General features: G+C 47.1%; 1 long non-coding RNA gene across 1 annotated transcript; it reads left to right on the forward strand.

The window, feature by feature from the left end:
* Positions 1-33,991: 33,991 nt before the first annotated feature.
* Positions 33,992-111,417, forward strand: LOC142033990 (uncharacterized). The gene is made up of 5 exons (XR_012651424.1): positions 33,992-34,256; positions 34,513-35,054; positions 89,866-90,145; positions 92,248-92,372; positions 108,295-111,417. It is a non-coding gene; the product is annotated as an uncharacterized LOC142033990 (long non-coding RNA).
* The last annotated feature ends 32,762 nt before the right edge of the window (positions 111,418-144,179 follow it).

Here is a 144,179-nt window from a genome sequence, read left to right on the forward strand (position 1 = left end):
TACCTACAGAGTGCTTGGGCAGCAGGCAACACCCCATGAAGCCTCTTGAAACCCTCTCAAAAGACAGTGGGCTCTCCCAGTTTGGAGGCAGTGGTTTTTTCACGCACTGGGCAGCCTACCACCATCACGCTCTGCCATTCAAGGAGACAAGGTGAGCTGTTTCTCTGATATGGGTCTGATGGAGAAGATGAGAGCCACAGGAACACGCCGATGTCCACATTTTACCCTATTTGATGAGAATTTTATGTTCTGGGTGAGCATGAGAATGCTGGATGGACATTGACTGACCCTCTGGTAAACAAAATGCAGTGTTCACTGGTATAGTTTGTCTTTAATGATCATGAAGCCAGAAAGGAACTTTCTGCCTTGCTGCTGTGGTCAAGGAAATAAAGCACTGTCACTTTACAGAACTGACATTAAGAAATCTCTCTTACTACCCTTACATTCAGCCACTTTCCCATTAATTTGCTGAGTCAAAATAATAAAATAAAAAAACCAAGGCATTAGTGAGGACAGCAAGAGACAAAGGAGAAGTTGATCCATGTTAGAACTTGACAGTGTCTGGTGTCTCCAGCTTGTTCACTTACTGGTCCCTGCCTCTTCTTTCCATGTTTTTTTTCCAAGTACTTTGCATAATAAGATGGTGAGAGGTGGGAACCAAGATCCTCCTAAGGTTTAAAAGCAGACAACAGGATTACAAAATGTGGTTGTCACATCTCAAAAAAACCAAACAAATCAAACAAATGAAAATCCTGCCTCTCCACTCAGCAGCCCTTAGCAGTACTTTGAATATGATCAAAATCAAAGTTGTTCATTGCAACCTACATGAAACAGGCTGGTTTTTGTTTGACTGGCCTGTGTCTCTCAGTAGCCTGCTGGAGTCTTGCTGACAATTTCTGACCCTGGCAGGCAAGAGCCCCACAGGGCAGGCTCTCTGTTCAGGCAGACGAGGAAAGGGGCATAATACAGGGGATGGTAAAGGTGCCTGAACCCGCTGCTCTGTTTGGGCCGTGAGGATTCTCAGTTCATGGTTCTAGACCTATTAAGATTTCAAGTGCTACATAAATGCCAAGTATTGTATTCCTGGGGCTAAAAAGAAGGCAATCTTTCCTTATCCTACAACTGCAAGGTCAAGGTAAATGTGACTGTTTAGAAACACTGCAGTCTTGAAGCCCCTGGGGGATTTTAATGTGTTTTATAAACTTGTTTCCAAACCAAGCTATTAGGAAAACAAGATATTTCTCCATAAACCCTTTCTTTTTCTCTCTTTAGGGACAGTACTGCCTGCCTTACAGTGCCTTAACTCAATCAGAATCATCATTTTTATAAACAGACCATTTTTCATGACTTGCTTGATCAACTTGGGAAGGCAGCTTTTAAGACGTTATAGTCATACACAGGAAAAAAAACCCCCATCTTACTCCATCTGTTGCAGCCAGAGATGTAACAGAAACCACATCCTTTGTCTGAAGGTAATGCATAGGGAAAAATAATAGACGTATGCACTTGTTTTCCCTTCACACTCAGCTGCAGTTATGCAATATTACAGAGGGAAAGGAACAAGCTCTTTCACAATTAGACTGCAGAGCTAAACTTTTTCTTTCATACAGAAGTTTGTGGTGGGAGATGCCAATATTTACCCAAGGCTTCACCTGTATCAGGAGGAGATTTCAAGCTGGTGGCTTTTGAAAACTTATGTTGGGACAAAAGGGGGCCCAAGGACAGGCAACCCAAATAATCGCGGAGAGCTATGGCAGTGCTGGGAGCCGACGGGGGCTTGCTGTGAAATGAAGAGCAACTGGTTGCTCAACGGTGGATCAGCTCTGGGAAGACTAAAAAATTTATTTGCATTGGAGGTCTTAATTGCCCACCTTTGTCTTTATATCCAGGAGGTAGACTATATACATCAAGGGGATTGGAATTGGGCTTATTTTTTGTCTCAGCACAGGAGTGTCAAAAGATTGACACCTGGGGCACACACAGAAAGGACCAGCTTTAAGTGAACAGAAAAGGACCCTATCTGCTGATTCTGTTGGGGGCCTGAGAGTCAGCCAGAAACCTCAGGAAACTTCTGAGTGTTACAGGACTGCAAAGTGATTTCAATCACTCTCACTGGCCTCAGCAAAGCCACACTTTTTCACACGCGCTCCTCAGCCAGAAGTGAGAGCTCTCTTTCCCCTCCCCTCTTCACGCATGTACTTCAAACATGTAAAATATTCAGTGAAATAAGGATTTAGTGCAGAAACTGAAAAAAAATAACCCAACAAAACCCTTATTCTGAGTTAAAGTGGTCTCTAAGCAGTGCTGTCAAACTGGGAGTTTAGAGAGCAATCCAAAAAAGAGTGAGTTTTGAGACTGCTGTTGCAGAGAAAATGTGGAGCCACACACCCCACAGAAAGTAAATATGTGTAAGAGGAAATATCTGCTTATCTGAGAACTAGCACTACTCAAACATGCCTTTTGTGGGCAAGAAAGAGAGGCAAGGTCTGCAGATTTTGCTGCTAACAGAATACCTCCGGCAGGTGTGTTGCACTCCGTAGGAATGGACTTTGCACCACAGCATGGATCTAATTCCACCCCAGCTCACAGGAATGGAGGGTTTTGGTCCTCTCTGAAACAGATCTTACCAGCTCTCTGCAGATCTTTCAGGCAGAAAACTCAGCTTCCTAATGGCAGTTGAAATTTTTACAGAGTTTGATTGAGAAAAAGGACACATCTGTGTAGTTTCTTCCCCTTTTTTAGTCTCTGCAGCTCAGACAGTTAGGGAGGTAGTTAGAGAACTCTCAGCTTGAAAACTATGAATAAAATGCTGAAACGCAAACATAGTTTTAGAAAGTTACTGGTTTTGTCTCTATCAACTGGATTCACCTTTGCAGGTGCTGGTGCAAGCAAAATGTTTTAATAAAGATTTTTTTTTTTCAGTGCAGTGCTATCATTGTTAACAAACAACTCTAATCAATATTCTGCATCACTTTTTGAGAAAAAGCATTAACAGGGGGTGCAGGAGAAAGGAGCAATAGCAAGTAAAGCATCTCTTTATTTCTATACAGTGTGAGACAATATGCATAAAGAGAGAGGAGGAGGCATTAGCAAAGGGCGAACAGGAAAGAAAGAGATTAAACTAGCTACATTGGGTATGATTGCTGGAAGACTCCGTATGTTGTTCTCAAAGTGTAAGTCAGCTATCTCAAGAGCAGAGCGCATTACTCAAATTCCGCAGACAGTACTGGGGACTTCCCTGGGAAGTTACTGATGAACAAAGGGAAAATATTATTAGATCCTTATTACAGACTGCAAACAAGTAGTGTTCTGAGTAGTAGTAAACGCTGAGTCAGAAAACTATCATGGGATGTGTCTTTGACGTAATGGGGATGTAAATTAACAAGTCCATTAGGAAGAAACTTGTGAGGCAGAGAAGGGTCTGTGTTTCCCAGTATTGCTCAGGGTGCAGCAGCCACCCGATATCATCTTGTTCAGGCTGACATGCTTTACACCTCTCCCAGGCTCAGTTTACCCCAGCAGAACTACATTACCTGCTCAAGGTTGCTCAAGTAGCATATGAATATCTAGTTCCGAATAACTGAAAGCCTCCCTATCTCTTAGCCAATGTCCTTAACTACAAAACTGTCCTTCCTGTTTGATGCCTTGTTTTGAAGTGAATCCTTGACCACAGTTGTACTCTCCTCTGCCGTGTCATCAGCCAAGCCTGCTGTTTCCCCGTTGCCAGTAAACACTTGATTGCATTTATCACATTGTGGTATTTTTGCCTCCCTGTCCAAACTCTTCGAATTGCTCACCTTGCAGCAAAGCCACAACAAGAACAACCTCTGCTGCCATTGCTGGTCCTGTTTCTTGCTTTCTGAGGTGCAGATGGAAATCTGACCTTCACCTTGGAGTGATTTCCCATTCATCATCAAGATGAATAGCTGTCGATCCACCCTGCGCTGCTTAAAGAGGTGCCTTGCAAGTGCCTCGGCGCATACTTCCCAGCTGCACCAGCACAACTACTTCTCTGCAGTGTTTGCATTGGGTGAATAGTGCTCATAATCTGAGACTTAACGTCAAATATTTTCTGCAAGGGAAATAAAAATGTCAACAGGAAGTGAAATGTGACCTGATTAACAGTTAGACCTCTGACTCTGCTTCATTTTTGACTGATGTGGTGTTTTACAAGGATAATAATACTACCGATTCCTCTTAATTGATGGACCCTGATGGAAATATAAATTAAGCAATTAATACAATTCTCTGAGACTCATAAAAATAAACTGTGCGGAGAGATAGTCATATTTATTTTTTGAATTACTTTAAAAACAAGTGTCATACAAAGCATTACAACATTTTTTCTAGGGAAAGCCAAGGCAAGTTTGACCTCCTTAAGAGCCAGAATGTGCCAGAGGAGGCAATGCAAATGGTCTGCCACAGACCAGGGCAGTTTATGATAACCCAGGCTGCCTTTTGTCTGGGGAGTTCTGCAAGCCCTGATTTTCATGCGTTTTGTTTAAAACGAAACTAACCAAAAATAATTACTGTTTAACATTTAGAGTCGTGCCCGGAGGCCCCATTCAGGATCAGGAGCCCTTTGTGCTAGCTAAGAGCACGGCAAACACAGTGGGAGAAGCAGACTCTGCAGTAAATGGCTCGCGATCTGATTCCTGATGCTTTTAATGGTTTCTTCCGTGGGAGGTGGATTTAATAGTGAATAGTAGACCAGTGTGACCTTGAGAGATGCCAGCTTGAAACCAATGGGAGTTTTCAGGAGAGAGCAGGAATTCTGGGAAAGCAAAAATTTAGAGGATTTGCAATACCCAAGTGATACGAAACAGTATTTACAAACATTTACAAACAGGCTGCTGTTGGATTCATTCATGTTTGCATCCCTCCATGCTTGCACTAATGGGCTTCCTGTGACTGATATATTCTCCGTGTTTCTCATTTGACTTCTGCTTTCCGAGCAGTCAGAGTTCATGCTCAAAAGCTTTCCTCTGCCACCATGAAAGCTCAGCAGTTGTGTTAATAGAGGCTGGGATTCTCTTGTAATGTCTTCAGGTGTAAAGAAAACAGCTTGTTCACCCAGAGGCGCTCAGTGCTTGCTGTTCTTTAATTCTCTTTGAAAAGTTACTCCCTGACACCGGGAGCAGAAGCCACACCACAAATTACAGGGAGTGAATAAAGCAGGATTGTTGCACACGCGGTCTCCTCCCTGCCTTTGAAATTTGAGAGCTGAATAATTCGGAAAAGGGACTTGGTTTCTTTTAAAATCAAAGCGAAGCAGATGCCTGTTTTCTGACTGTGATTTGAAACGTCTGCAATAAATGTTCCTGCGAGCCGGGCAACTGGCTGCTCGTGCCAGAGGGAGACTTACCACAGGGGTGGCCCTGCCCTGCCATCCCACCCCTCCAAAGGTGCACAAAAGCGGGTGAAAATGGGTGAGGGTTGGGGGTGCACACCTCCACATCTGGCCATGCCATATCTGCACTTCTGGTCAAATGACAGGGTGCCAGGGAAGTCCTATGAGAGACACCCCTGGGTGTCAGCCGTGCAACGGGAACGCATCCCGTCCCGGGAGAAGGGACGTGCTGGGGTACGTGGTTTTCCATGCCTCCATGACAGCCCCGTGGCCTACCCTGATAGCCACACGGGCTACGCCAGCAGAAAGGCTCAATGGTGTTGACTAATCAGGCAGGTACGCGGCAGGAGGAGCGGGTAGCGCACCCAGGGCCACCCCATGTGTGTTTGCAGAGGTACCCAGGCTGAGGGGAGCCAGATTTGCTGCGGAGGCTAGTCTGTCACGAGAAGACGAGATGCCTTAATGGACTCGGTGATTTCTCTGTCTCCGGGGAAAAGACTGGGAGCAAGACTAGGAGCTCCCGGCTGGTCTGGGGATCATGCACCATGTGGCTACTTTGCAAAAGCTGAGTCAGGATAACAGCTCTGAGGAAGCAGTGGCAGCATCTCTCTCCTTCTGCCACCCTGCACCGGGGCTGTTGGCATCTGGACTGACCCCAGCATCTGCGTTTAAATAGCCCTTGATTATTTGTCAAAGATAGTTAGCACAACACAAGTTGTTTTTGCACAACACAAGTTGTTTTGATTATATGGTGTAACCTGCAACTGCCACCATTTTTAAATTCTACATTGACATTTCCCTTTATCTTTCTTTCCTCCATCTCTCTCCTTTTTATATGGACAGAATGGAAACCCTTATGTCATGCAAACTAAGCAGGATAACTACCTCCCTCGCCTCACCATTATTCCTAACTAGATGCTGTCGCTAGTCAGCCAGTCTTTGCAAACAGGCACTGGGGCAGAATAAGAGTTTAATTGAAGAGGTGTGTAAGGATGTGACTGCCAAGCTGCACTGCACTGCAGGAGCTGCTGAAAGACAATGTCTTCCATCTCTTTCCTGGGAATTGTCCTGGTTAGGTGAACAGGACATTAGTTTTGTGTTTCTGATACTTCAGAGGAAACAGAAAGCAATACGGATTATCAGAGGGAAAGAACCAGGTATTAGGGGTGTTTGGTGATCCCAGTTCATTTCCTTAAGGCCCCTGGTTCTTCCTGGAGGGCTCTGCGTCGTGAGTTTGCGATGGCTGAGAGCATGGCTTTGCTACCACCACGGTGCCTGCACCCCTGAGCACGTGCCCAGATGCTCAAGCCCAGAAGGATTAGGGCTGTGATTACTTAGCAATCTGCGGGGCTTTTTATGGTGGGTACAGCGTACTACCAGTAGGGCTGTACCTATCACTCTTTCCACTTCTGGCCCTAGCGTGGGGCCCTGCACCACTCCTACAGCAAGGTGCGTTCACACGACTGCAGCCCATGTGCCTGCCTGCCTAACATGCAAACGCCATTAGTTTCTTCTGACAAGGTTTGTTTAATTTCTTCAGAAGTTAGTTCCATTACAAGGACATTCCTTTGTCATTAGTCCAGTTTCAATGGTATATTGCTAAGCATACAGGTAAACATACCTACCCTGTAACCGGGCTTTCACAGTTCTTTTGTATCTTGAATATTGCTCATTCATACGCAAAGTTAACGGAGTGGTGAGAGACACTGACATGCAGACTTTATACTCGGGGATAGACAGGAAGGACTGGGAGAAGACCAGAGAAACAACTGCTGCATCACATATACAAGAAGCCCATTTTTCAATTTACAAAAGGTAGAAATTAAGACAGAGAAGTCAAATACTTACAAATTAGGTACATAAATTATCATTGCACATGTATCCTTAAATTAGCCTTTTTGTGCTTGTACATTTCTTACACACACACGCTTTAATTATACCTTACGACTTTACCAAAGCAAAACAAGACATCTTTCATGAGTCCTCACTCTGCCTCTGTAATTCTCTAATACAACTGAAACCAAACCTACCCAAAAAGATGCAACCCAAACGGGTCTTCTTTGGCAAAGTTCCAGACAAGCCGAAATGGTATCAGGCCACCCTAGTGTGCGTTTGCCTGCACACATGCATTGCCAAGGAGGTGGTTGTGTCTGACTCGTACACAAATATAAAACACAGAAGAAAAAAATGTTCTTTCCAGGGGTTTGTGTGAATGATGTTACGGGAGTGGCTGAATTCACGTACATTTCTGCTCTGTGAAACTTTCCGCACTCCATCTTGATGACAAATTATAATAATTCCAAAATCCCCAGATTAATTCCAGCTCCTAGCACGAAGATAAAAGATCTGAGTAAGAGCTCTGTTGCCAGACTGCCTGGGCATGGCAGAGACTACTTTCTCAGCTTTCTGAGCGATGCCTTCACCTTGCAGCCGAGACAGCTCTGGCAGTACTGCCGCCTTGTTGTGGGTACGTAGCAGGGTGCCCTTGGCACATCTTTCATCCAAAAGGCAAGGAGAGCATTGCTATCAGCTTATTACTCTGTGTGGGGCAGGGCACCTTTGCTGGTCGCTGTGACCTGTAGAGAGCAGTGATAGTGGGAGAGGCTGGATTTGCTATCTTTCTCCCCCAGCTCCCTGCTGGCTCTGGAGCAGGAGGGCTGTTAAATCCCTGGGATCCAACGGGAAACGTGGGTTTATGCTGCTGCTCCCCAAGGTGCTCTGGGCTCTCAAGGACACCATGTAAATGTTGATTAGACAGAGTGGCGTTGACCTGGAGATCATTAAGCGCCACAGCTATTACTGCAGGTATATTGGATTGCTACTACTCACAGGCTGAGAGACCATGTCTCCTGCTAGGCTGCGCTCTGTGGCAGCATTTTTCAGAGCAAAGCTCTTCCGCTCACCACTACTGGTGCTGCAGTGTTAAAAATGCTGTTTATAAAGAAATGCAGATGTCCTAGCTCTGAGTCCCTTAACCTCTGGGCTACAGCCTGCAGCAGGGGATTGAACACTCCCCCTCTGCCTCCTTTTTTTCTGGGAGATACGGGAGGAGAGGTCAAAAAACTTCTTTTGTGTTCAAACAAGGGGTCACGGCATGGAAAAGGCTGAGGAGCCCCGAGGTAGTCTTTTTGCAAGGCAATTAACAGCTAATGGAAGCTGGGCCAGGGTATAGATGGACTGTCTGCCTGCAAAGCCCTTTCTGTGCTGGTGATGTGCTACAAGGAGGCCTGGGAAGACATCCTCGCTCCTCATAGACACTGCTCCCTCTCTGGATTCTGCTAAATCAGCTTGTCTGCAGTGACAACCCCAGGGGATTATGTATCCTTCCCAAAGTAGGCCACTTGGGTGGAGAAGACAGGGGAAATGCCTCCAGGACAAAACAGAGGAGCAAAAAACCTCAGGGCAGGAGATTCCTTTGCTCCCCAGTGCAGAAAAGTGACCGCATTCAGGCTGCACTCTACCAGCGCTTGGTTTCGATGCCTTGGCTCCCTCTGTCCTGACAGGCAGGTCTGAAGAGCAGGGGACTGAATCCCCCATGGTCTCGAACTACACATCAGAATAGCTGTCACAGTTGTGTAGGAAGTCTAAACACAGCTTAGACATTCCCAGCTGTACTGGTTTTGGCTGGGATACAGTTAAATGTCATCATAGTAGCTTGTACAGTGCTATGTTTTGGGTTTGTGATCAAAACAGTGTTGATAACACACTGATGTTTTCGTTACTCTGAGCAGTGCTTACACAACATCAAGGCCTTTTCTGCTCCTCACCCCAGCAGCGAGCAGGCGGGGGGGCACAAGAAATTGGGAGGGGACACAGCTGGGACAGCTGACCCCGACTGACCCAAGGGAGATTCCAGACCATAGGATCTCATGCTCAGCATATAAAGCTGGGGGAAGAAGGAAAGGGGGGATGTTCGGAGTGATGGTGTTTGTCTTCCCAAGTCACCGTTACGTGTGCTGGAGCCCTGCTGTCCCGGAGATGGCTGAACACCTGCCTGCCCATGGGAAGTGGGGAATGAATTCCTGGTTTTGCTTTGCTTGCACGCACAGCTTTTGCTTTACCAATTAAACTGTCTTTATCTTAACCCACGAGTTTTTGCACTTCGACCTCTCTGATTCTTTCCCTATCCCACTTGGGTGGGGGTGAGCAAGCGGCTGTGTGGGGCTGAGCTGCCCACTGGGGTTAAACCACGACACCAGCATTTTATTTTAGGCCCCGTCCAAATTTACTTGAAGCCATCAGTCTGTTGATTTGGGTCACCTCTGGACGAGGCCCTTTCATTCTCCTTAGGTGTCTACAATTTCAGCAGTGAGGACGGCCAGTGGTATGTGCCACCCTCACCAGCAGCCTCTCTCGTTAGCTGTGGAGAAGCCACAGAGATTTACAGGAAGAAAAAGGAGCAAATTTCCCAATTCCTGTGTCCTTCTGTCTTGGGGTTCATGGTGCATAAAGCAGCTGGAAGGGAGAAATTTTGTGGAGACCCTTCTATTGAGACTTTGGACTAACCTTGCTACTCTGAATTACAGTTCCTTTGGAAAGTGGGACTGAATGTTAGCTCTCCGGCACAGAAGAGGTTTTTTTCTTGTGGAATTAATGTTTCCTAATTATTCCAGCACTGCCCAGAGGACAACCCCTTTTGCATAAATATGACTCACTTTTCCTAGCCATGCTAGGAAATATTCCTGCCCTGGGAATATTTTTCTTCTTCAGAAAGTCTGCATTTGCTTGATCATGATTTTTTTTTTTGCATTTGGCTAGGGCAAAAGCCAATGGAAAAAAAACACCTCTAGAAAAATCACTGGGGTAATTTTCTAATGGGGTTAATGAGAAGTCTAATTATGATCTGTTGGCAGTGGTGAGTCTGTACATAACTGTTCTAGAGGTTTAGCATAGACAGCGTGTAGTATGTCTTTCTTGAGCAGAAAGTGGCAAATCGCAGTGGCCTTACTTGCCCTCCTAAATAAGAAATCATTTTTATGAATTATTTCAGGAGAAGCTACCCACCCTGCTGAAGTTATTCAGGTGCTGTTGTTGAGAACAGCTTTGGTGTCAGGGGCTGAGGATGTGATGGCTGGAACATGGCTGCTTATGATATTTAGTCAGGCAGGTCACAAGCAAGTCAGTACTAATTCCTGGTTTTTTTCTTTTTTATGATTTTTTCTTTATTTGGAGTGGGGGAACACAGTAAAAACTTTGGAGCATTGTTAAATTAAACAACAAGGGTGAAAAAGAAAACCAAACTGAATGTAAGTGATTGATGCTGCTTATTTGCTCGTATGTTGCCAGGGAGCTCCAAGGAGAGCAGGGAACAACCAATAGCAGGCAATGGGGGTGGAGGAGGCCTTTTTAATTATATCACATCATTTTTCTGAATAATATTATTTTATCTCTCACAGGATCTTAAATAAACATCTCGGAAACACACCACGTTATATTTTTGCATGTGGATTGCCTGCTCAGCTATGGTTAACCACTGACTTCGTGTTTAGGTTCCTGTTTAGATAGGCTGCATTGTCACCCTTACACTGTTGGAAAGATAATAGTCTAGAAGAAATAGGAAATTGGAGAAAACCTGCAAGAATGAGTTCAGCATCCAGAGGATCCTGCACTTAAAGCTGTCAGAAAACCCCTCCTTCTCAGCGTGCATGCAGCAGGATGAGCAAAGCAATGGCCAGCACAAAGGGCTGCGTCCACAGACAGGACAAGTTGGCTCTGTCACCGCAGAGATGTCCCGTCCCTGGGGAACTGGAAGGGCCATTCTGTGTGGGGACAGACCAGGCAGAGGTGGAGAACGGCCAGGTGAGATCTGTGGGTGGTGCACAAAAGCGTTGTGCTGGAAACTGTTTTTTCCCATCTGTTCCTGAGAAGGTGGAGCAGTTGTTAAACACAAAAAGCAGAGAGATCCTCTCATTCATCAGTGAAAGCAACCGAAAGCCAAGTTAGCTTGGCTGTTTGGTGTTCCTCATGGTGCTTCACTGCAGCTGCAGTGGTCTCAAGAAAGGTGCAAGAAGGGAAATCCTTTCTCCTGGCCCTACCTGGGCTGGAACTTGCCTGCTGTGTTTCATGATGTATTCTCCAGGTTGTGCACCGTCATACAGTCCTCACTGTGACAGGCAGTGTTTGGTCCCGTATATATTAAGCCCTCCTGCTGCTTAGGCATCTTTTCACATTAATATGTGCACCTGGGCAAAAGTTTCAGTACCTCCAGGGGATTTTCTCTCTCAGGCACAGGAGGCATATGTTTAGGTAGTAGTTGCCCTGGCAGGATGAAGACCTAACTCAGGATACAGCCTTATCAAAGCAGGCTATGTGTGATGAAAGGTTGTGGGAAACAAAGTAATAGATCTTAAGGAAGATATCGAGAGCTGAATTATGCAATTAAGATTCTGTTGTGGAGTGATGGGATGAAGACTGTATCCACACGAGCATGCTAGGGTATTCCACAGAACACCCCAAGTTCCTGCCTTTGTAGTGGTCCAAACTGGGCACCTGCCCAGACCATGTCATTGCTCACCATCAGCCAGCACGCCCAGGTTTCCCTTGTGTTCGGAAACTGGGACTGTGGAAAGGAGGTGGCAGGGAGGTGTGGGGTCAGAATGTGGTGGAGCAAATCTGGAGCTAGCAGCTGGGAACTTCTGACCAATTTGGCAATACAGACATGGTTTAGAAAATGGGGCTTCCTGCAATTACATTAGTATTGGCTTGTACTTAAACAATCGAGCCAGTGCGGATCCACAGAAAACCTCACAGAAAAGATTGAACACAACTCATTCCACGACAAACATCTGTGCCTACAGAAGACCCCACACATCTCAGAGAAGTATTCAATACAAGATCTGTGGCTGCAGATGAACCACAGTGACACTAACTCACAAATGAACTTTAGTGGCTGGGGAGGACGAAGGCAGTGGGCATAGTTTTATTGCCCTCTCCTGTCCAACAAAGTATCTGCTGGGGGAGGCTCGGTTACTGCTACCTCCACCAAGGGAACTGCAGGTCGCTTATCACTCTGTGTGGCTTATGGGCTACCACCACGAGGTAAGCAGGATGAAGCACACCTCACGGATCTACCTAAGGAACACTCTGTTCAGGCACCCAAATGATTTTCACCCAGCCCTAGATCCAAAGCCTGAAGAAGGTATCTCTAAGCAGAAGAGAGCAGTTGGGGTCCCAGCTCTTTTTTATTCTTTTCCTCTACTTGTTTGTGAAAGAAAGATGCACCTTTCTGCTGTCAAAGCCAGGTGCCTTGTTCCCCTTCATTCTCGGGGATATGCCACTTTCCTTCAGCGCATTCCCAAAAGAATTAGAGGAGGGAAAACCAACTTTTCCTGCACAGCATGTTGCCACAATGCCAAGATACTGCTGGGGCCAGAAGTGTGTGCAGAAATAAGCTTGATAAGTCAGACCTGAGACCCTACCTTCATGGCTCCGGATTTCCATGAGCATCTCCAAGTCAGAAGGCTTGACAACATATCAAGCTCTGCTAACAGATGACTTAAAAAGCAAAAAGCCATGCAGATCTGATGAGGAAGATGTACATTTCACCCCAGACCACTGGAAAAAAAAGAAAAATAAAGGGGTGGAGTGAAAAAGATTAAAATGGAGACTGACTGGCAAAGTTGGGATGAGGAGAAGTCCCCACATTTCCTGTGTGGTTTTATATCTGTAGAGTCTGCTTTTGCAATGATTATTATAACAAACAAGGGACTCACAAAAAGGCTCCTAATGCTCACTGATCAGAAGTATAATGACGTGTAAGCTGCAGCTGTTCCAGTGGATTTCTGAACAGCAGGCTCTTGTTGAATGAGCCCCATGATTATTTATCTCCATCATGGGCTCTTTATTTCAAGGTATTTGTTGTCTTCCCTGCATTTTGACCGGCTGTCCTTACGCACAGAAAGCTCCGATAATGGATTTTTTTTATTAGCCTCCTCTTCCTCCTGCTTCTACAAACACGATGCAGCCCCGAATCACTGTGTTATGAAAGGGAAGGTGCTGCCAGTGTTTTAACAAGGGCTTCCCACAGCATTCTCCCCCATTAGCCTCATAAACACAGGGCAGTGCTGGAGCATGTGCCGCAGAGAGAAGGGTCAGGAGACTATTTATTCTCCCCATTTAAACAAAAATGCTTTCTCGTGAGCAAGGAGAGAAGCAAACAAATAAATTAAGCTGTGCCTTGATGGAAGCATTTATACTGTGTCCTTGGGAAATGTACCGAGTGTGGGGATAGTGCAGGCCAGTGTTTAACTTGGCTGATTTGAAATGGTTTGTGTGTAAGTGGAGACCTTGCAGGGGCACTGAGAGCATTCTGCCGCTTGATTTTTTTTCTTTTTTTTTTTTAATATCTTGTGTCTGGTGCAATCTGCTCTGTTTCAAGGTAAAGTGCTCATTCTTTGGAGTCACTTTGTGACAGCACTGAGCTGGAGTCACAGGCTTGGGGCTTGGAGACAGAAGACCAGAGGTCTAACTGTGGTTGCCGCAGACCTGCTACCCGATACTGAGGGAATGGATTCTTCCTATTTGCCAGATAAGGATAATGTTCATGCACCCACCCCAAAGCTAATGTACTACTGCTTAAAATGTCAAATATTTTTACTGTTTTCTTGACACCCACTGTAGGCAGGCATGGCTGATCCCCGTCTTCTCAAACAGGAGGAAAAACTCTAAGCCAGCGGCTCCCAGCCATGTCTCCAGCCCTTTGGTTTATCACTGCTATGAACCTGCATACTTGGTCCAGTTGGAGGCTGGAAAGTATACTTGGGAATTCATTGGCTCAAAGCAGAACATAGTTAAAGGAAAAGCTCTTTGGATAGTGTGAACTGGCACAGCACTCCTGACATCAGCAGGGTTTATGCTGACTTACATCCAGCAGTGATATGTCTCTAAATGTCCATATTTATCAACATTTTAGTATGAAAAGACGTGTTTCTATTATTGTATTTCATTTTCAGCTGGTTCTTTTTCTCCCTTTTTTCCCCTGGGATGACATCATTGGAAGTCTGTTAGTAACACTTCTCTCCCTGTCACTCACTGGACCAACATGTATTTTCTCTCCATATGATTCTATTGGAGCTGTAAACTAAAAAGGCTCTTTGATTATAATTTTTATGCAAGGTCAGCAGAAAGAGCATGCCTGCTATTTTAAAGGGAGTTTTAAATATTATTTTACTTTTTTTTTTCTGAGTATGTAAACACAGAAATGAAAAGGCTCAACTCTCTGATGCTTGCCTGCCCTCCCTCCCCACTGTACCTTCTTCCTGGAAATCAGTGTTATACAGGCTGTACAGAGGAGGGCACCAAGCCTGTGCATTCCTTGAATGGCTTGACTCCACTTTAAAGTGGGTGATGAGTAGCAATAAAACAAAACCCAACGTACAAATGATGTCTCCAAACCAGTATCAGTGTGGGCATGGGCTCCTCCAGTCAGGCAAGTTTGGATGAATGAAACACACTATTAAAAAAGGAGGACAGCCTGAAATCAGAGGCTTGCTGTGGCTTGCTGTGACAGAAGTCACAGCAGCATGCCATAACCCCTGGTCTCACAGTGCTAGAGGCATAGCCAGAAGGTTGTGTTCTTTCACAGGCTGTCTGGGTTGTGAAGCAGAAGCAGGAGGGCAGGCAGGTTTGGGGTTTTTTGACATTTCCATGCAATCGCTTACTCAGAGCGCCAGGTGGCTGGCACTGTGACAAGATGCAACAGCTGAATGGACCAGAGAAATGGAGGTGGCAGCAGCCTAAAGGGCAGTAAACAAGCCCAAACTCGCAGACTAGGTGGCAGCTTTGGCTCACCAGCTGCCCCTACTCTCAAGGGGGAAGGTCGTATCGCATCCAAGGAGGGGTCAATAGAGGTTGTGGTGTGGTATGGGGACCTTGGAGAGGACAGACATGACTTGCGCAACACAGCAGGAGATCTCTGCAGTTCACTCTTCACCTCAAATACTTCAGTGGATTCATCAATGACTCTGCAGCTCTTGTGCTCCGCAAAAGCTGAGGTCTCCTTTAGCCCTTGGTCTTGTTCTGGATCTCCTGCAAGAATCTCTTCTTAAGAGGCAACGAGCACTTGCTCATCTTCCACGGCTGCATTGGCCCCGGGGAGCTGGAGAGTGCTTCTCAGTGTGAGGGTGCACATCCTGGCCACGCTTTTGTGACACACCAGGTTGAGCCTGACAAGAAGACAAGGCTTGCAGGGAGTCAGGGATGAAGCACACACTGCAGCGGGTGCCTCGGTTCTTCGTCTGGGGGATGAGTGCTGGGGCTCTGGGGAGGTAGTTCAGAGCTGGCTGAGCTGTAGCCACTGAAACATAAGGGCATGTAGGGACCTGCAGGATGTAGGCAGCAGGGAAGTCAGACTCTTGTGCAACTGTATTGATTGCATCAGGGCTAAATTTGCTCCTTTAAGTGCTGAGAATGCATCATGATTATTATTAGACACTGCTTCTTTTCTTGTTGCGAATGGTTGCATATATTAATACTCATAGGAACCGGACAAAATTACTTGCCCACAGCTTTTTATAATATCTAGAGTTCAAAAAAAGCATGGGGTGCTTTTAGCCAGATTATAACATTTTTGTCTCCTCACACAGCTGATGGGATGTCTGCGCTACATCCATCCATTTTCTGCTTAAAAGGTCATGTTTAATTTTCTAAATGAGTCCACTCCCCCCTGCCCCAGGCACTCACCTCCAGACAATGTCTTTTCTCTCTCCATTGCAAGACATCACTGCATTTTCCCTTCACTACTATGCTGAGAGGGTGCTTGTGCTTACAACGCTTGTGTGCAGTGAGGGAGAAAAAACATCTGCCACCAGTGACTTCCTAGACATAGTATATTTACAAACCTTGTTATTTGCCATGAATACGTCAAGCCTGGCTGATGCCCTTATGGGCAAAGTAAAATTGTATGAAGGGTATTCTCTTTTCTGCTCCCTGAAGGAAAAAGGCCTCATTTTATAAAGGCAGCACATAGGTGTGAGAGCCCCAGGGGATGGGGGAGAACATCCTGTAATTCACTTAAAACCAAAACCAAGTGGCCGTCTTTAAAAGTTCTGTCACAAGTAGATAACTGCAGTCTCTCTCCCAAGTCCCACGGCAGCGTGGGACCTGACACATGCCAGTTTTGGCCTATGCTCCCACCTAACAAAATGTGGTGCCAGAGGAATGGTATTAAATACTTTCTGTGGTAGAGCTGTGCACCAGTTAGTCTTCACCCATAGAAGTGATTATCTGATGTCACCATTGCTGTTAGCCTCCCCTGCCCAAGAGGAGGTCCTCTCCAGTGTTACCCTCCAAGGCTCTGTCACTGTGAAAGGCTCTGAGGGGTGCATCTGTACTGTTTCAAAACCCCAAATACCAGCTAATGATAGATATGGAAGGTGCATGGCTCTCATAAGTATTCTTATGACTTCTGAAAAGGTATGTTCTTTTTCAAACAGCTTCCTTGCAATGGGATCCATTTTAATGAGATCCTCTTTCTCTGCTGCTTCCACAAACGATTTTCTTCATTTCCTTTAGCCTACTAATACCTCCCGACAACATCTTGCTGTTATCATTTGTTATACATTGCAGTCCAAAACTCTGCTCCTCTTGTAGCTTGGTTCTGAGGACATCACAGAGAAGTAGCTGAGCCTCAGAGTCTCTGCAAGGCTAGTTATTTTGTAATGAGGCAGTAGATTACCATTAGAAGTTCATGTATGCAATAGTTAAACCTTATGTAATATCTCTGACAGTCTAAGCGAAACAGACACTCTGAACATGATGAACATGCATATGTCAGTAGTCAGAGAGCTGGAATCCCTTTTCCATGCCAGCACCTATTTCTGTAACGAGACCTTTTATTAGTTCTGATTCAATTTTCTCAGCGTTTAGCTGAAGAATTTGGAAATGCTCACAATTGCTTGCATTGGCCAAGTAATCCTCCCAACAAGACCCAAACAGAGAAATTTGGGATTCACCCAGATACAAAGCTAATTAAAGAATCATTTCATTGCTTTTTGTTGAGCTTTAAAATAAAAAAAAACATGCTATGCTAGTTGTTTTCAAGCACATCTGACTGTTCCTCTAGCATCTTTTCATAAACAATTGCCTCCCACTTTAAAAAAAACTTACAGCTGCCTCCCTTCTTTTATAATATAACAGTAACAGAGAGCCATTCATAGAGAATACTGTCATGGTCCTAAAACCGTTTCAAAATCTTCTCCCACATGGCACAGATAGCAGAGACGGGCAGAGTGGCAGACCATTGCCTTCAGCTTTCCTACAGGAGCACTTTACTGATATTGGCTCGTATTTTTCCCCCTTGAACTGCGGAGCCAATCTTTGTGTGCCCTCTTGGATGTGTAAGTTGCTCTTTGTTTGGCACACCACCTGAATGTCAATGGGCGCAATTACGGTGCTTTACAATTCTTCGGTACTTTCTGGCGCATCTGCACACAGATACATGCATTATGCTCTCAGCTATATTGCGGTTTGTCTCTAAACTTGCATTCGTTTTTCCTCTCATGCTTGAACTCTCAGGTTTGCAAATACTGCCACTTACCAGCTAAAGAGTGCTCGGTCAGAGACTGCTGCATGTGGACTCCGACCCTACCTACAACGTGCAGCACTGTGCCACAGACACAGCAAGCTGAACAAACGCAGTTTCCTATCCCGTTTGCCTTTTACAGGCATGCTAGGGAGCTGGCAGCTACAGCTCAAGGAAAAGCAAATGTAGGAAAATAGGACTGCATTATAGGCGCAGTCCCGCAAAGTAATGAGCACACTCAGTAATTCCATGTTCCCGAGATCCAGCTCCCAAGTCCTTGCGCAATTTAGCATTAGAGCTGAAATGTCTCACTTAAATAAAATGCCCTTTTCAGGGTTTGTAAGCGAGGAAAGGAGCAGGTTTGGGAAACAGGGAAGCGCAATCTGCCAAAGGTCTACGGGATGGCAAACAAAAGGCACAGAGCCAGGACAGAGATAAAGGATGTGATTAAAACAGCAGTACCAGCAGGTGAAAGGCCACAGTATAAGCAGGGACAGAATGCACCTCAGTGCAGTTCAATAGGAAAGGATGCTACCAGACACAGAGTGAAAGACTGGAAAGAGGCTGTTGGTGGCCAGAAGAGAAGATAAATCTGGAAGCGGCATGAACCAGTCTGTTATCTGGCTGAAGCAGTCAGGCAGCACTCCCTGATAGACAAATTCAGGAAGCAATGACATTAAATAGATGTAAACAAGCTGTCTCAGCACTAAAATTTTGTTACTAACCAATTAAATTTCATCTTCAACTCTTAGCTGGCGGCCCTGGCTCACAGCCCCTTCGCTCTTATTGTTTCACAAAGATAAAACATGTTGTATACTATTTCCATCAAAATCAGGAGATGGATGGAAAGCCCTTCCCTTCTCTAATGAGGCTGAAAGACTCCTTACCCTACCTATCAGAGAAGCCTGTCACATTTACATTAATTGATGCTGAGAGTTTTAGGGTTGTTCAGAAAGTGTTCAGGGCCAAAGGAGGAACGGGAGGCCCATGAAAACACGCGGTTAAAGTGGATCAGACTGTGCATTAGTGAGGCCTGCAATTTCCAAATCCAGTGTTCCTTCCTAAGGTTTAACATTCACGCCACACCAAACAGTGCTGTGTGGGGAGCCAGAGGCCCTTTGGCAAGCGGCTGTTTCATCCTCCAAGGAGACTATTTTTACTAATGCCGGGAAAAAGTCCACAGAGCAGAAACGTGCTGCTGCTGCTGCTACAGCCATCATCCGCCTCATTTTGCCAATGATTTTGTCCATGCAAGAGTTTTTGTAACTGTAAATGACAATGCTGCTTATAATTCTTACGTTTCAGCTTACACCTCTTCAGTGCTCTCGGAGCTAATGATTTCAGCACAACTTTCATTTTGCATCACCCTCACCATTTACTGAAATGGATCTGTCCTGGGGACAGTTCCTTCTTTTTATAGCAGCTTTTACTTGTGGATGGAGCATTTCATTTCCAGGCATGGTCTGTTGCGTAACGACCAACAATAAAGTTGAGAGCGAGGAAAAAAAAAGTCACGCTTCAGAGAAGGCAGAAACTTCTGAAACAGCGCAAAGCTTAAGCTGTTAGTCTCGGCGGGCCAAATGCTGGTGGCCTTTATGAACAGCAAACATCTGTAAACACGGGGTGATCCCCGCCCAGGCCTGAGCCCAGCGTGACCCACGTCTCTCCAGGTGCCCGCTGCACCCCGCAGAAGGTTGCCTTCGAAACGCGGCCACGAGCGCTGCGACATGCCAGCCAGCTGCTCCTTCTTGACAGAAAACGCGTTTAAAGCCAGACCTTAAAAAAAAGAGAGCATTCCCTGGTCATTAGGGGACACGGTGCTCTCCCACCGCCTACCTCTGAAACGCCATTTACTGTGTAGCAGGCAAAGAAAGACGGGGAGGCGGGGGGGGGGGGGGATTCACCATACCGATATTAATCACAGTAATAAAGCCGCCCGGAGACGCTCCAGGCTGGAGCTCGTTCTGAAGGCAAGGCGGGCTCCACGCCCGCTGCGCTGCGACCCTCGGCCCCTCAGCCGGCGCCTCCCGTCAGGCGCTGGCCCCGCCGGCTCCGGGGCTCGCCCGGGGCCTCCGTGTTGCCCGGGGCAAAGGCCGGGCGGCTGCGGCGAGGGCAGCCCGGCGGGGTCGTGATCGTTAGTTAACGGGGCTGCGTGGCGGCGGGGGGAGAGGGCGGGAGATCCTGTCAGGGCCGCCATGGCGGCGGGGGGAGCCGGCGGCTCCAGGCCTTGCGGGCCGCTGGCGGCGTCCGCCGCGGAGGGCCGCGCCGCTGAAGGGGCTGGTTGCCCGGGCGCGAACAGAGCGGGAGGGGAAGGGGTCGGCCATGGCTTTTCCGTAGTGGGGGCTGTCGGGGAGACCCCGCCGGCTGGCTGGGGTAAGCGCCTCTGCCCGTGGGCCCCCCAGCCACCCCCTGAGTGGGGCAGTTGCTTTCCCCGCCGTGGCGACGGCAGGTAGCCGTGCCTTCTGGACACGGGTTGTTGCTGCGCGCCTCCCCAGAAATGAATTCACCTTGGCCATTCATCATCACCACAGGCAATCTAATTACAGCCCTGTCTGAAAAGGAGAGGCTCATTTATAATAGAGACTTTGTTATGAAAGTGTAATACCTCGAACTACGTTTTTTGCAACATTTTTTAAAGGAAAATTAATTAATTGTCTGGTGCGTTTTAAAATAACCAGCCTCCCGAGGCTGGCGCAGCGGCACCTCTCGGCGTATTCCCTCCCCACCCAGATTGCCTGCTGTGTGACAGTGAAATGCTAAAATTATTTTGGCAGGGAAATAGTCTCAGAGGCTGTTGTTTATTTTCTACAGCAGAGGAATATCTCAGAATGCAGCCTGCACCTCTGCCCTGTGGGACTGTCTCTAATTGCGCGCGGTGCACTGTAGAAGCGTTCCAAATGCACAGTTCAGAAAGCAGAATTAAACGGGGGGGTGGGTCACCCACATCTAGAATGCGCCCAGCTTGGTCTGGAAAAGAGGCGAATGTACGAATACGCTTCTCCGAGAAGCACAAAAATGGATAGCGGAATAAGGCAGCTAATCTACTGACATGCACGCAGCACAGTCACCGGTGAATCAGCAGCGTGAGAGCTGAGAATCTGGGCCAGCGTGTTTGGCTCCCTCCAGCCTTTCTCACACCCGTTTCTGCTCCTTTGTCTGAGCAGTCTCGGTGATGGGACAGTTCAGGTGGGTGCTGCTCAGGAGTGGTTTCAGAAAAGAAGTGGGGCCAACTGCGAAATGGCGCAAGGCAGAGAAAAGGCGTGTGTCACTGCTGAGGGCGCATTAGGGAATGCATGGCATGTACCTCACCAGCTGAAAAGCCTGCAGCAGACTGCAGCACCTCTTAATGTAAGGCAGGTTCTGTTCTGAGCTGCTGTTCTTGCCCAGGATAGACCATCTCAGGTCACTCCAAAAAAAACCCAGTGAAAGCAGTGGCCTTAACTCATCCCCTTTTTTGTTATCTCCAGGTCTTGCTAGATAGCAGTATCTCCTCTAACCACAGTTTTTCATGTGGAGGGGCCAAGCATTAGATGAGGCTTTGATGCAAAGGAGCAATCACAAAAATGATGAGTCAGATCCCCAGGCAGTATGAGAGAGGAGTAAACTGCAGTGGCATCTGGGATGTGGGATATTCCAGAAGCACAGGAGGGGTTTAGCTGAGTTTGGAAGTGAACAGTAGAAAGTAGGATGTGGAAGAAAGAGAAAGTCTTTGCAAGCAAGAAGGGAACTATATTGCAAGAAGATATTGGGGGAATGGTTTGCCGTTTTTCCTGTACAGGAGAGGAGAAATGGACACCTGAGATTCACAGCAGGGAAAAAGGTTTTCTGAGGAAAAGGCTAAGGACAGGGCAGGGATGATAGGACCAATTCTGAAACCTTGCTCACTGGCTTTTATCTGTTGGTAGAGGGCTAAAAAAGTGATGGAGCCAGAAAAGGGACCATTAGGAGCAGGACCTCCAGGAGACAGAAAATTTTGGATGTTTTTGCCAGCTGAAGCCTTCCTGTAAGTAGCATGCCGTACAAAGTGTGTGCTGTATTGAGGTTGTACACGTCTTCTTACACAGTGTCAGTCTTGACTACACCATGAGTTCTCTGTTACCCTCATACGCTCTCAGGTAACACTTTTAAGGCTAATCTGATGTTTGGACTTGGACAGAGGCTCTTGTTCTCATTGCTTGGAAGAATAAATCACAAGATACATAAGATGCTACCCCATGGTCAGTGAGAACAACAGGCTTTGTGAGCATTTTGCCATGTACTGCTCTGAATGCTATCCAAAGCCAAACATGCACAGACAGTCTCTGCGCAGACCAACCTGTCCTCCTAGGTGTATGGATGAGTGCTGTCGATCACAGGTTTTCTCTTCCCAAGCTCCATGCTAACCAGCGCAAGCCAGCTGGGGCTGGAAGCAGTGTAACCACATTAGTGTGTTGCTGGGTCTGAGCTAACAAACCAGGTCAGCATTTATCCCTAGAGGTCTGCCTTGAGTATACCTTATGCCCACAAGCTCAGTTCAATTAAAAGACAGGCAGATGTCTTTTCAGGTTGCAGGCCTACATCTCTGTGAGGACAGGGAATAAATGCACAACTGGTAATGGGTGGAGAACGAGAAGGACTGCAATGAAGAGATTAGAGTGGCTGCCCAGCTAAGGCATGCCTTCATCTCTGCAGGATTTTTTTACTTGACTGCTTAATGGTTCTTACTTCACAGGGTTTTCATTACACATTCTTGTCTGTATCTTTGCAGTACTAACTGTGGAATGCTGCATGCTTTAACCCGTAGTTTTGCTATTTTGATGTTGAGCTACACGTCTGGTCTAATTAGGTGTTCATACAGTGATAAACACTCATTTCTTATACACATTATGCAGAACCTTGCATGTTTTCCTGTATTTTCTTTTCTTTCTTTTGTAGTGTTTAAAGCAGGACATTATTCATTTGAAAGAGGAAAAATAAAGATGTTTATAAAAGGGCCCTGCACAAGCAGAAAAAATGCAAAGTGTAGTCCTCATAAAATTGGAGGCCAGCCCAGAGCTAGGGACCTCTAGACCTTTTGCTAAGGTCTGGTGAAAAATGTCATGGAGGTCTACTAGCTTTCGCCAGGCTTATGGGGTAATTTTATGCAGGTCACTTCAGCAGATCTGGCTTGCTCCACTGCAGCGCTGGATCTATAAATGAACTGGGTGCTTTGTTACTGTCTGTATGGCAATGGTGGCAGCTGCTCTCCAACAGCCCCCAAGAAATGCAAGATCGCCTTCAGCAATATGGGGAACATCATATATTTGAAGTCTTACCAAAATTTGGACAAAATATATTGAGTCATTAAATATATTCATTTGGAGTGTAGTCTGCTGTTTGTATATCCCTGGGCGTACCTGAACAGTTAAGTTATGCCGCTCATGGTGTCCTCTTTCTGCTTGCCGTTCATTCAGAGTTAACACTGCAGAAACGTTAGCACTACAGCAGTTGCTTTCTCTGTTGTCTGGTGGAAAACTAAAGGCTAACTGGTGTGACTTTACAAATCCTGCTGCATATCCCCAGTTTTGGCCACCTTCCTATGCATGTTTGCACTCCTGCCATGTGGGTTATGTCAGTATTTTAATGGCACAGCCTTTGGACTTGATTTCAGTCTCATGTTTTCTGGTATCCATTGACCGTGTCTTCAATGAAGTAATAAACTTGCAGTAATGTAAACATGGTGTGAGCAACAAAAAATGGATTTGTCTGAAAAAAAGGTAATGTTACTGACTGTTACTATATAACATGTAATACAGCCTAAAGCTATATGCTATGCAAAATGAAAGAGCATGCCAGAAATAGTTTGAAAAAGTATATGCTGTGCATTGCATTGTTTGTTGCTGGGGTTTTCTGAGCTAGACAAAGGATACCATGTCAAAATGCAGTGTTCTGTACAAAGATAATTTTACAACCGTTTACATGAAAATTATAGATTTTACAAACCTATCTGCCGGTCAAACCCCGCACTTGTTTACACTGTATATTCAAGTAAGCAATTTCACGCGATATACTTTAATGCAAAATTTAGTTCTGCATGTATTGTAACCTGGAAAGAAAGGAAGAGGATGATGAGAAGAGGGGCACAGAACTCTTTCAATTTAGTCTTTTAGATTGTGTGGTACATGCATTTCTTTCTAAAACCATCATGAGAAAGCAGGGAAACTACTATTAAAGCAACCCTGATCTCCAGACCTGTTGCAGCTTGCAAGTCTTCTCTGCCCAGTAGGCCTCTCTCACTCTGTATGCCAAGCAGCCCAAAGATTAACTAGCACCTGGAAGGTTGCTAGTATTGCCAGGTGCATTTTTTATTACAAGCTTTGCAATATATGCTGTGCTTCTTAAAGCTCCAGCTTCTGGATTCATGTGCTTCCTTCAGCTTTAATGTGAAAGGCTTTCAGGGAGAAGCTCGAATATGTAGCTTCAGGGATCCTAATGAGCTCAAAAAGTCAAGGGACCTCCTTGTCACCTCCCCAGTGTGGGAAGTTTGACGGTAAATCCCAGAAACTGTGGGAGCTCTGCCTGTGCTATCATCCTCTTACATCACTGGGCAGAACATCAGTGGGTTGCATCCATCGGCTTCTTAGATGCCATCATGGCATGAAGGGTGATATTGGGGGTGCTCTGCTTGATGTCCCCTCCATCCACTTCTCTCTCAATGCATGTCTGATCCTGTGATCCGCACATCCCTTCCTTTTATTTCACTGTTGTCCCCCATAATCAGTTTTTTTGTCTCTTCTTTCTTTTTCCTTTAGCCCTTCCCCATCTCAGGGAACTTTGAGGGTTTGTAAGGGCCAGCCTGATCCTAAAAGGAACATTGCAAAAAGGAGTGGCTGGCTTTCAAGGTCAGAAGCCACATCAGTACCAGCAATCAGTGAAGCTGCACAACTGTAGTGCCTACTTAGCGCTCCTACTGTCTTGTGCTTCTTAGCACAACCAGGCAGTCGGATGAAGAAGATAGGGAAATGTTTCTTCTTCACGGGCAGTTCTTATGGTGCTGAGTTGTCCCTGAACACTTTCCGTTGGGCTTCCCCTGATGACTGGTTTGGGGTTCTATCTCTTGCCACTGAAACTGGAATTTTCCTTCCAGGTTATGTAAAACGAAGTCCCCGTGGCACTTTGTATTGTGGACTGACAGGTGCCAGGGGAGTAAAAGGCCTCAGTAGGCCAGCAGAGGCTGAACATTTCAAACCAGAGGAACTTTATAATGTTCAGTGGAAGAAGCAGAAATGTGGGTTTGAGTCATCCAGAAAAGGCAAGATCCACTTGCTTTTTAACATGGTTCAGCTTCAGAATGCATTCATTTCTACATGAATTTCCAGGAAATTAGACTGTGCTTTAAAATTTCAGAGTTAGACAGGCTTTAGCTCTGGAGCCTCCGAGAGGCCACATAATCTGTGTGAACCCTTTCATCCATCACAGAGATGACGTGTCAGGTGTTTGGAAGCACAGAACGATGCTACACAGCAGTTGGGGAGGGGCAGTGAAAAATGCCATGTTCTGTGGAAGCTGTAAGAAGGAATTAGGTAGATTGAAAGCATTTACTCAGTGGGGATTTGGCTGGGGCACATGCCCGCTTTGTGAAAAATGCTGTAGTATCTTCCATCAGCAGAAGCAGCTAGAGCCTTAGTGATGCATCTCCTTCAGACAGTAAGGAGAATAGCACTCCTTTCCAATACCCTGAAGGGAGAATGCTGTCCGCCAAATACTTCTCACAGTCCCTGATGATTTAGTATTGGTCTCCAAGCTAGCCTTTACACAGCCCAAAACTTCACAGGTAGTCCTTGGTGGGGCGAAGGGGGCTTACACTGAGCTGTACCAGGTCTGCTTGTGGCCTGATGCATCATGCATCTTCCGTTGTTTATTTCCAGATGATCTCCTTTGATTTTTCATCTTTATTGATGTGGATAGTCAAGTAGTGGAAATCATGTCATAGGAGTCCTTATAGCTATTCAGTGGAGGAGAGAAGCAGAGAACAGTGCATCTCTTTTAATGACAGAAGAGGCAAAACATGGAGGCATTCAGGGGAGCTGAGTGTGGAACCAGCCTTTCACTGAGAGACCTGACATGAATCCAGGAATAAAAAATAATGACCTGCTTTAGTTTTAACTGCCACAGTTGAATTTTTAGATTAGAAAATATGAGATCTATCATAATCCATGGGTAGGCTGATGACTTCAATTGTATTAGATTCTTCTCTGACTTGAAACAGATGAGCAGGGAAGAGTTGGTGCAGAAGCAGGCTAGAAGGGAAGGAGCAGTTCCTGGGGAAGTGCACAGGTGCAGGAGAAGACAGCAAAGATTTGCCTCATGTGGCATTGTTGTAGGAAGCTTTTTAGTAGAGCAGACTGAGAAAAAAGAATCAGTGAAGTGGTCTTCTCTTGGAAGTGTTTTTGTCAAAATGCAATTATTTTGTGGAAATGTGTCAAGATCTAAAATGGGAAAATGAGAAACAATTATCTTTTGACTTTCTCATTTCACTGTGATAATGTCAAATTGTTACATTTGTGCAAGTGAAAATGTTTCATTCTGATTTCCTCATTTAGATCTGGACTTTTCTATTGCAGCATTTGCTATTGTATTTACATATTTCTATCTATATATTCCATATTTATATTGGCTCAGTGTTGCAGAAGTACAGAATTTCTGATTCTGCAGAAACATTTCTATCTTATTTTTTTGTTCTGATTTGAAACATTAGTTTGTTTTTCAAATGGTGATCTCCCCTCGCCCAGAACAGACATGCAGATTTTTGTGGCACGTCTGCTTCTAAACGAGAAGAATTCATTTTGCCCTCAATTTTGCATGCAGAGCAAAACCTTCTGAGGCCAAGGGGGTGGTTGTGTTCTGGATCAGTCCCTGTTCTGAGCTCAGGTTTTGATTCTGAGGACTTACAGTGATTGAGTAGTAGTAACCAATCCCTGAATAATATGTGTCTTCCTAGTGCTTTCTAGAGCAATTTGGATTGCTTTCAGCTACTTTCCATACTTTTGTTAGGAATCCTTTCTCTCATGCCCCGGTGGTGCCACTCTCAGTTCTACCATGCAGTCAAGTCACAATCCCTGTGGAAGTGCACACCACAGAAAGAGCAGCTGTCCAGAAAGTCTCCGATTACCTTTCTTACCATTTCAGCACTTTTTCTTTCTTCTGAGGTAGGCCAGTGTGCTGTGCACATGCCTACTTTCTAAGCCTGCAATGCTTTTCTTTGGATTCTCTGCACCGCTGACTTGCATTTTGGGTTGGCATTGAAAATGTAATTCTTAACAGCAACATTGGGAGGAATTAAACAGCAATCAGAAATCAACAGTTTTTAGGAAATAACTGGTTGTGAATAGCAGTTCTTGTGCTTCGCTTCAAAATCCTTCAGCATCAGTCCACAATTAGGGAAAGAACAAAAGAGATTCCAGAGACGGAGATGTTTTTCCCAAGATGGTATGTGTGTGCAGAGGGGGCGAGTGCTAATTGTCCCTCCTCTGCTCCTTGTGTCCAAGCCAACCTGGCAAAGAAATCAAGTGGGATTTAGTGCAGATGTAAACCAGAAAGGCAAGAGGAGCATTGCCTTTCCTAGCTACCACCTTACATTTTCCCTTCCCCACTGGGGCCTTGGGAGGTTGCTGCTGCATTGGTGGAGGATGACTGAAACGTGCATTCATAGCAGCAAAAGTCAATTTTGAAAAATTTCCCAGGTGAGTGTCAGTGTGCCACTAATCAAATTGAGGGTTGATTGCAAAACTAAAAATGAAGTAAACACTTTGCATAATTTGGTAGACTGCTGCTGCATGTGTGCGTGTATGTGTTTATAGACTCTTCCTTAAGCATTGTGAATTGAATTAATCATGGAAAGAGAGCACTGTGTGTTCATATTCTTGATGCAGTTCCAGAGTTGTTTTGTATGTTCTGGACTAGAGTAAGGGCTGGGTTAGGTGATATGGAAGAGATCAGGCCTTGTTCTCCAACAGCTACATTTGCGGGCCAGATTTAAAGGCAGTTCAATGTTTTTTGCATGACTTGAGAAATTTTAGACTGCATTCCATATTTACCGTGTAGAAAGCAAAGGAGCTGTTTTATCTCAGCTTCTAGGAATGCTTAAGTTAAATGTCTGTGCCTGCTTGGGTAACCACAGCTATTGAAATAAAGCACATGAAATCCCAGATCCAGTTGCAACACCCCAAAAATGCAGCCTTAATGCTTCTGAGAAGACACCACAAATTGCCAGTTCTCATCAAGCATCAATCAGTGCCCCTGAAGCCAGGCTTATTTACATCAGCCCAGGGTCTGGTCCGTGAAATAAATACATGTTCTTTCTCTCACTAAGACTTCACAAATTCCCCAGCCCTACCTAAGCCTACAGCAGCTTTCTGTCTCATTTACATTGGTTTGAATTGGATGAGTTAAGGTTAAGCAGAGGGATTGGCACAGTAAGAGTTGGCCAGCCCTCTGATGCCTTTCAGTTGGCTGCAAGTGACTGAACCAACCCCCTTTCTCCCTACAAAGACTTTACAACATATACAGCTTCCTGGCAGCGCAGATGGACTGCTCCATTCAAGCCAGCCCTATTTTCTCTTGTGAGATGAAACAAAATGACCACAGCTTATTTGACTAGCTCTAGATTCATTGCTTTGACGTGTTTTCTCAGTAAAGCCAAACCCAGCCTGTGCTAGTTACCTGGAGCATTGGACTGGACGCATCGCTTTTAATTCTTTTCTTTCTTTGAGGAAGGAGGGAGCTTCTAAAAGGTGCCTTAAGGCCTCCTCATTTTCCCTCCCATACTAATCCTGTCCATTGGGATTTCACTGTCAGTCCTTAGGTGCTGTCAGGCTGCTCTGCAGAGTTCATTGGCATGCCAGGTCCTTATCCCCACATTTGTGTTGTCTCAAAAAGCAACATTTAGGGATTCTTTGGCAATACAAAAGGAAGGTTTTCCTAGCTGTCATGGTGAAAGGACAAGGCACAGGAAAAAAAATAGTTTAAATATCGGTGCAGTGCTCCCCCAGTGACTGTTAACTTAACCTTCAAGTGCCTCCATTTTCCTACTGGTAGGAAGGGGTAAATAGGGGAAAATGGGGAAAATTGAATAAACCTACTAATTAATATCTGTAAAACCCCTAAATGATCAGTGAAAATCTTTGTGTGAGACAATCAAACAGTGTACTGTAGGGTCCACTAACTGGTAGTCCCTTGCAAGGGTAGGGCTAGGAATAGCACTCTCCTGCAGGCAGGGCTGCCCACAGTTGGCTGAGGGGCTGAGGGAGCCCGGGCAGAAGCAGCAAGGTGCCTCAGGAAACAGCCAGGAATTGCAAGGAGGAGGGAGAGGTCTCAAAATCCCACTCAGCCTACAGGTTCCCTGCTGACCTGGTCCTGCAAGGGGAAAGAAAACATGGTATTGTCCCTCAAAAGCTGCTGCCTTGCTCTCTGTGCCTGCCCCCTTCTAGCTGCCAGGGGTGTCTGGAACAGCACAGCCAGAAAAGCAGAACAGGGTAGGGACCTCTTCCCCATTGCCCTCAGCCTGGGGGGGCTCATACTGGCAAGGCCAGAGCCTCCAATGAGTGTGGGACAGCACATGGTCACAGTGAAGTGGGCTGAGGAGCAGTGAGAAGATAGAGAGGACGCTGTCAGCAGACGTTTTGGATGATCGGAGATGCATCGCTATCGAGGCTGCGAGGCATACATTTGCAATGTGGCCATAGGCTGGCAATATCAAGCTATGAAGGCAGAAGAGGCTGAGGAGAGTGCAGAGGTGGTCCACAGCAGGAGCACTGTGCTGTTCAGTAAGAGAGAAAGGGAGGTCTCAGGGCTGCCTGAGAATGTTGAAGAGGGCACGCTGAGCTGGTGCCTTCCATCTAGCTGTCAGCCCCTCCTTGCTCAACCACCTCTGTTGTTCCCTGACCCAGTCCTCCGCTCCAGGCAGTGCTTTGTGTTGTTTCTTTTTTGCCCCTCTCAGCCTCTCATCAAGGTGTAAATAACCCTTCCCACTCCATGTGGATCTGCAGGGCTCTGCTATTCTCCTGCAGGGCTAAAAATTGTCTGCAGCAAAGCAGCTGCTCTGTAGAATTTATCTGACTAAAAGATTAGACTCCCTGAAATGCATCGAAGGGCTAGATCCTCACGGCTGGTATAAATCCTCATTTACAACATAGATCACAGCTATAACCAACATGTAAATCACAATGCTCCCTTCTGACTTGAAAATCTATGAATCTATGAAAATTGGCATAATTGCATTGATTTCAGGAGGGCTGCTGTGATTTACACTGGCTGGGGACGCGGCCCGGCGTACGCCCATCCTGTTAGAACAAATTAGAATTCTCTCCGTGGCGCGGCAGTTCAGCATCCAGGCAGGCTGGGTCAGCGGCAGCAGGCTGCGCCTGCCGTCAGCTCCTCCGGTCCTCCCGGGGCCCAGGGAGGAGCGGGGCTCTCCGCTCCCCCTCAGAACACTAAGGCTGTGCCTTTGCCTCTGCCTCCCTGTTAGGCTGTGTTTGAAAAATACTATTGCCCAGCAAAGTGGTACAGTGTAGAAATGTAGGAGTGACGGTGCTTTGACCAAGAGAAGCCTGTGGGGGTGTTCACAAGCTGACTTATCCTGTCAGATGGGGTTGAGGAGATGCTTTTGCAGAATGCATCCTGCACTTTTGCCCATAGACCTCTCTGAAGCCCTCAGTGCCAGTTCCTCAGCACAGCAAAGGATGCATGCACAGTAAGCATCAAATCAGATTAACAGCCATTGAATCTTTACTGTGTGCAACGAAGGGTTCTTGCTTTCTGGCTGCGGCGTAAGCGGAGGCTGCTGCAAAATTAGAAGAGGGTGAACAAATAGCAAAGGGGAAATATGGAGAAGAATCCCAAACAAGGCATTTTGTTCTGCGTGCAACCCATAAGAAGGCTCAAGATTGTTTACTATTAATTGGGTTTACATGGGTTTGTTTTCAGGTGGAATAGCAATACACCTTAAAGTCTCTGGAATAAGAATCAAAGTCATTTGTGTCACATACCATTTACTAAAGCCTTTGTTGATAGTGAAAGCTCTAGTTAAGGTTGCTTTTGCACTTGTCTTACAATGGCTTGTTTTCTGGTGCTTACAATTTCCTGAAAAATTATTCCTCTGGATTAAATTTTCAATGCTTGGCCTTTGCTCAGGAGAAAAAGGTTGTTGTTTTAGAGAAAAACATAGGATCAAGTTTCTAAGAATATGTAGAAAACAAATTTTTATATTATCAAATTACATTTGGATTCTTTCGCATACAATTTAATTATGATTAAATCTGCAAGTTAAAAATACATAGTTTCCCTAATTCTCACCCAGAACGGGAGTCAAGGTCAACCGATTTTTGACGTGTTCAATGAACAGTTTCTACTGTGCTTAGAGTCATGAGGGTGCAAGTCACAATAAATAAATATTGGTGGGACTGTGAAAGCACAGAATGTGGCCAAATTCTTCTTTTGACTACCCGGTTGTATCTTTCTGGGGATACTGATGTTGCTTTTGCATATTTTCATAATCCAGGCTTTGGAGGACTTTCAGGTTTGGATTTTGTTTTAAATTGTCTGGTTATGGTGCTATGATGGATGTTTAATTTCTCTAAAGATCTGTGTAAATACTAGATCTCCTTTTGGTGGCCAACCTGAAACTTGCAGCTTCTAGTGAATAAACAACAGAACCATAGTGTTTCACCCAGCTCTGTTGCAACAGCCACTTCCAGTCTAAAGCGGAGTCCCGAGATTGTATCATCAGGGGTATGAGTCTGCCACTAGTTTCAGTCATTAGCAAATAAAGAGACAGAGACACTAAACGCGGGGTGTGCACCCTCCCCCTCACCCCTTCTTCCAAACACTACTCTTTGGTGGGAAGGGGATGTTTGGTCACCCCACCTCCTTGGTCCTCTGGGCTGCACCGTGTCTATCAGGGAGTTCCTCCCTGTGCTGGACTGCCTAGCATCTCAGCCACCGCAACAAAAGACAGGCCTGTGCTCTAAAACATCCTGTAGAAAATCAACCTGCTTACATACTTTGCAGTCTCATCCTTTATTATGTTGAAAGGAAAGTCAGCCTGGACACATTTAGTATGAAAACTGCCACTGATTGCAGGTTTTATTGGCACTTGCCACAGCTGGCTCCAACGCAAGTTTCTGTGAGCTAGGTGTGGCCCCGAAAACCTCCATCCCACTCATGCCAGACCTGTCCTGGCTTGCTTGTGTGAGGAAAAGAGCTCATACTTGGTGCACAAAAACCCTTTACGGGAAGGATATCTTGACCTCCCTACAAATAGGAAGAGGATGCCTTCTCAGGCAACGCAATTTTCTGTCCTCCTTTTACCTTGTGCTGCTGTGCTTCCTCTCCGCCTCATTGCCAGGGAAACCCTTTTCCTCTGGCAAATGCTGCTCTGACGATGAAACTGTTTGTGTGGAACATCCCTGCCTTGTCAGAAAATCCGGTTTTGGTGGCTTTTTTCTGGCTGACTTGCCTGAGAGGGTGGTGATTCAAATCATCTCTGTGCGTGTTAGTGAAAGGAGTGCCTGGCATCGGAGCGCCTGGCATCTGCAGCTGGCTATCTGATGAGTGGCCATGCTGTTCGACTTCACCTTCTACCCTCCCAGGGAGCTGCGGATCTATCTAACCTGCAAGCAGGGCAGGTTCCCGGCTGCCTTACAAGTTTCCCAGCTGCCTTACAAGTTTCCCGGCCGGCTGGCGGGAGGGTGAGCTGGTGCCTGCCACCGAAGCAGGTTGTTCCATTCCTGCTTAGTGAATGCTTTTATTACAGTGTGCAAGGAAGCAAAATATCGAAGCTGGCTGAGACTGTGTTGTGAGGAAATCCTCTGATCTTGCTAGCTCTGCTCAGTGTTTAGCCTTTTATCAGGACATGAGCTCATTGCTGTTTCAGGCTAAAGACAGAGCTTTGTATGGATGCTTTCCTTTCACTCTTGAAATTCTCAGTTTGACTTGCAGCTTGTGTCAAAAAGGGCCTGATCACAAAAAATGTTAATGCTTTTACCAGGAAAGTTAGCAAGCACTTACGCATCACTCTTCCAAGGGATACAGGTGTGTAAGTAGAGAAGAGTCACACGTCTCTCTTTGAATCAGGTTCTCAGAGCATCCATCTAGATACTAATTATCTTCTGCAGAAGATCCCCAATTTCTTTTATGTCACTGAAAGCTCTAGTTGCCTGGCAATACCCAGTAACAACCAAGTGCCTCAGAGGACTGCATATAAACTGCAACATCGGCGCATTGTAAATGGAGGCAGGTGTATTTCAAGGTTTTTACAGAGGAAAAGTGCACAGAAAAGTTTAAACAGACAGCTGAAATGAGTTCTTTTTATTCACATGATATTTTATTCCTTGTGATAACCAGCTTCTGCTTTTATTAAATAAACTCCAACAAAACCTCCCCCAGCCTCTGTCTGATGTTTTATTTTTCTGTTGCTGTTCTGTGTATCATACTCACAATTCTGCTGCTGCCAAAATTTAGACAAGGGGATGTCTGACTAGGCTATCCAGAGCCTTGTCAGAATATGCAGGGCAGGACTGAGGGACATGGCCCAAGGTATCAGCCTGCCTTGGTGCTGGCTGAGCCATCCCGAGGGGTGTCACAAGGCTCCTGACAGATGACCATGGGCTCACATGCTCTGTGACACTGCGCGTGGGTTGTGTGAGCTCATGGGCATCTTACCAGTTGTGGCCGTGTCTCTTTCCCCAAGGCAAGCTTATTAATAGCTCATTTAAAACAATCCAGAAGACTTTGTGATAGATTTAGCCTCAGCTTCCAGAGCTGGCACACTGTGCTAACTCCAGCGTTAATGTCTGGTCTACTGCAGAAGAGGCACTTGCCCCGCTCCGTGCCTTTTCCCTCAATTTAGCCCCCACCTAAGCAGCATGATTGCCTTCACCTGGCTTCCTAGGTCCTGGTTTCAGGCTGTACTGCACAGCAAGATCAGGTACTCGGAAGACCTCTGTTCTGTTACGGGAAGACTCAGACTCCACCAGTCACGGGACTACTCAGAGCATTTAAGCTACAATTTATGGCTTAAATCCAGGTTCAGCAGTGGGCGGGCGCACACGTTAGCGCCTGCCTTCAGTGTGGTAGCCCTCTGTTGCAGAAGCAAGAGAGAACTTCAGAAACAGCTGGCAGAGTGTTGGCTTTGTTTTGTTTTCTGTTCTGTTTGGTATTTCATCTAACTGTCAAGAGAGTATTTATTTTTATTCATAGCAGACTTTGTCTTCATAATGCCTCTGAACATAGGACAGCAGCTGATGCTGTGTTTGCCACGTGGCTGGGGAATGCATGTTTCTGTCAGCTTACGGTTTTCTTCCTTTAGCAGTGATAGAAATCGTTTGTAATCGAGCACTGCTGTGGAAGTTACCCCTGCTTAACTCTGAGGTGAAGACTGTTTGTTTGTATTGTAAACTCTAATTCAGCAATGACCAGTTCAAATTGTGCTTTTAAATGCAAAGGTACATAAAATGGTTGTGTCATGGACAGTTGACCTACCATTTAAGTGTTTTTCTTGCTCACATTGCAGTTCCTCATAGTCTGGAGTAACAGCTTTCCAGAAGATCTGTGATAAAATGATCTCAGGCTGTTTCCTGGGGGAACTGGGTTTCTTAACTGGATTTTTTTCTTTTTTTCTGAACAGCCTTGAAGTGGTGCCTGTAGTAGGAAGAGGAGCTGCCATATCCCAGCCCATTCCAAGTGGAAAGAGGATCCTCATGCTGCCTCTGCCTGCCCACCAAAAGGCTCACCATCATGTGCATATTCCATGACTGGGTGAAGAACACTTTGGCACCCATTCACACTTCACATCATCACAAAGGTGATGCTGGGGAAGGACAAGTTATTGTATTCTGAATCAAGAAAAGCATAACATAAAGAACGATGTGCTCTCTCTCTGTCATCTTTCTCAACACCACAGTCAGCGCTAGTTTCCCTGCATTCCCTTTCTTTTCCTTAATACCAGAGAGTGGCCCTCAAGAAGACATTGTGCTCCATGCCTCTGGGTGGTGCTTGGTACAAGTCAAAGAAAATTGAACTTTCATGGCAGAATAATTCAACATCCTCTCATTGCACAGCTGTGTGGATGCCAGGCTTCAACCATTCCCTTCAGTGTGGACACGATATCATTCTTGCCATTTCCTCTTGCAGTAACCTAAAGCATGAATGCTGTTGGTCAACAAGCAGGTAATTTAAATATTAAGAGAAATGTAGGAGAGGCATGCCAGGGGGTTGGGGACTTCAGGATGAAGTACTTGCCATAGATTAAAGATCAGAAGATTATTGTACTTTCCTAGTTTTAATTAATTACTTTCCTTGTTTGTTTTTTACCTGCTGATTTAGCTCCTTTTTTACTTTAGGTGTATGTGATATAAGTGTCTAATACAATTTACTGCAATGTTTTTGTCACATTATGAAGATCAGAGTGTTACCTTCATTAATTACAAGCAAAAAAGTTCCTAGAAGTAATAAGGAAAAAAAGCTGAAGTTGTATTTCGTGGACTCTTGAAGGCTTATCTCCATGGGAATGCTATACGTAAATCTGCAGTGTTTTATCTAGATTGTGTTTAGTCCTGCATTTGGACTTCAACTCTATAGTAATTGCAAAGTGTATCCACAATAAAAGTGGAGTAAGCTGTTTCGGAGTTAGTGAAGATGTGCAAGATCAGCCACAAGCTAGCTAATGTCCTGTAGGTCCTGCTCCATCTTGTCTTGCAGCAACTTGTGTATTCCTTCAGTTAATATTTTTGCTCATAATCAGACTGGTGGATAAATTAGGATAGTTACAGTGTCAAAAACCAGGTGGTGTAGTGGAGAAAGCAGCATTGTACTGCTTTATTTGAAGTTCACCTGTTGCCTGTTGCAAACCTTCTCAGGGCTTCCCCTTTCCTCTCTCTGACGAGTTAGCTGTCCTGTCTACAGAGTAAACACTGATTGCAAAATTCTCTAGTGCACAGGCCTACTGAAGTCTCACTGCCAGATGTACGCCTGGCTACAGTGTCTGAGCCAGCTTCTTGATCCTTCATGCTTTTAAGCACCGCTTGGCCTAAAGTGGCAACTGCACTATTTCTTTTGCTTCTTCGGGCACACTTTCTAGAATGAGAATACAGAGCTCTGCAGATCCCGGGAATTATGCTCACCTCCTTTTCCTGTACCAGAATTTTGCAGTGACATAAAGTCATGCTTTCTTGGAATCTCTCTTCACGTTTCTTATCATAAATATTAGAAGCCAAAATATTCTTTATTTTAGTAGCATAAAAAACACAGTAAGGTAGACCAAGCAGTGAGTTATCAGTCCTGTTTCCTGCCACACTTTCTTTAGCATTCTCAAGTGCTCTTTGGGTTAGGATCAGTTTACAGAGGCTGAAGATATGGCCTTATACACAAAAAATAATTGGTAAAATGATTTTCCAAAATAGCCCCTTTTAATAGCTCTCCATTTGTCGAGAATAACTGCAAGAGCTTTCTTTTTTTACACAGAAAGATCCAGTGTCATGATTGCAACATCAGAACTTCCATGGATGTAAATTTTCACAAGGAAGGAGACAAGTGATTTTACTGAAGCTGATTGTATACTGCCCCATGCATTGTACAATCATTTCTACTTTTACCATGTTGGGCGTGAGACACCCTTGGCTTGGAATAGTAGAGATTTAAAGTCACTTAGTGTTGGTCTGAATGACTATGTAAATTGCAAGAGGCAGAGAATCAGATTCTGTGCCTATAAATTTTATCAAGCCAGCTGCTTGTCAAATTTCATTTTTGCTCTATTTAATCATTAGATATTACTGGGAGAAAATTGTACATTCTGCTGTTAGTTCTTCTGGTGTAAATCTGGAATAAGAGCCTAATTCTTACCTCCTTCGGTCTGGTCTCAGTGGAAATCAATTGCAGTGAAATTTACTTTAGATTTAAGCTACCATATTCATAGCATAATGTGGTCTTTGTGGTTCTTAAAACAGATGCAAGGAAATGCCTACAGTTGTAAAAAACGATCCAGGCCAGCTGATTTCATATCATAGCATTTACTTCTGTATGCTGTATTGTATTCTACTACATGCCTTTGAGCATCAGACATTCAATTGGCTGGCTGTTGAGCTAGCTATAGTTAAAAAAATAGTTACTGGCACGTAATGAGTCAGCCATGAGGCTTACAGGGAGAGGCAAAACTGTTTATTGTTGCAATAGTACCTGAAGCAAAGGTGTGGCTAAGTTAGCAAGCATCTATCATTCAAGTAGTGATCAGCTTCCACCTTAACGTCTTGGAAAAGCTCTTCATGTGTTATATAATCCCTTCCGCACACTTTTCCTGGAAATCTCTCCTGGGAACAGTGTGGGAAGATGGGGTGATGTGTCCTGGTCAATTTATCTTCTGTGGGGCTGAGACCATTGCGAAACAATAGAAGAGGTGCTTGAGATCAAACATGAGAGCCTAAGTCAGCAGTTGCAAGCACTGGGGGCAGGAGTGGCTGTGGGAAACACAGGAACTGGGATGGTTGTGTATAAATTGAACTGAAGCCCTGGTTCTTCACAAGAAGGTTCTTTGTGTAACAGAGGAGGGGTGTAAGTTATCATCAGTCTTAGAACAGACCCATACTATGCACACATGGGGCAATGACAGCACCTTTTAGCTAGAGAGATGTAACGCTACCATGGATGAGGGGCAGAGGATCTACCCAACAGGGAATTTATCCAAACTGTTGCCATTTGGCTTCTTGGCAGTTCCCACATACAAAGTGTTCAGAGAAGGACATCTAGCTAAAGGGTGTTAGCTCTCCAATTACCCTTGCCTAGTATAATGGCTCTCAGAGGCCCATTCTTTGCTGCTATAAATTAGAATAACCCTTAAGGTTGACTAATTTGTCCATGCCCTTTACTAGGGATGAGGGTGATACGAAGGAGATGGAGAGCTGCCTTCTCCCCTCATAGCCTCCGGGCTCTCTTATCCACCTCAGCCCAGCCGGCAGTGGGGATCAGTTATAACCCTGATTTCCCACTAACGGTAAGAAAAAGCCACCTGGGCAGGATGTCACACGGGCCGAACTAAATCCCTGCAGAAACGTACTGCCATTCTCTTCTGTGGAAAGCCCGCACGGCAAGGCACTACCCTCGGCCCGCTGCTGCCTCCCTTCCTCTCCCATTTTCCACCCGTGCTCCCGTACAGGTGTGCTCGTTCAGGGTGAAAGCTGGAGGGCTGTCTTGAACCTGGCAGTGAAGCTTCCTTGGCCTGCGGACAGGTATTGCTACCTGGACCCATGGGAGCAGGCAGCAGTGATGAGGCAAGTATTTATTTGTGTAGGGCTGCACGCCTGCACGGCTTGTGCGGATTCACCGAGACACCACCGCTCGCATTGCATTCACAACCAACGCGTGCCAGGTGGCCCTGAGAAGGCAAAGCAAGCATTTCCAGTCCTCTGGCTACAGCAGTGCTGGGGTTACATAGCCCAAGGGGCACTTGCATAAGCAGCAAGCATGGGTTGTCCCTTGTCTGTGGCTCAGGAAAAAAAAGATGTTTTTTTCTTTTTGGTTACCGAAGGACCTTCTTCAGCTTCCCAAATGTTGCATTTTCAGCATGGAGAGAAGCTGTTAGGAGCCTGCGGAGCTGATGGCGTGCTGATCTGCATGTATAATTTAAAGGAAAGGGAAAAGACCTTGTGTGGAGAAACCTTCACCTGAAAGGAACTGGTTTGTTTTGCTTTAATCTCTGTTGTTTGATTGACCCTTTCTGGTGACAAACCCAATGCACTGCTGCTGTACCTTTGAGGCCAGGCAGCAGAGGTAATTTCCATCCTGCAAAGAGGAGGTGAACGTGCAAGGCAGGGATATTACCCCAGCCTAAAAGTTCCTTTAGAGTGGCAGCTTGGATTTAAAAGAGGTTCCAGAGGGGCCCCTGCAGCCCCACCAGTGGCTGGTGGAAGTTGGTACATCTATTTTGACAGTGCAAAGCTGGGAATGGGGGTGTCTACATCAGGTTTCATGTAGGCACCTCACTCTTCAACCTTTGTTAAGCTGTGTTTAGGTATACCTGAAGACCCTTGGGGCTCCCTGTCTTGTCCTTTGCATCCTCCCAGCAGCTTGGGGAACTGATCCTCCTGAAGAGTGACCTTGGGAGTGTGGAGGGAAGCTGCGTTATTTTTCAGCCACTTCCTATACAGCAGAGCAAACATTTGTCCCAGCACAGCAGATGGGTGGTGTGAGGAGGGAACCAGTGGTGAAGAGAGAAAAGACTAAGCCTGCTAAGCCAGCACTGCCACCAAATAAACATGCCTTGAATTGCAGGTGCTGGAAGCTCATCTGTCAGTGGTGCCTTTTCATAGGGTGACAGGGAACAGGAGCTGAGCCTAGGAACTAAGCTTTGAGAAATAAAATTACTTCAGTTAAATCTCAAAGAAGCCAGATATTCTTTTGTTTAAGTTTATCCAGCCAAACCACTGTCAGTTGCCCCATTTCCCTTTGAATTACCTCCTCTGAGTTCATTGCAGAGCCTTGAGTTTACTCTGGAGGGAATGGGAGCAGAATTTAGCTACAGCAGCTCATTCCCATGTGTTTTTCTGAGGAAAATTAATCTGTGACATGGGGATCCCTGTGTGTTACCTCCTGGCTTAGGCAGAAGGTAAGTGAAGGCATTTAACTGCACCCAAATGCTTGCAGAGTGGCTGTCAGTCACAGGCAGTGTGATTGTGGGCAGGAGGAGTGTGTGAAGGATGAGGAGACTGACTCCCCTTTCACTGATGCGAGTGTTTATCAAGAGGTTTCTTTAGCGTTATTGTTATTACCCTAGTGTAAACCGAGCAAACAGTGAGAAGAATCAGACCAAAGTTCAGCTGAGCCTGTTTTTTCATGCATTCACCTTATATGACTGCTCCCACCCCTTGCGCAGCATATAATAAAAGTTGCTAAGTTATTTGTTACGGTCATTGCTGCAGAATACCAATTCTAACAGTACTGCACCCTGGTCAGACCCCAGCTTCCTCCTCTCCCACCCCCAGCCCTTACATATACTTTTTTTAGGGCCTGCGGGTGCTGCAGATAGCCAGCTATGAGGGGGAACTGACTGCCCCACACGAGGCTCAATTTTTTTGCTCTGAGCTGTACCCCTGAAAACCTTTTTTTTCTTTTCTCTCAGCCTGTTTCCTTCTCTTTCTACATCAAAGCAATAAGGAAGCCCTAGCCCTCACGCTGATTTCACCAGAACTGGAGAGTATTCAGCAGCACTCAGACCTTGCCCACAGCCTCAACAAGGTTTGGTCAGGTTTCACAGTGGGAGAACAGTCTGCTCCTGTCTCTGAATCTGTGGAATTGCACAAGGGAATGTGATGAATGAGAATGGTTTTCTTTCTTGGCATACCTTCTGAAATCCCACTGGACAATCTGTGCGACTGGCAAAACTCTCACGAGTGTTGTGGCCCATCCCAAACCTTACCTGATGTTAAAGGATTGAAGACCATGCCAGTATTTCTCCACCAAAGGTTTCAAAAATCCTGTAAAGAAAGCCTCTGCTTTTCTTACTCTCACTGGTTGGGAACCAGTGGTAAAGCTGGAACCACTAACTCCAAGCGGGTTGGGCCAGTTCTCCTTACTGCTCCTCCCTGGCCTGGGGCTGCCACCACCTTCCCCAGGCATGGCTGACTCCATCCAGTCCTGCCTTGGGCATCTCTGGCCTGGATTCACTGGTGCTCCCGATTCCTGGAGAGTGCTGCAGGCACCGGGGCTGATCAGCAGAAGAAGCCAGAAGGGATGGGACAGATCTCGTGTACCTGGGCTGCATGCTCTGCAGGGTATCACTCTAGGAGATTATTCTTTATTTTCTTTCTTGAAATTTAAAGGGAAAGAGGGAGACTAGTGATCCCCCAAATTCCTACCAGCAGACAGATTCTCAGCTGGTGCAGATCACCAGGCTGCTATTGGACTGGATCCCAGCCAAGAGCCTGGCCCCACGTTCTTTAAATGGAAGCAATACTCAAAAGCAGCATAGAAAATAAATGTCCTCTCTTTAGATGTAACAAATGATTGCCCCTTTGGAGGTGAAAATGTTGCTTAATTCTTTTGCTCGGTGTCCTGCCAAGGAGTTCAGTGCTGGATAATACAAATAAAAAGCATCCTCACGCTGATGGGCTGACAACTCAAGAGAGAGTCATACTGCAGACTGGTTTTGCCGGGGAATAAATAGGTGAGCATGGTTTTATGTTTAGCACTTTTACCAGTTATGAAGAGCAGGACAGATGCAGAAATGAGTAAGCCTGTGAGAGGTTTTTCCCCCAGCTGATCTTGGAAAAAAAAATGCTATCCGCTGAATTTAGGAGAGTTCAAATGGGGAAGTACCTAGAGAGCAGTGTTTGGCAAAGAAGAGGAAGACAAACTGTTCAGGGCAAAATCTCCCCACAGGAGAAAATTACCTTAAAATTCCCTCTTAAATAAATCAGCAGTTCTTTTCCAAATAATCCCATTTAATGCACATGTACTGCAAACTGACTGTCTAATTCATTACCAGTGCAACAAAACTCACATAGTTAAACCACATTTTCTAATTTAACCAGAGTATCTGACAGCAAAGGGCCACTGAACAGCTTAAGTACACTTCTTCAAAGGTCAGAGACAATTGACCAAGCCTTACCTTGCTTTTCTGGCTACATGAAGCCTATATTTCTAGTTATGCCTTAACTATAAAGAAAATCTTACCTGCAAGGATAAGGAAAGTAGCAGCACCTTTATTTTGGCTGCATAGCTCTATACACCTGCACAGGCAAACGAGTTACCTATACCACAGCAGAATTCACACACTCGTGTAATTCTAGGTTGTGATTCTCTTAGTTATTGATTATTGCTCTGTAAAGTTTTCAAGCTTGTGTCCAGATTTATAAATGCTTATATAAACCTTGCCTGCTTCCTGCACAGAAGTCAAACAGTAGGGATTTACACCTGCCCTTCACAGGGTCCTGAAGGTGATGTACGTCTTCAGCTGCACGCTGTTGCCAACTTGTCTGCATGGCTATTTACACAATATTTACAACATACATTTTCTCAAAAAAATGAATTACATTTGGTTATCTATTCTGAGGTTTTCATATATGCTTAATCATGGTAAAGGAAGAGTGTAAAAATTACACAGAAAGCTCTGTATTAAGAGGTTAACACATCCACAGATACAATCAGCTATCAATGTGATTACCATGGGATTGAAGACTGAGTGTTTTGTTATTTCTAAAAGCCTTCAGGACCATCTGCACTTATAACAGACTAATACTTCAATGCACCTTTTTTTATTTTAGAACTTGAAGTGTGGAATTCTCACATACCAGTTTCTAAGGCTTGTATTCTTTATATGCCTTCATATCACACTGGCACTCTTAGGAATTTACTATGAATGCAGGGTCGGGCCCTGCTACAAGTTCTGTTTTCTGAGTCTGTTAGGGAAACATAAGAAGAAGCAGATATTACATGTGCAAATTTTTACTTTCATCTCTAGGTGGGTATGAATAGTTGATCATTAGTTAATGATGACATAAGAGCTGGCATTCCTGATAAGCCCACAGTTCCTTCAGGCTTGCTGGAAGGCTGCAATCCTATTAGTCAGATGCTTTTAAAGCTGTTTTTTTAATTACCTTGGAGTCAAGATAACTCTTCCCTTTCTGAGCTGCTAGGAATTACTCACGGATACATGTCCAAGGGAAGGATTTGGCCTCTATGGTTTAATTAAGTTCACATTTAAATACAGGGTAAAATACAAACTTTTTTCTGTGGTACCCAACAAGCATCTTTTCGACTTGACCTGTCTCCTACCTCTTTGTTATCATCCTTCATGATTCAGGGTTCATGTGACTTCCTTCACATCCCACCCTCAGCCTCGCACTTGCCACCACTGATAGTCTGATTACCCGGAGCAGGGGACCTGAGGATAGTCAGGGGACAGGTCTGTACCGCAGTTTGATTGTGTCAAAGTCAAAAAAGACTGTGAGAGGGGATCTCAGGACAGCATGCTGGCAGACAACCAAGAGGAGCGTGTCAGCTGCTGTGTTTTGTAAACTAACAGCAATCCTTTTGCCACTGTGGATTGCAAAAGCTGCAGTGCTGCCAATGTTTATATGCCTCTGGCATCCTGACTAAGAATCTTTTCGTTACATCATAGGTATGTGCAATAGGGTGTGGATTTTTCCTAGCTAGAAGTGAGATTTTTGGCTAGATGAAAGACACATGACTGAGTGTGTATCTGAGCATCAGAATTATAGCTGGGGCTGCACCAGAACCAAAAGGAGATGTCCTTATTTTTTTAGCAGTGATTGGGGTAGTAGTGGGGGAAGAGGGACATTGCTCCTCTTAGATCACAAGCCTAACCAGTAGTACTACCTTGTTTTGTAACAGGTGTTACTCCACTATGTATAATTTGACTTTCTCTACACTGTACCGTGTAACAGAATTTTGTATAGCAACCCTCTTTTGCTATGCTCCAGCTTGTAGCTAATGGACATCATAAGGGAGCATAAGACTGTAGACCAAAGGTTTGGGTTTGTTTTTCTTTTTTCCCCGTGGTCCATATCTGGAGCTGTGAGATTAAATGTACACTGGGTCTTTTCCTACTGGAGCTTGTCCTTCTTGGGTGAGGGCTAGTTGTCAGTAGTAACTTGATATGAAGAGTATCAAGTAAGGTATTAGTCTAATCTCTTACAGAAGTCCAGCAGACTTTCATCAAAGGAACAGGAAACTCAAAACTAGAAAGACCACCATTTTCATGTCAGGAGTATATGGACAGATATCATCATTTAATTCTTCTATTGGTTGTCATTTTCTTGGTTTCCTCAGCAATATAAGCAGTTTTGCACTGTCCTTTAGCAAGGTAAGTACTATATTCTAAGATGATCAAGACCCCGGTTGAAGCCATCATATGAAGGATGCTGGTACAGGTAGAAAAGGTGAATACTGTTCCCTGGAAATAGAAATGTGATCTTGAGAAAGACAGGGTGGCATGGCAGTGAGGAAAGTAGCCCTGTAAAATCCAGACATGGTTTCCTTCCCTGCCCTGGCTTCTTCATGACCTGCAGTGAGTCACTGGCAGCATCCATAGCCATTCTTCCCCACCTTGTTGATTCTGCTCCCCTCTGAACACGGGTTCAGAGAAAGCTCAGCTGTTTGTGTAGCAGCTGCGGAGCTACATGGCCTCTGTTGTCCAAGGTAGTGAGCAGCAGAGATTTGGTGGCTGCTACATGAAAAGACAAACCTTTCCTGCAGTGGAGAAGTTGCAACCCTGAGAGCGTCTGTAGCAAGTACAGGTACTGTGCTACTGCTGACCCAGGTAGACCCATTCTGCTCCTAAGCCAGAATCCTGCAGTAGCTCTCAATTCTTTCATCTGTAAAAGGGTGTAAGAGGATTTCTGTGCCTCACAGACATGAAGTTTAGATAATTACAAGTGTGAGACACTGAAATATTACACTAGTAGAAGTACCTCAAATGAAGAATTGTTGCTCTGTCAAGGCTAATGTGATTTTCTCCACGTTGTCCTGTTCAGTTGGATTCTAAAGGGCAAGAATATGGTTTTCTTAAACTCTGTGGAATGATGCTAGAATTCTGTTTGTTGGCTTTTATTTTCTGTGATAGTCTATAGGGCTTTTCCATAAGGGATCAGTGCATCTCTATAGACCTTGCTCACCACATCCTTCTTCTTCCCTTTCCTTCTCCTTTGAACTTGAATATACACTCCACTGAAGTATTCTGATAAGTAGCAGAAAAATCCATCTGAGCTGGTACCAGTTTTATATAATTTAGATTGCAGAGACGCATTGGACCACTTTCTGTGGGGAAAAAAAAGAGGTGAATCATCCTGAGGTGGGCGCACTACCCTCAAGAGTAAGATCTTGGGTCCTAAACTGACAAGTTACTGCAGTCAAACTGAAATGCTTGGTTCCCAAATCCTTCCCAATCATAATTTATAACAAAAGAAGGATCTTTTCTCAGGTTAATGTTTGAGCTTCTTCTCATCTTCTGTGCCACTTTTCTGAAATGGCTGCAATACTAAATTAATCTTTTTGGATATGAGTTGATACTGCACATCAAATTTCCCTTTTGCATTCAGTGAGGGCCCAGTGGTTCTAGCAAACTTCAAAAGAGATTTCATATTCTGTAAAATACTTCACGTTTCTCTTTATCAAAGTCTGATATTTTTTTCCAGGGGTGTACAAGCTCACACTACCTACCTAGTCTGTCTCTCTGCATCACTTTCATGTGTTTCTGAATTGCTAATGAAGGCTACATGGGTGTCCTGGGTTCGGCTGGGATAGCGTTAATTTTCACGAGAAGCTGGGAGGGGACACAGCCAGGATAGCTGACCCGAACTATCCAAGGGGATATTTTATACCATACTGACGTCATGGTCAGTATATAACCGGGGGAGCTGGCCAGAGGAGGAGGCTCAGGAACAGGCTGAGCATTGGGTTCTGAGTGGTAAGCAATTGCATTGTGCATCACTTGCTTTACATATTCTTTTATTAGTATTATTGTTATTATTATTTCTTCTCTCTTTGTGTTGTCCTGTTGAACTGTTCTTGTCTCAACCCATGAGATTTTACTTTTTTCTTCCGATTTTCCTCCCCATCCCAGGGAGGAGGGGGGTGGGTGGTGAGCGAGCAGCCACATGGTGCTCAGTTGCCAGCTGGGCTTAAACCATGACAGTGGGCCTCAAAGCTTGCAAAGAGTTCCCTTCGACTGGGTTTGCACAACCTGAATTAATTGTCCTCTAGAAATCCCAAAGTGCCTTGTCCCTTTTTCCCATGGATTACAAAGAGAATTTCCCTTGGTACTGAGGGTGGGGTCTTAGAGGCCCAGCAGCAACATCAGTGACCAAAGGTTATTGCTTTTGCTTTGCAGATTATTTAAATAATAAACAGAGAGGATGCAAAATCTGGGGAGATGTTTGCAGCTGAAATTCCTACTTTTGCTCTGCTGTAGCTGAGCTTCAAGTCTTCTTGTAAAATATTGAGTCTTCACTTAGGGAGCCTTGAACACTGCTGTTTATAATGTAACATCTCAAAATTTCAATATCTGATTGGAAAACTGCTGAAATCCCCAAATGTGCAACTTTACTTAGAAACCACTACTATTGTTGCAACAGTGGTGCAGTTGTACTTTTTCTCACCTTTCCTTTCTACTTACCCAGCTTAGCTATAGATCTAGTAAAGACATATTCCTACAAAGAAGGGACAAGAAGCATCTTTCTTTCTGAAGTCGTCTCTGCTCCTGAGATGGGACAGAGGTGGCATCTGGGCTGTTCCACTACATTGTACATTCTTGCTCCATCAGGGCACTTTCAGGCCTTACTGCTTACATGAGACATACAGCAGACTGTTCATAACAGCAATCTGGTGTGTGTATACTCAGCCCTTCTGTTCAGGTTAAACTCTGCATTCACCCCAGCAAAATGTTTTATCTGTTCCCGTGTCTATCCCTGCCATTTGTGGTGTCTTCCTGCTCAGCATATACGACTATTAAATTTTCTGTGCAGAACCACACCTTCTTCCTGAAGAGCTGGTGACTGAAAAGACTGCCAGGAGGATCAGCTAGCACTGGTTCAGAATTGAGCAGAAATGAGTGTTTGACTCTCAGAAATTATTATTTTGTGACCAGGCATCATCTTCTAACAGATAACAGCAGATTTGTTCTTTGTTCATTGTCTCTGCAAAAATATGGCAGTTCCTGGTACTCATCTGGCAATGACCAAATTGCATCAGTGCCCTCGCCTATGGTCTTCTTCTCTAGGGTCACACGTACATCAGTGACCAGGAGAGACACTACCAAGCAAATTAAAAAGAAATGGGAAATAAACTGTTAGTAGAGATTTCTTCGTAGTGATAAGCAGTTAATTGTTGGCTTATATCCTAAAATGAAAGGTTAAAGAATACATTTTGTATGCTAGTAACTATTTTTTACTGAAGTGTTAAAGCTTTTTTTTTTTTAATTCCTGCAATTTCTTTAGCCCCAAGAATAGCCTGTGACTATGAACTCTCCATATTGATAACCTGTTGATGGGGAAAAGAGAGATTTGTCTTTATGATTTAAAATTTTGTAATGAGGACAGAAGGAAAGAGTGAAAGTATTCTCAAAAGGCAATTAATTCTTTATGCAGGTTGTATCAGAAACATTCTCGAAACCCTTTGTCCTCTGTGAAAACAGAATGTGAAAGAAACCAAGAAGGTATGGAGGGCTGATCCCAAAAAGGACCTATGCACCTAATGTAGCATATAACTGAAATACAGGTGCCGAAGTGCAAAGCTGCATACCTGAAGGTGTCCACCTCATCTTGTATGTCATAAACTTTTTACCTTAATATTCCTCAACCGGCTGAAGCTATGCATCTGCTCATGCCCAGAAACACCTCAGTCCTGAGAACGCTGAGCACAGTGACACCAATCTCATCTTTAACCCAGCAGCTATGCACTCAGTGCTTATTTCCCCAGAGGGATCTAAGCTGCTAAGTATTGTCATGGCACATCTAGCATGTAGGATCCAAGCAGAATGGAGTGGAAACCTTGCTCACAAGGCTCCGCCAAAGTGACTCAAATCCACACCTTCCCCAACAGTATGCAAACACCAAGTTAAAAGCCAGTCTGGCCAGAAAAGGGCATCTTAAAATAGCTGTCAGCTTCTGAGAGCAAGCTTAGTTGTGCCTTGTCCTAAATTATACCCGTTGGGACAGGGAGTCCCAGGGTCCACACAGACACACACTGGGTTCCCCTTATGGCAGTTTCTGTGGCAACTGGTGCCATCGTTGTCCTTGGTCACCCACTGTGTCCCTGCTCTGTGCCAAGTCACACAGAGGGTCCAAGGTGGTGTGGACAGCTGTACTGATGTGCTTTCCACAGCCTGGGATCCCCGACCTAGAGCTTGATTCTTTCTTCAGATCAATGTCGGCTCGGGGTGGTGCAGTCAAAGCAGTACAAATCAGAGGGAATTCTAGTCCACCAAATGTCTTAAGGATGCTCCAGTTTACCAACCAAATAAGAAAGCAGTGTACCATCAGAATTAAAACCATATAAATATATATGTGATGCTATATGTTTTTCTTTCCTTTTGCAGCCCTTTTCTTATGTTTTCTGGAAAGCAGAGTAATTAATAACATGGGTGGCATGTGTTTGTTGCTACATGGTTATAGAAAAGGTGCCAGAGCCCCGTAATAAATTACTTCTCTGAAACATTAAATATCTGGACAACTAACTGTCAAGGATTTTCCATGCACAGATGGAAGCTGCAGAAGAGCAGATCTGTGGGGTCTGAATCTCATGCAGCACAAAAGGAGCCCTTTCATGTTACATGAAAACACCCTGCAGTGTTTGAAATTAATTCCTTTGGATCAGGGGGAATCAATTTTGGTCAAATTGCCTTCAATCAAATGACTAATGGTTTTGTTAAAAATCTCATTGTCAGTCTTGAAGAGAGATGTTGAGCTGGATAAGCTGTGCTGAGTTTCCCTTCACTCCCTCACCACTCACGGCCTGAGAAAACTCTTCAGAAAAATATCCCATGCAGCATATTATGATGTTATCATGTGTTAGCACATCTCATTCACAGAGCTATCCAATCTGATTTTAAATTGCACGTAAATCTTCAACTAAATATAATCCAGATTTCATATTGTTTTATTATTTTCTTCCTCTATACCTGTTCCCAGAGTGTGTTCAATAAGACGGTATTATTCCTTCCTCTATCATGAATATGCATTATGTTCAGGTTTTTGTTTTGGGATCTGGGATGGGCAAAGCTGGTGGGGTTTCTTTCTTGTGAAATCTGGTTGATCAGGGGAGTTGTGGTTTCTTAATTCTCTAAAATTCAATATCAGGCCAATTCCACTTCTCTTTATCTGATCAGATTTTGGAGTGGCATTAGATTAAAAATATGCCATTGTGGAGTGTAGCACCTGAGATTTAAAGAAAGAATTACTTGTGTTCAATTGTGGTGAACATTATTTGCCCTTTGTGTGCAGGTCTTCTATTAGATCCAGCGGGTTTTGCCTTGGATAATAAGGAAGGGATTATGTGAGAGATAAGTTGATTATTCAATAATTCCCCAGGAAAAAATTCTGAAGCAAATTCAGGTGATAAACACCATCTGTGTAGGGAAGAACAGTCTGTGAATGGATATGGTAAATCTCTTAGATATGTGTGTGCAGTATGTTCTCCATATCCTAAGTTGAGGTAGTCAGGTCCACCGCCTAAGTCAGAAATCTTCCACCCCCAGCCCACGCCCAGGCAACAGGGCACTTGAGCATATCATGGACATCCAGTGCTTTATTTCCAGATCTTTCTTAGGATTAAGCAGAGAAAAAGTAGTAAGTTTTGAGTGTCTCTGAATACTGTTCTCACTGCTGGTGAGCTCCAGTCTTTCCTTGTTTACTAGCGCAGCTCACTTGAGGATTTCTTCTCCAGGTTTGCCTTGAGTCATTCTAGTGATTTGCTTGCTTCTCTGCATAGCTCCTCACATCTCTGTATCAATATCACCATAGGCAAGGTTCTTTTGGAAAACATTTTATATTTTTTTTGCTTCTTCACTTTTTTTTCTGAATATAGGTATCCAACTGGGAAGCTGGTGCCAGGCTTTGGCTATGCATCATTTCTTCATATGAACTACACAACAGCCAGAAGATGCTCAAGACTGAGTTTTCCAATATGTTTTGGCGTCCGCTGGTGGCTTCACTGTTTCATTGCTGGGCTGTCATGTGGAAAATCTCCACTGCTTTGTTCCTTGGGAAATTTGGTTATTGGTGGCTTCCAAATTCTGCCTGTGATGCTTAGGGAAGCCAAACTATGTGATCTGGGGATTACATTAGGCCTGGTGCTTTGAAGGGCTCCAGAAGGTGTTAACTGTCCTGATTGCAGTGCAGCATAGCACTTTTTTAGCCCACCAGCCTGCTACGTTAGCCTTCACAGGACACGATAGGCTCTGCTGCTGCACAATGTACAACACTCACGCACACAGAAATTTAAGAAAGTCTGATTTATTCTTATGCAGAGTAGCTATAAAGAATGCAGAGAATGATGTAGTGAGACTTGCAGCATTGTAACTGACTGTACAAGAAACAAACAATGGAGAATTGGGCCCTTGATATTTCATGTAATGCCTTGTTGAGTCCAGACTTAGTACCACAATCAACTTTATACTGCACGTGTGGTTGTAGTGCATGAAACTGTTTACTGCTCTTTTAAATCTGCTTTCTCCGAGGTAAAATTACAGTAGGAACCATAGGATGTTGGGATGCATATCTTTGGGTGGTTTTTCCAAATGCCAGTGAAGTTGATACAAATTTTCTTTAAAGTTTGATTGTCTTCCTTCCTTTGATTGAAGTTAATAATTGTAGATAATGTTTCCAAAGGGTTGTGAAACTGATCCAAACTTGCAAGTAACACAGAGAATGGAAGAGATTTGGAAACTGAAATGTCATGAGATTTTTTTTATCGGTGTGGCAAACGCTCTTTGAACCGATATATTTTGATTTACCTTATCAAAGGTTTAAAAAGCATAGTGATAACAAGCTCATTGCATAGACATTTTCAAGATTAATAAGTTATCTTAAAACTTTCTGCATTATCTCCACACTTCAGTTCACCAAGCTTTCTGCATCTGAACATTTCAGAGAGGCTTCAAAAAATTTTCAGGGGATTACTTAAAATTCAGAGCATGCCATGATGAAGGCTACCTTTTCTGCAATGGTTTTGAAGTGACCAAGTAACCTACTGACTTGCATTATAGTACACAGTTCGTGACAGTATCCTCATGAATCACTGAAATTGCTCTTTCCAGTCATGCCCAAGGCTCTCCTCCTGCCTACCCTCACACCCCTTTCCATTCCTCTCACCAAGAGCTGCTTTTATCACCCTGATTCGCACAAGACACCATCTAACGAATGCTTTTCCAGCATTTGGGGAGTGGTGGTTTCTCTTGTCTAAGCTCACACGCATGCTTTGAGACAGTAGGAATCCTAAGAGCCTTTGGACAGTGGGATAAGAGCAGAGTACGCTGGGCTCATCATTTGCTATGCCAACACCTCTTTCCCCTTTACCTGTCATTGTTTGTTAGTGTTTTGTGTACTTCTCTTTGAACTGTAAGATTTTGAGGGAAGAAGACGGGTTCTTACTGTGTGTTTTTCTGGAGTCTACCAGGGCAGGTCTGTGGTCTTAGTGTTATTTGTGACGGTGAGTGGCTGGGTGTTTGGGGGTATTTTAAGGGATGTAGCTAGGTGTTTGGGGATATTTTAGGGAATGTAGTATACACAGGTGCTGCACTAAATTCCCGCTAACAGGACTGGAGAAGCAGGGGCTATTGCAATACTTTCTCCTTCTTCTCAACACCCATTTTAACTCAGTTTTTAATAAATGAACTAGCATGGGGGTAAGGGTCCACAGCCCCTATCTGCAGTGCTCTTGAAAAAGGGGTAGCTTTTTTTGCCCTGATGAATATCCAAGACAAATGAACATGCCAAAGATTTTCTTTGGGGTCCAGGTTCTCCCAGGCCAAACTGGGCTGTGTGGTCACCCAGTCTAAAGGAAATAAAGATCCTCCTGAATAGATTATGTTTAATTATGTTAATTAAACATAGTAGATTGTGTTTAGTATAAATGTCTAGCACATGGAAGAACTGATAATGTCTTTTCTTTCATCTCTGCCTTGGGTTTAGGTAGATGTGAAATAATGTTCTGCATTGCACTCAAATGCTCTTCTTTTTTCCCTGAAAATGGCTGCGTGTGTAATGGTAAGAACAGGGAGAACAGTTATCTCAGGGAAATATGTATTCCCTTCAGAATTCCTCTGGCTTGTCTGTAGTCATTTTGTTGGGTCCAGTGTCTGTGCCTGTCTGCTGACCCAGCATGCTGCTCATGACAGGCTGTGCATCCTGTTCTCAATTAGAATGTTTTGTGAAATTAATAGCACTGACATAGCTGCATGGTCAAGTGCCATTCAAAAGTGAAGCCTGTGATCCCTTTCAGAGCAACAGAAGGGGGAAAATGGCAAGTTTGGGTCTAACTACAGAAAAGGTTGAGAATATGACTAGAAGGATGCTCTATGCAGGCATGTAGAAACTAGCATGTGAAGTTGTCTGGGGATGTGTATGGGGAAGGATGTTTGGGCAGATGATACTACAAAAGCAGAGAACGTCCCTAGCTGTTGGCCACCAGATGCTTTGAGGAATGGTGGGAGGAGGTGGTGTTGCCCTCAGAAGGCTCTGAGTCTTCACAGCAATGGTCACTTGGGCTCTGGACTGAAGCAGTTACCACCTCTCTCCGGCTGGAGGAGGAGAAGGACTGTAGCTCTTAGTAAGAGGAGATTCAAAAGGCAGTGGCTGAGAGTTGGGGCTTTTCATTGGTGTCTGAAGGCAATCTCTTAGTGATAAACCTAGACCTACTGCCAAACTCATGCTCAGAAAGCCTGTGTGATGCCTCTTACCCCTACCGAGAGACTTCCATCTCCTGTATTTGCTCTGGCTACCAGACATGTTGTAATCATTCAAATTCCATTCTCACCTGTCATATAGGACGCAGGTTGTGTTTGTGTGGGGGCTATCTCTGTTATGTAGCAGAACATTCAGCTCAGTCCTAGAACTTGTACGAGGACTTTCCATCTAGACCTTGAACTTCACAAGAATAGGCTGGCAATACTAACTCAGTTTTACAAAGGAGAGGCCAAACTGGAGCACAGCAGTGTGATTTGCTAAGGGTTAGCAGCAGTGCAGAGGTGGAGACCTGGTCTCCTCCCTCTCGTGTCCCACTCTCTGCAGAAGTCGTCTTCTCCAGTATAACACAGAAGCAAATGAGGGAGAAACTGGTGGAGGCAGAATGGCTGGAGAAGCTATGTTGGAGCTGCAAAGAGGATTCTGGGTTTGTCTATCCTGTCTGCTATGTGGAGAGCCCAGCCACACTCTGTGCTGTTGGGAATTGAGCTCAGTGTGCTGGCATCATTTCCCAGCAGAAACCCCGAGCTTGGCTCTTCTGAGCACGGTGCGGATGCTTTGAGCAGACGCTGCAGGTGAGCTGCCACCAGCCAGGTGTACAGAAAGGGGAGGCGTCAGATGGCTCGTGCCGCTTACCCCAGGGCTCAAAACCGTGTTTCAATGAAAAGTGCAGAGAAGCGAGTGGGAAGAGCTAAAGGAAAAGATGAGAATTTAATGCATGGAATCACTACTCCACCATCCTTCCTTCCCCCTGTTCATCAGCCCTGCACACTCTCTTAAAGGGAGGGGGCTTGTGGACACCTCAGAGGGCATTTGCAAACACCTCCCCACCCCCGCATTTCTTTTTATTGCCTCACTTCTACCTGTAATGAAAAAAGGTCCCCACTGTGGTCAGACTTTGTGTTGTTTGATTTAAGCACAGATCACAGTGATGAGGGCTTACCAAAGGCCTTTTGTGTGTGTTTAACACTACAGCTGCCAAGGTAAAGAGAACGCTTAACAGACTAAGCAAGATGGTCTAAATACTAATAAAGTCTAAGGGTGATTGGAAGGAGTGGAAATGGGAAAGCCCACAATCCAGGTAATTAAGCTGTAAAGCCCACAGGGGAAGGGCTGTCACCAAGTCATCTGATGTGGGATGAAGACCAAAGCACGGTGTGATTCTTTGTCTCTTAATCCCCTCCTCCGCTCCCCAGCATGTTCTTATTTTCCTATAAATTTTTTATACAAAAGGTGGAAAAAAATGATTAAAAAAAATCCTGAACAATAAATCTTGTAATTCAGAGCACTGAACAGCTGGTAGTTTAAAGCACAGAACAGCAGTTTAGTGATTAATTTACCTCTTTAAAATGCTGAACAGTACAATGCAATAAAATATAAAATTTTATTTTGTGTGGCCCCCTTCAAACTGACTGTATCCTGGAGCTCTTTCTAAACTTGAAGTGCAGCTACGGAGTTAAATAATCAGTAACAGCAGAAGGGAGAGGTATAGAGATGTGCAAGCAATAAAAAAAAAAGCTCTTCAGGACACCCCCCCTACCCCCCCAGTCCATTTAATTTTACCGAAAGAAAGTAGCCTTTGCGATGATTTTTACATATTGATGGATTTTCGCCTCGCATGCCCTTTCCCTCTCCTTCCATCTTATACGAGCATCTCTGTGCTGCTTCTGCTGCCGCTGTTGACACTCCCTCGCGGCATCAGCGTGCAGCTGATACCGCTACAGGCTATCTTACACTGGATAGCTGCCAGTTCTCCGCTCTGCCTCTTCCCCCCACCTTGTGATTAAATGTTACCTTCGGCGGATGGCTGCCCTGGTACCTCCACCAAAGGGGATGCTGCCCTTTCGTCCTATTGCCCCAGACAGAGAATTCCAGCAACCTGCTGTATATTTGCATCTGCCGTTTGTGACCTCTCTAGAGACGCTGAGGAATGAAGTTCAGTCCTCTTGCATAGATAGCTGTGACTGACATGCCGGTGAAAAAGCGTGTGCGTGTGAGTGTGTGAATATGTGTGTGTGTGTGTGTGTACAGAGGGGAGAGATAAGAAAGGTGGAGGGGAAATCAGGCGGATAATGATTTTGGTTATGGGGAGAATTGCATTAGTGTGAGGCGTACGTGGGCAAATTCATCCCTGGCGTAACATCGCTGAGCTCCCGGAGACGACATCGGGGATTCATTTTGCCCACGAAAATAAGGAGCCAGTCTACCCTCATTTGTCAAGCGCAGCACAAAGCAAAGACGTGAAGAGCCCTGTCTGGGGCGGGGGCGGAGGGTTCTGCATGTTTTGGGAACCCTTCACATCTGCAGCGTTCGGGTGTCCTGAAGTAATGCTCTGCCTGTCTGTGTTCTTCCACTGGGTAATAAGAAGGGAGTTAGTTAGCAGACAGATGCTAAACCCGCTCTTACTGCAGTTAGCATTTCAGAATAATGAATAGATTTGCAAATGATGTTTCGAGGCTGCTTCTTTTTCAAACAATGGCATTGCTAATGTTCCCAGCTCCTTTGACTTTGCAATTGTCCTTTTCAAACAGTAAAATGTTACTATTAGCTTTCTGGGGAGGGCAGAACGGAAATGTCATTTTAATGTAATTTCAAGAAATGCCTTTTATAGGGAGAAGTATGCGCTGATAAACTGCTCGCCTAAACTCCTTGTTGAGATGCACCGTGCTGGTGGCACTGCTCCGAATTTACACCCACGTAACTTGGGAGCCGCCCTCTGAACTTCCGTGGTGTGATTTCTTCCCCGGTGGGCTTTTACCCCAGTGCCGACGAGCTCAGACTCTGGTCCTGAGACCACGAAGCAAGGCTACCAGCTTAACACACAGCACAGAATTTGCTTGAACTCTTACATATTCGGCCTCAAAATTCTTGACGAATCTTGGCGCGGGGATTTGAAGGTCACTCTCCCTAGAGCAAAGTGTATGATCCTGCAGCCAGCAGTTGAAAAGGCACCTTGTGCTTTTCAAAAAACCTGAGTGGCGCTCACCTCTTTTGCTCTTGCCCTCTCTCTCTGCTAACTGGTCTTTAATATGGATCTAATTCTGACTACATTGCAGTGCCGCGAAATCGCATGAGGCAGTGCAAGGAGACTCACCACCCCTTCAAGCATGATAAACTCTTGATTGCTTCCCTGAAGCTCTAATGAGCCCGCGTGGGCTGGGCGTGATGGAGAGCTGCCGGGCGGTGAAGAGAGGGCTGCTCCTCCTCCTCCTCCTCTTCCTCCTCCTCCTCTTCCTCGCGCAGAGGAGCCGCAGGATCGAAACTCGCTGTCAACCCAGCCTCGCTTTCTTTCCCACTCGCATACCAAGACCCTTGTAAATGCCCCAGCGACGACCCAAAAAGCGACAAGGGCAGGAGGGGGCGGCGTTTCCCTGCCCCCTCCCTCTCAGGGACCCCCCCCTTGGCACTCCGGGGCTGCGGGGAGCAGAAAGCGATGCTTTATCGCGCCTCTGCGTGAGCCAGACGGAAAGGTTGCGGCAAAGGTGGGACGTTTTAATGATTGGTTGGCACAAGGCAGTGCTTATCTCTTTAAGAAATGGAAATGAGGAGTAATTAGCATATACTGGTTGCAATTAGCATATAAGTCCCGTTCGGGGACTCGGAGGAAGGAAAAGGACCAGGCAGCAACTTAATGGGATTTTATTAGACGAAATTAGCCACCACTGAACAGTCATAAAAATATCTAAATTATTAGTAGCTCTGCAATTTATTGTGAGTGCTTCCCGGACATGCTAATATCTATTGGGTCTGCATCGTGACTGCTAATCACAAAAACAAACTGTGGGACAAGTATAATCTATCTGCTGTACATTGTTATGCTATTGTAGGCACAATATGACAGCTTTATACGGATATATATATGTGTGTGTGTGTGGCTTGGTTTGAGGGGTACGTTTTTGCTAATGCCTTATGAGTTATGTAAATGGCATACATTCAAGCAAATATGACAAACTGGTCTCTAGAGAAACAATCTCACCTATAATATGGGGCGGGGGAAGAAGAGGAGGCTGAAGCATACGGCTTTTGTTGAGTCAGAATGAAATGCAAAACCCCTATAGTCATGGCAATCACATGCATTCAGAGGCCAGAAGAAAAGCCCTTCTGTATAGGAGGATGACCTCTAGAGACAAAAAGGATATACAAATGCCACTCAGATATATGTATTTTTAACACATCCATGCTTTCCTTCATCCTCACACAGGTTCGATGCTCTTTTTAATGAGCACCAACTACAATATCCACTTGAGGCGGGGTCCAGTTATTGTCTTTTTCTCCAAATGTGATCAGCTGGGGGTAGATGCTGTGAAACTGAGGTGGTGAAGAATCAACACTTTTAATTTACAGTGAGAGGTCAGGCAGACTGACCCAAGATAGGGTCTGACGGAAAGTTTGCTATGAAGACAGGAAAAAAATCCCGATGATAAGAATAATTATACTGCTCTAGCCAAGCTCCTTGCTCAGTGTTTGAAGAAAGAAGTGGTTCCTGCAAGCCTTTTCTATTGAACATGTACCAACGTAGGACTTCTGGGCTGGGTCCAGCAGAAACTTAGCTAACCAGTAGGTGTGGATGCTGTGGTGCTGGGAGTGGGATGACACCGAGGATTATCCTCCTTGTCTTTTTATGACACAAAGCGGAATTCTCCCGAACACTGCCAGAACCAGAATGAGCTCTTGACACCTGGTCATGGCTGTGTTTTCACTGCAAGAAGGACCAAAGGACAATCAGGGGGAATGCTGTAATGCCTCTTTTAGGGGTCAGAATCCTTGTGTTAATTTGTAAGTGGTGAGTTTTATCATATTATATATATAAGTAACTCCATAAAAAGGGTCAGGTTTGTCTCATGTTGGCAAAAGAATTGTAGAGGCTAATTTAACAGAAGCTAATAAGTTTAAAAAAAAAAAAAAAGAAACGGATAAAAGTAATCTTAAACGGTTGGTATAGCCCACCTGGCCTCCCATTTTGGAGTAGGATTTGGAACAACTTCTGCATTTCATCTGTTTGATATGTTCAGAGCATGGTGAGTGTCTCTGAAATGTTGACTGTGGTGCCTGATGAGGAGCCCAATTTACATATTCTCAATTTAATCTAAAGTAGGTGCTAATTGATTACTGCTGAATGTCAGCACGCTCTGATTATCTGTTCAAGATGCTCTGGAAAATAAAAAAAAACCCCACAACCCTGAGCTGCAAGTGAGAAGAGAGGGTTTGAATTCAGTATGCCATGGAAAGACTGTTTACTCTTTTACCTGATATTATATAAAGGTTTTAATTATCCGGGCCTGAGGCTGTTGAGTGACTGCTGCTTTGTCATGTCCTTCCAAGGCAAATGAGACACATACAGAATTGTCCTTGCTTTCTGTCCTGGATGATTTTTCTCAAACTAGACGTCTCTTCTACAGGTTTTTTCTCATCCCCTCCCAACCCTGTCCTTAACAGCTTCAGACTTCAACCCTGAATTTCCTTTCCCTGACTTTGAAGGCACAGTATGAGGTCAGAGAAGGAAGGTCAGGCTTACATTTAATATACCATGCTGGATTTCAGGAGACGAGCCATGAATCTCAGCAGTGATGTGATCTCTGAATTTAGGACTGGGAGGAAAGCAGTCTGTAGCTGATCCTAGCTCTGCATGCAACTTGGGCCAAATCCCATATCTTCTTTAAATCTCAGATTCCTCTCTCATGACTCGACTGCCTCATCTTTGTAGGCAGCAAGGACCATCTCTCATTATATACTTGTACAGGACTTATCATAAGGAAGCCTTGACACATAGGCTGATGTAATACTACTAATCAGACATTTCCAGTCAGGTGCATTACAGCTTTTTACTTTCATACTTCAGACGTTATTTTGGGACTCTTTTCTTTTGGGGTTGGCTTGTTTGGTTTTGGTGAGCTTTCTTATCTGGGCACTGAGCCCAGCTTTAATTTGTTTACATACTTCGTGGCATGCCTGATTCTGTACCTGGAGGTAGGTATCTATCTATTATTTAAATAAATACCTACACTCTGTATGAGGAATAAGTCACCATGAACAAAAATTTTAAAAAGCTGAACTAGATGTAGTAAGGAAATGCTCTCTTACTGTTTCCTTTTTTCTTTTTCTTTCCTTTTTGTGGCTGGCTACAATTAAGTAGCAAATTGCTTCTTTGGATCACGGTAGGATTAATCAACAACACTCTAGTGAGGCCTTTTTTTCCCGTCTCAGTCTTGGTATGTGGGGCTATTTCCCCAGTAGAAGTACCTTCCAGTTTAAATCCTGTCATGCAGAAAGCTTTTTCTTCATGTATGCTCTCTCCTGTGGTTTCCACGGGAGCTCTGCCCTCCAGCTTTTCCAATTCAGCATTCACGGTATGAACTTGTGTGTTTGGGAAGCTGCCAGAGGATGGGGAGCTGAGGCAGCAGCCAGTACCGTGTAGAAGTGTTGTGTTTTTTATTTCTTTTTAGCAGTTAATCTCCATTAGATTGCCCAGATCCTGTTATGCATCTCTGATACGGATAAAGGACTGTGTAGGAAATGGTGTCATTAAGAAATTTCCCTTTCTCTTAGTGCTGTTAAGGTCTGAATGCTTGAACGCTGGTTAGCTCTGTCAAGTAGTGGCTCTAAAACTATTTAATTTTTTTTCTTTTTTTTTTTCTAATCCTGAAGTACTTTGGCTTCCTCCCATACACGCGTTTCTGATATGCTTTGATCTATCCCAAACACTTGCCTGCCTGCTTCCAGCTTCTTCCCATTTCCCCTAGATGGAACAACCCATATTGTCTAGTGCCCAGCAAAAGTATTGCTGCATCCCGAAGTCCAGCAAAGTCAGCCCTGATCCTGTCCAGAGCTGTCCCACAAATCTCCCCCGTGGCGGGTTTTCACACCCTGTCTCTACCTCACTGCCTGCTCGTCCCCTCGCGTTTGCCTCCCCGGCTGCCCGTCGTACTGACGTACTTCCATGGTTCCTGGGCGCCCGCTCCCCCTCAGCCCCATCCTTGCCAGCAGCGCTGGGATTTCCCCAGAGAAATGAAATGCAGGCACGGCTGCGATAGCTTTGTTCCTGTCCCCACTCGGCTCAGCAGGCGAGGAGGATGAGGCAGCCCTCACAAGGAGGGTACACCTCCACCCCGGTTGCAGCCTGTGGTCCCCCTCTCCTCCGTCTTCCACCAACACAAACCCAACAGCCGCCGGAGTTGGGAGAGCCAGGGAAAGAGGAGAGGTGAGGGCTTGGTAGTGTTTTTGCAGCGCTTCGCCCCTTCTCTCCTCATCCTCAGCTCTGTGCCTGCTCTCCTGGGTGACCTGCCCCCAGTTTGAGACCCAGGCCTTTAGCGGGACCCCAGAGAAGGAAGCGCTGGCCTGGCAGCCCTGGGCACAAGGGCAGAATCACTGGGTGGACTGGAGGAACGCTCGTGTTTCCCCTGCTCTCCCAGCCGTGAGCAGCATGCTGTGAGGCTACGGGTGCCACATCACTGGTCACTTTTCAAATGCAGCAGAAAGGCGCAAGACGTCTTCTAAAGTCATTTTCGTACTTTCCTTCTGGATCTCATTCCCCCCCAGCAGGGACACCGAACCAAGCCCGGGGGATCAGGGCTCAGCCTTGGCAGGAGGAGCTCCGCTTGGTCCGGCCATTCCTTCATGCGGGCAGGTCATCCTGCCTCTCTCCATATCCTCCCTTTGGCTAGGCAATGGGACACCCCATGGGCTGCCCCCTCCTTTCCTCGCTTTTCGTTTTCCCCTTTATTTCCATCCCTCTTCTCTGCCATTAGCTCTCATTTGCCTATTGCCCGTGCACGATGCTGCCCTTGCCTCAGTCTCCTTGACCCTCCCGTCTCCCCTGCGGACTCCTAGCCACCCCCTTTTTCCCCCATGCCCAGCACCTCCCCAAAGTCCCCTCTCCTGTTTGCGCCCCTTTGTTCTGATAGTTGTCGGTCAGCTAGGCCTTCATTTTGAAAGCAAATCAGAGGCAGTCTGTGGTGAGAAAATGGAGAAGTGGCAAAATGGCTGGGGAGAGGAGGAAGCTGGGATTAGAAAACACCATTTTTGTTCTCTCTCCCTTTCTTTTTCTGGTTTTGGCACAGGTAGTTTTCTCATCCTGGGAAAGGCCAGCTCCTATTTTAGCACAGAGAAAAACATTCCAGCAAAAATGGGAGGACGCTATATATTTTGATTGTAAAATGCTGCATTAGAAGAATTAATACAAATTTCAATGCCGAGCTGAAGATTTCAACAAAATACTAGGCAGGAATTGCTGGAAAGCATAATTAATAATTAGTTATTATCCTATTACTATCACAATAATTAATGTGCAGTGTTTCGCTTCACCAGTTTTTTTCAAAATATTTGATTATTTCTGCCTTCATGGTGCGAATTTCAGGTGGTGAAAATGAGTTGCTTTGCACCAGTAGATCTCCTGAATATGCAATGAAGAAACCCGCAGCAGTCAGGAGCCCCAGCCAAGGCGGAAGATGAGACGGTGAGCTGGGAAACAAAGGTGAAGGAGAGAGGCAATGAAAGCGAAGCTTTTCGTACAATAGCTAAAATACAAATCTCTGGAGACTTCAAGATATTGCATGAACATCAATTTCGCATGCCTATTGTCTGAGTGGTATTAGCGTGCGTAGGACTCGCCGCCCCCCTTCCTCTGAGTGAGGGGAGCATCATGGCAAATCAGGAAATAGCATAATTGAATCAGCTCCAGCACATGACAGGGCTTAAAACCCGCCCGGACGAGGCGCTGAAATGACCACATACACCAAGCACCTTGGCATCCCGCCTTCCCCCCGCCAAATTACTTCTGTGAGTAAGGCAAGTTAAGATTTAAGCCGCAGCTGGAGACGGTCTAGTCGTGGATTTCATTAGTGGTCTCTTTTGCCATCTGCGAGACTTTATGGCTAAGAAGCTGGGTGAAAAAGCTTTCTGGAAAGTTCTTTAGAGAAAAGACAGCTAAAAAAATGCAAGTCATGCTTATGCTGTTTAGAGAGAGCTTGTTTTGTCCTTAGGAATAAAACAAAATGCCAGTAGTTTACCGCTGAGATAACACACGAGAGTCCCAGCATGCTGCTGCGGGTCAGAGAGGTACTGTTCCCATCCCTCCCTCCCCTTTCGCCCCGACATAAAAGTTGACAATTAGTTTTTACTGCACATACATGAAGGGAGATACATGCTTTGGCCTCTATGTGAGAGCAATAATTCTCTTAAATTGATGTGTCAGCGAACTAAAACTCAATATTTTTTTCGCACAGTGTATTTTGCAGTCAGAGGACCTTCACTAATCGGAATAAAGCAATTTGGCTCCCTGTCATTGCTCACTGAAAACATATGAGCTGGTTGGCACGTATGGCCTCCTAGATTTATCAGTGTCTCCCATCTAGTGCATGGGAGGTTCAGGGCTGCAGCTCAGAGAGGAGTGAATTTTTATGAATGCTTTTTTCCCATCCCTGAGAATTCCCAGAGCTAGATTTATTCCTTAGTTTCAGAAATATTTTATTTATTGTCCATATCCCATATCCTCTTTAGGTCAAATCAAAGTCATATTTTACATTTTTTATTTGTATTACTATGTCTTTATCACTTTGTTCATTAAAATAAAAGCTGTAAGAACCCAGAATTGGGGGGGAAGTACTGTTCCCATAGCTCTCCTTTCCTTCTTCTGTGAGAGAGCTGTGATACGAACATGCACAGCTGTCCTTTCAATGCGACCTGTATAAAATGGATTTGCTGCATCTTGCATCAGGTTCACGAAAGGCCAGCTTTGGTGTCATGTCTATGTCATGCTGCCTCTGAGGAAGTCCTCACCTCCCTCCCAGCTGAACTGGTGCAGCTCACACTGGTGCTCTGCCAGGGTAGATGGGATAGGCATGTTTTAACAGTCAACCTTTACAGCTTGATTACACCAGAATATGCCCTTTTGCCTCACTCTGTACCCTGTAGTCCCCCTCTCTCCTCCTGCAGCTCCAGGGATTGCTCTTTGCCAGCTCTTGAACTGTGCCTTTGCCTAGAGGAAAGTTTCTCAGCCTTCAGATAATGTGAACCACAAAAATGCACTGGGATCCCACTGCAACCACTGCATTGTACCTCTAGTTACAAAGAAAGGGATGTTCTGCATCAGATGTGGCAAACGTTGGTTGATATGCAAGTTACATCAAAGTCATGCCAAGGAGAATGCCTCTTTGGGGTAGGAGAACTGTTTGAGTGTCCGGACAACTCTTCCGTGGCTTGCTCATGACAGAAGGGGCAGCGCAGTAGGGGACATCCTTCACTGCGGAGAAGGAGTGTGGTTGGAATCCCATCCTGGGCTTGTGCACAGGCTGGCACAGGTCTGGGACCAGCGCTGTTGATACCACCATGGTGACAATGCTCTGTCTATGATGACGGTATCCAAGGCCTTGTTCCTGTCCTCTGTAAATGACCTTAGCATCAGATGAGACCTCTAAACACAAGCAGTGCTTCAGTGGGAACCAGGAGGAGATATTTTAATAATGGATGAAAAGACTTTTCAGTGTATGCATTTGAGGAGTTAGTTTCTTGCCAACTACTGTCTTAACCCCCCCCCTTCTCTTAGCCATTCTCACCTGAAATTAGAAGAACTTTGAAGGCTGGCTGCCTAGCTGGCTTGGCAAGAGGCATGTGGGCACTTCAGTCCTCCTGGTTATAGCCTTTAACTCCTGACCCGCGCACAAGGCTTAACCATCCAGGCTAAGCCTTCAGCTAGGACATGCCAGTCTGGAAAGTGACATCTGTAACAGCTTGGTCTTTTCCACAAAAGAGATAAGACTTCTGCGCTCGAGATAGAAGGGGTCTGTTCTGTGCCTCCCTTTCAGCCTTTCCCTGGAGGTGACCTGCTGGTCTCAGCAGCTGGGGGATGACATGCTATCTTCGGCTTCTCCTGCTTTTATTCCCATCTACCCTTGGCAAGTTGTGGAAGGAATGCTAAGAGGATTGTTTAATAACCAGAGAAAAATGTCCCAAGCCTTTGGAAGTCCATTTATCCTTTTAATCACACTCTCTCTAATGAGCTATATTTTTCTTACTTATCATTTCCTTTGTTCATGCCCATTACGGTGTTATCCACAATTTTAGCCCAAACAATACCTCTTAAATAAGAGGATAATATTAAGTGCATCAGCACAAGAAGGGGAAGCTGCTTTTAAAAACTGAAAGTACTGCTTGATTTCCACTTTCAAAGCATTTAATTTCACCTGCTCCACACTTTTAATATTTTCCAATAAAATAACTAGATGGGGGCACATTAAAATGGTCTCAGTTGAGCTGTTTTAATAAAAGGAGAAAGTTTAAAGAGCTCGGCCATGGATGAAAAGCTATTTAAAGCAGGCAGGTTGGATAATTCTGGCATGGATGCATGAGGTATCTGTCTCCACCTCTAATTAAAAGGTCTATGTTGTTCAGTTCTACAACACTCCACATGATAGACATATTAAAGACCCAAGAGACCACCATGTTGTCCTGCGTTGCGTCTCACTCTCGTAGTGGCCCGTACATCTATATATGACTGATCCTGCCTGCATTCCTGGGCAATTTGGTGATTCAAACTTTGTGCCTCACAGTCCTGCCAGCCTGGCAGGGCAGTTGCACCCTTTGAAAGTGAATTACTCAGGGTAATACTGTGCTCCTGGAAAAATGACACAGTCTTTCTGCAGCATAGGTGGAACTACAGAGTCTAGAACTGGGAACAGCATTAGTGATATGAAGAAAACTTGCTTCATTCTGCATCATTCCATGCAAAATTTTCCCATTGGTGTTTCAGGTGGGATTACACCAAGGAAAAAGCAAATGGGTGCTTTTCCTGCAGTTGTTGGCCTACCAGAACTAACAGGGAGCTGGGTTTGCTTGAATGGGGAGCAGGTATCACTCTTTATCTATCTGAGCAATTCCCAGTCTGTGGGATTCTGCTAAAAATAAAGCCAAAAAGGCTATCCAGTGGGCTAATAGACTGAAAACCCACATAAAATACTCATGCATCAGCCTTGGTGCTGTGACTTGCAACCCCACAATCCTTTGTAACGTGATACCACATTTGTAAGCTATGAAACAGCTAGAACGCTCTCTGACAATTTTGATCTCTGAAAAAGGGAAACAAAAAATGATCTTTCTTTCTTTTTGAAAACCTGGCGTAAACAGGCTGTAAGTAATGAACAGGCAGTTTTCTATTTTGCCATGCACAGCTATTGTGTACCAAGAGGTGGAAGGTGTACATGGTGTTTTAAAGTATGGATGTCTCAAAGTGCAGAGGCATAGGTTTTGCTGAACTTGGTCAGGGAGAGAAATATGTGAGTGACTATAAACCTGGATGGAATTCCCTTAAGAATTTGGCAGCAAATATGGATTTCACCAAGGGTTTCTTGGTGAGGGAGACTTTCGGAATTGCTCCCAAAAGGATCCCTTTTCTGCTCTGCAAACATCCAACATGAAGCATGATGCTGTTTGTAGGTCACGATACATCCATTGTGTAACTGCATAGAAGCAGTATTAATATTCTTATAAAATGCAGTTACTGTCTAGAAGGAATACTCTGATGGCAATAGCAGCATTAGAATTCTTCATATGCAAAGGAACTAATTAATTCTGGCATCAAATAAGAAGTGTGGGTAGTTAATTGTTTTAAACCCCATTTCACAGCTAGGTGTAGGAGCAAGTAGGACTCTGTGTGTAAGTGATATTACAGAAAGAAAGGTCAAGTGACTTGTGTGAGATTAGACAGCCAAGGGAGCAGCAGAGGCAAAGATTTAGACAGTCACGGATTCCAGGCTGATCTTCTGTTTATTGGATCATATTAGATCTTGAAGACTACGTGGATATTGGTATGCTTTTATTGGCCATTTCAACTGCATGTTATTTCCCCATGGTTTTTAATCTTATCCTTTAAGGCCAACTGTATTGGGTTTGCATGGCAAGGTTTTGGTAGCGGGGGGGCTACAGGGGTGGCTTCTGTGAGAAGCTGCTAGAAGCTTTCCCCATGTCCAACAGAGCCAATGCCAGCCGGCTCCAAGACGGACCTGCCACTGGCCAAGGCCGAGCCCATCAGCGACGGTGGTAGCACCATTGTGGTAAGGTATTTAAGAAGGGGGGGGGGGGAACTGTGCAACTGCAGCCAGAGAGGAATGAGAATATGTAAGAGAAAGAGCCCTGCAGACCCCCAGGTCAGTGCAGAAGGAGGGGAGGAGATGCTCCAGGCGCCGGAGCAGAGATTCCCCTGCAGCCTGTGGGGAAGACCATGGTGAGGCAGGCTGTCCCCCTGCAGCCCAGGGAGGTCCACGGGGGAGCAGATCTCCACCTGCAGCCCGGGGAGGACCCCACGCTGGAGCAGGGGGATGCCCGAAGGAGGCTGTGACCCCGTGGGAAGCCCACGCTGGAGCAGGCTCCTGGCAGGACCTGTGGCCCCATGGAGAGAGGAGCCCACAGTGGAGCAGGTTTTCTGGCAGGACTTGTGACCCCACAGGGGACCCACGCTGGAGCAGTCTGTGCCTGAAGGACTGCAGCCCAGGGAAGGGACCCACGCTGGAGCAGTTTGTGAAGAACGGCAGCCCATGGGAAGGACCCATGTTGGAGAAGTTCATGGAGGACTGTCTCCTGTGGGAGGGACCCCACGCTAGAGCAGATGAAGAGTGTGATGAGTTCTGCCCCTGAGGAGGAAGGAACGGCAGGGACAATGTGTAATACACATCATACTGACCGTAAGTCCCATTCCCCATCGCCCTGCTCTGCTGGTGGGAAGGAGGTAGAGAAAATCAGGAATAAAGTTAAACCTGGGAAGGAGGGAGGGGTGGGGGGAAGGTGTTTTAAGATTTAGTTTTTATTTCTTATTACCTTACTCTGATTTGATTGGTAATAAATGAAACTAATTTCCCCAAGTCAAGTCTTGTTTGCCCGTGACGGTAATTGGTGAGTGATCTCTCCCTGTCCTTATCTCAACCCATGAGCCTTTCATTATATTTTCTCTCCCCTGTCCAGCTGAGGCAGGGAGTAATAAAGCAGCTTTAGTGGGCACCTGGTGTACAGCCAGGGTCAACCCACCACACCAACACTTTTTGTCAAAGATTATAACAACATACAACAGGTAACATTTTAATGGAGGATTCTGAAGTAATTAGCTATATTTTCCTCTGCTGTCTCTAGTCTCATTGCTTCCAGTGCAATCTCATCCAGAATAAGGACACTGGAAATGTTAACAGACAAAGTGCTGTTGGGATTTTAACCACACCATCAAGTAGGAGTGCCATACACCTTTTTCTGTGTTGGCATCTCTGAGAAGAGCTGCAGTGGTGTGGGAAACTGTGAGACAATATCTTTGAAAGAGATACAGGAGGGAGCGGGAAGAGAGGAAGGGCAGAATCACAGAACAGTCGAAGCAGGAAAGCACCTCTAGAGATTGTCTAGTGCCAGCCCCCTTGGTCAAAGCAGGATCACCTACAGCAGGTTGCTCAGAGTATGCCCAGTTAGGTTTGGAATATCTCCAGGGATGGAGCAGCTGGACAACCTGCTGCAGTGTTCAACCATCCTTACAGTAAAAATGCTTTTTTCTTACCTTTAAAAGGAATTTCTCTCTTGTCCACATTACCCTGCAACCCTTGCTTGCCACCCTGTTCCACCACTTCCTCAGTTGGCTGCAGGTAATCATCTCTCTCCCATGCCAGTCCTTCACCAGGTTGGCCAGCCTGTCGACAAAGATGCTTTATCCCACTTGATGAGGTGGATCCCATCTCTTCCTACCGGTCCCCGATCCTCAAAGAGGGACCCCATGATCATAAAAGCTAAATCTCGGTTGTGGATGTTACCTGCATAACCAGATGTTGACACAAAGAATCTATCCATTCCTCCTCTAGCCTTTCCCCGTCGCTGGCAGGATTGAAGAGAAAACCAAACTTAATAAGCTCCAGGTTTCCCTTGGCCGTACACTGGTGCCCACACTGAAAAGTAGCACATGTAATAATCAGAGGGTCTGAAAAGCCTTGACAGTGTCTCCACAACATCCCGTATCCAAGGCCTGAGCAAACAGCAAACCTCCTAGATGATGGATCAGGTTGGCAGGTGAGGACCTTTCTTCCCCGCAGCAGGGAGTCACCCACTACTATCACTTACAGCTTCTTTCTGGTGCTCCTGGGTAGTTTGGGCTCAGCCAGCCCAGATGCTTCATTGGACACAACTTCCAGCTTCTCGTCTGCTACCACTGCACTCACCCGGTTCTGAAGGTGCAGGTCTGTGGGTGGAGCAGGAGTCTTCCTCTTGGTAATACAAGTCGCCAGCTTCCAGCCTTTGCTGTCACAGGGGTCTCTTATTTCCCAACCCCCTAAGAACAGACTCAGCCTGTGTCTCCATTGGTACAGTTGCAGGTTTGGGCTATTTTATCCACAGGGTCTCAGAGAAGATCCAGTCACTCTCCTTTTCGCCATCTCTAGAGCTGCACAGGACCTCCTCCTGCAGCTTCTTCACTTGGCAACACAGATCCTCCACTAGTGCACCCCTTCTGCAGGCATGGAGACCATCACCCCTGCCCCAGCCTCAGCAGGAGACCCCAGGCACCCCTGCAGCCCCAGGCCTGCAGAGCCGCATCCTCCTCAGGATCTTGGTCTCGGTTGGCACCTCTGATGTTCCAGGGGTAGCTGCTCCAGTGGGCGCTGGGGACAGTGCCCTGTGGTGTGGCACCACCGTTGCTGAGCGAGGAACACTGTCCCCAGCAGAGTTTCTGGCCTCCTTCTGCACAGAGTGCTGCACAGACCGATGGGCAAACGCCTCTGCTGAAATTCAGCTGCTGGTGGGACACAGCACAGTTTAACTGAGGCTAGTGAGACTTGGTAGTGGACCTCGGTGGCGTCCGGTGCGAAACGGCAACTACAGTGGCAGGATGCTTCTCATTTTTTTCCTTCACGTGATGTGAAATAATCTCATTAACTCCAGCAGACAGCCACTGAGTTTGCGAGTCTTTTTTCTTGTGTGGTCTAGCCTGCTGAAGAGAAACTACGGCAAAACAACCAACGTTACTACCTGTAGCCCTTGAATTTTGCAAGGCAGCCTCTCCTTCATCTGGCGCCTGCCTCATGCTGCTTAGTTTGAGATCTCGTGAAATCACAGTTGCAGGCAGTATGATTGTTCCTTGAGATGCAACTTCAACATTAGGGAGGGCATTATCCCCTCCTGTACTTGCTCCGTATTCCTGGTTGTGTTAGTTCTTTGCTCCATTTAGCGATGTGAAAGGTAGGAATGGAAGTGCTTTGAACAAGTCCCAGGGGCTTCGGAACAAAAGAAGGAATATATCTGAGAAACGGAAGAGTATCTGAGAAGAGAGGAGTTATCAGCATGAGAGACCTCAAGCTGAGTGACTGAGAGTTGACATTCCTTCTATTTATTTATAAAATTTGTAACTGTGGAAATTAGCCTTAGAAGCTGTAGACCCATTACTGTTAGTTTTATCGTCCTTCTAAGACATACCCTGAGGCATTCCTGGAGATTGAATCCTACTGTACTTTGCAATAAGCCCATAATTGATTATGCTATGGAGCTTTAATATGGGTTGAGAAATGGAATCCAGAGTAAATACATTCAGAATTTTGCTAGCAGGCCAAATTTAAAACTGGTTTTCTGAACCTACCAGGATTATTCCTTCTCAGCTAATGATTTAATTTGAACTAGCCACCCTGAGATGTGTGGTGTGTGGGTAAGTCCAGGCTATCTGCTTGCTGGGCTTCTCTAAAGAAGGTTATCCTGTCTACTTCACCTGTAAGCTTGTGAAGATAAAATTAGATTCTAACATTATTCGTTATAGGACATTTTAGGTCCTGCCTGGTGCTTCCTCCAGTAATGCTTCAGATGCCTGTCACCGACGCCGTCACACACAAATTTGCTGATTTCTGTCATTCCTGAAAAACAAGTATATTACGCCATAGTCTCAAAACTGAGGGAGAACTGAATTAGGCAATGGTGGTAGTTTGTCTTTATATTTCTCAGTTTGAAATATGGTTGGGCTCAATAATCTTAAAGGTCTTTTCCAACCCAAATGATTCTATGATTCTATGATTCTATGGCCTATGTAGCTTCCTAGTCTTCCTTATTTTTGGGGGGGGGGGGGGGGAATCAATCATTTGATGAAAATCTAGCCTTTCTAAAAGAAGCTTATTCATTTTACTCATTAATGAGGAATGAGAGGGATGTTGGTGTCTTCTCTCTCTTTCATTAGAAAGGTTCCTCTTTCCTTTTCTCAGTTGCTGAGGACTATATTATTTCCTTTGATATGCAGGTGGCTCCTGCTGACTGTAGCTAATTCGAGGGCTTAAAGTGGGCTAACTTGTAGATCTGGTGAAATTGAAGTTTCTTAAAGCACATCATTTGCTATCTAGGAGGCATCCTAAAGAAGCAAACCCAATGATGTTGGTACAAGCAAAGGAAATTTTGTTCAGAAGTGACAGTATTAGCACTATTTTCTGACCGTTTTAAATCCTGGATTTGTTCCTGGACCTGAAATCTCTAAGGCAAAATTTGTTTGTGAGATTCAGTCTTCAGAGGCGGTTTGAGGTGTGGGGGTTTTGACTCACAACATATATTTATTTGAAAATACTCCTCATGAAACATTGTTATTGTCTGTGCATGGTCTTAAGGGAAAAAATAATTAGTTTCGTATTTCCCACTGGAAAACAACTCTCTCACTTTCACTTTCTCTCTCTCTTTCTCATCAATAGCTAAAAAATTGCTTATTTCCCCAGAACAATGACCACTGGGTCTGCTCCATTAAGAAGTGATGCACAAGGATTGTGTGTTTCTATGGACAAGTGCTAATTCTGGTAAAGTCTCCTTTCACATGTTCTTACCAAATGTGATGATACTGTATTTTTGTTTTCTATGACCAGGTAAGAGGAACAAGTGCAAACTACAGAGGCAAAAATCTGTCATGTCAAATTGGAGAGAGCTGCAATGAAAGAACAAATTTATGTCCTGGTTTGAGCTCTTCCTTACTTAGCTCCACTGTAAAAGGACACATGATATGTTTGGCACATAATGTTTGCAGCTGCACATAGGTCAAGATGCAACAACAGACGTATGCGGGAAGACAAGGCATAGGTCATGAGGAGTATATAAACAAAACCCCCTTAACATAAGCTTCTTTAGCAAGCATAGCAATATTGCGTTTGAATGAAGCTTTGGACCAGCTGGCAAGTTAACTTGAAAGAAAAGTGAGTGTTTGGTAAATTTCGTAAGAAAGACCTGTTCCTCCTAACACCAAACTTGGCCAAAGTCTGGAAAAGCCAACTTAGTGTTACACAATAAACCTAAACTTTAATGTTATCCTTTCTCACTTTTTATCTGCACTTTCATTGCTCCAGGGAGACCTTGCATGTAAACTACCTCATTTTTTGCTCTGGCACTGGGAGGTTCCTACCTCTGCATACAATAGCTCTCTGCAAAGCTTTGCCATACAAAAATGTTTTTCCCATTTGAAAACACCACCTAGAGCTGTTTGAAACAGGAGTAGATGATGTGATCATTAAAACCTGAGGGCTTCACGTCTGTTAAGGGAGTTTTTGCTTCTGCTGCAGCGGAGGGTTGACTGCAGAGATTCTGGCAGAAAAGGCTTGGTGGTGTGAGCAAATGCAGATCAAAATGTAAAATTATTGCCATCTGGTTTGTACAGCGGAAGAACTGGGATTTGGAGGGCGGAGTCTAGCAAAACTGTTTCTTGTAAACTATATGGCTTTGCTGGATGGAGAGACAAAACACTGCATGGAGATGAGGCACTGGTGATGTGCGACTGGGCTGAGCACCACTTGAGAAATGGAGCTGGCATTCCCTAGGACAGGTCTCTCTCGGTTTCTTTCATAAAGACCCATTTTAACTTTCCAAAAAGTCTAGATACACCCCCCTGCAATGATTCTGTTGCTTGGTGGTGTTGATGCCTATTACCAAGTGGACGATCTCCCCCTTCCCCCATTGTCCTTCCAGCATGAGAGAAAAAAGAAATGACTCCAGCAGTTAGTGTCTTGGCATCTTGCTTGTGCAGGGCAGTGATTCCCTACCTCGCAACAACTCATATAAGGGCAAGAAACTATTGATAGGCTGATAGACGGTACTGCTCTTCCTGTGGGAAGCTCTAACTCTCAGACCCCCAGGAGTACATGCACACACATGCACACCCACCCACAGAGGGTTATCTATGTACAACTATGTATGTCTGTATTTAAAATGCACAAATTTGAAGTGACAGTGAGTAGCCTCTGTTCCTTGATATGTTTTTATGTGCATCTCCAAAGATGCTCAACAATGTTCTTTAGCATCAAAGAGGAGATTTCTTGATTTTGAAAGAGAGGACTTACTGCTAAGAATTTTGATTCTCGCTCTCATTTGTAACCTGGCATATTTCCCTCCTCCCCTTATTTGTTTGAAGTGGGAAAACAACACTAATGAAAAAATCTGTATTAGAATGATATCTTTGCCCCCACCTCCATATATCTCATTGTAATTCATCAGTGTATTCATGAGGTCTTTATTAAGACAGGCCAGATTTATTTTTCATTTGTGCTAAATTGTTTATGCCCTTTTAAAAGTGCACTGTATCCTCAGCATTGGGCTTTCGGTTATCTGCCTGACAATGATGAAGTGTTATGTTCTAACAAGTGCGTTAAGATCTTGTCCTGGTGCATATTCTGTGCTATTTATGAAATGATAGTGATAAGGAGAGACAGACATGGAATGGATCAGGTGTGCATATATCTTAATTTTTGGTAAATTGCACAAACCAGTCCAAGTTTGTGGTGACCAGTGATTACTGGCTTCTTTGATAAACCGGACTTCCCAAAGGAGTTTCCTCCTGTTTACATGATTAAATCAGGGTCATATTTGCAGAAGAACTCATTGCCAGTTTGCACAGAGTGCTTATGAAGATCTGTTTGCTTATTTTGGTGCCTGGATGACAGCTGATTGATCCAATGAGAGGGCTGCTACCAGTCTTATTTCCAGTAAAGTTATTACTTTACTAGCAAGTAGCTTCTAATTAGTGTGCAGAGTCTGGAGTGATTTTACTCATTTTAAATGCGCTGGTCAGGTTCCTGGGGCTTGTGTGTTGTGGCTAGCCTCTGGCTAGCCTGGGAATCCAGTAGGTACCTTGCCAGCATGCTGCAGATTTCCCAAGGGAATATGCAAGAGTAATTAACAAAAGCCTCTGACTGCCTACGCTGGTAGGATCTGTGCCGTTCTAAGCCTCTCGTCGTTGATGAAAAATCAGTCGTGACAGAGCATGGCTAGGGCTGGGGTCTGGGGTATGTCTTGCTGGGCAGGAGGGGACAGTTGCAGCCTAACTTTGCCCACACCTTAAAGTACAAGCCAGCCACGGCAGGTGAGCTCCTTAGGAATGGGCAGGGCTGCATCCGAGCTCTCAAGTCAGGAGAGGCATTGTGCAACACAGGTGGGAAAAAGAAAACTGTTGTATGCTAGTGTCGCAGTGTCAGCCTTGCAAATGCTGCTCATGAATATTTCCTCCTTTGGGAAGAAGAGGAAAACTTCTGTGCCTCCTAGGGGAACTTCCTCCATGTCTCCCTCAGGAAAATGAGCCCTTTAACTCAGTGACAAGGATGGCAGCAAAAAGAGTCTATGGACTATAGCCCTATGGCCACTTAAAGTTCTCAGCTTAGCTGGTCTTGATGGATGGATCAGATCTGATTTAAAACAAGAGAATAAGTACTATTGATGTTTCTCTGCTATAGTTTTTTTTTCTCTCAAACCTTCCAAGAAACAAGGCTATTCTGAATCTTTTTTCCATGTTAATGAAAACAGCCTCAGGATTTTTTCTCACCCAGTTCCGCACTTTGCCTTGTCATCATATTAGAGAGCAGCACAGCATGGAGGAGAATAGAAGAAATCTCACCATGTGAAGAATACAAAGGGAGAGTGACACAGGTTAGAAGATGTCTATCAAATCAGTTTATTGCCATGGAGAGGGAAGGGAGGCACATGGCCATTAATTTGGGAAAAGAGTAGACATGATTTCCCAGTCCGATAGAATGGGTTTTTGCAGCATACACTCCATGGTTTCAGGAAAGTTGGGTTTGATTTACAGCAGAGAGAGGAAGAGAAGGGTGGAGACCATTGTGTTTAAACCTCATCTGACTAGCAAGTACGGCCATTGATCAGATACTAATTTTGGCACTAGATTTTGCCTTTTCCTTTTCTACGTGTGATTTTCCCTGGAAATGAACCAAAAGAAACTGCGTGGCCAATAGTGTCATGCATAGCTAGATGACTTTCCCTGGGCCCATGTTACACAGAGTCTGTGCTATTCATGGTGCTGCAGGTGGAGAGAGTCAGGACTATCCTGCCTTGACTACCCTATCTTGTGTCCAAACTATGGAGGAAAAACAGCAGCAAAAGAGAGGTGTCTTCCAAGACACTGGCCAGAGCTCCAGCTTTTTGTACCTGTCAGCTTCGTGGGGGGGTTAATACCGCTTGTGATTACTCAGAGTATCATATTTATGGCAAAGTGACATATGAAGTAATACTTGACACCTCTTAGTTTGTCCGTAAGATAACTGAGATCCTTAAGAGCTCCGTTAGCTAAGCTGCAGAGTCATCATCCTCCTTCTGATTACCTATGCAGAGCTGGGATGGGTAGCTGACGCACTGAAAAGGACACCTTGTGTCTTACCACGTTGGAGTTTGGAAATTCTGTGCTTAAGCTGCCTTTGCAGAATCTCATGTGGCCAGGGCATAATTGAGTAATTTGGTTCCAGGGCAAATTTGAAAATTAAACAAGGACTAGAGGGAGTGGCCCCTATGGAAACCATGTCAACGAACAAACAGCATCAGAGGATTTCAGTGATGTTTGTATAAGGAGGATAATGTTTGCTTGATTCTTGTGGGCTTTAACTGGCTGTCATCCTTCTACAGCAAAGCAACAGAAACAGAAAATTGAAAGAAACCAAAACCAAACAGAGGTGTGATAAGTTATTTGGAATTTGAAATGCAAGCTGTATGGCACAGTTTTGATAGGATACATCATGTCACATGGAAGATTGCTGTTTGTTATTGGAGCAGTGTAATTTTTAGAAGAAAATTTCCACTGCAGACACTTTCGTTTGCCTGTTGAGAACTCATTGTTGGAACTGAAGTAGGTTAAAAATGAGAAAAAATGGTAGATTTCTATTCTAAGATTTGTAATTTCTTTTTAAGTCAAGCCACTAGCAAAGCTTTGGGGTGATCCAGTTAAAAGAATTAATGACAGTTTCTTCCTGGATGCAGTTCCTTTAATTTAGAGGGACTGCCCAAAGACCTTGCTCCCAAGGGAGTCACACAACAGTCAGTAGTCCTCTTTGCCAAACTTCCAAGCCCTTTTCAGACTTAAACATCCATTCTTTCAGATATTTCTCAGGGTCCTGCCATGAGCAATTCTGTATCCGTCTCTGAGGTTTTCTTTCTGCTTCCTTCTTTTTTTCCCTGCATTTGCATTTTTTCCTTTCTCTTGTGCATTTGTGTACATACAGACACAGAGCCCTCTCTTAAAACTATACCTAGAATACCTCATCCTTCCATGGAATTCAGATTCCTTAGAAGCTTCACACATTTTCATCTGGGCCTTGATGTGAACCCATGTTTTGGCTGGAGGGTGCTATTGCTTCAGCAAGCTAATTTAATAGAAGAGCTTATGGCTTCTCACACCTTAAATGAAGGGTAGATGTTTCACTCAAATATGTTTAATCCAGTCAGAATGCCATTGCAAGTTTAAATATGTTTTCTGATGCTTAAACTATAAGGTTGAAAATGGAGATTACCTTTTATTCCTTGGAAGTACAGTGTCTGGGATAGAGGGGCCTTAGTCCCATTTCAGGTATGTGGGTGCTGTTTGTACCACTGCACAGTAATGGGTAGTGATAATACAGTATAAAATGTTTTTTCCAAATAGAGACTGGAACTCACAGCCCTTGTGAAGGAGAAAGCATTTGTGTCTGCACTTCATGCCTGTCCTCCATGAGCCTAAATTCAGAAGGCAGACGGGAAAATGTCAAAAATTCCCAACAGAGAAAATCTTACTTGAAGAAGAGCAAAATGTTAAAGATGCAGCATGAGAAGCTTCATAGCAGCAGCCCCCACTTCCACTCAGGCAACCCTGAGGGCTGACCCCCACCCCAAAATTTGACCGCAACTTCTCCAAGTCCCTTTTGAGCAGATCACTAGCAACAACACTGTTCTGCCTTTGCATGACCATGCGTCACTGAGCTACCGTGCGCATTTTCCAGGATTAACTCTGCTCTGCTCCTCAATTGGTTTCAACGGGTTTAGCAAGCCTTTTTTTAGCCAGCGTGGAGAAGCTAATGCTCTTAGTTCTCAAGCTTTTTAAAAAGCACACGAAGCCAGATCATCCCCTCCCAGTTTTGCCACAGAAGGGATGTAGCTGGTAGAAAGCCCCCAAAGATAGTCTGAAATCTCTTGGAGGAAAGGAAATGGAGCTTAGGAGACCTCAGCCTTCAACCTCCTTGTCCTCTCAAGACTGCACTGCCCAGCAAAGGCTGTGAAGTGTTGGTGAAGGGTTCTGTCAAATCCCCAAGAACTACACAGGACAGTCCCATTCCCAGGAAAACTGTGGGGAAATCACTCAGGACAGAAAACTCACGTTTCACAGTAAGACAGATTCCCAGTGATGACCCTCTTAAATTCAAGGCTGACCATAGAATTAATCTTCCTACTCCCAGAGGAAGAGGTTTGAGGGGGAAGCCCAGGGGATTGGTTCTATGCAGAAAGCCCCCAGCAACTTCACCGGGTTGGTGTTGGACTCCCTACCCCAATAGGGAACTTTACTAACGTTGGACAGGTCTGCTTTCTAGTCTGCAAAGAAATACCTCCCTCCTTCCCTTCCTCACAACCTCTCTGACCAGAAAACTATTCGGGCACCACCAGGAATTCTCTGCAATTTAGCAGGAGTCTCGTCAGCCTCAGCTCCCTGCCTGTGATATAGCCTGGGGGAGTAACCCCTGCAGACCTCCTGCACTGCATGTGAGGAACGGCACAGCGAACCGGGTACAGTTCTCCGTGTCTTTTATTGTTGGTGTTATTCCTGACAGCACGTCAGAGCAGCAGTGCTCTGGCTTTGAGCAGAGCCTCCCAGTCACACCCAGGCTGAGCAAGCTAAAATCAGAGTAACTTCAGTCTTCCAAGCAACAGTATGTCAGGGTTTGGACTGGCACAACAATCATTCGGATCCAGATCCCGCTATATGGAAACACCAAAGACCAGGCAACAGGAGAGAGGTTTAAATGCCTTCCAAATTTCCATAAAGAAGACAAGGCAAAACACAACCAACTTTTTCTGAGAGTTTTTTGTTGGTGGTTATTTTTTCCAAACAGAGCCTGTATGTGCTTATCCTTCCTTACTATTTCTACAAGACGTTTAGACAGACCTTCCCAAGAGCAGAGTGTAAGTCAGGCCCAACCTTCTCACAAAGACCTGAGCTTCCTGGTAGCTTGTGTGAACGACATGCATGGGTTGTGATTGACATAAGTCATTCATGCTAAAGTCTGTGCAGAAGGCCAAGCCTCCAGCTATGAAAGCTAGGCAGCAATATTTTACTGTAATAAGGTGATGGGTGGCATTTGGCATTTTTTCTGTTCCTGCCTTTCTCAGATGACCACTTGCAGACAGGGGTGAGAGAGGAGAAGCCCTCCAGCTTCCAGAGGGTGCTCTGGTGGTGAATGCCCGAGAGCCACATTACCGTCGTGCTGTGGCTGAGAAGCCGTGCACCATGCCCCTGTGTTGGGTTCCCACCAGTGGGGCTGTGTCCCTTCTGGATCAACACCAGAGCAGGACAGAGAGAAAGTGTCTTGGCTCCTTGGTGCTTTATTCGTGAATAAGGTGGGTTTCTTACCTGGATGTCTTCGGTGAGACTGTTACTAAACACATTTTATTTCTTAAAGAGTTGAAAGAAGGCAGGAGGGATGTCTTTTGCCAGGCACAGTACAAGGACCCTCAAGTGTTGCCCTGTAAAGCTTACAAGATAAATGAGCTTCATATAAGGCTGGGGGTGTTTTTTGATTTTAAGGTTTTCTTGAGTATGTTCCCAGGCTCTTGAAGAGTAACAAGTAGTGTGTGTCCTCTCACAGGAGACAGAGTAAAAGCACATTCGGAGGGGAAAAAAACAGTTTTGTTTCCAAAGCCATAAACCTCCTGCACACCAGGAGTAGTCCTGAACTGAGTGATTTGAAAACTTCTGCAAGACGGGGAGGAAATCACAACTGGCTGTGGCCAGTCGTCAGTAGAAATAATTTTCTGATGGCAGCTTGGCTTCCATGTAATTTTGACTGGCACAAAGATTTGGAGGAAGTCTGTTTGGTATATGTGGATGATTCATCTCTCTTCCTCTCTACCCCTTTTTAGGCAAAAAAAATTAATGGCTAGTTTAAGAGCAAACTAATGGCTGGTTATATAACCTTGTTAAGTACATGACAGAGCTATGGAAAATGGCTTTTCATTTTGGCTTTCCACTGACTCAGAGATTTTGTGTTTGTTAAATTGGACCATCAAGTAGCACTATGGAAGAACTAATGTAAACTAATTGAGTTTGGACTGCTTGAGCAGCTGGCCTTCCTCATTCTCTGCTGCAGCCTGGTCACACTGAGTACACCATGCTGCCCCGTTCTAGGGGGATTAGGATCATGTTTTTGTGAGTGCTAGGCTACGCTAATCTCAGATGGAGGTCTGAAATCACATGAACAGTTCAACATATGTACAGCACCTGATGGGTCTGCAAAATGAACAGGGCAGAACTCTCCAGATGCAATTTTGATAGAAAACATCTGCTGAAAGCGTTTGCTGTTCAAGATTTCTTCATATCTGACCTAGAGATATTTAAAAAATATTTTCCTATTTAATAATTTCTGTTGTCTGTGGCTTTGGTGTTTGTGGTCTATTGGGTGTGGATATCCAAACATAGGCTTATCTTTTCCATCATCCCAACAGGAGGAACGGTGAGTCACATGAGCTGAATGAAACTTTGCCGAGAAACCCAGAAAGCTCAGAGAATCCAATTGATCCCACTGAATTCTGGATATTGAGCTTAGGGCTGTAGAAGGGTTTGCTGGAAAGTTTGTAATTTCAGGGTGATTCCAGGTTGCAACTTGGCAGAAAGGACCAAATCTGAGCACTTTGAATCTGGAAGTCCACTGGCAGAATTGTGGGTGTCTGGGTACAGGGCATGCTGGAGAAAAGTCAGTGTGATCTTCTGCATGTGAAACTGCCTCAGGCCTTCCTGCTCCAGGGCAGAGTCTCATGGATAACAGTGCCATTCATTTATCATTTTATTGTGAGCTTCTGAGTACTTTTTTTTTTTTTTAACATACACAGACACACACACAAATGTGTACATGTATAATGTTCTTGCCATGCATGCCAAAGAAGACATTCATGTGTCTTGTTAACTGATAAAAGACTAAATAGCCTCCTTGGAAAACACACTGTCCTACACCTGGCTGCAATTGCTTGGTTACAAGGTAAGAGATCCATCAGTCTCAGACCTGCGGAGCATGCTTTCCCTACAGCCCACCCACCGCCTGCTCCATCCCGGCTGGGGTCTCCTCCTTGCCCAGATTTGCTTCTTAAACACTGGCAAGGCCAGAGTTCAAATGAGCGAGGGAGAGGAGTCAGAAGCACAGGTTTTGTTCACCTGCATGTAGATTCCTGGCAAAACTATTGAACTTAGCCTAGAGGGTGTCAGTGACATTTTTTGCCCCCAGGACTGCCAGCAGCAGGAGAGGTGGTGTAGCTACTACCATCAGTAGTGGCAGCTCCCAATTATTGGGCCATTTAGCACCCTGAAGTGGTTTTGCTATACATATTGGAAGTTGGAAGCCCCTCAGTGCCAATGCTAGCGGGTTTTTTGCATGATTAGTACCTAAGAAAATTTCCCAAGCTGCTTCCCCTTCAAAATGTGGACACGCTTCCTTGCATGGATGGTCCATGAAAGACCCACAACAGCCCCAGCAGCACTGAGGTATATAGGAGAGTATGACTGGAGAGGGATAACTTGAGCTGAATTTGTATGGAGTGTGGACCTGTGTCCATGGGATGGAGGCAGGCAGGACACCACCGTGTCCCCTTTGAGACACTGCTGGTCACCGTGATGCACCGAGGAGGTACCTGATGGTGTGGAAGGCAATAGCAGGCTTGCTGGCAGTCGGTTAAGTGGCACGGCTGGCAGCGCGTCAAACGGGGTGGCACCGTGCCCAGCATTTGCTTACACAAGGACTAATGGGAATGTGCAGGTGGAGAGGGAACAGTCTCTCTCGACTTTCTCTGTGGGCTCCCACCCTCTTGATGGAAAACAAGCCTCTGACATGAAAATGGATGGTTCCTCGTGCTGTTTTAGCCTATGGCACCATGCAGCTGGACAGCTGTCCTAAGGGAAATAGCTGGTTTTTACACAAAGCAATCTACATCTGGATTTCCTCTCATTTTCATTTTAATTTTGAGACTGGAATTGAACCAATTGTATGCATGAAAACTAATGTATTCATCACGATTATGTCAACTTTTTTTTTTTCATTTATTATTAATTTCAGGACACTGTTTCATATTCCTATAGGGTAAAAAGAAATCAGAGTTTAAATAAAATTAATTGTCAGGGTTTAAATAAAATTAATTGCCTGTTATAAAGTGATAGAGGCTGAGGACTTCTGTTCCTCATTCTTCCCCTCTCTCAGCTGTTTCAGCCTCAAATGGCATGATGCTTAAGGTCTTCCCTGGCGAAGTACTTCTGGGAAAGGTCTACTGGAAAAGGTCTTCCCTTCCCCAGTACACATTTTCACTATCTCCATGGAACGAAGACTAAAGAGTGTTCCATAACTTTAATAAAACTCTTTTCCTTCAGTCAGATTCTTAGTTTTGCGTTGTCAGTGGTTTGTGAGCTGGGTTTTCCCTTTACCCCTAGTAAATTTAAAACTTAATATGGCTTACATGTGGGTCTTTCATCCATGCCATCCATCGCAAAGAATCGTTTGGGAAAAGACTTTTGGCTTAACTTCATTATAGAAATGACAAGGACAAAATTTAGTTCAGCTTTCAGTTCTTTCTAAGTCTTTCACATTTTTGAGAAGGAAGGGAAAGGTAACTTAGCAGTAAAAGATCTGTTTATTGTTTGCTCTTCTGCTTTCTGCAATATTTGCATATATAGTGGCATGCTTGTCATATATCTTTAGCTAAAAAGTACTGTGAATTTTGCATGCAGGGTATTTTCCACCAATGTATGGTGACTATGAGCCCAGGCAGGTGCCTTTATTTTGCTCTCCTGCACCACGGTAGATCTGGAGGGTTTTGTTTCCCTGAAGCACCTCTGGATTTAGATGAGCATAGCTGAATATTGAATCTGCCCCACTGTGTCCTCAGCGCAAAGACTCTGAAATGGATTTGTGAGTCTCAAATCAGTCCCTGGGGCATCCTAGTCCACACTGTAAAACCACCGTATGTAAATTGTCGCTGTTAAATAAGTTGCTCAGGAGGGAGGGAGAACAGGATGGGAACTGGAAGTGACTCGGTGCTCATGCTGGGCTTCAGACAGGGCTGCCCTTCCAGTTCAGAGGTTGCCGAAACGGAGGGGAGGAGATCGTATGGCTGCCATATGGACTGCCTGTGGCAGATGGGGAGGTCGTCTCCGTCACTCCCACATTCTGCAGAAAAACAGAAATAAAAAACAAAACATAAAAACCAAGCCCCTTTCCATTCAGCTGTAGGAATGGGGTGGAAGTGGAGAGCAGGCCCTCCTTTCAGAGTATTTCTGTGATAATTCATTAGCTGATGTCCCCCGTTTTTCATCTCTTCAGGGAAGTCTGCTGAGAATTTATTGCTGAGCCATTAATGAATTTTTAAACTGTCAGGGAGTAAAGTAAATAAGTGGGATCTGGGATTGTTACACAGCCATTATCAGGTCAAAATGCATGCACAGGAACTGTTGCTTCAAGCAGAGGGTAAATCTTAACGTAGAGCTACGCAAGGGACAGAGCCCCTCACCGAAACGCATGCATGGCCCCGTTCAGCAAGAGTCTGGCTCTTGCCTGACCTCTCTCCCTGCTGAGGGGTGAAACAGTGTCCCCCGAGGAGAACATTTTGATTTTCCACCTGGGCCTCGACAACAGTTTTTTGTGGCTTTATTGCAGCAGAAGAAAAAGCATGGCTTAATGCCCTTGGCCTTGGCTTTTCCTTCCACTGGGCAGGAAGGCAAGGTTTAATTGCGGTGGGTTTTGGCACAGACACCTCTGGAGCATCAGTGTCCATGGTCAGTGCTGGCCACTGCCACTAGCTGCTAGCATGGGACAGATTTTTGGAAAGGGAGAGGGTGCTTGGTCCTTGCCGGGAGGAACAGGGGAAGGAGGAAACAGCATGCTTACAGAGCAGGAGCAAGGACTCACAGGGGGAGAAAACACCTCGACAGACGTCTCCAACTCCCTGCCCTCCCACCCACACAGCAGATGAGTTTCACGGGTACCATGACACTTAAGCGTAGTGAGCGTACTCCTACTGAGACAGCCAGGTGCCCAAGCAATTGCCCCAGTGCTGTATCCCTAAAACCATGCCCCTTCTGCCCAAGCCCAGGGACGGTGGCTCGGTGTGCTCTGGCTGCTAGAATAGCTCACCAGATGCATCTGCTACACCTATGGCTTAGTTTTGCCCCTGTGGATTAACTGTAGTGAATGGGAACAGTATTCTGTGACAGCTGCAACAGCCAAGTAGGAAGGTTTTTAGTGACTGTTAATTTCTGACTTTTAATTTTATTAAAAACCTGAGCCCTTTCAATAGAACTAGTTACTACCTTTATAAACGTAGAAAAAATTTAAAGCAGCAACTGAATGATGGCACCAATTCTAGGAAAACTTGTCTCCAGTGCTAGGGCTTGATTTGTCCAGCACAAAGGGTTTATTTGTTTGCTTTTTACTCTACAGTGGAGAAAAAAAACTTTCCCATTCCAAAACAGGTAATTATGCGTGAAAAACAGACATGTTAAATATCGCAAGCAAGGACTCATATGCCCAGGTGCCTGAAGTCCAAAGAAAAGAGTCACATTAATGTCAATGTGCTTTGGATCATTAGCTCTTAAGCCTCTAACGATGTTTCCTAATGACCCTACTGTTCTTACTTCTCCATAAGACTCTCTCTAACCTGCAGGAGCTGTGCTAACTTTTCAGGGTTTTGCTGTAAGAGAGCCTTTGAAAAAACTTGAAAGTATCCCAGTAATATATAAGAGACATTACCCGTTGGGAGTCTGGAATGTAATTTATAGGAGGTTGTATCCACAATATTCATTATGTGAAGGCTCAAGTTCTTATTCATTTTTTATTTCATTCATTTATTCTGCTACAGGGACAAGAATAAAAAAGAACACCTGTCCCAAGATTAAGACAACTTGCCATTAATTTAAAACTGCAATATAGATGCTGGTTACAAAATCAGCACCTCCCTCCTCCCTCACATACACAATTCCACATACCAACCAGCAGTCAGCATTTTCTCCTGGCCAGGTCCAAGGCTGGGGCAGACCAGCACCGTGATACTGCCTTCAGCTTTCCCTGGGTGAGGTTTGGCACCCACACACTTTGCTCTGCACTGATAGAAAGCTCCCTTCTCTGCAAAGCCAGAGTATCCTCTGACTTTGAGTCTGTCAACGCGTCTTCCAGTACCCTTCTCCAGGTCCAGAAACGGATGCACTGGGTGATCCCAGCAGCTGTTCTCCCGCCACAGGGACTACAAAGACTTTTGCAGTGTCAGCACAAAGCAGATTTAAAACACCTACTCCGTATTTATGGGCTTTGTGAGCACCATACATATGTTTATATTTCTCTCCGAAATTAAGGGCAAGCAGGGCCCCAACTTGCAGCCCAGTATGGCAATTAGAGTTAAGCCTGCCCACGTCCTCCAGGCAGGGATACAGCCTGAGGGGTTCTTGGTCAGCCACTCTTTCCACTTGCACCTGGGTGACGTGAACTACTTCTTGGAGGAATTGTTCTTAATTTAAGAGGGAGCAGAACTTGTCCCCCCAGGCTGGCTGTTATTGCAAGAACATAGGGAAAACCTGTAAGAGATGTGCAGGATGTAGGAAATGGGTGCTTTCCATCAAAGTTGTGTGCTAGGGAGGCCTCAAGCTATTCAGAGGGTTCATAACTTAGCTTACTGTTTTCTGATAGGTCCTAGAATATGATCCTACCAATAGTGCAGAGGTTGCTAGATAGTTCATGTTGGGGCATGATGTCTGGCCTCATCACTGCCCATCTGATCTCTCCATACATTTTTGTCACACAAAGAGCACCAGAAGCATCACAGTTATTCGGGTAGGTGGGTCCATCTTGCTGCCATCTTCTACTGCTGCTGCTCAGACAGACAGCCAGGGAACAAGACTTTCTCGGCCCGTGTCTTGGAGAAAGCATGCAGCATGGCAGCACCAAGGGAGACGGAGGGAATCCTCCTGATCCTTAGCCTGACCAGAAAAGGCACAAGAAAAGTCTTCATCGGGAAAAACCTGGAGGAAAACACTGGTAAGTGAGTCAGCAGAAACTGTTTTGCTGACTGGATGGCAATGCAGCATCCTCTGCGCAGCCTGAGCACCTGCAGCCGGGAGAGTCACCCTGGGAAGGCTTGGATCCAGCCAGCTCCAGGCACCTGAAGGCAGGCAGGCGCCTGAGCTCCCTGCGCCAGAGGCAGCCGCAATACTTGGAATGAATTGCCCTCTAGAGGTGCTTTTCTCTCTCTCCGCTGAACGTACTGGAAGGCTGGACAACTAGCTTGGACTTGGGCCTTTAAAGAGCCATTAAACAGCCGCAATTCAGTGAGGCGACTCCTCTGTAAATCTCCAGAAGCTCAGCCTGAAAAATGGATGGGAATTCACTCTCTTAGGATCATCCGTCCTCCCTCTCTGAGGTCTTGGTTGGGCACTGCAGGAATCATTGTGCAATCAATATTATTAATACTGGCAAACTGGCTCTGGCTCTGAATATGCACACACCAAGAAAACAAATCGAAACGGCAAAAGAGGTCTTTGTGGTAACACAACTTCAAAGCTGAGGTTGTAACCACGTAGAAGCTAAGGAATGCAAATGTGTGGTAATCAGAGTATTGTAACTCATCCATCCAAACGTTAATAGTATTTCTCACCATATATTACATTAGCATTAATGGCTTAGGTTCAAATTCTGCACTGTTTTCTACAATTATGACTCATTTTTCAGCTAAGGGGACTATCCATGGTAATCAGCATAGCAGGAGCAGGATTTTTAAAGGCTTATGCAAGCATGCCATGTGTATGTGATTCTCCTTGTAATAACTTTTGAAACCCTCTGGCCAAAGGCAACAAAATGCAAAAGTACAGTAGAGGTTGCTTAGGTAATTCAGTTCCTACAAGGTCCGTGAAGAGAAGAGACCTGCCACTGGACAGGATGCCATGCTGCTGGATGAGCTCAGCCACTGTTAGACGTTGGAGACCTCACACCAGAGGTCCTCACACCTTTCTAAACCAAGGGAGAAACACTCCTCATCTCTCAGGGCCCAAAGCCAGCCGTGCCTGAAACACATATCCATGCGTTTTGCTCTTTTCAGTGCCAACGTCCACAGAACTGCTTGTTAATTGAACTCTGTCTTAAAGCAAGTGAGGGAGCACATCACAATGTGTATTTTAATGTGCCATATTCTGCAACTATCCTGAAAGAAAGGTAAAATAAGGGTATACAACCTGGCTGGTGCCCTTCCAAACAGACACCATCAAAGTGACACAGAGCTCTGGTGCACCCAGGCTCCCACACTCCTGCCCACACAGGGGCTTATCTGAACATTAATAATAATAATAAAAAATAATACCAGCAGTGCCCAGATAAAATACATTCATATGGAAAGCAGTGGGCTAGACAGCCCCTTTGCCTTACATCATGCAGAGGAAGTTTGCTTCGTCATGTTTTCCCCACCTGCTTTGGGTTTGGGTCTTCCTCGGGTATGGGTAGAAGAGTAAACTCTTAAGCCAATGTGATTTTAGTTACCTGAAAACACAACAAATATCATGGGTTTCCATTCTAAGAGCTGCTTGAATAGACTTGCTTTTCTTAAGTTAAAAAAGGAGTACAAAATAAAAGCATGAATGATTCTGTATCACAGTTATAGTGATTAGTAAGGTGCTAGAAGCCAGAGAGAATTGTCTTTTTTTTATTAGAAACAGTCCTAGAAAAGAAATTTGTTCCTATCTGGGTAAAACCAAGTCTGTCTCCAAACCCTCTCCTTCTCTTCCTACATATAGCTCAGGAGTGGTTGTGCTGGAGAGTTTGATTGATGCTTGTTCCTAATGCATTTTGCAGCTCTGCTGCACCTCGCATTTGTAAATCCCCAAGCACTCGGGGCAAACACCTGCAATGCCAAGAAGACCCTCGTGTGGTAAGTATGTTTTAGTATCTTCACTTCAGAAGTGTCTGAAATGGAGTATGGCAAGAAGAATCGGTGTAGCTTGTCCCAGAGCCGGCTGGTGACAGAACCAAGAGCAGAGCATAGGAGACCCCATGCCGGGAACCTTGGTCTGGGCTGGACCCCTCCTTTATCGCTCTCATCTGAACCCTTGGCAGAATGACCCAGCCCTTGAGGGCTCAGCATAGGCTTATGGACAGAAAAAACAGACCCGCTGTGATTTTGATATTCAAGTTTTTTTCAATGACATTGAACTTTGAGCTGATCTTGACCTGTTCTTCTCCCTAATCATCAGCTTCCCTTTGCTTATATTCTTAGGTATGGATGAGAACGGATGGTAGGTCGCTGGGTTAATCTGCATCTAATCCATAGCACAGTCACGATGCTGAGCAGAAACCATGTTTATCTCCCTGCTGTGAGTAGCTATCCTGCCTGCTGGGGGTGGGAAATCCAGCCGGTTGATGCACTTCCACCGCTTTTCCACTACAGAGTGCGTGACAACAAGGTTTCAGGTCTGAATGGGACCGTTTTTGTGCCCTAGATAGGAGCAAGCCTACATAGTCTTTTGTGGGCAGACAAGAATGTTTTCTTCTTGAATTTTTAGTCAGCTGTACCCCAAGAAACACTTTATATCCTGCTGCTTTTTCAGAGCATTTGGAAAAGAGAACGAGGTAGGCGAACCTGCTCTTAAGACTTACTCTCCATTTTCTGATCTCAGGCTTGTTATTCTTTCCACCATGAGTCACTCCTGTTAGAGTGGCCCAGTTTACCCACCCTCGCCCCTCGCTTTATTAGTGACAACGAGAATGACTGTGTGACGGCAATGCTCGTATGCCGCAGGATGTTCTCTTTGTGTGAGTCTTCTTTTGTATTTTGACACTTGTGAGTGTTCTCATCCTTTAACAAGCAGGCAGAGCCTAAATTTCAAGGTACTGCCTGCAGTGACAACAACAGATGAAGTAGGGATGCTGTATTTTATACACTCAGGCCCACAGGTAAATAACATGGGGGTGGCATGAACTTTCACTCAGCCAGACACATAACCCAGGCTTCAACCTCATTTTTAGCCTGCTTTCCAAGGGGGAGGAGGTTTCTACAATCACAAGTTTCTTCATTCAACCTTCCCATAATTTATGAGTCCATCAGCAGATTTCCACTGAATTATATGAGAGAGAGAGAGAGAGAGATGTCCCAAATATAATAAGACCCCCAAGTCTTTTTAGACCAGACAACTGAAGAGAGACTTTACTAATTCCCTGGTGAGGAAAAGACCACTGTGTGACTCCATCCATCACAGACACTACCAAATCCACAGGGTTTTGCTCGCTCTTGAGACCCAAGCTGATAGTAAACCAGACCTCGTCAGTCCACTCACTCACGAAACAAACTTGTGCCCTAAGTTCATGAGGACCCTCTCCCATGAACCTTTATACGTGTGAGTGATTTTGTTCTCACAGGTAATCCTACCCCTGGGCAAGGGGCGAGGAGGGCCCAGACGTCCCAGTTTTGCTGTGGAGGAGCTGGCTTGCATGACTTCTTTATCTGGGGAAGCCCCAGCGTGGAGAGTTGCAGCTGATTAAGTTCTCAGGCTCCCGCGGAAAGGAAAGATGATACACGTTTCTGCCAGCTCTTTGAGGGGGAGGGAGGAGAAACACCTCAGTGTTGGATCAACCTTTAGGAAAAAAAAAAGCCGGATTCACTAATTCACTGAAGGTGGCCAGGGAAACATAGAAATGATTAAAAAAAATCCCTTAGGTCAATAACCAGCCTGCCTTTGGAGAGACACAAGGGTTCGCTGGGTGTAAGTTTAATTAAGCCAGCCAAAAACTGAAGGGAAAATTAGAAACCATTTCCAACAATGCTTTACAAAACCTTCCCATCGAAACAGACACATTAATTGAATAGGAGCTGAGCTGTACTTTGATACATGAGCCCCAGCCCAGGGTGCCTCTCGCTGCAGAAAGCAGCATTGTGAGGTTTCATTTAGAAGCAGCAATCTCTCACCGTTATCCTTTCCTTGTTGGCAAACATCAGTTCCCTCCCTCTTTTTTTTTTTCTCCCTTCAATTAAATGTTTAATTAAAGTAGCATGACTCCCTTTCATTTGGAAAAGTAATTGAGGACACTAGTGTGTAAAAAATAGGCTGAGAAGCGAGCTGGAGTGTGCACAGCACAGAGCATCGGCAAGGCCTACAAAAACGTAGCTCTTAATTTGCTTTGGTGCCACATCAAATCGCAGTGATGGTGAGGTGATACAGCTGCAGGAACATCTGGAAGGAGCTGATAAACATGGGTTTGGTTGGGTCTGCAGCATGCATCCAGTGCAGCTTGCTTTTTTTTTTTTAATCATGAATGGTCAGCTCAGCACAGCTGGGAGAGAAAAGCGACGTTCAGAAAGATACATTTATTGGTAAGTTTTCATATAGTGATTCAGAAGAGCTTGTTGAGTTGCTTGATAAGGAGGCTGGTGCCTAATAAGGGTTTTCTGCTGTATCTTGTAGATCAGTCTTTGTCAGGTTACATGATGGCTCATCACCCAGACACGTTCCAGGGCCAGCGAACACCTCTGCTCTGGCTGCGTGGCTCTTTTCCCAATATCTTTATGAGACTTTAGCAGAAACTTGTAGTTATGCAGATTGGCTGGGCAGCTTATTCCCGGCTATTGGCTTGAAGATGCCCCAGTTAACTCTGACAGTTTGGTTTTCTCAAGCAGGCTTAAAAGCAGAGCACAGGAGATCCTGCTTTTCTGTAACTGGGTGGAATTTCCCAGAGTTTGAGCTTTTAATGCCTCCTGAATTTTCTATGCCAATAGTATTACGTGTCTCCTCACACATTTTTAATAGAAAATGTTTGAGTTTGGATCTTTTTCCTTGCCATCTTTAATTGTTGACCAGTGTCTCTGACACACCTGTGCACACCGAAAGATTTCTATCCTCTGAAGAACTGCTGCAATGGGGAGTTACTCTTCATAAGCTGTGCTTGGGGCTGTTTTTACCTGTTATTTCCAAGCTTGATAAAAGTTTGTGTAGTACACAGGCTTGATTGACTGAGGCCAAGAACAAGCCAGCTTGATTCATTACTGGAACAGTATGTGTGCATGTCTGATTGATAGGGGAGGGCTTGGAAATCAACTTAGGTCAACAGTCAAGCCCAGGGCCTATCTAGAAGAGCAGGCATAAAATAAAGGCTGACAGACCACATCCCTCCTCTGCACACCTTGGTCTGGAGTCCAGCCTTCTGGCACCGTGACCGGCTTCCCACGTGCAGCAGCGTTGCACTGCCCACGTCTGAAGAAGCCGGTGCTGAATGCCGTGGGAATGTTGCTATCCAGGTGAGTGAGTTTGCTCCCAGGTTTCTCTGGCTGCTCATTGGAAAGATGGACTGGGTTAAAGCTGATAGTTGCTGGCGCTCAGTGTTCACGGTACAGCTGGTCAGAAATTTTCTGGCATGCCCGTCTGGCACAGCAAAATCTAATACACCGGCATTGAAACAGACTGGAAACATGTCAATTTTGATGAGATCCTCCCAGAAACCAGGCAGATGCAGGATGACATCCTCCCTGCCAAGCAAGTTTTGAAAGCTTCCCTACCTCTGTCCCTGGCAGCCCACCTGGCAGGCTGGTGGGGAGACGGCAGGCAGGGGATGGAGGCTGCCAAGCCCCCATCTTCTGCCTCCATGGCAGCAGGACTTCCCAGGGCTTCCTGGCTGCTGGGCTTTCTGGCTGGCCATCGAGCCCTGGGAGGGCACTGGAGAGAGCAAGTGGGTGGCCAGCCTACTCTGTGACCTCTCCGGGACTTCCTACTTCAGCCCTGCAGGAGAGACACAGATTCCTCTCTTTATACATTTTCCTCCTCTTTTGGAACCAAATTTGATTGAGGCTTGTTTCCCTGGCTGGGTTTCTTCCTTCCTTGTTTCCTTTGGGTTTTAATTCAGAATTACCCAGGGTACACCAAGAGCAGTTTCTCATCATCCCTTAAGCAATAAGAGGAGACTGAACATCTCAGAGTTTTATCTGGCCTTCTGTGACGCTTCTCCTCCTCAGGTCAAGCAGAAGAGTGGACTGGAATCAAAGGTGTAAGGTGGTAGTGAGTGGAACATGTATTTTGCTCTTTCTTTCCCAGTAGCCTCCAACCTTTCAGAAAATCAGCTGGTAAGATACCTAACGAACCTTTTTTTTTTTTTTTTTTACAGCTACCACTAAAATGACTTGGCCTCAGAAGGGCACTCACTTGACAGCAGGTGGCAATCGAATGGTCGGCACGAGCGAGCCTGCGGCGAGATAAGGGCTTTCCCAGCTCAACCTCCGCAAAAAGCTGAAGTGATGTGGCTGTCCTTGTCCTACCCCGCTCAGCATGGCAGACCCACCTTCAGCCTGACGTTGCTTGGGGCAAGGTCACACTCGTGTCACCATCGTGTCCTGGCCAGAACAAGGAGCTTTTTCACAGGCAGTGCTCCAAAATGCTGCTCGCAGGTACTTTCCAGGCCGTTTGTTCTGGATCAGTTAGTGGATTTTGAGGATTTTAGATTAGGGGAAATATTTGAAGGTAGCTCTGAGGCATTCCCGTGTCAGACGCGCACACGGTTCAAGGGTCTGAAGTATGTGTCAGTGATCTCCTGGCTGCTTTGCCCCGAGGGACAGAAAGGGGGGTCGAAGAAGGGAAGGAAAGGCCAGCTTCCCGAGGCTAAGCGGGGAGATGGAGCATCCTGGAACGGTGTCAAGTCCCGCTCGAGATGTCAGCAGGGTCTCCCCTTCAGTAAACCCTTAGGGGTCATTAGGTGATGTTTCTTTCTTGGCACAGCTGCAAATATGGTCCATTGCCTTTGTTTTGCTCTGCTAGCATTGTTTTCCCACTGACTTTAGTGTTGGTCTCATGTAACCGTTGCATCTCATTCCCGTCCAAAGATGAGGTATAATCTGAGGGAGGCCTGTTTTTCATTAGCGTTGAACTTGCAGCACAGGAACTTTCTCTGACGCAGTTCATAAGGGGGTGAGGAGGTGGGAGGGAGGGTTAGTTATTACCTCTGTTTCCTCTGCTGGAGCATGGGCTTCTCTACCAAGCTCTGCCGCCTCTCCCAGGGGCCAGCAACTAATTCCTCCATACCCCTGCACACCGGAGCCTCTCTTTAGAAGAGACTTCCAATCATGACAAATTATCTGTGCTGATTTTGTGACATGAACTGTTACCCATTAGGGAATGAACTGACACCAATAAATTCATTTCACTTACAACCTCACACTGTGCATGAATTGAAGTTCTAGAGGTGAAAGACATAAATTTACCAGGTGGGCAGACACACAGCTTCCCCCTAAGACTGTGCACTTCACCTTTGCTACGTGCGCTGCTTCTGCTGGGCCAGCCCAACATTAATTTTGCATAGAGTAGATTTCTCCTGTACCACGCACAGTCCATATGATTTATACTTGCCTCGAGTAGCTGTGTGAATAGCCTTACCGCAGAACAAACTACTGGTTGTGCCTTTGCCAAAATAAAAACTTCAAACCCAAATGCAGCCTTTTGCTTTGCAAGATAAGAACAGTTAGTATTTGCGTAGCATCTTCTGACTTCCAGGCTATGCAGAGTCAGTAATTAATGAGTCTTCCCTATGCCCTGGTGGGGCAAGTGAGCGAGCATTATTTATTAGGCAGAAAGGAGTTCCCATTTGTGCGGATCTACGTCTTAGTCATTCTGATGGTAAATTCATCAAATCATTCCAGCAGATAAGGCTCTCCTGCTCCCCAAGCACTCTGTCAGTCAAGTGGCTGAAAGTTTCACTCATTTACCCAAATGAAAATCTCACAGTCCCCTGGCCAAACAGAAACTTCCAAGCATTTAGTTAAAAGCCTCTTGTCATGTAATTCTGCAGAGGAAGGACTGGGAAAAAAAAAAAGAAAAGGCTTTCCTAGAAGGGGCAGACACAAGTACATGCAGAGGTGGAGAGAAATGCAGTTGTCTTTCTGTCTCCACGTTCCTGAGATCTCCTGATCAAGACAGGGATCCCATTAGATTCTGCGGTGCAGACACCGGGTGAAGGCAGTCCTCAGCCTGGAGCACTCACTGACCTTGTCCCCACTGCCTGCGTGTTTTGAATGGCTGGTTTGAAATACGGCTTCCTGGACATAATATGAAATAAGGGGTCTTGTGGATGAGGTCTCTCCTCTCCTTCTCTTATGAACAGCTATGGGAAGGATTAGACATAGCCATAGGTGACAGGTCCATAAACAGATATTAATGGAAAAGAACAGACAGGGATGTGCCCTTCAGCATCCTTAACACACCTACAAGTGTGGGTGTTGGGGGATGGAGGAAGGGAACAGGGTGACAGAGAGTGGCTGGGTTCACGTGCTCTCCTTAAATTGCCTCTCTTAAGATAGAGCACTGGGCATGCCAGACTGCTCATCTGACCCAGTGGGGTGGTTTTTGTGTTCTTATGTTAAAAGGGAAGGCTGGAAACAGCCTCCAGCAGTCATGGGAGGGAAGACATGGCTTTGCTGGGTCTTCCAAGTACAGTAGGCACTGGAAACACCTCCAGGGTTGCTGCTGGCTGAGCCGCTTCCTTTTTGCTTTCATACAGCAATCGCTTATTTTCCCATCCCCCTGAGGAGCCAGGCCTACCCCCAGCAACAGCATACAAAGGTCACACTTCTTGTGAGTGTGCAGGAGAACCTGAAAAGAGCCAGTGGTTCAGCAACGAGTCTGGTGAGGAAATGGTCTTTTTTTTCTGCTTTCTTGTTTTGTTGTTTTTGGGTTTTTTTACCTTTTGGCAAAAACATCAAGTATTGTGATTTGGGAATGCTGTCTAAATGCATCACCGTTGTTGTTGCTTAGAAGCTTGATTCCTCTCTTCACTTGTATATTCTATGCTCCCTGCTTGAACTTCATTAATTCAATGAACTGAACCCTATTTTTGGTAAGCATCCTGTTGACCTCTCTGTAACTGCAGGAAGCTCTTCACTGTAAACATTGTCTCTCTCTCCAGTCATAGCTTGCCAGCTCCGCAGAAGAGAGACTCTGGTCACCTCTGCCTGGGAAGTGTTTATCCTGCTGTCGTAAATAAACGGGACAGACTGGGAATGGGTAAGGTGCCCAGGAGGATCTCTGGGGGGGAGATCAAACCCCAGACATATCTCTGAATACCAGTTTCCCCAGAGCCTTTCCATTGCACATGAGAGGAAGAACCACGTTTCAGCTCTTTCCATGCTTGCTCCCCGTGCAGAGCGGCAGGACCCCAGCCCTCCCCTCCAGGCACCCCAAATGCCGTCATATGTGAAGGCAAAGGTGAAGGCACGGTAGCAGGGAGTTTGCATGCCCTCACCCATCGTAGTGTGGCAAAACTTGTCCTGGGCTGACCTGTCCCACACAAGCAGCAACAGCAGTCCTGCCAGGCTCCTCTGCTGCTGCTTCCCTGGCACCAAAGGCATGGCTTCAAGGAGAGCTTCATCTCCACTAAAAACAAAGGCAAGCCAGGAGGAAAATCCCTTCCCTACCCTCCCCAGCGCTCAAGCTGGGAAGGCAGGGCTACTGGTAAAGGCAAGGGCCTTCCCTGGAGCAAACTGGTGCTTTTAAGAGAGGCCATGTGGGGTGGCCAGGCGATCACTCCCGCGGGCACCGTACCATGGCCAGCCCCGCTGCTGCTTCCCCCTCCATCCTCACCGCTGACCTTCCTCATCCTCACCTTTGCCAGCCCATCTCCCCTGGCCAAAGGGGTCGGGAAGTGCTCCCGTGCCTTTGGGGTCAGACCCAGGCACCCTGGACACGAGAGAGGCCACTTGGAGGGAGAAGGCAGGGAAACCCACATTGCTTCACAACATCAGCAGCAGGCAGGACCTGTTCATACTGAAGCTCCGGCACATGAAGAATTATACACTAGTCTGATTGTTTTATAAAAATCTGTTCCGGCACCTGTCCAGAGCCATGATCACATCTTCAGTCATGTGGCCAAATGCCTTTTAGTTTTAATCATTTGATCAAATGCCCTAGTGAAACAGCCATTTGTTCAAATGATTGAAAGTTTGTCATTTGACCAAATTACTAGTCTGGCAGGATGACTAACGGGTTATGCCACAATGTCAAATTCTATTAATGTCACCCAAGAGAGACAGGTGAGGAAAGTAAGGGTTAAGGGAGGAAGTTTGTAGAAATGTTTATTCCCTCGCCATTTACCCACACACATACACAAGCGTGGTCCCGAGGAACAGGGTGTGAAATCTCTGGGGTGGCTCCAGACCTCCTGAGCAGGTAAGGTGGCTGGAGGGGCTTCGTGTGGACACCCCTCAAAGCTTGGGGAGAACAATTTATGTCACTGAAGGAGCACAAAGCTGCTGGATCAGAGGAGAAAACTGGAGCTGGAGTGTCTGCTTGGACTTCAGATGAAGGCTGCCACTGCTGGGACTAGCTGGAGAAGAAAACCTGGTCAAACCACAAGCCAGGAACTGTGGCTCGGTGAGAGCAGTCCCAGGCACTTCTAGTGCTGCTGGTGTTACCATGCTTTCACTGCCTGGATCAGCTGGGGACACTGGTATCGGTTCCTCACTGCTTCCCTCTCATGTTTCGGGAGCTGCATTTCTTAGATGGAAGGAAAGGAGGGGGTGGAGGAAGAAAGACTAAAACGTAGCCGCTGGAAGAAGTGAGAACTGACAGCAGCCATATAAGGGGGTATTAACCTTTCATAAACCTGCTTTCTGGCCTGTGACTGGAACCAGGGAATAAATATCATTCTTGCAGCAGGTCTCCTGCATGCAGCACGGCTGTTCTGGCACACACTGGTTTCCTGTGAATTGCAGTTATGTTTACGAGGCGTTAGTATAGAGGTGAGATGGATTTTGCTAACATTAAAGAAGCAGCAGACCTCAAGCAGGAGGCCAGCATTGAGGAACCAACTTCCCTCGTGTTTCAGGAAGGGTTTACTATGGACATTCCTGGTGAGTGATGCCCCTATGAAAGTCATACACCCTCCACGGCTCTGTCCCCACGTGGAGGTTCCGGCAGGAGTGGGTGCCGGATCTGATTTCTGCCACTTCCCTCTGAGCTGCCCATGTTTTACTTCAAGCAAGATATACAGGGGGATAGTGTGCCACCACTTCTCATCCAGACGTACAGTTAGGCACTTGTTTGTCCTGGTACCAGAGCCCTGCCACGTGGACGCAGCCAGTGAACCCTACGCTAATTCAAACGCAATAATAACAGTCCGATTATCTGACTTGAACTCTTGACCTGCAGATGTGACATACACCAGGAGACAGCACGAGAAAAGCATGCGTGTGCGTGTGCGTGTGCGTGTGCGCGCGCGTGAGCACGATCTCTGCCTCTTCGGGCCAGCTCCACTGCTGCTCCCTGCAGCCTCTGACCCCGTCTCCATCTCAGAATGAACCATCTCGCTGCGAAGGCAAGTCACGACACGGGTGATTGCTGCTGTCAATTCCAGGACAGCTTCTTTCTCTTTGTGCCTTGGACTGGATCAGCACATCTGATCAGCGTATCAGTGCAATATGCCCCAGAGCCCAGCCGGTGGAGGTGCCGGCTTGAAGAGCACGGTTCAGTGCTGTGCCGTGCCAGGGGCATGGTGTCACAGCACATGCAAAGGCAGGGCAGTGACTTGGCTTTATCTGCACCTCCTGCAGCCACAGCATTTTTTTCCTCCTCTTGTGGCATGAGCTGGAGTGCTTGAGAGTCATCACGTCGGTGTGGTTCTTGCTGATGTCTCTCATTCCTGTCCTAAGCCATCAGATAAAGGTGATCTGAGCTCCAGCCCTGTGTTCTCTTTCCACTTCTTGCAGTTGGCTTATATGCCTCTTCATTTAATACGCTGCTTTCTGCCTACAGGCTCTGTCCATTCGGGCTACACAAGCCAGCTTCCGCAGCTGACTCCAGAGCTTATAGTGTTAGAGAGGTGTTAGATATCCTTTGCACACCTACATGTACTTGAGGACTGTCTATATTGGGCCTGCAAAATTATATACACACAAGCATGGGGAAAGCTGGTGTTGCAAAGACCTATATGGGTCATAAAAAGATTGCCAGTTTGGCCTCAGCTTGAGGTAAATACCGCAAGCAAACCCATTACGTATTCTGTGTATACACAATGGGTTTGATTTGAGATGTATTTATGCTCAAGAATATTATGTATTCTCTTTATACACCATGCAAGGTTAAATTTTTTTGAAAATTTGTATTTGCTTTTTATCATACAGACATACAAACGATTTATGGCCAGGCCTGCTGAATCTATTTGAAAATGCCAATTTATTCTTGATTAACTCCGGAAGTGCTGGAGATCACTAATTCACTCACTACTACTAATGTATTTAGGAGCTAGACTTGGAAAAGTTTAACTAAACTGTTCGGGAGGAGGCTGAGAATCCAGATTTGGCCTATTTTAGGTAGGATCGATGTTAAAATCCAACTTTATATTGCAACTCCTGATTGGGGGCATTTAGATTTATAGTTGTGATTTGGACTGTTCCCCTAGATAGTACTTTTTCATCAGCTGATGTGACAGCGGGAAGAAGGTCAGGATTATAAATTCCCCCCTCCTGAGTGCAGGGAGCAGAGGTGGGAATTGCCCCCCCCCCAGGTGAGCAGCAGAGCGGGAGCAAGGGACCGGGGCTGCCTGGGTATCCAGTCCAGCCACCCGTCCATCCCCAGGGAGGACTGGGTGCCTGTCACCCCACTCTCAGGAGCTCAGCTGCGGAGGAGCCCAGCTTGCCTGAGGGCATGCAGAAAGGGTGACCGCACACTTTCCAGAGCTGGCTGGGTCAGCTGGGAGCAGGGCGTCAGCCTGGGACGTCAGCACAATTCTTTAACGCAATATACATGTCCAGCTGTTCTTGCACCTTCCCGTATTCCTTACCATGGCCTCTCGTGCTCCCAAAACATCTGAGGTATGCCATGCAAGCCAGGCCAGGTTGTCCTTTGAGGGACAATATGAGCAGAGAGAATGCTGCCGTTGGCGTGCGAGGCATGAGGTCCTCAACAAGGTGCCCTGAAGTTAGACAGTCACTGCTATATTTAGCCGCCCGCATAAGCCATCTGATTTTCAGCACTGTGGATTTTTGTTTCTAACTTTACACAAGCTTAGATAAGACTGTGTAGGTGGGTCTGAGCTGCAAAGTGCTCAGGTTTGGACTCGGTCCAAAAAAGACACTAAGCAGAGAAGAGGTGAGTGCGTTTTGCTCCTGGGCCACCTCTGTGGCTCTTTCCCTTCCACCAGGTGCTGTGTAGCCTCCGGAGCTGATTCCTTTTCTTCACACCCTCCTCTAGCTCCTGAAGCTAAAGTCCTCCTGGTCCTTCCCATCTCCTTCAGCTGCTTGGAGCCACCTTCTCCTCCCCACATCCTCACACTTGCTCCCACCATGCTCCTGCAGCCCACTTGTGTGTTGCACCATCAACCCCTGCCCACCCCACAATTGAGGGTGTTGGCATATTTGTTTGCCCCCCTCAGAAGGGGTGCCCAGACCCTCCCTCGCCACCTCCGTGAAGCTCTTGCTGGAGACAAAGATCAGCAGGAAAGTGTGGTGTCACATCAGAAATACCTGAAGTACTCGTGGCAATGACTTCTGCTTGACTGGGTTGGTGCAAGCTGCCGTCTCCTTCTCTGTAGGCAGAGCTCATGTGATGGCTATTTAGTTCACTCTACTCTGTGAATGGCAGCCTCCATTCACCCACTAAGTGTAAGAAGTGCAGTGAGAAACCAATCCAATCATCCCCCAGAGGCTGGAATGAACATGAAATGATCTATGCATCCCTGCTTAGGTTACGATATTGCAAGCCTTTAAGCACCACTGCCCAATGACTAGGGCGCAAAACCGTCTGGCTCAGATAGGGACTGTTCCAAATAATGTACAATTTGCTCTCTCAAATTAAGTGCTGACGTGCAGTCTGTTGCTACCCGAGGTAGCAAACTAGCCGGTTTGGACTTTGTAACATCTTCATGGTACAATTCTGCCCAGCTTATCAAAAATGAAACTAGTATTTGATGTAACAAAAGTATTTATCTATCACATCAGCACTGTGAAATATGTTGGTCAAGGAGAGTTCCCACAGAACAGCCCAGCACTTAGCTCCATGCAAAAGCTGTGGGAGAGTATGAATTATTATGAGTATTTTTAATCAAGTAACAGATACGGTTGGTGCAGTCAGGGTTTTCAGAGAAGCTCAAGCTCCTGATAAATATGTCACAATCTATGATAACTTTGCCAAGTCCTTTAATATCCAGTCGCTGCCGTCTGACTCCTGCAAAATGTGGGAAGGAAGAGCAAATGTCGGAAAAATCGCTTTGTCTGTTTCAGACCAGCATATCATCTGCCTCAAGGGTAAATCCATACTATCTCCTTCACCTCTGGTGGATGCAGAAAAGGCTGTTTGTTTACCTAGTTCTTATTGGAAGGTTTTACCCAAAAGAAAGGCCTCTCCTATCTGATTTTTGGAAGTGATTTAGAACCCACCCGCCCTGCGTGGCAAGGCTCACGTATCCAGTGGTGATAAAGCTTGCATCTTCTCTGCTTCACTGGCATAACCTTTTGCCACTTTGCCGGGTCTGCATCGCATCTTGAACACTTAGCTCCCAAAACAATGGTATAGAATCTCATTTCTTCTGATTGAGCTGACAAGGACAAAGGCAAGCACCCGAGGATCGCTGAGCCCTGCGGCACAGGGAGGTGACTACCCTGTGACGGGAAAGCGGAGAGGGCAGCTTGCTGGAAGGAAAGATCAGTGCCCACACGGATGAGAGCTCGGGAGGATGATCCCCTGCGCTGGAGGGACCTCTGGGTGAAATGGGCATCAGGTATTTGTGGCTGTTTCCTCGCCTGTTGAACAGCAAGGCTAAAACTGCAAGGCTGGATCTCAGACTCCTTGGACACTGAAGTATTCAGAAATGGATTTTGTTGACATGTAGGGATCAAGACCTTTTCTTCGATGCAAAATCTGAAATTGCCAAGAGAGATTTTGATTGAGTCTTAGCTCAGGGTGGTCTCTGAGATCACCGTTACAGGCACCTCTGGGAAGTGATGGCTTTTATCTGGCAAATGACCACTACTTGGTCTCTGAAAGCATGGGGAATGGGTCGGGGTTTGGATTTCTACAATTTTTCTTTTTTCTCTCTTCATTCCTCTCTTTCCAGACTTCTGCTATCACACTACAGACGAGCAGAAGTCTGTGTGACCTGTAGGAGTAATGCAGGGCTTGGGGAACGAGGAGAAGGAGTTAGAAGTCATACGATCAGTCTGGGACATCAACTGGAGAATGCATAATCAGCTTAGTTTTATCAGCTATTACTTTTAAAGGACATGGAGCAGAGGGGAGACTGAGGAAACCTCTTCCAAGGCCTTACAAATCTGTGCTAGAGAACGGCTGTTCAGTGAAACACATGGTAAAAAAAACCACAAATCCTGAAACACAACCTAAAACTCAGTACAGCCTGGAGACTGAGAAAGGTTGGCATTCCAGGAATAGCAAAATCTCCCGAGTAATCGAGGCAAGATGGACCCCCAGTGTGTGGGTAAGCACGTACTGCATCCCCTGAGAGAGCCTTATCAGTGTGGAAACCCCAAAGGCGCTTCTGGGGACAAGGGCTGGGACTGGGGGAGAACTGCATGGTAAATATTAGCCTAAACAAATGCGTGATAATGGGACCAGAATCAACACAAAACTGCCCATGCGCCTTGACAGAGAAAATAGATCCAAAAAACAAATGCGAGGCCCCATCTTCATATAATCTGCCTAACCACAGCCTCACTGTCCCTGTCTTTTCCCTTCAGCACATACCCTAAAGGCGCTCGGTGCTCCCTCGAGCCTTCCCGAGCGCAGGCGGTGAAATGGCTTTGCCCCGGGCTTCCCCGCACACCCCAAAGCGATGGGCAGGGTGAGGAATCACGGCACCTATGCTGCCTGCAGCCCAGCTCGGCACGGCTGAGCACACGCCTGAGCTGAGCTCAGGACCCGTCTCGCCCATCGTTGACACGGCGAGCCCTCTGGCCAGCGCTGGCTGGCAGGAGCGCGCACCCAGCCTCATCCATCAGGGCGGTCAGGCCGGATCGGGGATGGGTGGGAGGGTGCTGCGACCCCATCCGCCAGCTAGTTGCTCTCCTGAAGTCTGACCTGCTTTCGGAATAATCTTTTAAGTCTCTCTTTTCACCTTTTTATCTGCGGCTGTGATGAGCAATCCCAAAATGACTGAGCTTTCCACTCGCCCTCCATTTGTTCAGTGCGCTGACCTAATCCTCTTTCAGGGGCTCCTGGGGCAGCCTGGACCGCTCAGCCGCCGTCCCAAGGACCTTCCTGCACCGTGGGCCGCAGGATTAGTCCTGCAACATGAGACCCACCAGAGCCCTCTGCTCGGCACGCTCCCGGCTGATTTTCCACGGCCAGCAACCTCATCAAGGGGAATTTCCTTTGACACGTCCACCGGGGGAGAAAGCGCTGTCAAGAGGGCTTTAAAAGCAAAGCTGCTGCTGGCTGTTTCACTTGCAGTAATCCAAGCCAGCCGAGGATCTCATGACTGCGGCAGCAAATAGGCTGTTGGACCAGGGATGCTCGCACAGCACAGGCGGTGGGCACGGGAGGAACGTTCAGGATGGGGCCCAGCAGCCTGGCAGCGCAGGGCTTGGGGCCTGAAATTAGACCACGGCAAGGAAAACCAGCGAGCAGGAGCTGGCCTGGGGTTTTCTGAGCTTTATCTAGTGCCTGGGAGGGAGACTGAAGAGAGGACAGTTCGAAACCCCGGCGGCAGGAGGATGGCATCTCGCACCCCGGGCTTGAAGGGTCAGCACGGCGGCTGCGCGGGGCCAACGGGAGACAGGTTACTGGGAAGAAGTTGTGACAGGAGAGGAGAAAAGAGCCTTGTGTGCAAAACAGAAGCTCAAAGTGCAAAAGTAAGACAAGGAAATATTTTACATCTTTTATTAACCCACCAGAAACAGCAGGACAGAGAACAGTATTGAGAAATAGTCACACTGGGAAAATTTGCAGACCTTTCCTTCTGGCACCACTCCACAGCTGGCAGTCATGCAGATGAATTAACAGCTCCGGTATCTAACCCTGGCCATTGCTGTAGCGATTTGGAAAACAAAACTCCAGGTGTCCTGGCTGCCTCGCAGTGGTGCAGTGACCCACTGCATCCCAGACCCAGCACCTAGACCTTCAGCTCGCTCTTGCTTTAAAAGGAAAAAAGGGTCAGTGGCCTGGACTTTGCAGTGCTTTCTCCACTGCTTGCCTGGTCACAGTGGCTCTCTGGAGAGGTAATCAGGGACAGGAGTGGTGATGGTGGGTTTGGGAGAGAAGCTCAGACGCTCCCATGCCCAGTTTTCCCTTCTCCGCCTGTTACCACCAAGGCTGCTGCAGCAGAGTGCAGGAGCGGTTCATGGCATACAGGGCAGCTTTTCGGAGTAAAAGGTTTTTTGGATGAACAGAAACGGCGGGTGAGCCCGTCTCTTGGGGAGTGAATGCAGTGTATGTCTGCGAGGTCACTGCTCCACTTGTCAGGGCTGGGCTGGTTTCGGTGACCGTTCCCCTCAGTGGTGGCCGGCACCGTTCCCGTGTCACGCAGCACCTATAACTCACGGAAATAAAGCACGTCCGACACCCCTCCGAGACATGTATTCTATATGAAAATTTGGTTTATTACTGTCAGACCCACAAATCTGGATCTGCTGTGTAATTCTACCGGCGTCCATCAGTCAGACAGACACATTTAATGAGAATGAGAATTTATACTGCTACTTCCTATATTGGCTGCTGCCAAAGTGCAATCGACAGTCAAGATCTTCCCTTGCCAAGAAAATTGTCCCTGAAAGAGTGCTGGCATGTCAACATTTCGGGAGAGCAAACCCATGGATGTAGAGGTGCCTCTTTGGTAGATGCAGTTCTTCTCTGCTGGATAGAGAACCAGGGTGTCTGTCCTGCGTAGGCAGGTGGGGGATATGCAGGCAGTCAGCAGAATAGACAGAAATGTATAATGGATGATATTGCTCAGCGCTTGGGAATGTATATTCCCCAATCTTCTCAGGAAGCAACATGTTTGATTTCCTCCAGCTATTTTTTTAAAGTGCTGTGTTGCGAATATTGACGTGTTTAGGTGTATTTGCATGAGCTGTAGCTGTGGGGGCAGGGGAGACTTCTCCAGATGCATGGTGCAAGTCAGGTGCCTGGCTCTCACAGAACAACACTGCTAAAAATCCCCTTTTCCCTCCATCCTCCCTGCCCTTTCTTCAAAAACCTTTGCTGCCATTCTGGCTGCTGCAGTGAGGCTTAGAAGGAAGAGGTGCCATGGTATTTCCACACTTAGAAAGGTCTCCTGTTTGTCAGGGAGGCAGCTATATATCCCAGGTCTTCCCCTGCACAGGGTGCCCCTGTTGTACGTTGCGTTACATTTGTGCCCCTGGGATTGCCCCACCGTTGAACTAAAGCCTTCAACCCCCTGTGACTGCTCATTCACACGTACAACTTTCAGCCATGACCAGGATAACTGCCCTCATGCTTTGGTTACGTGGCGTACACCAGCAGCACTGTGCATTTTCCCTGAACAAGGAGGGGATTTGTGTTTCAGGAGACAAAGTGCTTGGGGTTGATTTTGCTTCTGTATTAAATACTTCCTTCTAATACAACCAGGCATCTTGCACTTTGAACCCTTCAAAAAATCAAAAATAGAAAAGAGGCTGAGAGTCCTCCTTTTGAAATTACACCAGTTTTGCTCGTTGACTGAATTTAGTAGCAGTTTCTCTGGAGTAAAGAAATTTTGGCTGCCTGGATGTTGAGCCAGACGAGAGACCGAGAAAACAACCTTTCCGTCCAAAGTCAATTTGGACCAGGATCATTTTCTTTCTGCTGACAGACAGGTTTTCTGGCGTAGAGCAATGTACTTGGCATTCACTTTTCCTGCTTTACTGAGGAGCAGAGGTCACAGGGAACCAAAAGACCAAAACTGCATTGGATAAGACCTGTCAACGCCTACAGTTTAATCTGACGCTGAGCCACTACCCTGCATGCAGCGTTACTGACAAAAAAAGCACACATGTATGGCCCCTGCAAAGAAAATGGTGTTGCAGTTTTTGCAACTCGGAAAGTAAACCTTGTGGGTGGTACCTAGCCTGAGCCCTCTCCTGCATAGCATCAGATCCTCGCCATGGGAGACCACAGTCAACTATCTCTGACAACTCTGTGTTGGTGGTTCTCGGGCGACGTCACTGGTAAAATGCTGAAATGCCAAAAACCCAGCTTTGAGAGTGCTGAGCATCCTCATTTCCCTTTGATTTAAATGGGAGAGGAAGGCACACAGCACCTTGCAGTATTTGGCCCTGTGTCAGCAGATACTGGCTGATCTTCTCTGACGGGCTGTCAAGGCTGTCCTTTTTTTCCATATCTTTTTTTTCCAAGGAAGAGATTTGCCTATGATTTCAACTTTGCAAAGGCAAACCAAGGCAAAAGCTATTCTTCTGAAGACAGAGAAGAGAAACTGCAGTTCCCTTTCCATCTGTGTTTTCAGTGTTTGCAGCTCTAAGGGTCCATATTAAGTGACTAGAAAAAAAAATTGGGATGCTATTCCAACAGTGGAGCAAATTATTCTTCACAAACACAGCTAATCGAGGCTGCGGGGTTGCAATCATTCATTATAGATGGGCATCAGAGGAGAATAAAGTGTGTCTTCTAGCCAGCTGCTAACCCCAAAATTAGAGGAGCCAGGGAACTACAAGAACTGAAGCTGCCTGTCTCCCAAAAAAGAGTCATGGTTCAGTGGGAGGGGAAGATTCCTGCCCTCTGGGTCCCTTTTACAGCTCAGCAGCCCTCCTGCCAAGTTCTCGCTATCAATACCTATAACATTTAGCAGCACAATCCTGGACAGGCTTTGTCTGCTGGCAAATGGAAATCGGACGTGTGCAAATCAGAGGTGGGCATGAGGACAGCGGTGCTACAGCATCCCTGAATTGTTAAAGGACCAGGCTCCAAAATGCGAAGCTGCCAGGAATACACCAGCATTTTTCAAACCTGTGAGTTGCTCTCATCGGACGATAGAGCCTGGTTACATTGCTTTCCCCTGGGAAATTCCCTGAGGCAGGAAGGCGGTTGAACTACGGTGGTTATAACTTTGATATCCGAATGAATATCTGCTAGCCTCAGGCAACCGGGCTTCTGTTAATTTTGACCAGGGAGCATGATACACTGTGGCAAGCCATGTCACTTAGGATTGTGTCTGCTTAGACATGATGCCTCTGAGTAATGTAATTTATATTTCATGCACAATTGAAGCAGCTAATGGTATAATTCTCCAAGGGGGAAACAAGTTGTTACAGCATTAATTACATTGCAGTTGCCTTTTTTTTTTTTCCCTTTCCCCGCCCCGCGTCTTGCGCTTTCGAGTCACCAGCTCAACGGCAGCAGTAGCTGATGCCACGTAAAAGGGTCTCTGCCCCGGGGGAGGCTCGGGTCCCTTCCCTGCAGGGCTGGCAACCTGGTGGTCTTGGGCTGAGGGCTACCGGGCCCGTTGGCCAGCGTGCCACTGGCCCGGCCGGCTGCCGGCTTGCGAGGGCAGGCTGCCTCTTGTGTGTGCAGCCCGAAACTGCAGCTTGGAGCTGGGAGACAACCAGGGGTTTGGAGAAGCGGATAGAAATAGGGTGGGAGAGGTCAGGAGAAAGGGGTCGATCCCTGGCATCCCAAGAGGTGGTGAATATTTAAGTACCCTGGGGTTTGGAGGAGGGAGAGCTGAGCGCCTCTGTGTCTGCGTCCTCGGTGGCTCTCTGCAGTGACTGACTGCCAGGGAGCAAGGATAATTCAAGAAGCGTGGGAAGAGAGGACAAAAGTGATTAAAAAAAAAAAAACAAACCTCTGATGTCTCTGCTAGCCCGGCTTTCCCCTCTGTGCAGCAGTCACGGAGGAGGGTGCCCTGCTTCTGCTTCTCAGCCTCCGCTGCAGCGGCAGTGACGGGAAAGCATCCGCAGAGGAGATGATCAGCAGAACCCCCCCAAAGCAAAGCAGCCCCCGGGTGTCACAGGGAGGGAGATTTGTTTCTGGGGAAGAGCAAGCGGCAATTTGGGAGGTGGGACCCTGCAGGTCTCACCTGGTCTCAGAGGTTGGGTGGCAAAGGGAGCTGGGGGTTCCTGGGCACGGGGTTCCCCGGAGGTGGGGGGGACAGCACTGAAAATGCTGGCCCAGACGATGGACAGCAGTGCTGGGGGGGTGGTAAAGCCCTTCTGACCAGAGCTAAGCCGTGGAGGCATCCTCGGGCAGGCAGAGCATCCGAGGCAGCCTCAGGCAGGGGTTTGGAAATTGCTGGCTGCGTGTGGTTCTGGGCTACAACGGGTGTTTCTTTTTCCAGTTTGCCTACGGCACCAAAAACCACGGTGCTAGCAGCTGAGCTAGGAGGAGGTGTAAAAATAGAGTCACAGCTACATACCACGATATGCCCGGGCTGGATGTAACCCGAGTGTGCGCTGCCGTCAAAAAAAAGAGGAGAGAAGGGGAAAGGAAAGGGCAGGAATTACACAACTTAGGCTGCTATGAAAAGCGCTGAATTAAAAATAAAACTCTGTGTGTGTTTTGGCCCAGCGGCACGTCTGGGAGGGAGCGCAGCGCGCTGTGCTGCCAAGTGTGAGGCTGGGATCAAGAGGAACATCTGTGTTCGGGCTTCCCACACTGTCAGGAGACTGGCAGGGTGGTACGGATGACATCTCTAATGGGGAGGAGGAGGAGGGCAGCGTGACGGGGTGGACGAAGGAGGTGGCCTTCGCCTACGCTGAGAGCGCTGCCCGCAGCAGCCAGCGTTGTACGCACCGAGGGCCAGCCGCTGGCTTCGTGGTGAGAAGCTGGTGGCCCAGATCGCCGTGCTGCAGAGTCTCGGGGAGGATGCTAAGGAACATTTGGGCTCCCCGTACTCAGGCACTAATTTTGTGCAATCGTTTATGTCAAACTATAAAGGAACTGAGCGCAGATCCATATGGAAAATGATGCCGTGCATCTATGCAGAGATATTCCAAGCATACCATGGGACATAAGATCTGAAGGAGGGAGAACTGGAAAATTATTTATTCACGGAGAAATGCAGCTTATAGGAAGCCAAGATTATTCAGTTCAGTTGAAGTTTAAACTGGAAAACAGCTTTGGCAGGAAAAAAGAGTATGAAGAAGTTGTTTCTAAAAATTCATTAATATCTGTTTCATACCGTCACTTCCAAAAGGAAATTTTTCTATGGGAAAGAGAAAATCAAGTATCGTTCACTAGGGGACTCGAGGACCATTCTCCAAGGGGAGGAGCACAAATGCATAAATATAATGTGCCCTCAAAGTGGTTAAATATAAATCAGTGATTAAATAATATTAGCATATTAAGTATTCATTGGTGTGGGGACTCCACCTTCCCAACTGGATGTTCTCCCCCCAAGACTGTCATGTCCCTCATGCTCTGTCCCTGACTCTGTGGGGATGCTACTATTTACACAGGAGCCGGTGAGAAGACACAGTAACCGCCATCCCTCTGGGATGTGCTGCCGGCTAATAGCTGGACACTGTCCAGCAGGATGAAATACTGTATTTCAGTCTCTTTCTGCAGCAAAACCACAATTGAACTCAACTCTGTAATATTTTACCTGTGAACCTTAATCCGCCGTTTTTAGCTCCTGAGGTATTTTGGGTGTCTTTGCACCATTCTGGTGACAGCAGCAGAGATGTATCTTTAGTTCCTTGTGAACCCAGCTCTGGATCCCTTATCTGAGGAACAGGGCCCTTTTTTCTGCGTCTCCATATAAATCTGAAAAACCCAGCGATCCAGGGGGAGATCTGAAATAGATGTACTCCTGTGGGGTTAATCCTTATGGCTGATTGAAGCATTTCATGGCACAGCCAGGAGGATAGGTACAGATAGACCCATGCTTGCTCCAGCCGTGCTCAGGGCTGGCTAGATGCAAGCCACCTCCAGCCCGGGAGGCAGATAGCCACGGGTCAGCTCTGGCCCAGCTCATGGGGGATCTGGCCACTACGGCAGCATCTGAGCCAGCTCCGAGCGTCCACCCAGCAGGTCTGGGTCTGGCTGCAGTCCCTCGCAGCTCCAGCGCTGACCCCAAGTGCTGAGATCCACTGGACTCGTTGCTGAGTAAAAGTCGCAGCAGAAGCCAAGGCTTGGGGTCCTGTCTCCGCAATGCTTTTTTTTCCTTTTTTTTTTTTTCTTTTTTCTAATGCGGATAATTCATATCAGGGTTAGGGGGCTTTCTACAGCTCATCACCTTGGGAAATCAGGCTAGTGATGTGGGGAACCTCCACATGGTCTGAGGTTGCTGGGTTTAGGCATTAGGGATTTCTTTAGCTGTTTGTTTAAAATCAGAGCTGGAAGCTGCACAGTTTAGAGCTGGAGCTGAATTGCTGCTTAATCTTCACTTGCAAGAAAAGTGTGTCAGGATTTTTTTTCCTTAAGCAGTGGGGTAATTAAAGGAAGAACAAGGCAGATTTGCTGTTCTGGGAGCTGCTGCCGTATATCTGGGCTTCCACAGAGAAGGCTGGGTATCACTATGAAGCTGTTCCAGAAGGAATGTCAGAAATATGCTTTTACTGATGAATAGGCAGAAGCCACACTTTCAGATAGGAGTATTTACCTGCCCTGCCATACACCCCAGCTGCTGCTATGTCCAATATATAATAATCCAATTCATTTTAATATCCTACTGCTCTGCAATAGCCAGGCATCTCTCTGTTTGGAAGAAAGGGGCCGCATTAACATTCAGATTGTAATCCACACATCCTAAGCATGTTTATAGCTGCTGCCAAATACCCATGGGCCTGCATCAGGGCTGGACTCCACATTCCTTCCAGCTCCCCCAAAATTCAGAGGTGTTTGGTTCCAGGATCTTCCAGGGCTCCATTTTTCAAATCTCGCACGCTGATCTCAGCCAAGCATCTGTAACGTGCTTTTTTTTTTTTTTTTTTTGAGCCCCGTGCTGCAGCCTGCCCGCTGTGCTGTGAGCATCCTGCGAGCCACGCTCACGCAGCCTCGGCTGCGACCAGCCGACAAGCTGAGCAAGTTGTGCTTGTTGGGAAATGGTCCAGGAGGAGGGGAGAGGGCTGTGGCACTGCCCTTGGAGCACGAGCCGCGGGAGGCAACCGCTCACAAAACTGAGACCCACCGAGGCTGCTAGCGATGGGCACTACTGCCTGGGCTGGCATCCCCTGCCCATCCTCACGCAAGAAGCCGCAGGGGCGGTTGGTCCATTCCCAATAGGTTCAGAGGAGCGTGCGCAGGCTGTCACCGTATGTAAGGCTGCAGCGACCTGTCTTTGCCCTTTACGGTCCTCAGTCAAATGAGGTGCAGCCTGGTCTGCATGCGTAACCACCTTTGCAACTTCTATGCCGGGATAAAGGCATCCCAGGTATTTAAATCCATCCCCATCAGCAAGCCGGGTCCCCTTGCCCCACCTTGCGACGCTGCTCCGTCTTCAGGCAGCACGGCCATGCCAGCATCCAGCTGGAGAGGTGCCAGGAGCATGCGGGGAGCTCTGCTCATGTCTGGGAAGGCTGGAAAAAAGCAGCCAGAAATAGCCAGCATTTCGTAAGAAGCCTCACGAGGGCTGGTGCCGCGGCCCCGCTCTGCAAACCAGTGGAGTTCAGATAAGCTCTGACGAAGCATTCAAATTCTCTTTTAATTTCAGCCTATTCTCGCTTTTGGCTCAGCACCAGCCTGGCAAGAGACGCAACAGATGGGATGGAAAAGAAGGCGAGAGTGTGCCTGGTGAAGAGAAACCCTACACCTTCACACATGCTGAAATGATTTTTGCCCCAGCCTTGGGCCCCGTTGTGAAACAAGCGTCCACGCCTGCAAATCCTCCCTAGAAAGTAAATGGTGACAGATTTGTGTTTAGCCAGCAAAAAAACTTCTACCCAGGCTTTCTCTCAAAATTAAGCAGATTTTGTTTTGCTCCAAGCCTTACCCCCAGGAATGGGGGACTGATCTTCTCAGTTGGTGTGTAGGCTGGTCCTGCCGCCCTCAATGATGACCTGATCCTGCAACAACCCATCTTCCCTTGACCCAACGGCCTCGGTTTCTTTTGGTTAGAAGTCACAGTGCGGAAAGGGAAGGAGTTAATAAATATTTGCTTCATTTCCCAGTGCAAGGATGGGATTGAGCCAAAACACACTGGCAAATCAAAGAGTGAACCCTCTTGGCCATCACGAAACAGAGCAAAGGCCAGGAGCAAACAGCCTTTGGCAGCGACTGGACGTGAATTCATCAGGCATGTAGGAGAAGCGCTCAGCCTGCATCTCCATTCGGTACCTACCAAGCCTATCCATAGTGGTACTAAACATGTAGTTGGCTTGCAAGTAAAAGCTATTCATCAAGAAGTACCCCAAAACCACATAGTCATTTCACAAGAAACACCACAGCTTTCGGATGGTCTTTTAATCCTTGCTAGATATATGAGCACTCTTTCTTGTGGCTCAAATGGAAGTTAGGCTTTGGACTCGTTACCCACAGCCACTGACATACGATCTGCTGCTAGGGTAAAGACCTCAGCAGAGAAAGAAAAGCAAGACTCCAGCAGTGGGTTCCTGCAGCTCTGGCCAAGCCTCCATCAGTATTGAACTGGATGGACACGTACGTGTATCAGCAAAGCCCTGGCCGATTCAGAAAAGAAAATTCATGAGCCACATTGACATCGTGTCGCCCAACCGTGAGCACGTGCAACGGGGCGTGGGGTAACTCTGCAGAGCTGGGAGAGGTCTGAGACCTGACAGCCAGTCCAGACCAGCAATTCGCAGGACTCTTTAGAAAGGAAAATAGGCACATGCCCAAAAAAATCCCTCCTATGCCCCAAAACTGATCCCAGATGAGTCCGCTTTATACAGGAATCACCTTGTATTGTATCAGCAAAGAAGCAGCCCTGGCTGCTGCACAAACAGACGGCAACCCTTCCAGATTTAATGCAACAGCCATGTGTAATGACACACACAGTTCATCACAGAGGCAGGTAGCAGGGCCCTTCGCTCTCATTCATATGAATATAATGCCCACAGCAATGCAACACATCAACATTTTTAGAGCCAACAGTTTGACTTTCATTGCTCTGTTATTTTTAATCATTTTAATCTGCTTTTTTAGCATTCTACTACTTCTCCATTTTACTTCAAAACAAGACAAAAAGTATTCAGCAGCTAATACCTCTGTTTTTAATGGCTTGAAAAATAATGAAGGAACATTAAGCAGTTCCCGAGCCTTCCGGAGCATTGGTATTTTTAAAGATGAGATTGATCAAAGAGGCTGTGAACTCTAATGGAGATGGATTGGCTCAGCGTGGTAATGCCAGCACGAAGGCCGGTTCAGCGTGGATCCCAGCCTCTTCCTTTCATCTGCTATGCACTCCAGCGGCCAAAACCTCTTTGCTGAAGCAAGACCCTGCCAAGTATGAAAAATCCTGCATTTCTTATAAAGGTCCAGGGATGGGGAATCCATTTTTATAGCAGCTGATTGTTTGTGCCACTGCTTCGCTGCAAGCAGGGCACAAAAAAATCCTCTCCCCAAGGCTGCTCTCAAGTGCCGGAGCTATCCCAGCCCGAGACCGCACCGTGCCTGCATTGCAATGCAGGCAGCTCGGTGGTGCATGAGGAAAGCAGGAGAGGAGATTTTTAGTCCGCCGATTGCGACGTGAAGCACACACCTCCTTCTGCTGTGAATCTGGCCGGCATCCCGGTGGAGCGGGACGTGGCAGCCCGTGCTGTGGGGACAGCAAAGACCTACAGAGGAGGCATCGTGGCTCCCGAGCCCACCTCTGCCTGGGTGCGAGGAGAGGCCAGCGAGGACTCTGCCCTGCCACCAGCACCCGGGGACCCTTTGCACCCTGCTGCTACCTCCTCAGCCAGGGCCCGTGAACGCAGCTGGTTATGGAGCGATGCCTTGGCTTGCCTTGCTTTCTGGCTGCTCCGCTGAGTCCCTGAGAGGAGCGCAAGCATTCTAAAGGGATTTTTTTTGTTTTCCTTTTTTTTTCGTGGGAGGGACCCACCAGTTTTAGAGCAGCCTATAAATCCTGTGGTACAGCAGGGACCTGATCTCAGGCACCCTACATTTGCCAGAACAAAAGGCACAAGCCCCAGCTGTTAAATGAGGTGAAAACCACCCATCCCCTACTTCCAGGCAGTGCTGGGACCTTGACAGGGACAACCACCTCGGCAGGGGAGCCCGCTCTGCGTCTGTTGTCTCTTTAAAACCCCCTCCGCTATCTTTCCCTGGGGCAGTGCTGTTGCTTTCTCCTCCCTGGATGAATTTGGCTGAGCTTTTGGATGTGGAACAGGATGACGAGGTTTGGAGCAGTGAAGTGAGGAAGCGACTGGCAGAAAGATGTTATTTTGGTGGGAAAGTAACCAAAAGAGCAGCTCGTGGGGTATGCGCAGCACCCTGCGTGCAGTTTGCACGTGCTTTCTGTAGCAGGAGCCTGGATCTGAGGGCTTGAAGAACCAGGGGGGAGGCACAGAGATGGGCTGAGACACAGGGTGCTGAGGGCAGCCACCAGCCCCAGCTCAGCTCCAGGCAGCTCTGCAGTTTATCGACACCGAGCCCTGATGTCCAAGGGCTTCTGTACCTACCAAGGAGGGCTCTCTGGGAAACAGCTCTCTGGATCTTCCCTGCTGGCAAAGCTTCGGCACCGTAACGGAGCTGCAAAGCTTCCGCACCCCATCCCATGGAAACGCACTGCTGCTTCTTTATATCCCCTGAGTCTGTAAACCTTGTCAGGGGACAGCCTTTACGCCCTAGATTTAGGGCGATGTAGTGACTATAAATATTGTGCTTTGAATAAAAGAGTTGTGAATACTAGATGAGTCCATTTATTGCTAAATGTCATATTTAAATGTTTTAACACTCGGTGTCCCAGGTGCTGCACCAGCAGGTGAGAGCACACAGCCCACACGGCATACAGTGGTTTCGTTGTTTACATTGCACAAGTAGGACGAGGAGGCCACAGAGTGAGGTGGCTGTGCTTTAAAGTTTTGCCAGCACAGCCATGTCACATATGAATGTAAAGAAAACACCTCCCTGACCCAGCACCCTGCCAGCACAGTCCCTTGCACAGGTTCGCATCCTTCTGTCAGACCAAACCTGGTGCAGAGCCCTGGCTGGCCCGAGGTCTTGTCACACTGATGCTCGCCCTTCATCAATGCCCGCTAATTATGGTGGTGGTGGTGGAGAAGCCATAGCTGCCCACCTAATTAAGCCACGGTGGAGAACTCTTCAGCTACCCTGCTCCTGCTCTTTCATTTTGCATTAGTACCTTGTTATGACAATGGTAGCGCTTTATAAATAAGCGACGTGTGCGCAGATTAGTGTGCCTTTTATTCCTGCCATCATTATTTTTCATTTTGGAGACTAGTATTTATATGTGCTCTGTTTTTATAACTCCTGCTCTTTTCTTTCCCGACTGCCTTAAGAGTGTGGAAGGCAAGATTTAATGCACCTGAAACATCACAATTAGCCCTGTCATGCTAATAACTTAAAGGAAACAAATAAATACTAGAAATTGTGGCACTTTGGAAATTCCCCTGCGCTGCGGGAAGAAGGCCTGCTGGTCAGGGCACATTGATTTTTTTCTGAATGCATCCATGCAGGATTCAAGGACAGGACAAAACACTATTAAGTCAGCAAGCAGAATGCAGTAAATAATGAGCAAGCTGGAGAGGGCTGAGGCTCTGTGCTGACTGAGTCCAGATATAAATTGCGGTGAGCTATGCGTCTCGGCATCATGGTGACACTGTCTCCGGAGTGCAAGGGAAACCCAGATGAGTAACAGGAGCTGGAAAAGCCATTTGGGACTCCAGAAGTTTTGCATGTTGTTTTCACTGGGGAGGCAGAAATAAACTCCTTCCCCGCTCCGCAAGAAGCCCTGCTGCTTTGGAAACCTGTGTGGATAAATACCACTGCTACCACTGGAGCAGAGTATGTCTGTGCCAGACGAAGGCTTTAGCACAGAGGAAGTTACTCTGGGGAAGCAGGGCTTCTGCAAGCAGAGCTTAACTGGTATAGCTGTGTCAAAGCACTTTGCCGGCATAATATTGCTGCTATAGCCATGCTGGTGAAGCACTTTTCCTTGTGTAGAGATGCTCTCTGGCCTAAGGCTTGTTTGTGAAGGAAGGAGAGAGGAGAGTCCAACAGATAAAAGCTTTCCACAGAGCAGCAGGAGGGAGAAGGCAACCCATTAGCTTTTCCAGTCTTTTGTTTGCCTTTGTCGTCTCCAACCCTCCGTGTACTTCAGCACGTCAGCTTCCCCCAGAGTTCAGGGGAACTAATCAAGTACGTAAAACACTTTGTGTGATCGAGTATTTGCAGGGCTGGGGTCTTGGTTAAGTGAAGCAGGGAAACCATAGAAGAGAGGAGACCCCTGCTTGAAGACTCACCCCTGGTCTGATGACTTGGCTGCTTCTCGTGCTTTGGCCCACACAGAGCTGCAACATTGGCATCCCTTCAGGAGGGCGATTCAGAGCATCCCTACAGAGCACCAAGCACTGCTTGTAACTCCCAGTTGCCAATTCTTGTAATTTAATCACCAGCCTTACACTTCACCATGGTTTTCTTCCAAAAAGTAACCACGTAGAGCAAGAATCTCAGCTTTCCTTTTCTGGAAGAGAAATGTGTCTTGCCTTCCCTGTTCCAAAGAAAGCCCCGAAAGAGTTGAATTCTCCTAGGCCAGAAACCTAAGGGTGCCAAAGAACCAGTGATCACAGAAAACACCTTTCTGAAAAAGTCTCGTGATGTGTTAACTGATTTGATGGTTTGGGACACTGATGTATGATGCTTGGGCTCTGGGACAGGCTGGTGACATTGAAAGAATACACTGTCTAATACATTTGAAAGAAAGCCGTGCTTATTCACATTGAAAACATAAAAAGGAGAGAGCCTGGAAGTAAATTAGAAAAATGTGATCTCATTTTACATTAGCTCTGGGAAACAGTGGCAGTTACTGGCCTTGTACATAGGCAAAAGGCTCTTTAGTGTTACCACTGAGATTACATCGGTGCCGGTGTGACAAGGCAGCTCGAGATGAGCTTTTCCTCTGAGATACTCCTACAGCAACTGGTCTCAGCATCCAGCTCTGCTCCTGCCTTGAATTCATCTTTGTTCACCTCCTGGTCCCTCCTTTCTTCCCCCACCACCTTATCCTCTTCAGTACCCTTAGCAGCAAGCGCAGCCCCCAGGGCCCATCTTCTTCCTTGCGGTGGGGCACCACCAACACCGGTGCTGGATGCCCTGACCACCAACAGTGCCTTGGGGTGATTTAAGCCCCTTTTCTCCCTTGGTGGAGACAGAAAAAGGCATCGGCAGGGACCAGCAGATGCCATTTGGCTTTGGTCCATCTCTCGTAGAGGGCAAGAAGCCACACTCTGCTGTGACAATGACGTCTTGAGTCGGTCCTAAGAGTGTTGCTAAGCAGTGCCCAGTAGTTTCACTTCTTTTCATTTCGGGGAATTCTCGCTCTATCTTTCTGCTTAATGCTTGGCATGTTTGCAAGCTGGTCACTAACTCAGTATCTGGGATGAGGCACAACAGAGACATCCCACATGTCCTATACTTTGAAAATTAATTTGTGGAGGTCGAATCCCAACTCATCCACTACAGTGGACTGCAGCCAAATGTATTTTTTCAGGCATAATCTTTAATGTTTGAAGCAAAAAAACAAAGGGCAGCAGCATGAAAAAATAAAGCCCAAAAAACGTATGATGCAGAATAACCTACACCATAAAGTGGCCATGACAAGCCTTGAGAGGGCAACTTCAGATGTGTTAAAGTGAAGGTGTGGGACTTTTAACCCAGATCTCATCTCCCACGCTCGTCTTACACTCAACAGTCAGGAAGGACTTGTTACAAGACACTACTGAGGTCTTCCCCTGCGATGCCCATGGCTACAAACTCTCACCTCCCCAGGCAGAGCACCGGGTGAAGAGTTAGGTGACACGTCATCGAGCTGTCACCTCACCTGCAGAGGGGGATGGAGTCGCCATGCTAAAAGAAGGACCAGTCTTGGACTTCAGAGCTGCAAATAACCCTGTTTCGCAGGAAGCTGTGGAAGCAGCCCCTCTTATCTCAGCCTTACGGTCGCTGTTTCCAGATGCTACTGCTTGAGACTTCTGCATGTCGGTGTTTCTGTCTGCCTGGCCCCTAGCCAGGCTTCAGTCCCTGGCTAGTCTCTAGTCCTTGCTTCTCGAGTATTTCTGAGCAGAAGAGGTCATTTCCTACCCTGTGGACTGCAGCAGTGTGACGGCAGACGTTTGGGCTCAGAGGAAGTTATTTGTTGGTAAATTCCAACACCAAACCCAGGTAGGCTGCAGTGAGGCTTTCCTGGTGATAACCAGCAGCAGCAGTGATGGCAAGCCCTGGAGCTTGCAAAACTGGCTTCTGCCACTCGAAGAGGAGCACATGGCCCACATCTCCCTACATGCCAAACATGTTCTGGACCAGCAGATTTCCCCACCAAACAACCAGGGCTGTATTTCCAGGCAACTGTTGCAACGCTGTTATCCTCCTGTACATTCAGCCATCTCTGCTTGTGCAGGCTACACCTTCGTTGGTGCTGGCTTGTGACAAGCTTGCCTTTTTCTATATAATTCTCAGAAGTACAAATGATTGCCAAAACCCTTCTGTGCCCCGATTTTTAGGGGGTTAATTATTAAACTGCATTTGGAAAAAGTAGGGTGACAATTCTCATGACCCAGCAATTTTCAGCTCTAATGAAAGGGGCATGTTGTGGGGCTATCACCAAGACAGGAATAGGATTAAGGAACTCCTTGTTTGTCCAATTAGAAATCCCTCTACAAAAGAGAACAGGTAGGAAAGCTGAGGGAGTCTAGAGCAGCCTCCAAGTAAGAGCAGGAGAGGGATGAAGAAATGGGCTATTTTGAAACGGAGGTTGAGCTGTACGTGACATGGTTTACATGCTCTGCAATGGAAGGGTGTTGCAGCCTGTGCACCAGGAAAGCCCCTTCTCCCCTGCACGGGTGGTGTTTGTCAGAAGACATTAGGCGCTAAAATCTGAAAAGTCCCCAGGGGATTTACCAGCTCAAGATGAAATTTGTCAGCAAAAAAGTCTCGAGGCTGAACATGAAGATCCTGCCTTAAAACAAGATAGGCAGAGCTGTCCTCTCATGGATTTGAGTCTCTGGTCTGAACTGGGAAAAGAGACTTCAACCTGTTTTCTTAATCCCAGCTGGGTCTGCAACTCCCATCATGAGCTCTTTCCTCTTTCCTTACTGAGAGGGAGAAGAGGAAAGGTTCAAGACATTAATATTTTCAGGCCCAGAATAATCCCAACCTGTTCCGTGCCTGGCTCCAAATCCTGGCTGTGAGACTGTACCTTCAAAACGGTCCCTGATTTTGGATGCTGTGTGGGCCGTGCATGTGGAAGGTGCTGACTGTTCACCTCCTGCCGCACACGGCGCATTTCCAGGCAATTCCCACGTAATCCCAGCCAGCACCTCCCCAGTCTTCCGCCACCCTTTTCCTAGAGCTAACCGGCACGGAGCTGTGCACAGAAAGCCATCGCTGATTTTGTCCCTCGTGCAGGCTCAACCCCTAATCCCTGCCCCTGGCTTAACGTGGGCAGGGGGAGTCCTTGCAGAGGTGTTTAACCGGGCAGTAAAACACCTCCTTGTCCTCATGCTCTTGGCAGGGAAGCAAAGCCCCCCCGCACTGGGAGAAGTCATCACCTGCAGCGCACCACGGCTGTAAGTCCCTGCTCAGCCGCATCAGGGGAGCTCTCTCCACCCTGAGCTACACAGAGAATCAGCCTCTTGCCACGCTTGCCCCAGTCCTGTGATTGCGAGACCTGACCTCCAGCCGGTCCCTTCCATCCCATCCTGTCCCCCCCATCCCAGTCGGCTGCCTTTGGCATCCCTTTGAGGACCACCGACTCAGACGATGCTCCCACGTGGAGGGCAGCGGGAAGCGGGGAAGGAAACTGGGCTCAATCCAAACCTCTCTGTGGGAGTGCGGGGGCACCAGAGGGGGTCTCCCAGTGCAGACTCAATAGCACAGGGTCACAGCCTTGCACACCAGGCAGCCCGGAGCACATCGTGTCGCTAGCACGGCCTTTTTCCTCTGTTCCTTCTGGAGCCCTGGCTGGTGGGGAAGCCCTCTGCCTGGCTGCTAACGCCGCTGCACATGCATTTTGTTTTTTAAGCTGTTGCTCACAAACAAAAGTGTTCAGATGAAAAATAAACCTCTTAAAAATCCCAGCCTATTCACTCCTGGCAGTCTGGTATTCCTTCAAACTGTCAGACTTAGCAGATTGTTTACTGGAAACGGTTCAATTGGCAGGACCTTCTGCTGTGCAGATGAAATTTTAAAATCCTGTTTCTTGTTGTGCTCAAAGTCTCTCTTTCCACTACATGGCTTCACAGAATTATTATTCACTTGTTTCCCATTGAATCGAAAAATACTCTCTCTCTTTCATTTCTATGGTAAAAATGTGCAAGGGATATTAGCCCTCATGCTTCAGGACACAAGCCAACAGCTAAGTGCTTGGGCTGGAGAGAAAACTTTCCCCGGTGGGCCCAGTAATGCAGAATGGTCAATTATCCCCGAAGCATCGCACCTGGGCAAGATGAGGAGTTGCACTGTTCGGCTGGACTGACAAGTGGTGCACAGCATGCCACTCTCTGCGGACCACCCAAGGGCCTCCTCATCTGGGGAGCTGTTGCCCTAATAAAGAAAAGCTCCTGCAACTCCTGATCTTGCAGATTTGGGCATTTTCCTTCCTGTGTGCAAGTGCAGCAGGAGAAAGAGCTTTAACCTGCTTTGTCAGGGTCCCATCGCTGCCTTTGCGGTGTGTCCTGTGAGCAGCTAAACCTGTGGGGCCAGGGCCTCCTGCTTTGCTGGCCTCTTTGGGTCAAATGCTCCCTTTTCCCTTTGGTTAGATGAATGCCTGCCGGTCGCCAGCAGGAAAGGCTAATGCAGTCAACTTTTTGAAGTTTGTTGGGACTTAAGGCAGAAGAACCTGCTGTGGATCTGGGGTCTTCCCGCTCCCACCTCCCCATGGCGGGTGTCTGGAGTTATGTCCCAAATCTTACCATTTGCCCTCTGCTCCTTTGGCTGCTTTGACCTCTAAGGAAAATGCTAAAAGGATCTGCATGCTCCTCTGCAATGGTAGTGCCTTTGTTAGTTGCCTGTTAGGTGGTTCAGGGCTGCACATGCCTTCCAGGTAGGAGATCTTCCTCTTGGGCCTCCTATCCCACGCTGCGGGATCCCATGGCCACCAGGCAATGTTGGTGTCCAGCAAGGCTTGGAGGTGTGGGGCACTCGCATCCGGAGCAAACGCATGGTAGGGTGCCAACTCTGCCCCAGAAGACACTGCTCTGGCCTCTGTGACCTGACACACTTCTTTTAAGGATGCCAGGACTTCTGGGAAGGTGCCAAAGCTGCCTGCTCCTCTGCCACGGTTTCTTCCACTCATCCTTGGTTCTGAGCCTGCTGCTGACAGCTTCCCTTATCATGATGCTGAACTTTAAATGAGCCCATTTCCAAACGGGGTTGCCTCTGCGGCAGTCCCTGAGGAGCCGCACCTGCACACAGCTCTCCCTTGCCAAGTGGAGGAGGTGGTGTAGGATTTCCATCAACACCCGCTGGTCACATCTCACTAACTTGAAAGTTGTCTTGTCCTGTGTCGGTGTCAAAACAAGCTTTTCCAGGAAACAGTTTCTCATGCAGGCAATGAAATGACCTCCAGAGATGGGCCTGATGTGCCATTCCCAGTCATCGGGGGATGTTACGATGGCCCATAATCACTCTGTCAGCAGGTGGAACAACTTTCTTTATCCTCACCTCACCCTAATCCAACCAGAGATCCTGTTCCCCTTGCTGACAGCTGCATTTCATAACTGAATAGATTGCACCCCACAGCCTTACCCTCACTGTGGTGGTCCTTCACGGGCACCTACGGTCCTTGTGCACTGCATGATTCACGCTGCTGGTGTCCCAGCCTCGTGGGAAACCTGTCCCAAAGCCGGCCTCTTGACTTGATGAGCGCTTTCTCATGTTTATAAAACAAAAGAGCAGCAGTGCAAACATGGAGAATTAACAGGGCAAAACCACCTGAAAGACAATTAGCACATACAGCCCCAAGCCTCTGACTTTACTTCTTCCTCCTGTCACATTCCTGCTCCCTGTGTCCCCCCTGGGGGACACTGAGGTTCACTGAGCGAGAGTTTGGGTTGTGTGGAAAATACCGCGTCCCCCAGTACAGGAAGAGAGGGCTTAAAATGAATATGGGGACTGAGGAAGATAAAACAAGTTTTGCAACTTCTAGCCTCTGCACATTGATGGGACAGAGCCGAGGAGCTTGGATATGTCCCACTGAACCAGTGCTGTTGGGGATGGAGCTAAAATGGTTTGTGGCGGTTCATTTCTCGCCCTGCGGAGCGGAAGGTGATCCTCTCCACAGTGGGGGACAGAAAAAAGGATTGGGAGGGCATCACTGCCAAAACTGCCTGCTGCCAGGAGGAGACAAGGGGCTGGGGATCACTGAGGAGCCGCCTGCTCGGTGCTGGGCCTGAGGATGGCTGGGCTTGCTCCGAGAGCCTTCGCCAGAACCATGCAGGCACACTTCTTATTCTTGCTAAAGCAGCACAGATGGTTTTTTTAAGCTGTGCTTTGGGGTGGGAATGCTCTCTTAACCAGCAATTTGTATTTCTTCTTGGATACAAGCGGTTCTTATTTTACCTCTCGCACAAAGAGCTCCCCACTGACTCGAGCATCGCTCCCCTCCTTCCCCATCCAGGCTTCCCCAAACACCTCTGGAGCAGAAAATGAGCGCTGGCACCGGGTCCTTACCCCCAGCTCTCGCTGGATGCAGCAGGAGGGACACACTCAGCCTGCGCCACCCCCGCGCGCCGCATTTACAAGCGCAGGATCTCCTCTCTTCCAGAAAATCGAGTCGTTTGGTAACGATATTCCCCAGTCATCGCAATGCTGGTGTGACGATCTGATAGATGGAGCTATGTCCAGAGGTCACTGCCATGGGCTTTTTCCTTAGCGGCGTAGGTGGTCCTGCCCCCCTCCCGCCTCTCCGTAGCGGTGGGGTAAGGTGGACCCGGGCGTCACGCATGATGTACATCACAACTGCTTGTAGGATAGCTGTCTTGCTCTGAAATAACAGCTGATTCCCGGCTAATAGATTCAGTAATCTGACACCCGGGCTGTAATAATTGTATCTGAACAAGGCAGGCTCCAGCCTCTGCCAGCCTTATTAGAATGAGTGATTGTTTCCATCAGGGATGTAGCTCTGGTGCATTCACCTTTCCCGGGCTCCGAAATACAAATTGAGCTTCTGACCTTGGCAGATACGGCAGCTGACCTATTTCCTCCTTTTTAAATAAGGAGAAAACAGACTTTGGAGGAAAAGCGCCTGCTTTCTGCAGGCCTCCGTCTGCTGAGCTCCTCGCTATCGTGAGATCTTAGTTAAATATTTGGCCTGTCGTTATTAGCCAGGATGACAGTCTGCCTAAACTGTCAAGCTCCTTGTGTGAGGCACAGAGGCGCAATCCTCTCTTCCCGCTGGGTTTGGGTTTATTCCTAATTTCTCTGCTCCCCGGCACGGCACGGCTGTCGAAAGCAGCCCCTTTTTGCTGTGGGGGTGCAGACAAGCAGACCCGGCAGCTGCATCCCAGTACCACAGTAACTGGGGGGGTTGCACTGGGGACGGGGCTTAAAGCTGCTGAGCAGTGTCCCTGCCACCGCTTCCCTGCTCCCGGTCTCCGGAGGGTCTCTCCCGGGACGGGGGGCACTGAGGCTGATGCTGATGGGTTTGCAGCCGTGCCCGGAGAAGGAAACGCTGCCCGCCAGGCTTGCAGCAACGGCGTGGGAAACGCAGGACCAGGGAGGGGATGACTCCCAGGAGATTTCCCCTGGGAGCCACAGGGCCATCCGCTGAAATAAAACCACCTCCTGCCCTCAGCCAGGAGCCCTCTCGCCGCCTCCTTCAGTCAGCAAGTCAACAAGCCTGGGTGGCTAATCCTAAATTTCCCTGGCGATGTGCCGCGTGAGAGGCAGGTTTTGCGATGGCCCGCAAGCTCCATCCCATGCTGTGGCTGTAAATATAACTGGGAGGAAGATTTAGCCACGGTGCCCCCCTCCCCTCCTCATATTGCTTTTCCTGAGGTTAAATGTCAAACATCTCTAAAATATCACCCGGGTCTGCAACCCACACGTTCTTCAGGAGGGGGCCAGCCGGGCTCCCCCCCAGGGCTCTGCCCTGATTTGTGGAGGTGCGCGGCACAGCGCCATAAATCGGGGCATACATCAGATAACGTCATGGGAGGACGGCGTGCGTTTTGTCAGAGCCGGGACACTAACATGGGGAGGGTAGGAACAGGGACAGCCCCGGGGCTTGCAGCTTGCTTTTCTTTCTCCATCAAAGATGGTAAAAAAAAAAAGCTGTCCCGCCTTGGTGGCTGTGGGGAAAATTGTGCCTGAGCTCAGCAGTCGAGGCACCGGCAACATCGTGGGAGATTCCTGCTGCTTCGCCTTGCTGCTCCTCTTTAAGTGAAGAGGAGGGCTGGCTTACGGACCACGGGCAAGTCCTACAGAGCTGGTGGTTCGGCACAAAAGAGGGAGCCAGGCAGGGCGTTAGAGCAGCGGGAAGGAGATTTATGTCTTTTACTGTCCATCTGCAAAGCAAAACAAAAATAGCTGAAACACCGGTTTTCTGCTTTATCGGCTCTGTGAATAAGCATATAAATTTCTACGACATTTCTGGAGGCTTGCTGAAGGGGAAAAAAATTCATCCCTTAGGACCTGGCCAGCAGCAGTGGCAGCATATGGTCTGCTGAAATCAGTGGCTGAGCGCGTTTTGTGTGTGTTAGCAGTAAAAAGGTGACTTTGCGAGTAATTTCAGAAGCAGGGAGGGTTTTTCTCTTTTTTCCTATTTCTTTTTTTTTTTTTTAATCCTGTCTAAGCTGATGCAGCTGTCATAGCCAATAACTCTTGAGTAAGGGAGCTGGGCTGCGTTTTCTTGACTGGGAAGCGCGAAGGGTGCGGACTTCGTTGCTGGCTTTTGGCTGCCTTGTGGGAGCAGGTTCAGCCTCTTCCTGGGAGGCAGAGGGGAGAAAGGCAAAGTCCCCGGCGCAGGTGAAGAGAGGAATCGGGTATGTTTTCTTTTTCCCAGCAGCTGCAGCTCCCTCAGAGAAGGCATCGGGGCCCTATAAGTCCATGGGAAAGCAGCCTCAGTCTCCCGGCTGCACAAGGATGGCAGGGGAGGACCGTTTCAAAGATGGAACTCACTAGGGGAAAAACAAATACAAATAGGCAACTGTTTACCGTAGATAAAGTGTGGCTTTTTCTCTTTCATCGTTGACTAAAACCTCGTGTTCTTTGCGGTGAGGGAGGCAGGAGCCGTAATGCGCTGTCAGAAAGATGTCTTTCAGCAGGCAGCACCTCTGGATGTTTATCTCCCTGCCATTGTGCTCCGGCGCTTTGAAATGTAAAGGGAAGACGCTGCTAATCACACTGTTGCTTAAAGATCAACAGCCAGGCGCGATGTACTTTGTCACGTTTTCTCTTTGGTCTCTCTTTTTCCGTAATGAAAATGGTGACATTCATTCAGCCTTGCGCGCCAGCGCATGGCGGTGGGTTTTTAATGAATCACTCCTGCCCTTTCCCTGGGCTCGGACTCAGGGACGCAGCCGGAGCCACCGCCGGAGCATGCTGATTTTACCACCGGAGCCACGGATCGAGCTGCTGGGGGAGCGCATCTTCGTATCGCATCTGGTTTCCTCTGGTTCGGATCGAATCCGTCCCGCGTTACGTTTGAGTCGTATCGTTGAAGTCGGAGGGGATGCGAGATGTAACCGAAGGCTGAATGGCAGAAGTCTGATGTGGGATTTCTTATTAGTGGGAGAACAGAGAGCAGAGAGAACAGAGAAAACGGAGAACAGAAGGGTATAAAAAAGAGAGGAGGGGGTGTGGAATAAGGGAAAGAAATGCTTATCTGTGCAAAGAAATGAACCTCAATATGTGAGACACCTCCTCCTCCCATGGTAGTCAATGCAAGTAAATAACAGAGCAGAAAGGAAGAAGTAGGCACGGAAAGCTGGAGCAGTAGTTTATTGAAATGATGCCACTGATGGGAGAGGGATATTTTCATTTTAAGACAGGAATTTCTCGTGCTCCTGTCTTCTTCACTGTAAGATTAGCATAGAGGTCTTCACTTCTACTTTCTGCTATATCCTGCAGGTGGGGAAAACGCAACTCAAAGTTGTACAAGGAGCGTGGAGAGACAGAGGGAAATTTAGCTCCTCTCTTAATGCCGATTAAGTAGATCAAACAAAGAGAGCAGAAATGTGAACCACCAGTTCTTCCCCAGCAAAGGCTCCACTGAATCCTAATAGAGGAATATATCAAAAGCAATAAGACAATTTTCATCTTTTGCCTGCCTGATGGCCATGGGAGGTATCACCAGTTGGCAATGAGAAGGCTGGGATGGACAGCAGATAATGCTGAGTAACTAAGAAATGCATCAGCAGCGTATGTGTCAGGCATCGAAATACCACTCCCTCACGCCAGTTGTATTGGCTTTCCCCAAGCCTTTTTTGCCCCATTCCCATTCTCCTCCGGGAGCAGCTCCCTGCCTCAAAGACTAAAGGTGGTTAAGCGCTTCCTTGGAGCACAGTCAGGGGGAAGCAACGGCTCGTGCACAAGCCGCCGTCCCTGTGCAGCCTAGGAAACGCCACGCATTTTTGAGTGCCATCGATGAGCTTTTCCTCCGTGGACGGTTTATATCGCTGCCACGGATGCAGGGTGCCCGGTGCTGGGCAGGAGCAGGTCTGCGGATGGCTTCGGGTTCCCAGCAAAGCCCTGGCTACCTGGAGGCACGACGCTCGCAGGGAGAGCAGCCTGCCGGCTGCCGAATTGATGGATGCGTGTCCCTGGCAAAGACGGCTCACCAGCCTGTCCATAGCAATGTAAAATTGAGGGGTGAGCTCTCCTCGTGACAGTCAGTCTGCCTGTGTGCAGCTGACTTAAGGACAAGGGGCTACACAGTGCTAAGCACACCGCTTGCCTTCCGGGCCCCTTCCAACGTGATAAATACTTATTTAGGTGGTGCCCTGCAACGTGCAGTTGGATACAACCCATAAATCCTGGTGTTAAATCGGTAAAATAAAAATCCAGTGCTGCGTCAGCTCGGCCTTTGAGAAGGCAAAGCTGATAAATAGGGTTTGATTGGCTCTTTCTACACCGATGCCCCAGAGCAACACCCTCTGCACGAGTGTGATATTGCTGCAAGCTGACAGTACAAAGGACAGACGCGTACCCGTGCCAGCCATTGAGCTGGCTGCCTGGATTAACCCTGATTTCCTTTCCTGACACTCCTTTCTTCTGCCGAGGAGGGAAACCAGGCGTAAGAGCGAGTCCCTTTGCCTGTCATGCTGAGAGCGTGGCGCTGGCAGCGTAATTCAGCGTGCTAAGCCCGGTTCTCCCCTCCCTGGTCCCCGCTCTGCGGTGGTCTAACTCTCTAAGAGCAGAGGATTTACACTGTCTTACACAAGCGGCATGAGAAGGATCAGGCTGTAACAGTCCCGACTCCCAGCTCCTTGGGAAAGGCAGGGATCAGCTGCCTCCCAGCTCTGCTTGCATCCCTCGGGCTCTTTGTGTCAATAATTATTTCCTAGGATGTGGGATGCAGGAAGGGCATGCGGGACAGCATCTCGCGTGCACCTTTTCAGATTTAGCCTAAATGCCTATGGTAGGAACGCCACTGCCTCTGAGAGCGGAGCAGCCGGCTCCTGCCACCCCGCACCGCTGTTGAGATGACAAAGCGACAATAAATACAAGTCTTATCTGTCTAATAAGGCGAGTTCCCTGCGCGGCAGGAAGAGGCCTCTCCATCGAGATGGTATCTGCGCCAGCCGCCGCGACGCCCTGAATTTGGCAGCAGCGCGGCCTCGTCGGGGAAGGGATGAGCAAAAGGCAACTGCGCTTTCCCCACCGCCTTTTGGCGTGTCCCCAAGCGAGCCTGGCTTGTGGCAGTGCCGGGAGTGGTACCTGCCCAAAAGGAGCTTTAGCTCCCAGAGGATGCTCCGCTCCTCCCTGCCGTCTGTGCGCTTGCTAGTGGCTGAGCTGACGAGACGCCAGGAATCTGGTGCCAAAGCACGGAGCCAGTACGCTGCTTTTCTGCTGATCCCCGCTCACCACCAGCTGGCCCAGGGCTTGCAAGAAATCAGCCCTGGGAGGGAAGCCAGCTGCCCGGACCTGAGCAGGAGCAAGGGGGAAGATGCTGGCTGCCGGAGGGAGGCATCTCCGATCCCCTCGGTGCCTTTGGGCATCCCCCGCGGGCAGGCAGCCCCTGCGCCAGAGAGCAGCAATGCTGCATGTTGCAGCTCAGGGCTGCGTCCCTCAGCTGGCTGGCTGGGGGCTGCTTTCCACCATCCCCAGTTGGCTCGAGGACACTGCTGCATCCCAGCGGGGGATGACCCGTGTCATGTCTTCATCAGCCCTAAGTGACAGAGATGTGATTTTCCTGGGCCTGAATTCATTGGAAATGCTGGTAGGTCAGAAATAGGCACTCCCAAACCTGTCTTCTGGTCCCGGTGCCAGCATCCCGAAACACGTCAAGCGCAGACCGATGATGGTTACACCCACTGCAGACAGGAGATGGAATGGGAAACGACGTAAAACCACTCACGCTGATTGTGGGAGCTCAGTGTAGAGCTATAGCACAGACCGGGCATCTGCATTTCAGCGTATACTGCTTGGAAACAGATTAGAGCTGTAGGAACATTTTGGTTTTCACTGATTCACCATCTATAATGAAAAACTGAAGGTGAGGGAGGGGACATGTCTTTCAGGCTCAGCCCAGCAAGCAGGGCTTTTTACTCAGGTCCTTCAGGGGCGAGGAGATACGAGCAAGTTTGGAAGCAAGACAACGTTTAAAATGAAGAGGCAAAATGTTTGTAATCACAAAACGTTTTGTTTTTTAAAAACTGTCTCCTCTTGGCCGACTGTTGGTTAAAGTCAGCACAAGTGGGTAAACTTCAGTCTGCAAAAATTGCAGCCAGTGCTAAGATGCCGTGTAATAGATTGGAGCTGAGCAGGTGTGGGACCAAATGTCTCTGCTAAATGAGAGGGCTGTGCAGGCGATGCTCTTGTTAAAGCATCTGCCAGTAAATAGGCTCTCTCTTGCTATTTGTCCATCTAAGATAATATTGTAGAAAAACCGTACAGATTACCCTCAAATAAGTAATTCTCTGTATGCCTATATGCCTATTTTTTTTAATAAAGAAAATTACCTGCATCTCAAAGCCAAACTTTTCTGACTGCTCAGTAAGAGCAGAATGTTGGAGTTTTCTGATAAATTTTCTCGCTTTTTGCTGAAATTTCAACTGAGAAAAAAAAAGCATCTTGTGCTTCTTTCTCACACATCTAAATTTTGAAGCATCAGCTGTTTTGTGGGGGAGGGATAATAACTCCCTGTTTTTAACATCCAGCTCAATACGTTTGTGAAACGGATTATATGGCACCTCATCCCCCCATAGCAAGGGATTGAACGTGATGACCGGGGAGGGCATCTCCACTCTCATGTTTAATTCAGGCATTGTTTTCTGTCTCAAAGGCAGGAAAAGGGAGCGAGGCATTTGCTTCGGTTGGAAGGGGAGGTCAAATTTAAGTTTGAGTTAGCTGGTCTCGGCCACCCGCGGTGTTATCCCAGTCCCCGCTAGAGAAGAGCTTGGGATCTGCGCTCTGCCCTCAGGGTTTCTTCCTACCCTCAGACGCTGATCCCAAGCAGTCAGTAGCACTGTGCCCATTTTACAGAAGGCAAGAACAAGGCACTGGGGACAAGGACCCTTGTCAAAAGCCACCAGCATGGTAGGAGCAAGCCAGGGGTGCAAACAGCCTTCTGCTTCCTAATCATGGGCTGCTCCCGAGATGGTGGGTAGAACCTCATGTGTGACCACACCTGGCTGCCATTGCTTCCATATGCCTTTACTTTGAACCGGCGCATGAAGGGCACTGACCAAAAAAAGAAGTCTTAGGTGCTGGTGGGACCTGGCAGGGTGCGAGGTTTCTCCTACCAGCACAACACAACCTGGGGTGGAGGCAGGGGCCAGCTGTCCTGGTACTGGACACGGGGACGATGGTGGGTAAAGGGGTGGCAGCACAGTGGGAAGAGAGGAAGAGGAAGGTGGTCGTGGGGGGAAATGGAGGAAAGATGGAAGGGATCAAGGAGTGGGCTAAGGAAAGAGAGGAGAGAAGATTTGTCGGGGACATGGAAGACAAAGGCAAATAATGGCAGTGGTGGTGAGCAGGAAGAAAACAAAAGGGAAGGAAAAGCAATGGGAGAAAATCAGAATAAAGCTAGGAAAAGAGAAGCGGAGGAGAGAGCATCCATCCTGCCAGCCCCCGTGATGGCTGTTATTTGCAGATAGGAAGTGCTGCCTGCAGAAAAGCTGATTGAGGCTGATTGAGGGAAAGAATGAGCCACATGTGACAGATGTTAGTCACTTCGTGTAATGCCCTACTGGAAGGCACTCGGATGCTGCGGGGATGACAGCACTCGAAGAAACTGCGTGGAGCACAGCAGCCCTGGGAGCAGGCGGGAGGGAAGATGAATGGCAGGAGCGCTCCAGTCCCCTGATCTCAAAACGGGAAGAAAAGAAGAAAGAGCTGAGCGGCGGGCTCTGCCTTTTACATTTTTCCCTGCCTTCCTCTGTGCTCTATCGCTCCCTTATCCAAAACCAGGCGAAGGCCTGAAGCGGATGGGAACTCCGGCTCCTTCCCGCTGCCTCCGTGCCCTCCGTGTGTCCGCTGGCGGGGGCTTGCCAGTGGCTGGGGACGGGGCTGAAGGGGGCTTTCCTCTGCCCTCGACCGCAGAGACCCCCGGCACGGTCATGCAGCCCTCGCGAGTGCTGGGGGGCACCTTTTTGCCGGCGTAACCCCTCCGAGCTGCCGATCCCGTTCGCAGCCCTCGCTCGAAGAGCTGGCTGACGGAGGAGTACTGGCGGGCAGGGTTTGGGTCGTGCTGCGCGTTCAGCTCCCATCCGACGGTGGAAACGGGAGTGCTTGCAGCCCGGAAGGTGGCAGCTCGAAGGGAGGGATGGATTGAGCACCATTACTATCAGCACCCGTGCAAATTGTTCCTAAAACAACGTCTCAAGCATATCAATTACTCGGGTGTTTTGGAAGGCAGGCTTCAGGAAAGAAAAAGAGCCAAGATAGCTTAATTGTGCTTTTGTACCTTTCTGTCTAATGCAGACTAGTTTCCCTTACTTTCAACATTTTAAAAAAATTAGTAAGCAGCAAATAACACATAGGCCTTCACGTCTAAGGCCCTCGTGGCTGCAAGTCTTTTTCTTTACTCTTCTGTCCCACCTTTTAAAAACGCAAGAGAAAAGCAAAACTTCTCAGGGACTACTTTACTTTCAGCATTTCCAGTGAAGCAGCTGCCGTATTAGATCATATTCAAATACAGCCCCAAAGAGGTCGGGAGCAGCATATTAGCTGAACTGTTTATCTGCAGCCAGCCAAGGGGGGATGGTGCTGCTCAAATCAATTTTCTATGCTCCGACTGGCCCATCTTCTTGACACTTAGATGTCACTGTACTACTGGTGATAAAAAGGCCTGCCAAAAAGGGATGGATTTGGATTCACGCAGGGTCCTACAGAGCCAAATGAGAATTGACAATATTAGTCTTTAGGACAATTTTACAGATAAAATTAACCCGAAGAATAAATTTTCAACAGTTTGCTTAATCTAATCTGCTTTCTGTTGCATTGAATCTTGCTCCCATCCACCGTTGCCATTTTAATACTTGCAAGCAATACTGGCTTCTTCTTCCTTTTTTGTTTGTGGAATGAAGATCAGGCACATAAACCAGGATACGTGTTGCCATGAAATGCCAGCCAAAAAAGAATAGACACCTGGTTTCTGTAAAGAGGAGGAGGAAGTCCCTCACATAGATTAAAAGCAAAGAGGAAAAGTATCAGCATGTTAAATTTGGGCCTGAGGTATAGTCTTTGATATGATCTGAACCTTAACTTTCCCTAAGTTCATCTGGCTTTGGTCTTAATTTTATTATTTGGATAACTGAAGAGCAAAGACTCAACCTCAGTTCCAGATCTGCTTTTGAATTAAAAATAGCTGATAGAAAGTTCAAGACCATCCTTATTCTAGCTTACCTCTGCTATAAACTATGCGGACCCTTGTACATCTGTGACTATCGTTCATGGTACTAGAAATCAGAAACTCTCCAAGTTAATAATAATACATAACACATGTCTAACACTTTCCATCCTTCAGTACTACACAAATGACCGAGTGTCATAACGAGCCTGTGAAGTGTTTTCTCCGTGGCAGAGATGACATTTCATCCGGAGGTTGACTGTGTTGGTCAAGGACACCTAGACTATACAAAAGCAGAGGTTAGGGCTGTGTGGTAGAGCTGGAGCAGGTGGGGATAGCTGCACCTAACCTTCTCTAATACACTGCATTATACATCAGAGTCCTCCTATGTTTTTCTTTTACATATTTGTACAGAAGTTTTCCACATCTCTGGCCGAATATTTAGGAAAGCGTTTCAAAAAGTGATTCAGCTGGCTCTCCGAATGGAGCTGGAAGAAAATACTTGGGGTTTGTCTATGCTAAAACCATTCTGCTAGCACCTCTCTCGAGCATTTTCAGGGTTTGGATCAGGGATCTCAGCACTTGCCAGGGGAAAAGGAATCATTTTTTGCTGGCGCTGTGCAAATTTACCCCAAAGTGGGTCTGCTCTAGCCCTCTGAAGGACAACCTTCATTCCTGCCTCTGCACAGCCCAGGGCAAGTGGCGGCCACAGTCACTGCGGGTCCAAGGCTGCTCTGCCAGGGCTGGCCCCAGGGCAGTGGCAGCGGAGCCAGATTTTCCCTGCATTTGCTCCTCTGGGCTCTCAAAGGCAGCAAAGGAGCTGGATGCTGGAGATGTAAGCATCAACAGGACGACACGGGTTTTCAGTGCTCCTCCTGGCACTGCTTGGGTAGAAGTGGGAAGTGTCCAGCGTTAGCACACAGAAGAGGCAAAGGGAGCTCCAAGCTGGGATGGATGGAGGGCATTAATGCAGGGAGCAGGAGAAGATGGGGATGAAAGGCACATAAGTCACCCCGGGGGACAGAGGTGGTTTGCCACCTGTTAAGAGGCCGTGGTCATCTTCAGACCCTGGCAATGTGCATATTCCCCATCCCTCTAGATGCTTGGTGAAGAATAGTTTGCTACAGCTACCAGCCACACCATTAGCTCAGCTGGTGGAGATCACTGCCAAAAGCTCTGCTGGACCAAAGCACCACTTAAAGGTTGGCAGCCTTCCTTCTGGTTGTATCTTTTCCTTGCAGAGGGGTTTCTCCCTTTTGATTTTCAAAAGCTGCTGACAGTACAATTGGAAAAAGAAGCAACTTGGACCACGTTGAGGATGCAAAAGGGAGCTCTGCCATCAAATGACCTGTGCAGCTGGGGTTGGTGCCTCTGGGTACAAGCAATACCACTAAACAAACAGTCAGGGAGTAAGGTGCAGCGTGGGGCATGGGATCACATTCACTCCTGAATTTTACCTCTGCTCCTTGACTCTGAGCCAGAGCAGATGACAAACGCTACACCAGCCTGGGCTCCTCCTGCTATCCCCAGTATCTATCTCTACTGCTAGCCCGGCAAACCTTGCACCTTCAGCCACTCCTCAAGCCTTCATGCTGCACCTCATGCTATGCCATAAGTTGTCATACCAGAAAAAAAAATTGTGCAAAGGGTCACAGTCACATTTTAGGACCACAGGGGCTGGTTCGTCTGGGCCCAGAGAAGACCCAAGGCCATATTATTTAGGCACAGACACTGCTTTACAGGAAATACCAATGTACAAGCTATTTAGTGTCCCTTGTCTTGGGGACATGAATCAACCCCTGCACTCTTTTACTTAGCAATACTGAAATAGGCTTCATTTCTGGGTTACAATACTGAGAAAGCAGGAAAGGCAGCCAGACCTCCTCTGCTTTCGTGGCCAGGCACAACACCCCCAGGCTGGGTTGGGAGCTGGACCGGCTTCGTGTCCTTCCTCGGCATCATGCAGAGAGGCAGCAGGCAGGGAAACCGAGGGAGGTTGGATGCTGCTATCTGAATCCTCTTTACTGGGCCAGCAGGCAAACCACAGGCACTTCCAAAAAAGCAAAAGCACAAGTTTCGGTCCCGATCTGGACACATTCTCCATTTCTGCGCTTGAAAACAAATGTTGCTGTCATTCCACAACAGAGGGGGAAAAAATCTTAAAAGCTGCTGGCGAACAGATGCCATCCCCTCGTACCCAAGCGGACAGTGCTGGGGAAGGCAGGAGAGTTTGCAGAGAGAATTAGGCTGTTGCAAATCGGGACTGCTGCATCCTTCAGTGCCCAAAATGGCCATTGGCAGTGAGGATGACAGAAGGAGATGTCACAGCATTGGGATTAAGGCAAAAGGCTTGACACGCTGATTTGTATCTCTCACCACCACAGAGCTCAGGCTGAATGCTAGGAAAGTGGCTTAACCCCAAATTTGTACAGGTTGCCACGACCTGGGTGATGAAGTCTCCATTTGTGGAGTATCCAGTTTGTGAGATGAGGGGTTAGATCTGCAGTCCGTGAAGCAGGAAGAGCCATAATCTGGGCATACAAAGTATGAAATACAAGAGAAAAACAAGTGTTCAAATTGGCCACCGGAAATTAGAGACAAAATTTGCCGTAGTTTTGTCTCCTCTCTCCCCGCTGTACTCAGCCCTTTCCAAAGAGAGGTGATAAGCCCTGTGGGGCTCAGTCTCTGGCTGTTAGGAAAATGTTTGGGAGGTAACATGGTGAGCAGCCTGGCATTCAGCAGGGATAAAGGGAGATGCTGAGCAGCTGCCCACCAAGTGACCATCCCACGGCCGTTCCCAGTGGCAGGGGTGGCAGCGCCCACTGAACACAAGTGCCTTCACATCGTGGAAAGATGCATGATAAAGAATCGAATCAGGAAGCGGGGAGCACTGAAATCAAGAGACGCGCTTGACAAGGTGGCAAGAAAAGAAGGAAAATACCCTTGGCGGTAGGTGGAAGGGATCGCAGCGCCTGGCCAGGACAGGCTCACGCTCACTGCCGGCTCCAGCCAAATTGATTTCCCTGCCTCTGCTCCACCAAGCGCCAGCACAGCACTGAGCTCCTGGGCCACTGAAGCGGGACGTGTGCTTGTCATGGATTGCTTTTTCTGGTGCTATCTCCTCCCTTCCAGCATGCTTTTCCCCTAAGCTGGAGTTCCTCCCAGATTTTGGCAGCCCTGATTGCTCCGGGAGGACTTCACCTCTCCTAGCAGGGGCAGCCAGAGGCTCCCTGGGGTGGCAGCTGTCTCAGGGTACCAGTCCTTTTTGGGGGGGGGCTCATCTGGCAGCCGGCAGCTCCCTTCCTCTTATTGCACTTCCAGCTTTCATCTCCCGATGCAATTTCCACCCCTGCTTCCACAGAGCTGGAGCCAGCACGGACAAAAAAATCAAGCCTGGGAGCATCGTCTTGCTTTAGCAGCTTGGCATCTGTGCCCCCCAGCTTGGGAACAGAGGCAGAACCCCGTCGCAGGCATCCCAGGAGCTGGATTGCTTGCTTGCTTTGGTTGCCAGCTCCCCAGCACCGCTTTCCAAAAGGCACCTGCACGTCCAAGGTGCCAACAGGCAGCGTCTGCACGTGCTCTGAGTTTGGAATAAACTGCAATAGAAATGCGTTCGGGCTGGAATAGGTCCCTTACATTTTGAAAAGGCCATCTGGGGACTCGGCTTCTTTATTTTGCTGTCCTGCAGCCCACTCTAATGCTCAGGTAAAGTCAGAACCTGCCCTCAGATAATCCCTGTGTGGCTCGTTGATTTGAAAGACATCAGCATTTCCTCGGGGATGGGAGGGGAAGAGCTGCCACCCAGCTGTAATTTTTTTAGTGCAATTTTCTATTCTCTCCCTCCCAAAAGAGATTTTCTGTCTGCCAGAATAACCCCAAAGTGCTTAAATTCAGCAGTCCTGACAGGGCAGTTAATCAGAGCTCCCCCCTCCGCGCTTTGCCCCACTTTCTGTTTTCCAGCTGGAATCCAGGCTCAGTCAGTGCCCCGTGACACGGGAAGGGGATGGGGACAGGCTCTGCACCCAGAGCGTGGACCGCAGAGACAACAAGGACATGAGGGGGTGCACAAATGGAAATTGAGGGGGTGGCACCTCTGGTTTCTCAGAGGGAACTCAGTATTTTCATGGGGCAGACGACATTTCTGGAGACTAATGTTCAGCCAGAAACCCAACTGTGCACTGACATCGAGGTCTGATTCCCACCAATCCTGACCCAATGTTGGGGTTTTTGGTGAGTTTTCAGGAAATCTCAGGAACTTTCCATCCGAATTTCATTGCATCACGTGGCCCTGGCAGCTCAGGCTACGCTGAGCTCTTCTCAGACCTTGCTGGGTGCATCCCCCCTAGGGCTAGTTCATGAAGAAGCCACAAACATTGCATCCCTGGGGGTGGCTAAGCCTGTGTTTTAAACCAGGGAAGACTGCATTCTGGTAGGTGCTCTTGGGGGCTAAAATCCTTGCCAGGATTATCGATGAGGAGGGGGTGTTAAGACGAAGGAGTCTTTTGCCTCTCTTCAGGAAAGATGCGATGTTAAATAAGACACATTGTGTTGTCCACATGAAAGGTTAATGGCAGCAATGTGGCATATTTAAAAAAAAAAATCTAAGCGGACTTCTTTTTCTTCTTTGTTCTTAATTATAGGAATGCTGCTAAAAGCATAGGTAGAAGCTATTACAGAGTGAGGTGACCTGGAAAGGAAAAAATCTTTAGGCAAGGCAACGGAAGGAGTGTTAGGTACCCTCTTAAAGTTGAAAAAGAAGACAAAATAAAGCAATGACCACAGAAGGGAGGAAGAAGCAGAAAAGAGGAATGACGCAGGGGAAAAAAAGAAGACCAGGCAATGTTGCAAAGTTGGAAGCCAGTTTGGAGACACTGCAGTCCCAGCCTGATTTACGCTGGGTTTTTGACAGGGCACCACCAGGTAATGGCTCACCTTCGAAGCCTGGCTTGAGCCATTACTGTCATAGGCGGTGGCAGAATTACAATCAAAACCTAGATCCGATTCCCAATTTTGGAGGTGTTCGGATGTGAGAGTTTTATTTAAGGCTCCCTTTTAATAAAAAAGTGGGCAAACTGTGATCAAGGGGAAGGAATTGTCTCCATTTTCATGATTCACATCTCCCGGCACCCACAAGATATGCATTTCCATGCTCTGATCTGCGCTGCTCTGAAGGACACAGCTGAGAACAGAGCAGGGAGCTGCCAACTAAACGGCAAAAGAAAGAAAGAAAAACGCAGTTACATTTTATTCTTCCTAACGTTTTGCTAAATTGGTTCAGCAAGCTTCCCTGAGTCTGGGGAGCCGGGAAGGGGAGGGAAAGAAACTTCATTAAGTGAAAGATTCTCGGAGATAATTGGGAGGCCAGGGATAATAGTGACAGCCTGCATTGTGCTGGGAAAGGAGGGCGCGCGCTTCATATTTGTTAATTGAAGAAGCCGAGAGCGGCTTTCGGAGGGGCCAGGGCTCCGGCTGGAAGGCTGACGGGGATGTATATTTTTACTGGTTTAAATAGACATTAGGGGGCTCCATTTTTTAAAAAATAAGTCTCTGAGTTGCGTTGGCAGCCTATGCAAACAAGCACAAGCAGCACGGTCTGCAACCTCCCCCACCCTTCTCGCTCGCAGTCGCGTCCAGGGCTCGCTCTGCAAAATACTTGAGCCAGGGAAGGTGCTGCTGGCTGGGGGGGGGACACAGCCAGCACCCACCACCTCCTGGGGAGGGAGAGAGGGAAGGATGGAGAGGGAGCTACACGGCCGGGCAGAGGCACATGAAATCTTAGAGAGACATGGAGCCTGCCCTGTGCGATGTGCTGGTCACCGCTTGCAGGCTTTGAAAATTAAATTCTCCCCACAGGGCAAGTTTGCAGCTCTATCATGCATACATCGGGGGTTCGTTAAATAAGATTGCGGTTCTGCTTGCTATGGAATAGATGGAGATCGGTCATCTTTCTAAAGACAGTCTTTTTTTGTAAATACCTCCAAAGTGCTGTGCCTGGTGATACTATTTGCACTCTATCTGCTTGTGCCCTAAAAGTATCCAGATAAAAAAAAATCTATATCTGACTAATTAAAAATCATTAGCATCATAATGTCTTATTAGTTTCGTGAATACTGCCTTGTCTTTCTTGACTCTTCCGTGCAAATCAGAAACGTTTGGGGTCTGATTCTTATTTGCCCTAAGGCCCCATTTACTCCATGCAGGAAAAGTCAATCAGCCTCAGAAGGAAAGCAAGCGAGGGCTGCACCCACTGCAAGCCTTTTCTGCTCCTGGCATGGCACGGAGAAATAGCGTAAAAGAGAACCCAATTCTTGAACGTGCAATGCTGTGTAATAGGCTGGGTCCTGCAAACTGCTTGGGAAGGTGTTTTTGCCGACATCAGTTATTGTTACCTCTGCAAACCACTTGCAGCTCTAGGTCCGTTGTGACGATTAGTGATAAATCACTGCTGGTAGTTTGGGCTGTCCATTGCAAAAGCTCCCAATAGCCAGTCACCAGGAGAGCACCAGGGCACACGGCGATGTCATGCTTCATATTCTCTCTATTTTTAATGGTGAGGAGGGTGACATTTTAGTTCTGCATATACTGTGTCAGGGTAAAATAATGTTCTTTTCTGGCAGTACTGAATCAGCACACATCCAAAATTTGCCTTCTTCCGCTGCACGTGCTGCCCCCATGGAAATCAGTGAAAGCCTCATGCAGGCATACAAGGGCAGAATTTAGCCCATAAATCACAACCCAGATCATAAATACATGCTTGAACCCTCTCTTAATATGATTCATTAAGAAGGAGCTTTTATGGTTGGGGTGGTTTTAATTATCGTCGTGTAATTTTATTGTTATTGTTTCCATTAAACATTAACAAACGTTCCTTATTTTTGGTTAACAAAGATCTTTCTTAGATTGCACAGTAGTTAATGAAAACCACATAAACGCATGCAGAAAGATACCAGGACTCTCATTCAATTAAATATAAAACTTAAAGTAGAAGATCTATAAAAATCCAGATTGTAATGAATCATAAATAAATATGGAAAACTAACAACTGCCTTGGGTAGAGTAGTAAATTTATAGCCCAAAGATTTGCATTTTTAAGGTCTGCTTCGTTGTCTGCGTTGCGTTCGCTCTCGCCCACAGAAGATGCACATCCTCAATGCCAGAGCCCACGGCCTCAGCTCGTTTTCTCGGCTTCTCTAGACGAGCCCTGCGATTGCCGCCGTGCCCCGAGTTAAGTCTGCCTTTGCCCAGCGCAATCTCCAAGTCTCTGAAGCTGAGACTGAAGCCACTTTCTAATCGAGGAGTGAGGAGTCACGGGCGCACCAGGTTTCCCGGGTGTTTGGCTGCTGGAGGGCTGGAGACGTGTCCAGCGAAGTTGTCCCCACGCACACTTGTGGAGGATGCAGCTGGGACTCCCAGGCAAGACCTCCCCTCCCAGACGTGTTGGAGGAGGAGGAAGAGAAATACGGAGAGAGCAGTCGGTTCCTCACCCTTGGCTTCCCCCATGCCAAGAGGGGGGTCGGCAGCCGTTCGTTAGACTGAGGTTGCCCTGTTTTCCCAAATCGGTCTGGAAACCAATTGGCTGTAACTTCCAGCCAGTCACTGGCACCGGTGTGAAAAGAGATGGATAAAAGGCTGCTTTGGCTGCTGATACACAGTCCCTGAGCCCATCGTACATCCAAATGAATTTTTGTTGAGAGATATGAAATAAAAAGGGTTTAGCTATGTAAAAACAAATGCACTAGGATGCAATTGTTCGACGATCCCATACGGACCAGCTAGTGTGCTCTTGAGATAGGTATCAATGCATAGCTAGCACTTGCACCGACTCCTACCTATTGAATGGTGTCAAGCCACTAGTCAACAGCCTCAAAACTCACGTTCCAGCCTCCTTCAAGATTAATCCTGACATTTTAGCTTCCCAAGTGCTATTTGGAAACTCTTCCAGTACGTCTCCCAGTGAAAGCAAAGCAAACTGGTCTCTAGACCAGAGGCTTCGCTAGAGACGCGGGAACGTCAGCATTGAAAGAGTTAACGGGTAAGAGAAGTGGAAGGATTCGATAATGGCAAAAACTCTGAGGCATCTGCTCCAGCGTCATGGGTGTGTGTCAGTCTGTCTGACACAGCTGTTGCCATGGTGGCAGAGTTCTCCCAAAAATCACAAAATGTGGACAAGATGGATGGGTGCCTGAGCAAGACCCAGGAGAGGAGAGATGGCTGCAGATGGGGATGACTTGGCCTTTGTAGGTGGGGCTTAGTGCGGGTACTGGGGGCCAGCTAATGTAAAAATGAGTCTCGTGAGCTCCGTAATCTTTTCCAGCTGGACAGATGTTTCAGGGGCTGGAGCCAGCTGTTAAAAAAAAAAAAAAAAATGGAAATCCCTGGAAGTTTCACCCAACCTAACCTCATCTCCGTTACTCCATGGAACACGGCACGGTGCGGAGAGCCGCTGCCTGCAGTGTTCCCGGGAATGGCTGTAGAAAGCCTTGAGAATCGAGGCTTTCCCAGGCAGCCCAAGATTTTGAAAAATGTGTCCGTGTGTCTGCTGCAGCTGTTTGGACGGGCAGGAGTCTAGATGAGACTATTAAAGCGAGGAAGCCCCTCAGCTGCTGGCAGCCAGCAGCCCTGGGAGGGAAGGGCTGGGAGCCCTAACCATGCCGGGAACTGGGACCAGACCGGGCTTGGAAAGCACAAGGGGGACCGAGACTGGACATGCTGGGAGGGGTATACACACCTTTGGGCCTGGAGGGGTTTGGAGGGATGGGATAGGGGTGTTGGGGCAAAAGAAGTTGGCATGGGAGAACTGGTGGAGAGAATTTGGGGTATTTGGACCCTGGAGCAGGAAAGGGAAGGACTGGAGGGGCTGTGGGTCAGCGGTTGCTGGAGTTCCTGCGAACAGTTGCCACTTGGGTCCTTGTCACCATGCAAGCGTGCAAGGAAGTCCTAAACTGGGGCTCCTTCACCTCCTACGCAGCACTGAGGGTGCGGGGAGCCCTGCTCGGCCGGGAGCTGGTGCTGCTCTGGGGTCAGCGGCCTCGGAGCGGGAGGAGACCTTTCTTTTCGACACGCCGCATCACCAACAGTGTGCCAAATCAGGCCAGCGAGGGACTTTTAAGCAGGGGTCAATTCATACAAGCAAGACAACAACCGAAGCAGCGGGGCCGACCGCTCTGGCGTTTGCACATCTTATAACATGCAGTTTTCGGTGCGTTTTTCTTTCCCTCCATCTCGCCCCTCCAATAAGAGGAACTCGCAGTTCAGCGTTCCCTAAGGAGCAGGCGGCCACAAATGGGGAACAGCAAGCTGCACGTGCGACCAAATTGGTTCTCTTTCAGCTCGCCGGCAGGAGCACGGCTCCGATGGTTGGAGCCACGTGAATCTCCGCAGGCTGAAGCTGGCCGGGCTGTAGCGACTGGCACCAGCACACGGGTCGCATCGTTCCAGCGTGGCTAGTGAGTATTACAGAACAAGTCAGAAGTATGCTCAACAAACCACAAACTTTAAAATAAGGGAAAACACATTTCCTCTCCTTGCCAAGGTGGGAGAAGATAGCGCTTTCTCAAACATTGGTTTGCTAGCATGGTGAGGGGGGGTCTTGGCTGATAATTGTTTAAAAGCGAAGCCAAAACCAAACAGCTGTGTTTGGGAGCGTGGGCTGGGGGAACCTGTGCAGAGAAACCGCTGTGTTCATACATAGTACGAACAACAAGTCGTGGTCAGGCTGGAGATACGGGTGAGTATTTTTATGGGTCTGATGCACACCTGCCACATCGTGACGATTAACACTTCTCTAACACTCTTTTCTAAGTGGAAGGAAACATTTGCTGTTCTTTTAGCCTTTGATCAGGCAAAATAATTTTCTAGTCCTGTTACTTTCCTGTTATGTATGGAGTTAATAAAAGTTACCTCAGATAATATTATGGTAGGCATGTTTTAACTCTATGTTTTCTGTTTTTAATCTAGACCTCCAGCATCAAAAGGGGACAACAGTAAGTAGATAAGTGAATTACATGCCAAGAGTCTTTTTTTTTTTTTTAATTGATAGACTATTCGGTTTTGAAGGATCATTTACGGATTATTTATTGTGGTCTCCAGTGTCCAACTCCAATATCAAGAAGATGGACTGCAAACCCTTAATTATACTTGCATGTCCTGTATGTGTTAAGAACCCATAAAACAAAGCACACGCACGCTTCGGGCTTGTAATAGTTTGATGAAAATTTCTAAATTTTTCAAGCTGCCAGTTCATTTCAGAAGACAGATTACTTCTCTTAGGATTTCATCTACCTAATTATTTCTGTCCTGATTACGTAACTGCCCCATATTTTTCCTCCTCCTGCTGCCCCCGAGTCGCACCCAGAGTTCAAGTGAAATGGTGCTGCTCCTTAGCATATAGGTGACAGGCAGTAACGACTGGGCTGTATTTGTGGGAAGATGCTGTCGGGGAGGTATATGGTGTACAAAGCGCAGGGACACCGTCTTAGCCCCATTGTTCCTGCAGGCGGCAGACAGATAAGAGCACAGAAAAAGCATGTGTCCGGTCAAGTGGGTTTGCACCTAAGCTCTTCGCAACCCAAATCTATCATGCGGCAGGAAGCACAAAACCGTAATATGATGGTGGCTGTCACTGTGCTAATGTGTCTCCACGAGGAGACCTGTGAACGCCAAGCCGGAGGAAGGTCACCTATTGACTGATGACATGCTGGGGTCCTGGTGCCCTCGCTTCCCGGCTGGACTCCGCAGGAATGACAGGGCAGCATTTCAAATGAGACTTAGGAGCAGAAAGCTGTGTAACGGTTTCAAACCAGCTGAGCAAGCTGTGGGACTGTCCAAGAGAGACCTGCTCTGCAGCACAGCGTGGCTACGGTTTCAACAAAGCGGCAGTGTGATCTGAGCAGGTCTTGCAGCCAGCAGCCTCCTACTCAAGGCTTGAGGACACACAGTTGTATGTATCTACAAGGAAGGTTTTGTCCGTGCAGAGGGGAGGATAAGTGCTTTCTCCTCTGGAGCCTCAGAGGTCTGCATGGCTAAGGGACAGGAATGTCTGCCCCCGGGCTCCAGCTATCATCAGCGAGGCTCCCCAGACGCAGAGTTCCACGCCACCTCCAAAGTTCCCATGTCGTAAAGCAAAATACGATAGCAAGCAAGCTTTTTTAATAGTACGATGCTGCAACTGAGATTTCAACTGTCGATAAACATAGGCAGGGCTCTTGATATTTTTTGCAGGAAGAAAAATTACCCGTAACTGCAGCTCTTTCGTGCTGAAGCTGGCCATGCCATGGATTGAACAACGCAAGGCTGTGTTTTAAGTTTCTCTTCTTCTCCTTCCCCTCCCTGCCAGTGTATGGCCTTTATTAGCGTTACGGCTGTGTAATTCCTCTGTAGCCATCACAGTTCAATGAGAACACCCGTCATTCATTTTCAGAGGAAGGAGGAGTTACAGCATGGGCTTGAAACCCCTGGGTAGGGGTGCGCTGCCTGCTGCTCTCCCCTCTGCCTTCATGGCAGGGGGTCTGGGGGGGATCCCCCTTGCACCAGCACCAGCACCAGCTTCCCACGGGTGGGAGGCTGAGGCACCCACGCTCAGGAGAAGAAGCGATGGGTGCTTCTCCCAGCCATCACGGTGCAGTGGGATGCAGCAAGGGGAGCACCTCGGGGACCGGGGTACGCAGCTACATCCCGGCGTGGGTTTGATGCGTCAAGGTCCAGCCCAGTCCCAACATCAGCGTCAGACTGGGCAACGAGCAAGTTCAGACAGACACCCGTTCCCCCAGCTGGTGCTTGGTGCTAGGGCAGAAGGGAGCGGGACTCTGCAGCTTTTTGGGGGCTGGCGGGTGGGGGTACCCGGCTCGACCCTACACCTGCCCTGCCTGGGCACCCCGCACGCCCTACGCGCTGCCCTTTGGCTGATCCCATGGCCTGGAGGAGAGCCAGGACCTCCTCTGCGGGGCCTTTGGATCCGCTCGCCTCCCGGCACTAGCCGCCTCTTTTTTTAAGCAGTCGGCATGAGCGGAGCAGGAGGGGAGCGCTCCCCCCTCACCGGGCCACAGGGACCCCCCCCTTCCCCTTACACCCTGCCAGAAAAAGGCATTTGTTTCCAGCGGATGAACCGCAGCCCCTGCACCTGTGGTTATCAGCTTCAATAAATTTTAAATTTAACCTGCATCATCTATTCATGCATCCAGTGCCGAAATACGTTTTTCTCCGGACTTGGGGCCGGGGTAGCAGCCCAGGAGAGGGGAGCAGGGCTGGCTGGGGAAGCTTTACAGCCAGGCTGATGATCCAATTAAGTCAACAAAGAGCCCCAGTGATATGATCTAAGGGTTCAGGAGCTGGGAGTAAACAGGGAACCGCGGCAGAAGGCAAAGCCAAGCAAACATATGGAATAAGTTACGGGGGAGACGGTTGAGGCAAAGTGCAGAAATGAGTTCAAGAGATGCCTGGGCTTTTCTCAAGAGAAGGAAAAGGACTCGAGGGGGTCTGCTTGAAAAAGCAGGAAGGGGGGATTAAGATAAAGCCAAAAGATGGAGGCCTGCTGTGCTGACTGGCCTTTGCTTGTTCCCGGAGCGCTTTTTTTGCCCCTTTTTTTTTTTTTCTTTTTTCATTTGACTGTAACAGATATTAATGTAATTAAAGGATGCGGGAATTACTGGAGAGATCGGCAGTAAGTTAAGGGTGAGCAGAAGGGAGTAGGAGTGGGAGCTACCTAGCAACCAATGCACAGGAGCCAATAAAATGTTCAGATAGGCAAAATCCAGGGGAAAAAAAAAAATAAATAAAGCCCAGGACCATGAAAGACAAGCTCTGACATAGCATTCCCAACGTCTTACAGTGGCGTAAGCAGGAGAGTTGACGGCTGTGCAGTGAGCCAGGGAATGTGACACCAGTCCCAGGGTGCTGGGACAAATTCCCACCTGCCTCCATCTCTCCCATCTTTCCATCGCCGTGGCCTTATGCCACAGCTTGGTCGTGTCCGAGCCCTGGGCAGCACTTTGGTAATGCCTGGGTGAGGGCTCGGCTGGGTTTATGGCCGGGGTGGTGTTGGCAGGCGGGTGGAGAAGGAGAGAAGTGCAGGTCCCCGTGCCACGTGGCCAAGGGTGGTGAAGGCAGCGGGAGCGAGACCTGGGAACCCAGAGGAGCCTGTCTATAAGTAGCAGGGCTATTTTGGCTGCTCTCTGTAATGCCCGGGGATGGTGGCATCCCCCTGCCCCCAGGAGCACCCCACCTCGGTGGGGGAGAGCCGCGCTCCTTGCCCAAGGAAGAGGGAGGGGGGAAACTGGTCCCCAAAGAGTGTCCCTGCTATGCTCTGACCTGCTTAAGAGCTCTTTATAACACTTAGTTGCAGTTAAATCTGTGCAACTTTTTATTTCAGGCAAGACCTCAAGTTTCATCCTGTAATTGTGCCATGATTTTTTTTCTTAAAGAATACACTGTTATGCAAAACGACACCCAAGAAGAGCTCGTCCTTGGTCTCACCGTGCTTTTGGGAAGGACAGTAGCCTTTCTCCAGCAAGCAAACCCACAGTTTCCATTTTGAACTTGACCTCCACGTTATTACTGGATGTGAAACTCGTTTGGCTTCAAAGTGTGCAGAATTTTCCCAAAAGGTTGAGCAAAATTGGACAAGCTGTCTTTTGAATTACAGGGCTTTAAAAAAAATCATTTACCCAGAATTGAAAATTTGCCCTGTGTATCCTTTCTTTAATGTGGGACTTTATTTTCTAAACTGTTGTTACCCTATCACTGGGTTTTTCACCCAGGTGAAAAGCGTTGACAAACTATTTCTAAGAAAATATGACTTAATTAAGGAGCTGAGGGGGAAGGAGGGCCAAAGAAGTTTTTGCCCTCCTGTGGCTGGTTGCAGCTGATGTCTCCACCAGTGTCACACATGTCACCTTGCCATGAGCTTTGTCCCCGGCCCTGGGCAGGAGCAGCCATGGGACCAAAGAGGAGAGTTAGAGGTCCACTGCATGCTTCAGGACCCAACCCCATCCTTATTTTTATCTGGGCCCCACTCTTGCATGCTGCTTCATGTTAACGCCGGTAGCTTCTGCCATGGCTTCCCTCGGTACGCTTGCATCGTTAAAAGTAAGCACATTCATGCTTGCAGGATCAGGGACTTGTTTTGCAGTAATGGATTTGTTGCAGAATTATAGCTAACTAGCTGTGTCTTCTGCAAAAAAGAAAAAAATTGGTTATGCTGGTTTTTGAGTTTCAGGCCATTAAAAATTACCCAGAATGTACAGTCACTCAGTAGCAGCTTCGCAGATAAGGATTTAATTATAAGCCCTGCACTCACTTATACTCTTTGAATACCAAATGTATTTTGTGATTGCTTTCAGAGCACACTATTTTTTTTTCCCCAGAAATTTGAAGGCAATTGAGCAATTTTACAGTCTAGAGTCCTGATTCAGCAGCCTTCCCTGTTCAGCAAAGAAATGATGTGCTTAACTCCAATGGGACTTGGGCATATGCCTAATTGGGACCAACGTTTAAGATCACATTAAAATTAAAATCTTAATTTTTGCACCATTTTTGCGCCTTTGTGCGGAACACAATTTGATTCCGTGACTCAAACTTTTATACAAAGAGGTCTTTGTAAGATCTCCACTTTGCTGTGGATACTTTTACGTGTACTGCACAAAACCCAGAAGGTTTAATGGAAATTTTACATGCGGTTCGTATGTAAGATACTTAGAATGCATTGTATTTATTACAGTGTATGTATGTATGTATGTATGTACGGTGTTTGAATACAATGTATGTATTCAAAGAAGGAGGAAGAGAAGAGGAAACTCTGGAGATGCCCCTAGGGGGTTATCCGAGCAGTTCAGAGTAAGGATAGCAGAGAGTAGGCTTGTAGCTGGAAATTTTCCCTGGCCAATCACAGCTTCCAGTTTCTCTGTTGTGGGGATTTTTTTGCTCTTGTTTTTGCAGCATTTCTTGCTTTCTTTTGCCTTCCCCATCCCACATCCCGATTCTTGGAGAATTAGATGCTTCAGGGCAGCTTTGTCACGCTGAGCTGGCCCAAGGCACTCGCTGACTGTGTTGGAGACCCAGGTTCAAATGCAAGCTGTGCTCAGCTAAAAGATTTGTACTCAGTCTTCCCTTGTCCTAATCATTTGGCTACTGGCCAGGCAGGCCTGACATTATATCCTCCTCCAAACTCTGGCTTTCAGGAGAAATTCCATCCTTTTCTCCGTGAAAGTTTATAGCAGCTGCTTTGCTCCTGGGGAACAAATCAGCTCTGATGAGCTTGCATTGTCTCATGGAAAAGCCATTTTATTCAAAAATTTCTAAGCAAGCCGTAGCCAGCACTCTGGGCTTTGTCCCCGTGCTCTGAATGATACGTGATCTGCAGGCACCGGGGACCGTGCCGGGCTGCCGAACCCCAGTGACCTGGGAGTAACCGGAGAGCGGAGCCCTGGGCGTGGGATCCGTCCTCTCCCCTGCCT

The sequence above is a fragment of the Buteo buteo genome, chromosome 8, assembly GCF_964188355.1.
Source record: "Buteo buteo chromosome 8, bButBut1.hap1.1, whole genome shotgun sequence".
Lineage (NCBI taxonomy): Eukaryota > Metazoa > Chordata > Aves > Accipitriformes > Accipitridae > Buteo > Buteo buteo.